Below are 134,358 nucleotides of genomic sequence, written 5' to 3'. Positions count from 1 at the left end.
GGCGACTGGACTGCTCCAATAGAGGGTCGAGGCTCCTCTTTATGAGGCTGTGGCAAGATTGGCATCGGGAGATGCTGCAGTGGCGGCATCTGGAAGAGCAGCTGCTGGTGGGGGTTGATGGGAAGTGGCCAGGAGGACGGGGAAGCGTTGGGCATCACGAAGTGGTTAGCTAGAGGCGCTTGCAGCTGATGTGGCTGGAATATTATTGCAGGAGACTTTGGGGGCAGCTGCTCGGGATTTGGTTGCGGCTTGCGAGGCTGGGGGGATCCGAGGGAGAGGAAGAGATTGAGGTCGTCGGGTTCTTGGTCTCCGGGGGCATCTTCAAAGCCCCCGGCTGATGAGGTGGAGATGTTGTTCCTGTTGATGTCCATAGCCGCCACGGAGATGAAAGAAAGCAAGAAAGGAAGAAAGAATGAAACAAGGGTCTTGAAGAACAAGACGTTTGATAAGGAGAGAGAGATATCAGATAACAGAATCAGATTTTTTTCAGTAGAAGATTAGCATTTTTTTTTAGATATACCACTTAAAAAAAGGGGGAGATGTTTTAATTCATAACTAACTTAATTTTCTATTTTATTTTTGGATAGGAAACACGAGGCAAAGCTTAGTACAAAGGAAAAGTAGAACTGCGACCTACAGCAGCGCGCGGGTAAAAAGCGATTCAAGACCTATGGGAGGGTTTGTATAAAAATGAAAATCTATCGGTAACTTAAAGTGCATGTCGAACCAACCAATCAGTGCGAACATTCCCCTTATGATAATATGTTGAACCTGCACAGTCCACCTCCGCGCTAGTTCCCAAAATGGGATCCACAGATGATGAAAGATGCGGTGCGGGACGTTAGTAGAAATCGATTGATATACCACGTCCGAGTCCACCTCAAGAATAACTTGGAACATATCCCATTCTCCACCCAACTTCCAAGCCGGTTAGTACACCCCAAAGCTCAGCAACTATAGCCGTGGCAATTCCAATCATTTGAGCAAAACCTAAAATCAAATTCCTAGTATCATCGCACAGAGTGCCACCCGCACCTGCCATTCCGTCCCGGAATGCATCCCTAAGACCCGAAATTTCATCGAAGGCACCTATTCAGATAAAGCTCCACACATAGATGAGCAAAATTTTCTCTTTTATACTGTTCAATATCAATATCAAGCTTAACTGTTTTACCCAAAGTTTTCTAATCTCACGAAGGCAGGACTCATTGTAATATTCCATAGGGAATGCCAGAATGCACACCCAGACAGCCGTCCGACTAATCCTTGAAAATAAAGAACCCATACACGGTTGGTGAGGTGGTTACCTTGCATTGTCCATGGTACACCATTGATGGCACAAGCGCAATCCTCCCGATATTCATTCCCCCATGCTAACTACCTTCATATCCCCTTTCGGTTTCCACTGGAACAACAAACGCATCTGCAGATACATATAGGTCGACCTAACACCTCACGATCAACAAGCCCCCCCAGGCGCGCAAAAACTTCAAAACTGCTCTTTGGTAAAACTAATGTTGGGACAGGTCTCCTCATCATTCGAATAACCATCATCTCCCGTAAAGGGGAAGAAGGTTTCCAGTTCCTGGATCGGCGGTCCTACTAACTCATCACGCGCTACCTTCGGGGACTTGCTCACCTCACAAACCGTCTCCTTATACGACAGTTTCCTCAATGCCAGTGCATCTCCATCCACCATTGCCATCTCCAAATCCACAGCAAGGTTCTTCCCATCGCGGTTTTTCGAGCGAAAGAAGTTGTCCTTCTCTTGGGTAGCAAAAAATGTCTTCAGTATTTTGAAAGATAGAAATGTTTTTTGCACGATGGTCCATATACTTTTCGCATTAATGGTCAGAAATATCATATATTGAGTTCATTAGCTCGGTTCAAAAGCTCAGTGTCAACAGCTTTACATTTACGATACAAATCATGAAATTGTTAATCAAATCAATTATATATTGAATGCTTTGAGTACCATGTAAAATCACAGCTTGTAATAAAACTTCAAAACGACAATCTCTAATCCCTTAATTAGAACTAATATTATATACCATTTAAATAATAATAATACATTTATTATATTAAAATTTTATCTCTCGGTTAGATTTAATTGATTATTCAATTAAATTAATTACCTATTTATTATATATTACATTAAATTTAAAATAATAATAACTCATTCATTATCTTACAATAAAATAATTTTATTAATGATGCACTGATACTTTGTTAGCCTGCGAGATCTAGGATTTTTCGAGAGAAAATATAATCACATTTTGAATCTTTGATTTTTTTTTTTTTTGGCTGAGTACTGAATCTTCAAATTCAAGCATATAATTAGATTTTTTGCGGTGAGCATATCTTTTTGACAACCAACCACGATATTAAGTCAAAATGGCCTTCACTTAGATGTTCATACTACATGGTACGCTTTCCCGTTTATAAAGAGGATTAACATTTGACCATATAAAATACACATGTATATATCATATATGATATATATATGTGTGTGTGTGAGTGCGTGACGATCAGTAGCCCAATTCCCATTGGGCCTGGTCTGAGTAAGTTCAACCAGCCAGAAGTAAACCCGTAAGAGAAGTCGATCACTGTCATCAAATGAATACTTTTCTAATCGGTTTTATGTTGCTACATGATGTGAGAAAATACCGAATCAATTAAGCAAAGTGCGGCTGGTAGAATTCTATGATTTGCAGAGGGAAGTGACAGCGTTCACGATTATTATACGATTTCCCAAAAGCCCACAACTGGGAATATTAACGGTAGTTACGAAAAGATACGCAGAGACTGTCTTTGGGAATCACAATGGCGTGCCCAAGAACCACTGTGGTTCCTTCCCTTTGCATCTTTATGGCCTCATCGAGACTGATAACAAAAGGGCATCAGACTTGGGATCTCGATAACTTCCCAGATCGATCCGTCACACTCAATTGGCAGCTAAAATCCCAAGATTTGGTTCGCTAGAATAACCCGTTATATCGGAAAGAACCATAGAACTCCATCTGCTTATATCAGAATGTCCAGTCGAGATTGATTACAGGTTCCTTGTAAAAGACTCAAACTCATTTACATAACGGCATACTGGATGGAACTGAAAAACCTTCAGACTCGATTAATGTTGGCAGTTTCGGGAATAAAGTACCTAAAGCCTAACTTGATGTTCGCTAATATTTCTTGTTCTCGGAGCTAAGAACGCTAACGACCGAAGGGGCAGAGGTCCAGAATTGGGCGTTCTTAACCTTGGAGACACTTGCCAGTACGCTCAGGGGCGTCACGTCCCCGACTACCGTCACTTTCTTTGCTGCAAAGTCTATGTTGAACGATGTCACTCCTGCACGAGCACAGATTTTCAACATCTTAGATAATGATGAATTTAAGTATGACAACCGCGTATGGTACAGCACAGTCTGGGAAATCTAGGATTGCTCCAATTGCTCGTGGTCAGTCTACCTGACCTGACGACTATGCCCGGAAAGAAAATAAACTAAACAGGGCAAAAAGGATTAAAGGACATCATTTGCATGCTTCATTTACCTTCCATTCTGGAGAGATGTTTCCTCAGTTTCTCCGCACAGCCTTTGCAGTGCAGTGACACCCTCAGCACAACCATCTGCTTGTTTTCATCGAGAAAACATCGGTTTTAGACTTGGAAATGTTTCAGTTGTTCAATAAGGTTATTCGGTTAATAATATTCATGAATTGCCACTTCATATGCTGACCGAACCTACCATGATACCGAAGTCGTCCCTAAGGGTTCGTAGATGGGCCTTGTGTCTAGCTTTTAATACTGTACCGAAAGTGGTATAGCTTTAAATACTAACATTCACCTAAATTTCTTCGTAGACATTATCGAAAAATCAAACTAAGGAAAAGGTAACGTAGTGTTTTCATTTCCAGGACCAGTCTGTATTTGAGAGGACAAATCGACAAAAAGAAGAAACAAAGGATAAATTATGGGAAAAGCTTGCAGTTGGAAGCGGTTCTGATGATTCAATTGAAGACTGTTGATTCAAAATCCTTAATATGGATTAGAGATAGAGAGGTTAGAACCTGATCAGAAGAGGATTTATTGATGCGAGACGAAGAAGAGAGCTTTGAAGCGGAAGCCGGAACAGAGGATTTATCATCTTTTTCCTGCTGATGATGATGGACTCCCTGCTGTGGAACTGGAACCAGTCCTAGAACCGGTTCGTTATAGTCCAGCGACCCGTCGAGCGAACCAGGGTCCCCCAAGAGGTAGCGCGTTGATCCCGGAGGGGTGATAAAATCACTGAGAGTAGCAGAGCTCTTCTGCACGGTGACAGCAGCATGATGAGGATGGTAATCACTCTGCTTTCCATCAACTGAGCTGCTGCTCTTCTTCTTATTCTTCTTCTTCAATGACAACTTGGGGCTCGGCTTCTTGGTTTGATCAGAGGCAGGAGTCGGTTTCGGAGAGGGGTCTAGTACAGCTGTGCTCTTGGGCTTCTGGAGCTGGTGGTAGGGGGTGGGGTTGATGGGAGGGAGCTGGGTGGAGGAGCACGGGGCGGAGAGGGTCGGGGTGATGGTGGCCCGGAAGGAGAGCCTGCGGGGGTCCCGGATAATGGGGTTGTGCCGGTCAATGGCTCGGCCTCCCAGCTGCGGTGCCGGCTGAGCCGAGGAGGAGGAGGAAGGCTGGGATGGGAGGTCCATGATGTGGTGTTGGCTAAGGCATACGGAAGTGGAGGCTTGGGATGCACAGAAGATGTCTATTTTCATGGCTTTGGCATATAATGGAAGATTGAGATTTTCAGATAACAAACAGAGACAGAATGAAAGTGAGTGGAGAGGGGAATCAGAGCGAGCGAGAGAGAGAGAGAGAGAGAGAGAGAGAGAGGCCTCTTTGCTTTTGAGCTTTGAATCCTAATAACGGAGAGATAGACGGAAGAAGAGAAATGACTTAATTAATCAGTTCCAAATGAATTTGGAATAGGAATGTTGATAAATACCCGTCATCCGGTCGGAACACCGTATTGAGATTCAACAGCCCTCGGTTTTCTCTTTGATGTACGCTTCAACCGATATGTATGCAAGTACAGAACAAGGAAAGTTAACGTTATCTGGACGTGCAGTTTATTGTCCTGTCAGTTGTATGGTCGCAGTCGAAATGGTTTTTGTTCGTGTACGTGGGTCACGTGTATGTTTCGAGTCTAAACGATGGGCAGTGCTGTTGGGATAAGTCTGGTTGAACAAACGTATGAATGAGGACATCTTTGCACATTTTTGTCCGCAATGGTAAGTTTTTGCCTTCGGAGATGGCTCCTCCTGCCATTGATAGGCACAAGATCTGACCTGACAGTGGGTGAAAATTCAGGCACTCACTAGATAAAATGGCTGGCTGGCTGGCTACGCATGTGCATTTTTCTTTATTTCTCCCAATGTCTGACTCTGCTCACAGTCACTATTTTCAGTACACTCTTGTACCACTCACAGTCACCATAAACACCGTGCAGTTAGGCCCGGTAGCTGAGTATTCTCTTGTATAACTTTCGGGGTCGGAGTTTTTTATTATAGTAACAATGAGGTGAAAAATAATTAAATCGGTGGGATGACAGGAGGGGTAATGGCGCATGGCCTACAGAATTATTGTATTGTATCACACTTTCTGGTGCTAATGTTGTCCTTGTCCCTATGATTTTTAATTTCCTATTCTGCAGAGGGGAGAGAGAAAACAATTACAGAAGGGGGAAACATGAGACAGTGTCCAACGGTAAGAGTGGCAGCACGCATTGAGCTTAATTATTCCTCGAGTTCATCGGTATAGGGGGACAAAGCATCAGATTTAGCCTAGGATTATGGTTAATTATTGCAGTAATTGCCGTGAGAATGAGAATCAATCTGTCACACCTAACATATTTATAGCTGTTGCTGACTTGCTGAGCTGACGTAGTTGTTGCGGAGGAAAAAAATTTAAACCGGTCGAAGATGGTCCATGGAACAATTTAAACCATATACATATGGCCTTCCCCACTTGTATTTACTGCGTAGAGCCCACGTCTCCGAGCAACCTGAAGTGTCCTGTCACCAAGGAAAACAAACTCGTTGTCAAAAACCTTATTAATCACCGGGTCGACAACAGTCACTCGATGTAAATTTTGGTATCGTGCCGTATCAGAGACTACCATTCCCTGCTGGGTTATAACGGATTGAGAGAGGGACACCGAAAGATGAGGCATGAGAGACTGACTTTTGGATTGTTGCTGGATGGAACATATTCTGGTTCTGATGGGCAAAGCCACTTTTTTTCTTTGTTTTCTAACTTCCGAAATTTCTCCTTCCACAAACTTTTCCGGAATCGGATGCTTCTACTCAAATACAAAACCCCTTTCCTTTCTTTCTCATCCTTTTTCTCCCTTCTTTATATCCCTCTCCGCCCACCCTTTGCACCAGCTAAAGAGCTCCGACTTCCAACTCAAAAGCCATTGATTCACCCCCATTTTCTCGGTCCCGGTCTTTTTCGTGTGGAGTGTCCCGATATTCCGGTCATCCAGTTTTCACAAATTTCCTTTCCCGAGAAGAAAGCGCCTCATCAAATTGGCACATAGATATATCACTGAAAAGCTTCTTTGGTCAGCCTAGTGATCTTCGTTAGAGAACCTGATCATAGTCATTAACTCGTTGGGACCCGGGGCGCACAAGTCATCCTTTACCTTCCCGGACCCATCCTTTTCTGGGCCATCTTCCTGGGCCCACCTACGAGGTTGGGCTAACTCATAGCCCCATTTACATTGTTGGCTGAGATGTCCTTGCGCCCAACAGTGGTAACCCAATACATCTCTAACAATGATATTTGCCCACAATTGAGGAAGCCATGTACATCCACAATTGGCAAATTACTTTTGCTTGAGATTCTAACTGACTTAACGTAAATCGATGTCGATAAGTACGCGACAAATAAAATATTATACATTCCTACAAAATTGCAATATCGGCGTTCGATCTAATGCAAAGAAGACAGGAACAAAAGAAGTATATGGCGAATGGACAAGAGTCTTGCTCTTGATACAGAAAGAATCAACAAGATACAGATATGCTTTCAGTGCTATACATTAATTCTCCTTCTTTAGGCGGTCAGCGCTCGGCTCTCCATTTAGAGCCCTTTGCCTTCATCCTCGTTCAGGATTCTATTTCGGAAGTCAGACACCATCCGTGGAAGGCCCTCCCTGAGAGTGATCTTCGGTTCCCAGTTGAGAAGCTCCTTTGCCCTGCTAATGTCAGGCTTTCTCTTGTGGGGATCATCTGCTGTGTTTGGTTTGAATTCAATTGTTGCACTCGAGTCAATGGTTTCTTTCACAACCTGTACACAAAAGAGAGAACGATGGTAACACCGCAGCACAATGCATAAATACCAGCCCCGGCCTCAAATTCCTTTTGAGAGTATCTCTTAATGCAAGCAAATGCAAGAAGCAAACCTCAGCGAGCTCTAGCATAGTGAACTCTCCAGGGTTGCCGAGATTGAAAGGCCCTACATGCTCGCCTTCCATTAAGGCATATAGCCCATCAACCTGTCGTTGGAAACAAATTTCAATATTATCAGTGTTGTTCAAAACTACTCAAATGGGATAAGTGGCCTTTAAAGGGTTCAGAGCCCAGATGCCACTATTCTCCTCTCCCCTTGAACCATGCTTGATGTTCATCCTGGAGAAAAAGAGGTATACCTAAAATATATGCAATTGTTTCTACAATTTGGCCAAAAAGAATTAGATCCTAAATCGAGTCCCCAGTAGTAGGATGCTGAGTGGTCAGAGAAATGCAACTGCAGTGCCAGCATTGTAAATTTTGCTCTAAGTAAGAAGCAGCTTCACAGATTATGTTCCTTTAAAAAAAAAAAAAAAAGGATGCTGATAGCAAAGAAATAATGCCATTGTCCATACCAAATCTGAAACATATTGGAAGCTCCGAGTCTGCTTTCCATCTCCATAAACTGTCAGTGGTTGTTTGCGAATTGCCTGCAGAAAACAGCAGCCCAATATAAATATTCACATTCCAACCTAAGCAAATCACTTCGGAGGCCTCCAAAATTGTAACCAGAAGGAGGGGGGGAAAAAAGCCTCAAAAATAGTTGGAACCAGATAAGATAATACCTGAGCAACGAAATTACTGACAACACGTCCGTCATCTAGACCCATCCGCGGCCCATATGTGTTAAATATACGAGCAATGCGAACCTGCAATCAAGAAACGCTGCAGGTTACATTCTTAAGCAAGCAATAGGGTGCATTAGTCATTACTGATCCAAGAGAATCAACCAAGCAATCAACGTGAATGTGAGATATAAATTTAGCTTATAATGAACGACGGGTGCCACTTAAAAAGTTGGACCGCCCAAGCTGCTCCAGACGGTGACTAGCAGGGAACTGAATGAGTCTTGAAATTATCATGAACCCAAAGAGCCATCACAAGAGCAGAGAAAATCCACGGGATAGGCAAAACTAATCATTCAAGATTTTCCTCCTTATTACCATCTATGCAGCAAAAGGGAAAACTTCCAATAGTAAGGCTAATCACTAGTGCCAGAAAAAGCAACCTCCAGGCTTAAATTACGAACTGCTCATTCTTGAAAACAGTCATGCAAGATCCCTGCACTAATTCAACTAACTTAATGAATGTTGCCGATAATTACCTCGACACCTGCTCCTCGATGATAATCCATTGCCAGCGTTTCGGCAGTTCTTTTGCCTTCATCATAGCAACTTCTCACACCTACACCATCCCAAATATGAAGCACCTCAATGCTTGTTGCACCATGAAGTGTCGATAGGGTAGAAAACAAACAACAACATCGAGGAAAGTACCTATTGGATTCACATTTCCCCAGTAAGTCTCCTTCTGAGGGTGTTGAAGTGGGTCCCCATAGACCTCACTTGTACTGGTCAGCAAGAACCTAGCCCCTATCCTCTTTGCCAAGCCCAGCATATTCAATGTGCCCATCACGTTAGTCTTGTAAGCTCTAAGTCAAGGATCTCAATACACATATTGAAAAAAATCCAAATGCGATCACGCAAAGAAACCGGGAAACCAAATTGATTCGGGAAACACAACCAATCACGAATAAAGAAAATTCAATCCTGGTTCTCAGAATTGTATTTTGCCTACTTCATGCTATATTGCCCGACCCTCAACTTCGAGTCGAAAATAGTAAATGATATTTTAAGAAACTTCAAGAGATAAATGCCAATGCTCTCTCTCTCTCTATAGAAAGCTAGAGCTAGAAGAACATCAATCAGCAGGGAGCAAGCCGAGCCATATCGCAGCAAAGGTTTTGACTTTTCCGGAAAAAATAAACCAGAAAGCGGAAATTTCCTCCGACCAAACACAACCAACTGATGATAAAGGCAGAAACTTGGAATATGTTATCGAACCGGAAATGGCAGAACTGCGACACGGTAATGAGAAGGATATGATAGTCTTGATGGGGTTGTACTTATAATGAACAGGGGACGCAGGGCAAGCGAGGTGATAGATCTGATCCACCTCCAGAAGTATGGGGTCGACCACGTCGTGGCGTATCAGCTCGAACCTTGGGTTCCCGAAATGGTGAACCAAGTTGTCCTTCCTCCCGGTGAAGAAGTTATCGATCACGATCACGTCGTCGCCCCTGGCGATCAGCTTGTCCACGAGGTGGCTCCCCACGAACCCGCCCCCGCCAGTGACCACGATCCTTTTCCTCCGCTGGCCGATCTGCACGGGCACCCGCGTCACGGGGCGGTGGTGGGGCTGGGCGGTCGTGGTAACTGGATTGGACGAGGACGAGTCGAAGAGGTCGGAGGAGATGGAGAAGGAAGCGCGGGGCTGGTGGTCGGAGGGACCGAGGCGGGAGAGGGAAGGCTGGAGGATGAAGAAGGTGGAGCCGATGAGGATGCCGACGAGGACGAAGAGGAGGCGCTGCTCGCGGAAGAGGTAGTGGAGGGATCGGGAGAGGGATCTGGGGTGCTTGAGGGCTTTCGGGGAGTAGGGAGGCGTTGACTGGAGGGTGCCGGGGATCTCCTCGTCCCGGGTCCGGTGGTTCACGCTCGATTGCTTGTGGAGCTGCTTCATCGTCGCGCTCATCGTTGGATCAACCCCGACAGCCAATTGAATATGAATCCTCTCACACAATCACGGAATCGCAGCAGCAGATGGCGATGGAGGAGTGGAGTGCAAGGAGGATCAAGAGTTGCAGACTCCGACACATAATAGAGAGGGAAACAAAAACAGAGAGAGGGGAGAGGGGCAGGGACAGGGTGGATAGATCTGATTTTGTGTTTCATGTGAAAATTCCATTTACGTAAAGAAAATGTTATAATTCACGTGTTTTTCGCTCCCTGATGTTTTCCCTCCTTCTCAATTTGCTCCCTCTGGCTTCCTCCTGTTTGTCGGCATTTTTGCTTCTCATGGGCTTAGGATTTTCTTTTTCTTTTTCTTTTCTTTTTTTGCTAAATTTCGATACGACTTACTTTTTGCTAAGACTGAGATACTATCTATTGGATCATGAATTACAACTTCCATATCACACGAGATCATAAAATTACAAATTGAGATCAACCTTCTCTTTTCACACAACATATACATATACATATACATATACATGTAATTAGCGCCAAAAAAAAAAAGGGATCTAGCGGTATGAACTATGCATGGTTTAATGAAATGTGCCAAACTTGAGTGGGCTTAGGGCTCTACGGATAGAGGAGGAGATTAATTAAACATTTAGAAAGCAACTATAAGTACGCTCCTCGGAACAAAAACAAGAAAACATCCAAACATGGTGGTTGTGACTTGTGAATATCAATAGAGATCACATATTGCCACTTTTACAAAATTTAACAAATAATGCGTGAGCAGATCGGCTTAGATCATGAGACGAATCCGGACCATTGGATCTCTCTCCTATAGCATTAACTGGGATTCAATTAAGTCCGATCAGTTAAGTCCCGATGATTATGTTACTAATGAGTTTTGAACATAAATAAATGGCGAATGTAAAAAAATGCTTCAAGAGAGCTCCCTTACCCCGTGCCATGCTAAGCATCTATCCATGGAATTACATGGCCAAAAAATGGATCCATGGTCGGCCCATCAGTTAACTGGGCTTACCGGCCCACCCGAAAGCCCAATATGAGACGAGTGCATGCAAAAGAAAAGGTGCTAAAACCAAGCGAGAATGGTAAAGAGTGAGCCGACCACAGTGGGAGTCGAACCCACGACCTTTTGATCCGAAGTCAAACGCGCTAATCCACTGCGCTATGCGGTCATGGACTTGTTGCATTCGTTCAGTTTAATGTATAAGTAGATTCAAATTCATTAGACCTTCTTCCTTAAAGAGAAATTGATCGATGAGCAAGGAGCATCCAAAAGCATGAAGATTACACACCAATGACAGTTGACAGGGCAGCACGCTAATTGACGATCTACTATGTTCATATTGATTTCTCGTGCACGCATGCACGGGGGCAATGTCTAGTCAAATACGCAGCTATCTCTATGCGTAATTTGATGGGTGTTTCTTCTGTCCCGTCCTGCATGTACATCTCATTGTCTTTCAATATCAAGGTAGATGAAAGCACAAGCTCTCTCTGATGCAGTCCTTCTCACAGCTTGCTTATATGTATATAAACACACGTCGATATCATGCATAATATATATGTATAATTTGTACTGACAAATCACTGAAATATTGTGGAGATGATTTAGACGTATGTGTCTATAATATATTTATATATATATATACACGAGGTGCAACTAAATTCCAAGTCATGTAAAACGACATGGCTGGGGTCTGTGGAGTCTTGTGGGTAGCGGTCGAAATTCTATGTCTATGCCATTTTCTGGCAGAGTACCACACGTTGCCTGTATTGGTCAACCGGCGCTCAATCTTCAGCCAAACGAGAGAGTTTTAGGGTCCAAGCTAGCTAGCCTTCATTATGAATTGATGATATGGAATTCATTTTGCCCATGTCAATCATGCGATTCCGAGACCACATTTTGATCAGTTCCTTCACTCTTTCGTCGTGGTTTCATGCCGACAGCAGGTTCGGAAACGTCATGTTTAACACTTTGCGGAGGTTTCCGTCGGTTGTACCTGTGTCTTCAGGGCATGATCTCTGATCTATAACATATGCATGATCGAGGACCCATTTGATCTCTCATTAGTATAAGTTCAGCCGCGTAGGATGTTCTCCGGCAATCCTGTCACGAGACCCGGTGGTTTATGTTCGGATTGTCTTGAAAATTCATTCTACGAATACTGCACAGCTAGCTATCTAGATTTCATAGATCAAGACATATATGACACTACAGCGGTATTGGTTTTTCTTTTTTCACTTCTTTTTTTTTTATTTCATCATAATTGAATATATACCATTCCACGGCCACGCTTTCCACTTTGAATAAATTTATATGAAAATCTCAGGACAACTCCAAGACTTGAAACCAATATTAAGGAAACAATTGATCTCCTAAAATATCTGGGCCCCGGCCCCGTAAATTAATCAAAAAAAAAAAAAGACCTCCTAAAATATTAACGAACGCAGGCGAAACCTACAATATAGTTTAATCATATTTGAGGAATAAAGAGAAGCCAAGCAGACGACTGTTAAAGTCTTTATTCTTTCTTTTTCCCTTCATATCTTTGACTTATTTCGAAGCTTGCATAAGACTGGGATGCATGTACAAGGTATTCACCAGATAATTTTTTACCAACTTCAAATTTCAAGTTTTTATTTTTAATTTCTTGGAAATATTTTCCCTTACTTGACTCTCTTCACTATATCAGCTTCCTTTGATTCTACAACTCTATGATTTCAAGTGAGTTAGTTCAAACCGTTCAATATTTATTCTCTTTAAGCAATATCTTGAAATCGAGTCTTGTGAATAGAGGAAAAAAAATGTTGAAAGAACTTTATCATATTAGTGAATCATCCAACTCAAATTGAATTAGTCGAAACGGTTGAACGATTTCTGAATGACAGGGTAAAATAAAATAAAAACAATCGGCTTCACCAGCTGGGAGAGGGCTTAGCTCATGAAGTCACCGGTAACTAAACGGTCAATTTGTGGAGTAGTTTGTGGGGCCAAAGTAATTGGAAGACTCATTGATTAATTTAATTTTAGCCTCTTCTTTCCGATCAAAAAATTTCAGCCTCTTCTTTAATTAGTAGTCGATCCAATCACAATTAACTTCGCTACCACAAAATATTTCTACCTCCACGTGGCAGGCACTGCAGCGGTTCACTATGGAGTTGGACCGCCATGTCGCAATGTGTCTATCTGCACCGCTGCCCAAAGCTGGCCGCAGCCCATCTAAGGTTTAAAGAGAGTGAATAAATGGATAGGTTGGATCAACGATATATACAATGTGAATTATTGTGTAGAGCGTCTTACTGTCCGTGTTGATCTATCCTTCACTAATCAGCCCATCTTTAATCTAGTTATTATTACAATTAATTATTTGATTATATGTTCGTGATAAACTAGATAAGTCATCGAGGACTTTAATCCAGACTTTTGCCTGGCCATGATTGGAATAGATTTCCTTTATATATATCCAGAATAATCTAGATGTCGGACCACGACGCCATTAGTATGTATATACTTTAACACCCAAAGTGACTCGATTATCTTGTTCCGGTAGGTCGTGGATCGGTATTGAAGTTATTGAATTCCAAGGGGTCATCAACTACCAATTTTTGTATATACATATGTTCGACATATGTACGAATCCTATAATCTCATACTAAATATAAACATTCGATGCGCTTCATCATTTAATAACTAAAATAGTTTTCTAGCCTGTGCAGTTATATTTTACATTTGGAAGTCCAATTGGTCCAAACTAATATAAGTCTGGTCGGTTTTCGAAGAATAAAACTCTTGCAATCGTTGATTAATTTCTCCATTCACAAAAATTAATTTCGAAACCTTACTTAAAAAGAAGAGGTGTTGAATCAATTATATCCCTCCTTTAATTTAATAAAAATGGTTTTAATTTTTTTTTCATGGATTAAAAAGGGTCACAATCAACTTAAAAAACAAACCCTCTTTTCCTTCTATTTCCTTTTTTTTTTTGGTCCTTTTTGAAGAGATCGGAAGACACCACCACAAGATCGTTTGGGAAAAGGGAACACTTACCAATCACTTTTGGTCTAAAGGGGCGAAAACGAACATTCTATATTCTTTGAAAACACAGAGTTTCATTTTCATTCGTGAGAAGAAGAAAATTAAACCTCCCGTGCCCAATAATAGACTTAATAGTTTGAAAAAAAAATGGGGGGTAATTAGGAAAATCACGCGCCAAACTATTGAAAATAGATCAAAGGCATAATAATTAAACTGATCAATAATCTATTGATTTTGTCTTTACTGTCCATTCGAAAACGAATATTCTATATTATTTGAAAGCACAGAGTTTCATTTTCATTCGTGAGAAGAAGAAAATTAAACCTCACGTGCCCAATAATAGACTTAATAGTTTGAAAAAAAAATTGGGGGGTAATTAGGAAAATCACGCGCCAAACTATTGAAAATAGATCAAAGGCATAATAATAAAACTGATCAAGTTCAGCGTGGAAGGCTCTAATCTATTGATTTTGTCTTTACTGTCCATTCGAGTTAAAAATTGAAGTAGCGAGCGATTAACGAACGGAATTTGGCAGTTTTAGACATTTAATCCCCATAGTTCGGCCATAAAACTAATTCAACTATGCCAAGGTTGACTCATTAGTGGGAAATATGCAATGGGAGATCATACATAATAATTAATCGGGATGATTCTAACACAAGATATCGATTTTTCTGGAAATCAAACGGTGGGGATCACGAGAGATTATTCAGTGATCTTATTTCGTCACATGACGTGAAGAAATATCAATTAAATTGCATAAATTAAATAATAAGTATTAATCACTTGATTAATTATATTAAGTTTTCTTAATTGAAGTGAGTTTATTGGTTCTTTCTCATTACATCATTATAAAATATGATCATTTAATATTTTCTCATGTGATCACCGATGAAATATCACCTCTATATCGAACTTAATTCCACATGCTGAACTAGGTCGAAATATTTCATTGGTCTTCAATCAGCAGTGTCGAATCGACTTAGCCCGAAGACCCGAGAATGAGCTGCAGCCAAAGCTAAGATCCCACTTGATATCGAGACCAAGCAAGCCGCGGGGGTCAGTCTGGCCAAGGCTCGAGTCTCCAACTCCGGTTTATCCCGCCTGGGTTTTACGGCCACTTGCCGGCAAGCTGCCGATATGACCTTTTTGCATCCGTGAGGAAACTAAGAATAATTCCTAGTTAGGGACATAATGAATATTAATGATTATAAATGTTGACATTCAACGAGATATTTTCTTTCGCGGGTACCGCAATAAATATGGCCTAAATAAATAAATAAATGAACTTATGAAGAAAATACTAAACAAATAAATTAAATAACACCTTCCCCAGTCACATTCGCTTGATGGAAAAGAAAAAAGGGAAAATTTGCTGCCCAAGTCTCTGATCATCATTTGGCCAATAAAAATTAATCAATGCAAGTAAACAAAAAACAATTTAAATAATTCTACTTCAAAATAATATAATGTGGAAGTTCAATAAAATCGCTACAATTAAAAAAAAATTATAATAATTGTTCAAGTAAAGTAACACAATTCAATTCTTTTGTTTATTATGATTTGATTGGTGTTTTCTCATATTATTTGACGTCGTGGTATCACGAAAGGATTTCTTGATAAGCAAGGAAAATTGGTAGTGCCCGCGAATCTTCTTTCTCTCAGAATACTTCTGGTTGATTTTTTCTTTTTTAATGGTCACGATAAATATAGTTACGTTTCCCCTTTTCTCATGATGATATATTAGCTGACGGTGTACAGACTGACTAAAAACGATTGATGACCTTCCACAACAAGACAGGAAGAACATCAGTAACATAATTCCTTTTTTCTTTTTTCTTTTTTTGGGTGAGCAAGGCAGAGCCTAGGCTCGGAAAAGGGATATAGAACAGAAAAGAAAAAGTATGCTAAACAAAAACCGCGTGAGAAAGCTCCCATTGTGTCGCCAAACAGCAGCATATTAATATACCGTTAGGAGCGCTAGGGAAGAAGTGAGAGCCTAATGACAGATAAAATGCCATTCGAGCCATCCAATCAGCATAATCATTATCTCCCACGTAGGTACGATGAATTTCCAGGCACCAATTAAGTTGGAGGACACCCTTAATGGCATTAAAAAGATGGGCCACATGAGGAGCACACCGTTCACTTGAAGATAGTAGCTTATGAGCTACTTCCGAATCCATCCCTACAATAATAAACCTGTGCCCAAGCTCCCACACATGCTGCAACCCGATATAATCTACCCATAACTCAGCTGTCAATTCGGAAGCCATGCCAATATTATGAGCAAACCCACTCAGCCATGACCATCCGCATCCCTACGTACCCCACCCGGACCTGCAAGTCCCCTCTCGATGCCCCATCTGTGACATAATTCCTTTGGTCATCACCAGAATGGAATTCAATGACTTCCCCTTAGAGGGAAGGAAGGAAACATAAACAATTGCTGTTTATTTCCTTGGATGATTTACAAATTGAGTAAATAATTAAATGCTTGACCCTTAAAAAGATAAATTCGACGAGAGGGAATAGCCCGCGTTTTTGTCGTTTTAAATATTAACTTCTCCCAGAATCATGTGTTTATCCTAATTCTTATAAATAGAAGGCATACAATAAGTGATTCACTGTATATTAATTCATACTTGAAAAGCTAGGGGTATGAAATATTTCAGTCTTTTGTATTTTAATTAATTTAATTTCAATTTTCTTTTGTAGAATTGGGAGGAAAAGCTGATGAGTTCGAATATTGTTGATTTTTTTTTTCCTTTGTGAATAAAGAGGTCGAAGTCCAAAAAAAAAATTATAAATCGTATCGTCCGACACGACGGTTCTAAATACCTTCCGTTGGTGAATAGAAAAGATTTTTTTTTTATTCCTCTTAAAACTGATTGATGTGAAGGAAGACGGTACCTCTGAGTGTTACGGGTCAAATCTCTCCTTAACGAATAAGAAATCATGCGCGGTCCTAATTATAAACAAGTGGTATAACCATTAAATGATGAAAATGTTGAAATGATACATCATGACTTGCCTATACATATGTCAGTTGATATGAAAATATCAAGAGTAATTGATTCCGCAAGACTCGTTTGGTTTTTCTAGGTTACCATCATAAACTTAATGATATAGAAGAGTCTTTGTTTCCCGTATCGGCCACCAAGAGACACTAAGGTCTTGCGGTTCTGTGCTTCGAGATGACCTCCCATCCATTCCACTAGCTTCTTTTTCTTTGTTTTTTTCTCCATATGTACGATTTACAATTACAAGCTATATGTTTATTGCATCGTGGTTTTTCCCCCCTGATTAAAAACAGTTAGCTATATAAAGTCGAAAGTCAGATCTCAGCATATCAGTTTAGATGGCCACATCTAAGTAACGTGCTGAATGTATTCTTAATAACGTGCCATAGCACGAAACGAACTCGTGTTGATTGGTGAAGATACTTTTTCGACGAAAAGTTTCGGAGAAAAAATTTAATTTCACATAATTTTGCATCTCTTTTTCTTATGTAAATTATAAAATATTTTCTTGGTGTACAAATTATAAATTATTTAGCCATATTGCTTCAATAAATTATTTAGCTAGCCGTAATTTTTCCGATGTGCATTATGGTATATGAAAAGTTTAATAAATCTCGACTAATGCAATTTGAGTCGAATCGACTTACTAAAGAGTAAAAATCATTCATCGTGAATCTTCTTTATTTATAATACTTGAATTGTCTAAGGAGGACTGTTTTAGCTGTTATTGATTTAACATAAGTTTTTATTTTCGATGAATAAACGGGACGATTTAATATATGTCATTGCGACCATTGTTTCATTCCATTTTTCAGGAAAATGCACTTATTAGCATTCTTACTCGGAAAATTGAGCTCACGCGTGATTGCCACGTGGACGCGCGGGGTCATGACTTGGTGAAAAAGTCTCATCGCGACCCCTCAAACGTCCTAAATGTCCAACGACGGCGTCGTCATTCCGTCTCTTAATACCCCTTCCCGTCGTCTATATATACCCCCACGCAAATCGTAATCTTCCATTGGAATTTTCTCTCTCTTGAAAAAGCACTTCCCCGGCGATATTAACCGGAAACGGAGAGACGGCGAGAGAACCATCAACTACCGTCCGTTAATGCCGGTTAAAGTAATGAGGGGCATTTGCTTCCACCCCAAAACGCCGTCGTTCGCCTCGCCCTCGAGGACGACAGCTCCTTCCACGCCGACTTCTCGGCACGGAGGGGGCAGCGTCAGCAGCTTATCCGGTTCGGCCATCGAGAAGATCATCCAAGAGGCGGCGGTGATGGTGGAGAAGTGGAACCCTGAGGCGACCACCTACGCTAGGGTGACGTCGCTCTTCTACGAGAACAAGCGCGAGGCGGCGCACTTTGTCAAGTGCGTGAATGGCCTGCAGCGCGCGATGCACGCGTTGTTGTTGGAGGACCCGACCTCGGCGAAGCTTGTGACGGCGCAGGGCTTGATGCAGGTCGCGATGAAGAGGCTGCAGAAGGAGTTCTACCAGATTCTGTCGATGAACCGGGCACACTTGGACCCGGAGTCGGTGTCTGCTCGGTCCTCACGCGTGTCAGCGAGGTCAAGCATCTCGGATTACTCTGATGACGGCTTGCCGGAGGATGATGCGAGTGTTGCTGGAGCCTCCATCTTCGAGGTCGAGGAGGCGTCCTCAGTCGCCATGGCGGACTTGAGGTCCATCGCGGAGTGCATGATCACGTCAGGTTATGCGAAGGAGTGCGTCAGCATTTACCAAATCATTCGTAAATCGATCATCGACGAAGGGCTTTACCGTCTGGGGGTCGAGAAACTGAGCCACTTGCGGATCGGGAAGATGGACTGGGAAGTCCTGGAGGTGAAGATCAAGAGCTGGTTAGACGCAGTGAAGGTGTCGATGCGGACTCTCTTTACCGGCGAGCGAATCCTCTGCGATCACGTATTTGCGTCGTCGGACACTATCCGGGAGTCCTGCTTCAGTGCCATATCCAGAGACGGAGCGATGCTACTGTTCGGATTCCCCGAGTTTGTGGCCCGGAGCAAAAGATCGTCACCAGAGAAGATATTCCGCCTGCTCGACATGTACAATGCTATCTCCGCACACTGGGTGGAGATTGAATCGATCTTTGTATTCGAGTCTACCGCCACCGTCCGATCACAGGCCATCACTGCGCTCGTCCGACTTGGCGAGTCGGTGCGGGCAATGCTAGCCGATTTCGAGGCTTCGATGCAGAAGCGCTCTTCAAAATCGCTGGTCTCAGGAGGTGGAGTCCACCCGCTGACAGTCCAGTCGATGAACTCTCTCTCCCTTCTCGCGGACTATAGCAACATCGTGGTGGACATATTCGGCGATGAGCCGGCACCAGCGGAATCTCCATTGCCAGAATCTTACTTCGACAGCCCGCACAGGGAAGATGGTCCCACAACGGTGATATCACAGCGGATCGCGTGGTTGATCCTCGTTCTCCTATGCAAGCTTGACAGCAAGGCGAAGCGGTACAAAGACATCTCATTATCGTATCTCTTCCTCGCGAACAACCTCCAGCACGTCGTCTCAAAAGTTCGGGAATCGAACCTGCACTCCCTGCTCGGAGAGGACTGGATCACAAGGCACGAGAAGAAGGTGCGGCAGTTCGCAGCCAACTACGCGCGGCTGGCCTGGGAGCCCGTGCTGTCCACTCTGCCGGAGGATCCGTCAGCGCCGCTATATCCGGCAGAGGCTGGGGAGCATTTCAGGAGCTTCAACTCGAGCTTCGAGGAGGCATACCGGAAGCAGAGGTCCGCCGTGGTGCCGGACCCGAATCTCCGGGACGATATTAAGGCATCCATAGAGAGGAAGCTGGGGCGGGCATACAAGGCGTTCTACGACATTCACAGGCTGACCGTCGGTGGGGAGAGAAATGGCGTGGCGTTTGCAAGATTTGCTCCCCAAGATATCGGCAACTACATATCGGACCTGTTCTTCGGGTCAGGTGACTCGAGCAATGCCTCCTCGTCTTCGTCCTCCTTGTCGTCACATCGGCGGCGCTCCCACACATCTCACTGAAGCCTGTAGTCCATTCACAGCGACCGGACCAATTCGATCAATCGGCCGGGATCATTTTTGACATCATATGCGAACTATACATACAAAAAATTCTGCTGTATCGCTCAGTTATGGTACCTTCAAGTACCTTCCATCATTGGATTGGATTGGCTCGTTCTCTGACATATAACAAAGGCCAAATCCAACCGTGATTGAGTTTTCAGGCACCATAAAGCTCCATAGACAGACATATACTCGTTTCCTTCATTATGTTGTACTTACGATAGGCAAAAATCATACTTGATTCATGTAAAGAATTATTCCTTTTGGGAATAGCGCTTTTTTTTTTCCGGTAGAGAATTAACATTTGCTTTTTCTTTTCTTGGTTAGAAGGAGGGTCACGTGTCCTAATAAAATAAAACTACACCACATGGAAACGGGGTACGAAGACCCCAATAATATCACTTAACGTAAGGTGGCCTTGTTCGAGATTGAGTGAAGAAAATGAACGCCAAGTGGAAAGGATGATGCTCTTTGCACAAGTCAATCCGCCATAGTTACCATCCGTATAAGTACGAGAAACCTGAAATTCCGAGCTCCTGGACATAAACTCCCTAACTTCAGCAAGAATTTGTAATGGTTTTTCTAGCAGGACAAGTTGTCACTACAACAGAACACATGAAAATAGAAATTGTAATACTTCTAAAAAGGTCATAACGTATGCTATCAATACTATATTGTATTTTACCTAAAAATAATTAAGTACATTATATGTGAAGTACTACTACAAGGACGAGGTTATACTACAACAAATCTTTTTTTTTCTTTTTCTTTTTCTTTTTTTACGTTTTTGTCCAATGAGAAATTGTCATAGTAGAAACCCATTAATATAAAGAAGATTATTAAAACACCTTTTACCTTTCTAAGTTCTCCAAAATATTTCAGGACTAATGCGTTGAAGATTAAACCTAGCATTGCATCCGATCAATCGTTTGACGCATCAATCTTAGACTCGATCCATCATTCGACATGAGAATAGCAGCATGCATTATGTGGACATAAACCCAAGAGAGCTAAATTCGAAGACCCGTGGTCTCTGTTTGGTAACGAAATAAAATTTAACTTAACTTAATTCCATGTTACTTTTCCCTTGATTTTATAATACAATCATTATTTTTTTTTATTTTTTCTTCAATATATTAATAAATTACACTTATTTTTAATATTAAATTCTCACAACTATTCATTACTTTTCTCTCAATTCAACAATATAACCATTATTTTTTTATCTTATTCATCAATTTTAATTATAAAACTTTTCAACTATTTTTATTTTCATCTCTTGAAATCAAATTCTACTATGTTATCAAATGCAAGAATCCCATACTTATTTTACTTGGACAACGAGGCCCTGATTTTGACCTAAAACTGCGGGTGGGCCACAACATCTAATTTTAACAACTCCCTACACTTTTCCACTTTTCCTGCTCATCGGACAATTACGCATCTTCTCCTCTCTAATTTATGGCTTGGCCTCATCAGTCATTGCTTATTGTGCTGCAGTCAAATGACTGCAATTACATCAAGTTGCCCCTTTTGAAACTGCAACCTAAGATGAATATTAGTATATTTTGAAAGAAATTTAGTGGAGTGATACTTATCTTTTATATGAAATTAAAAGATTATAGTTCGCTTTTGATATGAGGATCAAGAGATTCTAAAAATAATATTTATATGTAAAACTTTTTATACCTATTTATTTATTATTCTCGTATCTCTAATAAGTTCGAGTAAAGTAAGAAATTAGTCGGATAGTGAATTAATGCACATTGCCCTCACCTCATGGGTGGGGATAACTTCCCATATTGGGTGAGGACGACCTATTGAAAACGTCAGGAGGTTATTAAATATGACGTGGATTGCTCATTTGAATATTTTCATGATCATGATACATCTTCTCTATGCCTTAAGAAAAGTAGGAACCAACGATCCATTAGAAAATGCCCTCTCCCAAGTCGAAGAGATACATGTTAATCGTCAACCTATATCATGTGTATCAAAATAAAAACATTGCAGAAATGTGACGCCATGGAGAACAAATCCGTTTCGTTTCATATCAAACTATTTGAAGGTTAGTTACTACGAAAAGCATCATTGATATGGACGAGAAGTTCCATGAACCTTTTTTTTAATCCCTTTTTTTCTTATTGAGAGGCTTATTATAGTGTCATATCAAACTTTGGACTCACTACATATACTGTACATGGCGAGAGAGGAATGTCAAAATTTACCAAAAGCATATCTCTCCTCCAGCGGCAATAGTTCAGAAGGTCTTTGCAGATGTAAAAGCGAAGCTGAGTGTTTACCCCCGTCTCTCATAAAAAATTGTAAATGCTACGTTAGTCGGTCACATGTTTAACTCTTCTGATTTTGGTCACAATTAATTAGTTCCCCTTTTGGGGTAGAGTTTGGGGCTTAGTCTCTCATGTTGTACTGGGTTAATGGTCTCAGATGTAATCACTTTGATTAATGAAATTCGCCATTCATAAAAAAAAAAAAGCATCATTGATATGGACGAGAAGTTCCATGAACCTTTTTTTTAATCCCTTTTTTCTTATTGAGAGGCTTATTATAGTGTCCATTCGAAATCCTTAAATTTGCGTTCGATTTCGGAGTAGAGTTGTTACTCTGCTTAAAAACTGAAGACAAAGCAGGTGGAAAATTTTATTATTAAAAGTTGATTGTAATAATTACTAAGAAAAATATATGAGAAAATTAGAGAAAATGATAAGAGAAATAATAAATAGTTAGAACTTAGAAGAATTTAAAATTTAAAAATTAATTGTAATAACGGTTAAGAAAAAGTATTTGAGGCAGTTTTATTATTAAATTGAAAAAAATATAAAAAGGTAATTATTATGTTGTTGAATTAAAAAAAAAAAGTTGAGTGGAGTAAAATTTTGATTTGAAAAATAAATAAACCATTATCACTCGGACATTTAAAAATCACCAGAGCATGTCTCGAGACATATACAGTCGCTGTCATCTAATTTTTGTCCTATGGCTTTTTGCCAAAATAAATAAATCTTAAATTATTGTAGGTAAATCAAAGGGTACGCCCGTACGGCATTCGGAGCCGTACGTATCTGAGCTTGACGCGAACTTTGGGGTTGGTAAAGTGAAGCCATTCCGTTAGTGACCAGTGGCGACATTTTGAAAATGAGGCAATAAAATTTGCAAAAGAGGGAAACAACGACTCATAGACAAGATTACGTGATGTACATGCATAATAAGCAATGTCAAACAAGAACAGCTTCGATTTCTTTAGTTCAATGAAATCCAACAACTCATAGGACTTCTACATGCTTCAATCAATGAACACCGCCCGAGTCGAATCAAATCAAATCCCTTTCGGATAATATTTTTCAAACACATCGATAGCACCTCACAAATGTTTACTGCATTTTTTGACCTGAAACTGAGACCGATCCGGGTTCGAGAGTTCTACCCTTCTAGATGCAATGGGATTGTGAAGAATAGAACACGGTCATCGCTTCTTGCGACTCGCGCTTCACATTTTATTTTTTGTTTCCTCTGAACTTGGGATTACTATTAGAATTCTCATCTAAACCATAAGAGTCGACTAAGCTTTATGAACAGCTGAAAATGAGTCTAAAAAATTATCGAAATCTCATGACATGCAGGAAAGAAAAGTCCACCTAATGCGACGCTGCAAAAGGTACAGAAAATAGTATAGAGGTTAAAAGGAAATGAATGCAGGCCATATCGAATATCATAACTAGTCAAGCGTACCAGCGTAAATGCCATGATATATATACTCCCTAGCCATACAGAATCTGGTGCCGTTTGTAGCCATATATATGTAATAATATCACTGCAGCTACTTTTATAACTATACTATGTTTCTCCCGACTCACCGCATGACACTCGGGTAACATACACAGAGTAGTGAGCAGAACTCGAGCTGAAAAATTTTACTGTATATATTTAGTTTGAATACCGTTCCGAAGGAAGCTATGCCGGTATCTCCTTTGTCTGCAGGCAGTGGCAGGCACTGCCAGCCCGTGCAGTGTTGAAGGACCTGTTTGAGGGAGCCTGTGGGGGCTTTCGACTGTCCATGTGGGTTAGAACTCACTTGGGCGAGAGACCCAGCATTTATCGGGTTCAGACATCAGTCCTGGTTGTGTTCCGGTAACGAACAGGGTCCCCCTCGGACTTTATATGCCCTGTCTGCAGATGTTTTCCTCGTCTGCCACGCATATCGGCAAACATATTGTGAGGAACTTACAGCATCATTATTATTTAGAAGTGAACTCGAAACATGGCTGATCGGAAAATTGAGTCTGAAAGACCATTAACTGCCCTTGTGAGATGTTCAAGTAATTCCCAAACTAACACTGTTTACTACATGACAAAGCTTCATTTTTATCATCAGGGAAGAAGCAATACTTTCTCTGAGTGACTTAAAAAAGTCGCCTCTTTTACATTGAGAATTTATATCTGGTGGGAAATATATGATAGGTAAAATGTCAAAATAACTATTCATCAAAGTGAGCTTAATTTTTCAAACAAATTAGGCACAATAGTTGCCGTATGAATCATCACATGTGATTCTTTATGCCAGCACAAACAGCATGCTGATGTTCATATGATCGATTGGATAAATTGATTACTGGCATTGACAAGGCTTTAAACATTCATAGTGATACATAACAACAGGCAAATCTTGCATTGTCTCCCGTGTTAGGCTAGCATTGAATGCCCATCTCTATTCTATTTGGAAAGCTAGGAACATGAGGGTCTTTGAAGGTGAGAGTTGTATTGTTGAGAAGATTTGGGGTCTTATCAGATTTGGGACCCCGACCTCCCTGCCCCCGCCGTCGAAGCTGCGGCTGATGTGCAGCTACGGCGGCCACATCGTCCCCAGGCCCCACGACAAGTCCCTCTGCTATATCGGCAGCAAGACTTGCATCGTGATCATCCCCAGACCCGCATCATCAGCAACGAGACCCGTCCCTTCACCCTCAAGTACCAGCTCCCCAATGAGGACCTTGACTCCCTCATCACCGTCTCTACCGACAAGGACCTCGACAACATGATCGACGAGCACGACTGTAGTATATATTGAAAGGGCAATTTAGTCTTCGAAATTTAATTTTATCCCATTCTTTATCTATTCCGAGGTGGAACCAAACAAAAAAAAATGGAGCCACACTCACAATTCTAATCCCCTCAAATTCAAATTCCCTCCTTGTTCTACTCGCCTCAATTCTTATCATAAACGCCATGTAAAAGTATAGTTAATTTATAGATGTACGTACGCACTTTCCCTAACCTGACTCGATCATAGACGCCTCCCGTTGACCGCTTTACTGCTCATCGTACAATTACGCATCTTTCTCCTCTCTAATTTACGGCTTTGACGCCATCAATATCAATATATGCTGTCAAATGACGGCAATGACTTCAACTTGCTCCCTTTGAAACTCGAGCCCACGATGACTTCGGATGATATTTGCTTTCGATATTGGACTTAAGTGGTTCTGAATATAATATTAATCCTCGATAGAACTTTTCACTCCCCCTTTGGTGTCCATTGTCCTATCCTTCGATAAGTCCAGGACTTTCCCAAGTAAACCGGAAAATAAAACTATGGAAGAAAAAGAAAAAAAAAAAAAGGAATTAGTCAGATGTTGGGTTAATTCATATTGTTCTCGTGGTTGGGGATATCCCCCACATAGGGGAGAGGAACCTATTGAAATTTGAAAATGTCAAGAGGTTGTTTAAAAGTACGACACGAATTGCCCACTTGAATGTTTCATGTGTTCCTGGGGACATCTTCTCAATGCGCTAGGAAAAACAGGAACCAAGACTACTCCCTTAGGAAAGCCCTCTCAGAAATCGAAGAGATTATATACACATTAATTAATGTCAACCATGGACTTTCGATGGTGATACTCTCGAGTCCTACGTCATTTCGTATTACAATCGAACCATAGGAAAAGTCATTTGTCTCGAGATACATCCAGTCAACATCAATTATTTTCCGGGTCTTTGTCAAAAAATAAAATTAATTATTCTGGATGATTAGAAGAGTACCGTACGGCGTTAGGAGCCGTAAGTAGCAATAACATTTAGGAAAAAATAAAAAAAGAAGAAAAAGGCAATTACTAAACAAGATTACATGGCATCTCTCCTCCAGGACAAGGATGTATATAGTAAACAATGTCAAAACAAGAACAGCTTCTTAATTTCTTCAGTAGAAGAAATCCACACAGAGTCAAAGGATTTCAACATACATGCAGTAGAGGGCAGAACTCAAGGTGAAAACTTTTAGTATATATTTGTAGTTTCAAATACCTTCTCCAAAGGAAGCTACGCTGGTATACCCTTATCTGCAGGCAGTGGCAGGCACTGCCAGCCCGTGCAGTGTTGAAGGACCTGTTTGAGAGAGTCCGTGGGGGGTTCGACTGTCCATGCGGGATAGAACTCACTTGGGTGAAAGACACAGCGTTCATTGGGTTCAGACATTAGTCCTGGTTGTGTTCCGGTAATGAACAGGTCCCCCTCGGACTTTATATGCCCTGTCTGTGGATGCTCCTTGTCTGCCGCCTATATTAGTAAACATGTCGTGAGAATACAGACGTCCTTTTAAATAAAAGGAACTCCTCAACACATGACTGATTTTTAAAAACATTGCCAACTACATCGACAACTAACTCAAAAAAGATCATCCATTACCATCAGAAGACGTTCAAGTAATTCCCAAAATTATACTACCATCAGCCATGATGAAGCTTCATTACCATCATGAGGAAAGAAGGGAAAACTTACTTTCTCTGTGTAATACTTAAAAGACACCTTCTTCTGCCCCGCTTCATAGATATTACATTGAGAATATATCTGGCCGGAAATACATGATAGATTAAAAGTCAAAATACAATTCATGAAAGTTGGCATAATTGTTGAAACCAATTAGGCACATCAGTTGGCGTATGAATCATCACCTGTGATTCTACACTAGCACAAACAGCATAGATGCCCCAATTCCTTGTATAGTTATTGTACAGATGTACTTTCCCGAACCTAACTCGAGGGTGCCTTTGTCGGGTGCCATCAAAGAAACAATGGTGAATTGTCACCCTGATGCATCTGTCCTCAACATGAGTTGGGTCTGCTCCAATGAGCATTGTCTTATCATGGGCTGAAAAGTGGCACCTAAATTCACCGCATAAAAAATGTTAAGATCATACTGATTGACAAAAGAACATAGTGGAAGTGTTTGGAAATGATTTGAAAACATGCTTAGCTCGGTTAGTATAAAACGAAACACGACCTTTCATATTGTTGTTTCACTAGTGTACCCGAAGGTGGTTCATAGAGAATCCCACAAATTAAACTCACCTAGAAATAAAACGAAACACGACCTTTCATATTGTTGTTTCACTAGTGTACCCCGAAGGTGGTTCATAGAGAATCCCACGAATTAAACTCACCTAGAAACAGTGATATCGGTGCTCTGTCGAGTTATATCTATCAGGCCATCGTCATAGTCTCGGAGGCTACAACGATCTATCCAGATGTGCTTTGAATTGGGTTTTATCTGAATCCCATCAACATCAGGTCCCCTTCCACCTTCAAATTCTAGATTGCAGATGATGACATGTTCACACTCCTTCAGCCTCAAACCTTTCCCCGTAAACTTAATCCTCTGGCCACGGCCATCAATGGTCTTGTACGATGAGACATTCAAGTAAGACGAGAGATGAATGGTGCCCGAAATATCGAAAACAATCCAAAGTGGTTCTTTCTTGCGGCATCCATCCCGGAGCGATCCCGGACCATCATCTACAAGTAGATCCACAAAACAAATCAAATTCCTCGTCCGAAAACCATCACATTCATAAAATTCCACGGTTACACGTCCGTTCACCAGAAATGAGCTCACAGAAGAGGATCCTATCATGATGAATCAGCTACCGTCATTTTCAAGGTAGAGCCTTTCACACAACATAGAAGGAAAAGAGCATGGCTAGGGAGAAAGGAGCGAAATTTTTGGTACCGGCCAAGGTGGTGACGTGGTACAAAGGACCGTGAAGGCCGCCGACGGCGAAGCGGCCGAAGCCCTCGGCCTGGCCGGCGAGGGAGCGCAGGCTGGAGTCGACGTGGCCGTACGGGAGTGACGTCATTCTCGGAGCAGCGTCGTTGCCGATCTGCGAGGACGACGGACCGGGAGGACGGTATAAATATGGGGGAGGAGCGTAATAATTGGGGGAGGGGTTAGGGTTGTGCGGGGCGCTGTTACGGAACTTGCGATGGCCATGGGAGTTGCCCATTAATGGCGCTATCAATGCTTATTATATCATCACACCATTAAAAGGAGCGGCTTAGATTTCCGCAGAGAAACTGAACTCGAATTGAATGAGATGAGATGGGACCGGCGACCGGAGAGTATCCCCCTGTAGACCCTCGCCGTTCTCTCTCTTAGCCGAGTGAGCTGGTCAGAGTGGCGGGGGTTGGCGGTCCTGACAGTGGCGATTGGACCAGAGGACCGCTGAGGCGAGAAATTTGACCGAGCCGAAACCGTCGGGATTGGCGCGAGTGGTGTCGGTAGAAATTGGCTGTGGAGGGAAAGGTCCGATGGGGGGAAGGGAAAATGGGAAACCATCGATTATGCCCTTTTTCGAATAATGTTTTTAAATTAAAGGAAAATCAAATATAATTTCCCTTTTTAATAGAAAATACCAGATTCCACCATGATCGCTTTGTTCAATTTTGTGTTAGAATAATTTTATCACTTAATAAGCCGATCAGTTTGAACTTGACTGATCGGGACTAATTGCTCTTATGAATACCAAGATTTACATTAAAAATTCCAATAAAAATAGAAATGTACATGATAAAATTTTGTATCATTATGGGTTCTCAGCCCATCCCCTACAAAGTAGTAATTGAGCATCTATTACCATCTAAATCGACTTTTATGTTGGAATTCCAAATTATAAAATGTTGATGACAAGGTCATTCAACAAAATGACATCCATGTCTTCTATAAAATATCAAGTCAGAATGATAATGAGGACTAATCTCATCTACATGCACAAGATATTTTGCGATTATACTGAAAGGAAAAACTTTAGTTAAGTGATTCGCCCAAAAAAGGTTTAACATAGCGTTTGGTAATTAAATTAATTCGATTTAATTTGATTTAGTTTGATTTGTGAAGATGAAGAAAAAATTAATTTGGAGAAGTATGTGAGAGAATTTGAAAAAAAATATAAAAAAATAATAATTGTGTTGTTGAATTGAAAAAAAATGTCGAATAATTGAGAGAATCTAACTTTAAAAAATTAAGAGTAAATTGCACTGGTGGCCCAAAATATTTTACAAATATTTCATTATGGTCCAAAAAGTTTTTTTCGTTATATGATGGTACAAAATGTTTCAGAGTTGTTTCATGATGGTACAAACCGTCAACTCGAGCTTGACGCCGTCAAGCCGACGCTGACGTGGCTACTACGTGTCACCTCCTCACTGACGTGGCCGAAAATTTTAAAATAATTTTAAAAATTTTAAAAACTTTTAAAAATAATTTTAAACTTTTAAGGGAAAAAAATTAAAAATTATTTTAAAGGAAAAAGAAGGGGAATAGGAAAAGAAAAAAGGGGAAGAGGAAAGGGGAAAGAAAAAGGAAAAAAAAAAAAAAAAAAAAGGATTTAAAAAATTTAAATTTTAAAATTTTTTAAAAAAATTTTAAAATTTCAAAATTTTAAAATTTTAAAATAAATTTTTATTTTTTTCTAAATTTGTACTCTTTTTTGTATTTTTTTTTATTATTTTTTGTATTTTTTAAAAAATAAAATAAATTTTAAATTTTTAAAAATAATTTTCAAAATTTTCAAAATTTTAAAATATTTTTTTTTTTTTTCAAAATTTTTACTCTTTTTTTGTATTTTTTAAATTATTTTTTTATTTTTTTGGACTTTTTAAAATTTTATTTTCTCTTAAATGATGTGGCGCACTATGATTGGTTCCACGTAACAAAAGTGACACATAGGATGCGCCATGTCAGCAAAATGTTAACGGCGTTAGGGCCAATTGACGGTTTGTACCATCATGAAACAACTTTGAAACATTTTGTACTATCATGTAGCGAAAAAAACTTTTTGGATCATAATGAAATATTTGTAAAATATTTTGGACCATCAGTGCAATTTATTCAAAAATTAATTATAATGAATTTATTATCGAAAAAATACATATCTAAAATAAAGGTGCGAGTCATCATCCCGCGGGCCGGCCGCCCTGCACTAAATTATACAAGTGGGAAGAAATTTAAGTCAAAGCGCGTTCATAAGTTAATGTCGATGTCGATGCGTGTCCACGGCATTAGCGCTAGGACTTGTCCATGAGTGGGAATAGGAAAGACCAGCACGTGGAAAATGAAAAGAAAGGGAATATTCATGCATTTTTCCTCTTTTTATTCCACCACAATAATAAAGTGATTGGACATTGTCGGTAATATCAAAAAATCTTGTAACCAAAAAAAAAAAAAAAGTCTTCGATTTCGCCTCACGGTCAGTGATCAACAGATAAATTGTCAATATTTGATTATTGCTTCGATCTTTTATGGACTTTGCCGAATGTCCAACGAAAAGTCAGAGTTAGGGTCCTATTCTAAGATCATGGGTACTCAAGAGTACGAGTGCTGGTCATCGATCACGTGGATTACAATATATAAATTAAATATAAAATTCTATGATGTCAGTTGACTCACCTTATATAATTCGATGGCGAGGACCAAATGAATGTGCAACACTCACTTTACATCCAAAATCGAATCAGATCAAGCCATATTGGGAATGTCTCGACGTGTATCATGGACCATGTCCACGAGTATCGCGAACCGTCGGTCGGCCAACTACATGTTTTGTTCTCCTGTATCATACGACAGGCTCGACCTCGGACTTCCACATGCTGACATGCGAACAACACGTCAACGAGTGACAGGCTTGCAAAGCTGAGGTTTTTCAGTTGGGGAGTGGATATAATAATATGAGGGAAATTCAGTTACTTTCCACCCAAACAAGTCGCTATTGTGGCGCCCACTTAACTATTTTTTTAATTAATTTCAATTATTTTATTTTAACAAAATAAACAGAAATTAAAAATAAATAAAAATAACAGCCCAACGGGGAGTCAGAGTGGCAGGCAAATGCCTCCGATTTGCCTCTACCTCCGCTCACTCGACTCCGATCGTCGCCCTCTTGCCATGGCCACCATGCTCCTCCGCTCAGTTCCGTGAAACATTCGGCATCTCATCGTCATTCCAATGGCATCCGCTTCGGTGGAAGGTATGAACTGCTCTTCCGATCTCCTAATCCCGCCTGGCTCCCCCAATTTCCCCCTCTTCTACCCTCTGAAAATCCTGCTGAATGTCGCATTTGATCGCAGAATTGCAGCAAGTTTTAGCTTGATTTCTGTATTTTTATCGTAAATGTCATTTTTGAGCTGGAAATCGGAAGAAAATGTAGCACGAGAGTCGCGAAAACAAGCCTTTTTTTGTAGGCAGACGGTGATATGAGGCTGCAGTGTTCCAATTTACCTTCTTCATTTCCTCTAGAATCTGACAAGTGAGTCCAAATGGAGGCTCAATTTTGCTGCTTTTGTCACTTTTTTGCTCTAGAAGACGTAATGGCGAAGAAATTTCGCATACAGCTCCATTTTTTGTTCTAATCTGAAGTTCGTGTTTGCACCTGCATACTGGATGGTTAACTAGCTTTTCTAATTTTCGGTGAGCATAATTCTAGTCTCTTTTGAACATGATTGAATTGGAAAGAATTGGAGAAGGGACTTGGCCCAAAACTCAGCCTAAAACCTCTCAATCTAGCCGAGCCTTCTTCCGTCGCTTCGCCAAGTGCAGTAACAACTTCTTCCCCCACGCCCTCCCTGGTTCTTTCGAATTCGGGCAAAGCACTTGTGGTTTCCAACTCCGGCAAGGCCCTGGTTTTGTCGAATTCTGGTAAGAGGATCGATCAGGCAGGAAAGAAGAAGTACGTGAAGCAGGTGACAGGCCGCCACAATGACACCGAGCTCCACTTGGCAGCACAGCGGGGTGATTTGGCAGCAGTTAAGCAGATCCTTGGCGAGATCGATGCCCAGATGATGGGGACTCTCAGCGGTGCAGATTTCGATGCTGAGGTGGCAGAGATAAGGTCCTCCGTGGTCAATGAGGTCAATGAGTTGGGAGAGACAGCGCTGTTTGCCGCGGCCGAGAAGGGACATCTCGATGTGGTGAAGGAGCTCTTGCAGCATTCTACGAAGGAGGGAACTGCAATTAAGAACCGGTCTGGGTTTGCCCCACTGCATATCGCCGCCAGCAGCGGTCACCTAGGTATAGTTCAGTTATGAATATGTCATCTTAATATATAAATTTTTCCCCCTTCCTCTGTTAACATCTCCTAGCCTGATCCAATAACTTTTTACCTCTGATATCAACTGACAGCTGAAAAACGCTTCCAATAGTCTTTGGCAGCTACATGTCTAATGATTTTGCATGGTAGCTGTTATTTTTTATATCCATAAGACATGTAAGACCAACATTAGTTTGATCTGATAGACATGCGAAAAAATTGAAACTTGTCAGTGGCATTCTACTTCAAATTGATAATTGATTGTTAATAAGTGAATTAGAAGTTATTCAGTGCTTATTATAATCTATCATTTCCAAATTCAAGCCAAAAATGACGCCCTGAGATTTGGGTTTACTTTGTGCAGCCATTGTCCGGGTGCTCTTGGAATATGATCCTGGGTTGAGCAGAACTCTTGGCCCATCAAATGCAACACCTCTGGTATCTGCAGCTGCAAGGGGACATACAGAAGTCGTCAAAGAGCTGCTCTCAAAAGATCCTAGCTTGCTAGAAATTGCTAGATCCAATGGGAAGAATGCATTGCATTTGTCTGCGCGCCAGGGGCATGTTGATATTGTGAAGTCATTGCTCGAGAAGGATCCCCAACTGGCAAGAAGGACGGATAAGAAAGGCCAAACTTCATTGCATATGGCTGTTAAAGGGGTTAGCTGTGAAGTGGTGAAGTTGCTCCTTGGAGCCGATGCAGCTATAGTGATGCTTCCTGATAAGTTTGGCAATACAGCATTGCATGTAGCTACTCGGAAGAAGCGTGCTGAGGTTACAGTTCCATCTTGAGTCCAAATATCAGATAGTTCAATATCCTCTGCTTGTGATACCATTAACTTGTCACTACTGTTCTGGCCCTTCTGCAGATTGTCACTGAGTTGCTACACCTCCCCGATACAAATGTGAACGCGTTGACAAGAGACCATAAAACAGCTCTTGATATAGCTGAGGGACTTCCCCTCTCGGAAGAGACCGCAGAGATAAGCGACTGCTTGACCCGATGTGGTGCCATAAGGGCCAATGAATTGAACCAGCCACGTGATGAGCTCAGAAAAACTGTGACACAGATAAAAAATGATGTACATACCCAACTTGAGCAGACTCGGAAGACTAACAAGAACGTGAACGGGATTGCAAAAGAGTTGCGGAAGCTTCACCGTGTAGGGATCAACAACGCTACCAACTCTGTGACAGTTGTTGCGGTGTTGTTTGCAACAGTTGCATTTGCTGCCATTTTTACAGTTCCAGGTGGAGACAATCCCGACGGGATGGCTGTGGTAGTGAGCAGCACATCATTTAAGATTTTTTTCATCTTTAATGCTGTCGCGCTCTTCACTTCATTGGCTGTTGTCGTGGTACAAATCACTCTTGTCAGAGGAGAGACTAAATCTGAGAGGAGGGTTGTGGAGGTGATCAATAAGCTGATGTGGCTTGCCTCTGTTTGCACTACAGTGGCTTTTATTTCTTCATCATACATCGTGGTCGGTCGGCATAACAGGTGGGCTGCTATTCTTGTGACAGTTATTGGTGGAATTATAATGGCTGGAGTTCTTAGTACTATGACTTACTACGTGGTGAAGTCGAAACGAATCCGAGCAGTACGGAAAAGAATGAAGTTTTCTAGAAGCGGAACCAACTCGTGGCGTCATTCAGAAACTGATTCGGAGGTAAACCCGATTTATGCCATATAAGCTGGCATTTCTGAGGAAGTTCTTACACCTGGATGAGTAGCAGACACAAGCACACGCTTGTTTGTACTGAAACTGGCTCTTCTTGGTGTATATTAACTGAAGGCAGTAAACATCCGGAATGAGTTCGTTCGGTGCTTTAAGCATTTGCAATTTGTAGTTCCCGCGGGCGCAAGTTGTCCTCTGGGAGGACTTACCCTAAGTAAATTAAGCATATTCTATGACGAGTTAATTGTTATCTACCGGTGTACTCACTGCTGCTTCATTTTTTAAACCAATAGTGCATGTATCGTTGTTTATCTCATTATCTTCTCTTCTCTGGCGGTGTCGTTGCTTGTTATACAGCCATGATACCTTGCTAGAGTTGTGCCCTTTCGAAACATTTTCTGGCATGATCTCTGGCATCTCAGTTAGTTGGAAAGACGGAACTTGAGCCTTTTGAAGGATTTTCTCACATTTCATGGATTAGTTTGTAGATCATGAAATTCCCTATTTGACTGATCAGTCGGAGAAGTTCGATGTAGGTTTTATAATTCATAGAGTCTGCTGTCTTGGAAAAAGAATCCTCTGGTCGCTTAGGGATATTTTATCGTCGGACAAAGTTAAAAGCGTCCACGACGCGACCAGCTTCTGTAGGCATCCGTACAAATTATTCCCCACCTCAAGCTTTTTTCAGATGATCTGAAGGCCACTGTTTATTACATCGTCTTTGTCTTCCAACACTGACTTCTCTGTGCCTGTATTCTGCCATTGCTACTTCATCTTATAATCTCGTCCTTCTTTTCCTCAAAGGCCACATCTTTTCACATGAGAAAACCGACCCCGGATGAAATCATCTAGAAATCGGTCTGAGCTATTTAGTGCGAAAGGCTGTAGACCGATCCTGCGTTTGTACTTCGGGACATGTTTAGTTACCCGTTATAACTGAGGCTTTTACTAGACGATCCTGATAGAGCAGATGTCTGATAAGAGAGACATGATTGTGTGCTGCGTAGGTTTTAAATAGCCGTATTGAATGGAGATTTTCCCCAAATTAGATCTCTTTTTGCAAAATATTTTCCATGATAGATCTCTTTTTGTAAACTAATTCCCATAATCCACTTACATTATTTTATTTATTTATTTACATTCCCCAAAACATTTTGATTTAAGTCCTTGGCCAAATAAGAAAGAGGTGACATCATTCTTCTTTTTACATATATTCTCAAAACATTTTAATTTGTTTGATTTAAGTCCTTAACCTAATAGAGGATAAGTGAAAAACAAAAACACCATTATCATTCATCCTTAATTAAATCCCTAAACGTTTGCTCATCCACAAATCCCCGAAGGTGGGTACGTTCGATTAAAAAAAATCTAGGATGTAGGTTGAGGATCAAATATACTTCAATTCGGTGTGTAACCAACAACCGATCTGATTAGTGACTTGCTACAACCTATTTATCCATAGTTCATTGATCTTTAATAATAAATAGTTTTAAAAATATAAAATACTAAAATGACTATACAAATTTCCGTAAAATAACTAAAATCATTTAAAATAGTAAAAATAATTGAAAATTAAATTTAAAAAACTATAATATCCACAAAAATCAACTTCAATTTACATTTGACTCTTAAAAATTGCGTCCAACATAGCCGAATCCGATCAATTTTTATGTAGATTTCGGTTAAACGAATCGGAAAAGCGAGTATGTTAAATAAAATGTAGAAGTATCTTTAGGGGTACGGAAATTGGTTTCAATTCACATTTGACTCCTAAGAATATTGTCCAAAATAGCCAAACCGGTTAATTTCTATATAGAATTCATTATTTTTTTAAAACTCAATTAACTAGTTAACCGAATAGGCAGAATGTCTATATTTTTTTTAATGGTTATCCGGTTATACTTTTTAAGGTGCTTTTAAAAGAGTTTAAAGAATAGGGATTGAATTGAAATGATTTCACACAAAGAAGTCTAAATTGGGAATTATCTTCAAATTAAGTCTAGTTTGGGAATAAATTTTAAAAAGAAGTCTGATTTGGGAAAAACTCTATTGAATGATAATCTGATCCCATCTGTATAGAATTATTAGTACTGCAGATGCATCCTGTGCCTTGAAATCTTAGTACCCAGTGACAGTTATGGAAGCCAAAGAGAGAGAGAGAGAGAGAAGATTTGCAGGAAATGTATAACTTTTTGGTCATCTTTTCTCCTTGGCCCCTTTTCGAAAAGGCTGACATTGCATTGCAGAGAAGACCTGTCGCTTGAATTTTATAGTTTATGGGACATGACAAAGCTAAAATTGCAGGGGAGGGGACTCCTTTCGGGTTGTTACTGTTAACAGTAGCCTGCAAAGGTAAATCCTGTAGTTTATCTTCTGACATTGCCACATGTACCCACTTGCTCAACTGGTCCCCAGCAAGTTCTTACATCGTATCATTTCTTTCAGTGCTTCAGTTATGTGCCAGCATCATCTCCCTCCCGATTGCTCGATTGCCGTCATCGAAAGGTGAGCAACCGGGTCTATTTTATCTGTCTGCATAAGGAAGATAAACTAGTTTAGCTCGAGGAAGTTGATGTGAATGCAGTGACCCTTATGATGTTCTTATCGGATATGAAATGCCATAGCTTCTCCTTAGTAGAGTCCCCGGTAGTTTACTTATGGATTGCATTCCGTATTTTCGGTTATGCAACCCATCAGCTGCTCGAATGCTCGTCACAGCTTAAATTTCAGATAATGAATTTCTAGTTGTTGTCTGAACGGGCCATAAGTAAGATACAAGGGAAACACTGTGGAACAGAAATATCATGCTTGATTGCAGATTGATTGTTGTGTTTCTATGCTGTGTCTGATTTTTTGCTGCAGCAAGCAAACTTTCTGCTCCTTTTGCAGTTCTTGTCTCGTCCGGATATCCTCATTATTGCATTAATCCTGCCTAGATATCTCAGCTCCGCTCCAAAATCTTTCTTGGCTCTAGAAGATTATGTTGGGAAAAATCCATGGGCTTACTTGAGACTCGGGCCCATCCGCAACCCAAAAGCTTAAGCCAATGGGTTGCTAGACCATTATCTCTTATAAACCTATGGATTTCCTCTCAATTTTTCCATGTGGGATTACTTCCATCACCCGCCCTCATCATTCTCCATATAGGAGAGAAACCGGCCCAACAATTCCCCCCCATTCTCGACTATATGGAGGACTTCGAGCCGGCCTTTTTACTTCCGGACTCGGATACCAATTGTTAGGTCACGGCCCAACAATTCCCCCCCATTCTGGACTAGACTCGGATACCAATTGTTAGGTCACGGCCCAACAATTCCCCCCCATTCTGGACTATATGGAGGACTTCGAGCCGGGCTTTTTACTTCCGAACTCGGATACCAATTGTTAGGCCATTCACTAGCCACGAGTTCCACACTCGGGCCTTGGCGCGGTGTGGGTTTCCACGCATAGCGTGTGCACTTCTCCAGGATCGTTAGCTTGGGCTCTGATACCACTGTTGGGAAAAATCCATGGGCTTACTTGAGACTCGGGCCCATCCGCAACCCAAAAGCTTAAGCCAATGGGTTGCTAGACCATTATCTCTTATAAACCTATGGATTTCCTCTCAATTTTTCCATGTGGGATTACTTCCATCACCCGCCCTCATCATTCTCCATATAGGAGAGAAACCGGCCCAACAGATTATACCGTTCTTGATTTACCCATGGTTTTGATGCCGTAACGCCCTTTAGGAGGAGAGAATAAGTCATTGTCTGCTTGTCTTTTAACTCGGTCGACCCACGACGACCTTTCCATGGATGAGTTTTCCAGTTTCGTTATTTCCATCTAATCCTGTCAAAAATCTAGCAGACATGCTTTGTTCTTGTTTAGAGTCTAGTCAGGATCACACCGATAAACAGCATGTCTTCTTCAGTTTGCTTGCTTTCCATATTTAGGATTCCATCAGTCCGATGAATTATTATACTTTGGCACTTCCCTGAGTTCTATCAGTGTCCATAACATTTTTGAAGTATCATCTCGACATTATCCCTACCCGCTGACCAATTACAACGCAGAAAAGCCTCAGAGCTTATCAATTATTTGCAAGGCCTCCCACTGGATCTGACTATTTTATGTATTGAGATTCAAATCGATCTACCGGTTGCTCGAAACAGTCTATTAGATAACTGATTAGTCCCAATCGAGATTCTTGCTCTCTCTTTTCTTTTTCTTTTTTTTTTCTTAGTGACTTGGAGGAATTTATAATTTACCAGTTGACAAGAACTCTTTTTGCCAACTTTTTGGTTCTTTTTACAAAAGCAAAAAAGGAAAGAAAAAAAATCGATGTAAGGTAAGATATCCTCACTCACTTTCATGCCCACTTACAGATATCTATGTAGATGCTCCCATAAAGCTTGAATTTTTCTTTTTCTTTTTTCTTTTGAAAAGAAAATTATTCTTTTTCTGCTTGATAATTAAAGCTTTGATTATTATTTACTTTTCGCCACTACTTATTACATAAAGCTTTATATTTTCACAAAAAAAAGAAAAGTGAGTAAAAGAGCCGCCAGAGAAATGATTTCCAGAAAAGATGTTGATCTTACTTCACATCTCCTTAGATTAGTACCACCAAGGTGGTAGTCCAGCTGGTAACGGACTTTGTCTTCCAAAGGGGAGGTCAAGGAGTCGAAACTCGACTCAAACACAAAAGCGCTTGCGTTAGTAGACCATTGTCCTCTACCCTATGAGAGCTGTTCTGGTCGACTGTGCGCTTTGGTTCCATTTCTGGTCGACTATGCGCTTTGGTATCCTTTCGGGCGAATGGAACATTCCGTGCGGCTGTGGAGGGAGTTGTCTCTGTTCTCCAGAGGGAGTTGTTACGCTGGTCTCCCCCTCCCGGCCTTTTATTTAGCGAAAAAAAAAAATCTCCTTAGATTAGTGAGAGCCCTCACAAGTAAAGGAAGAGGTGAATGTGGAGTACATTCAGGAGGACGGAGAGCCAACGTCTCCAGCTCGCAAGTTTGAAACACGTTTTACGCGTTTAAATGTCAGAAAATTATGTGACTGACCCATGAATCATGACAACGAGCTTTGATCCGTTGAGATCAACCCAGCCAGGACCAGAAATAAATGAACAACCTTTGCTGTACTGTGCTGTAACTGTAAACAGGCATGAAGGACATTGTCGTACAATGATTCGATCATAGCACTTTGTTTCCAAGAGATGTGCGCATCGTGTTACAGAATCTTTTTCCCGGGTCCTTCTGCATTGCAATGGAATTAGCAGGAGGAAATTTCACTTGTAACTGTAGCAGTAATATTTTGGGGACAGAGCAGCTTATGGGACTTCTTGCAATGAGCAATAGCTCCCTCGATGGAGTTCTCGAGCTCTGAGCTCACGCTGCTGCTCCTCTTCAGCAGCTGAAACTTGCACGGTGCCCCGCTGTTCAACTTAAACGAGAATGAGGATGAATATGAAGAAGAAGAAGAAGAAGAAGAAGACGTGGATGAGGATGACGAGGTAGAGGAGGAGGAGGAGGGTTTATTGGCCGCGGAATGCTGCTGAATCGCGGACGAGAAGGACTTCCGGTGGCTGCTGATGGCCCCTCTCTCTGCCAACTCCCTGTCGATCCTCTTCATGACGGACGACGACAAGCTCTTGTAGTTATAGTTGCGGCCTCGACTCTCAGTCTGCTCAGATGGAACTCTCTTCTGTAAATTCCCGAACCCTTCCGGGCCATTCCCTAGGCCCACATTGCTCGGAGCCCTGGCCCCGGCTGCACCTGAGCAGCCGTCCCCCCTTCCTCCACCAAGGTTCTTGGAGAAGAGTGACCTGATATAAGCCTTTGAGGCCTTGAGCTTCTGGCAGAGCAGAGACTGCTTGATCTGCTTCAGCCTCTTGGACCATAGCGCGGAGGATGATACGGATACGCACTTGCTGCCATTCAGGGACCGCTTCTTCTCATCACGGTGAATGAAACCTCGGAGCTCGTTGGACAACTCAAAGAAGCAATCATCTTCTTCAGGGTTGAGCTCGCAGCTGACCCTGCAGGACACGGAAGGCGAGATGTTGCAGGAACCGATCAAGGGGGTGCTCGTGTTCGTGGAAGGAGCTGTCGACAGCATGATCAGATCAGCGGGAAGTGAATACATGTCTTCCTCTTCCAACTCATCGTCGTCTTCTTCCTCGTAATCGGCTTCCCGTCCTTGGTGATGAAGGAATCTCTTTGGCTTGGGGCTCTGAAGCCTCTGGACCATTTGCAGCCGAGGAGGGAGGTGGAGAGGTAGGAGCTTCCCCTTATAGAAGAGCTCGTCTGCAGGGAACTCTGTCTCTGTCCTGTCCTGAGGAGCCGAGCCTATCGGGAACTCGAAGTCTCTGCTCTGCTGCATCGATGAACCGAGGAAGCTCGAACCAGATGACTTGGATGGATCATCGGTTAAGAAGCTCAAGCTTATCTCCATGTCTATGTACTCATCATCTGAGGCATTGCTTCCTTCCATTTTATGTCTGTCCCCGAGGTGCTTTCATGGAGGGATGGAGGAAGATGAGGGGGCAGAGGCATCAATTTAAATTATATGGAAAATATGGAACTCTCAGATCCTTCAAACCTAAAGCAGGGAATACTTCCAAGGAGTAAACTGCAAATTCAACAAAAAGTTGTCCTTTCACTCTTTTTTTTTTTTGGATAAATCTATATATGCACATAATAGAGAGATGCAGTAAACCAATCTATGTGGTGGTCTGACACTACATGAACTTGTTCTCACCCCACAAGTTCATAATGTACTTCATGTGCTGCATTTCTGTTTGGTTTGTTTATGTTATGAGTAGATTTTCTCAGATTCAGAGGGGGGAAAAAAAGAGTAGATATTCTTAAGGAAAATGGACAAACACAAGAATGCCATACGACCAGATATATATCCGAGAGAACCCGAGGCCGATTGATATATAGATATGATGTACATCTGGTGCCAGACGTATGCCACTTTCAACTTCGCTACTCCACCGTATTACCGGTGTGCTTTCCGTAACATCTTGCATATTCATCTAACAGTTTTGGGCCGGTAAAGGATGATGGAGTCACAGCTACTTAATCTGACTTCCTTAACTAGAATCTCCGCACCTGCACATCAGCGTATATGGGACTCCGGGAGCGTGCTTGCATGTCTCATGGGGTCACGGATCGATCTTTTGAATCAAAACTCGTGTCCCTTGGTTGCCATGATTGCCCCAGCACTGCAAGCATTGCAAACCTAAAACTATGACGCACATTTTCTTGCACGTACTACTATTAGGACAATGTCATGCAGGTTATACAGGCGACATAATATGTCAGAAATATCTTATAGTTAATTGCATTAATTACAGCACGGCGTTAGCGCAGGGTGGACCCAGAAAGCAAGCATCGGACCGCCGGCTCCAACACACAACACATCATGGGTTGTACTGTGAAATAGACCATACAATAGGCTTCATTCCCATCATCATCCACTCCACTCGTCATATACCTTGAACCTGGTATGCTTCACCAAGTTGAGAAGCTTTGTAAGATGACAATGAAGATGTTGACAAGTGTTCTTGTATTCTTATAGAAAGCCCCATTGCAAGTTAATTATACATACACATATACATACATACACAACAAGCCCCGTAGTATGTACGTACGTACATCTGAGTTCCTCCCCCTCAGTTGAAGAAGACGAAGAAAGAGGATGAATCAAAAACCATTGATGTACTACAACTTAAAATTATGGTGCTTGTCCTTCTTTGAACCACCATTCCGTATTGTGGGGGCTATCCCATTCTTTTATCTTCATCTCCATGGTATGCATATATATGTTCATGGGGAAATCTTTCAAGTTTCAATGAATAAGCAAAATAGTTAGGGAACCTAGCTACAAGTTGAGAGAAGAAAAATGGGAATTTCCATATTATTTATGTCGTTTGTTTTATTGTCTGCATGCAAGCCTTTGAAATTTGAAGATCAGCCCACTTCTCCATACTTGGTTTTTTGAGCTCTCACAATTATATAATGATATGGTGATAAGAGAGAGAGGTTTGCTTTTATCAATTTCGTTCCTTATCAACTGAGACTAAATCCTTTTCGGATATCCTTTTGATCTTGACCAAAAATTATATTCAGTTAACATGTTATGCTCCCGCAATAACTTCAACTCATATGAAATGCAGTTTGTTGACCGTATAAAAATCTCAATGCTTAGATAGAAGTTATATTTTTCAATTTTTTTAAATTTTTAATGGCTTGTTTGGTTTGCAAATGTGATTTTAAAGTCACAACTTTAACCTAATTCTATCCACAATAAAATAAAATAACTCATATAAAATCAAAGAGTAAATCTCATTTATACCACTTTTTTTCATAATAAAACAAAATAACTCATACAAAGTTAAAGGATAGACCCCATTTATACCATTATTTTTTAAAATCAAAATCTGATTTTAAAATCATATTTTGAAACCAAACGCAGCATAAATCTTTTTAATTGGAAAAAAATAATAATATCTCAGCAGTAGCATGCAAGCCTTTCAAATTCAATCAAGGAGGAGAAGAAGGGCAGGTGTGGGCTGCTATCATGCATAGAAGATGTGGGGGCCCACTGGTTTGACTCAGTCAAAAGTTATGGGAGAATTGGTTTTTAATGTGGCCATCCGTCTTGCGTACCGTTTCTTCTTCGGAGTTACAAAACCTCGAATCCTTTGACGATACAACATAACAACCTCAGTGCTCTCAAACAAGTAATTGTGTGAAAAAGAAAAGGAAAGAGTACAAAGATTTTGTCACGTATGAGTTTACATACTCGGATAACATTTTTTCGTACGGTATGTGTCGGATATAGAGTTGATTGGAAACAACGATCTTCGAACTGCATTATATTATTATAAAGATTGTCGGATCTCGGCATATCTACTTTCATAGATTTCCCGAACTGTTAAGAGCTACACGAAGGATGAGTTGTCAAGCCCCACACAGAGAGAAGAACAATGATTTACCAATCCAAAATAAGATCGAAACTGATCTAACGTGTGGCTTTGGGTCCATTAGGGTAATTATGGTCATAGGTAGTGACCACATGATGGCATTCCCCAATGTGTTCCATGCGTGATTTGTGGTAATCAGGTGGGCATCACTCCACCCAATTGGCAAAGCCAAAATCACAGCTTTCCTAATTTAAAATCAAAAGTGATTCTCGAATAACATGTTGATTGATTACGGTAAATGATTAATCGTCTTCGCTTACTCCGAATGACGTGTCGTATGTACTTACAAGGAGGTGTACATTACACTAGTAATTTTGTAACATTATCTACATATGATACTTTGATCGATAAGTTCAAGAATCCGACCCCGAACGACTTGTTAATGACTGTGTAAAAGCTCATAGCTTCATCCATGGAGGAGGGGATAACAGTGTGCCGGCAGTTATGCTTCTTTGTCTATCGGCCCGGGTACTATTGGCAACTTGGTCTTCGCTGTTTCACCAGCTGTTACTGCCATTGGAAGGTAGTCTTTCTCGAGCTCATCAAACTCCCACTCTCCGATCTCCTTCGGCGAGTCTTCACTATCGGTCTCTCCAAGCTCTTTCACCAGTTTTGTGAGCTCGGCATCCATCTGCGGGTTCTCTTCGTCATCGTCGGGTGTTTTCTTTGTTGCTCTATCTCTTCCAGGACTGATCTCAGCTACCTCTCTGGAGATGGGGAACTCATCTGAATCGCCCTCGTGACGAGGGGTCTGCTGCTTTGTCGGGCTCTCGACTTCCAAAATTGGCCTCTCTATCGATTCGAAATCAGCTTGTATCTTCTCGATAGCATCGAAGAGCTTCTTCACCTTATCCTCATCTTTCCTGTATCAGTTCCCATTTAACGGAAGTTTGTTCAACGCAACAATCGAGATATATCACCACTTATCCAATAAACGATCGAGATATAACACGATAAAACCATTGCTCAACGGAATTCTTTACCTGAAAATGCCTTCAGATGATATATAAAACTGCTTCTTCATTGTCTCCACTATGCTTAAGGTGGTCATAATCTGACAGAACCAAGCAAATACATCAAGTGAACAGAGTCGCACACGGTCCTAAAGAAAAGGAGGCCGACCTTTTACAGTAGCCTTGTCAGGATGAAAATAGCTCAAGGTGCTGAAACACAAGCATACCTTAGCTTCAAGGTCAAGATATTCTTCTTCGATCTTTATTCTCGGTCTTTTTCCTTCAGTCTTCTCGTTGTTCGAGCTAGGTGCTGCTCCCGACCTGTTTGAACTTTAAAACATTATTGAGAAGGAGATTTCTGATATAAATACACGGCAAGCAGAAGGCACTTGCCTTGGAGATGAACCTAACTCCTCTACCAGTCTTTTGATCAAAGACATCGAGCTACGCAAACCTTGCTATTAGACATATCGATATGTTAATAACAATGAATATAGATGTATAAACACTGGAAAAGAGAAGCAACGATAATAGATTTAACACCTCGTAAAATGAGAGCAGTTCAATGACCAAATTCACAAAATATTCCCCGTGTTTCTCCAGTTCGTTGCTTGTTTATGAAAGACCGGAGAAAGAATAAAATCAGAATTATATGAACAAGATGATATCTGAATGTAGAATCGCAATCTGTTTGCTGGCCGGGAAGTACCTGACTTGCTTCTCATTCTGCTCTAAGCAAGAGGTTTGCAGGATCCATATACCTTCGAGAAAGCTGATCCACGTATTGACAACATCGGCTTCCACTCTACATGAAAGAATCGATCTTGAAAGCTCATCTTCCTATATCAAAAGTTTACACTGTGCTATAAAATGCTTGCTTTCGATGCTGAAATGCTACTCTAAGCAGTACACTGTATTGCAACGCTGCATACCTTCGACTTGAAGTGCACTAGGATCTGATTACTTGCTTCATCAAACTGCTCTCTTTCTTCCTTGGCATATTGAAGGCGTTGACGAGCTGCAGCAAGCGAGGAATTAACCTGCATCAGAAATGACCGAGCAGTCACTTAGCACCACCGGCAGGTTCTTGGCTTTGATAAAGACGGCATGTACATAGTTGCGTATGAAATCAGAATCTAGCAATACAGTATCAGAAGGACCTTTTTCAAAGCAGCCTCAAGTTCTTTCTTTTGCTTCTCGAGCCCTTCCATTTCTGCCACCAATTCCTGAGAAATGCATATTGTGTAGAAGAGCACAACATTGCCAAAAACAAGGAAAACTTGATAAGATTCATCTCGCAAACAATTGGCAGAGGTCAAATGCATAGAGAAGCTTGTATTTGTTATGACAATACCTTCTCTGCTTGGTTTATTTCATTGGTTTTGGCCATACGAAAATTGAGTGCTTCCTCCTTCTGATGTCTGCCCAGTAAAGTGCAACCGAAAAGCAAGATATCAATCAAGATCAACAGGACAGAAGCAGCAGATCGCTCAGCTCAGAATGAGACCAAATTGGTCGTGATACATAGAATTTTCCAAGCTTATTGCATGCATATTGAACTTCACAAGGCAACAGTCTAGACACCACACGTGCTTCAATCATGCTAAAAGTGTAACCAAAGCCCTCGGAGTTTGCTGTACAAACCAGCATTTTTACTGAAATATCTACCATTTGCCACGTGAACTTGAGCATGCATTTATCTAGCAGAAGGATAATGCATGTGGAAGTGCTTCCAAACCTGTGGTCGGAAACGCGTTTCTCAGCCTTTGAAGAAGAACTAGCAAGAGATTCCGATAAGATCTTCAACTTGTGGACCTGAAAAACAAGTATTCAGCAAAGATAAATCTGAAGATGACGGTGGCTATGACAAAGAAGTAAGCACGAAGATTAGAACCTTCAAAAAATCCACTGACAAATTCATTAATAGAAAATGATGGCTGCTCTAACAGTAATGACTACCTTCTCGGTGTGAACCTCCAGAGAGTCCCCATCTTTTAAAGCTTTCTTTCTGAGTAATAGTAACTCCATCATGGAACAGAGCTGAATCTTTGCTTGCTCTGCTTCCAGAGCCTAGACAGCAAGAGAATTCGTCAAGCGCCAATTCATACATCAAGAACCGAAAGAGAACAAAACCTCAAACTCAAGTAATTGATTATTCATAAAAGTCTTAGTCTTTGTTTTCAGCAACAAATGTTTGTAGCAGAAGTCTATGTACCCTAATAGGTCTCGGTTTGACATATAAAGAAAAGCATCCCTCATCACTTTGATAACAATGAAATACGGAAATGGATCAATGCTGATTCTTGCTCCAACAAATACTTCGAGCGCATCATAATTCGCCATAAAACACAAAGCTATAATCTTACAAAATTGAATGGGTATTATGTCAAAAACAACCTCACCTCTACAGATGAAAGACCCGATTCTTTGGAAGGTTTTTCATGACCTCCACTTGGAAGCTGCTGTGGCGCATTAATTTTATTAAGCTTTTCCTTCAGGCTGAAGGTTTCGGCATCTATCCTGAATGCAAAGATAAGTGCGCTGAGACTCTGATTCTATTCAATCAATATATCAAACCAAGACATAGGCGTGCTATGTAAGGACAGTAGCAGGATACCTAGCAAGATCGGCATTTAGTTTTAGACCTGCAATTGCACCTTGAGCATACTGGAGTAGTTCCTCACGCTTTACCTGAACAGAAAGTTACAGAAGAAAAATGAAAAAACTAGAAAATTCTTCATTTCTTTCGATTTTCAATTCTTGGTTCAGGCTAAACGCCTCTGTCTACTTCCTCAGACATTTGTCCGACATACAATTTCACGGCACACCTACCAGTACTTCTTCTTGGTAGTTTGTAAATGCTTTAGCCAAGTCCTGTATGCTATTAGCCACTCTGTTCTCAACTTCAGCTCCTCCTTTTAGACAAAGCCTGAATAGTAAAAGAGTAATTTATGAAAGACGGCGCAACAATTATGCAAAAGCAGCTTCCGTAATTACAGAAAGTAGCAGAATAATATTCTTAAGTTAGGAAATCACCTATATAGTTCAATGAGTAGCGAAACTTCTTCCTCGCTCGGGCTTTCAAGAATCTGAATCAATAAAAGAGTTAACCTGCGGTTAAACCGTCGGTATCAGCAAATACAAGCCCAAGATGTATAAACTAAACTAGAACTGTAAAAGAATGAGCTCAACAAGTGATGTCTCCCTTTAACTATCAACAGTTTGCGACTTACCATGGACAAGGTTATGCCTTCTAGGGCCTGACTATGAAGAAAGACATCTCGGAAATTCCGAGGTTCACCCCCTAAGTCAGAGTCATAGTAACATACCTGTAATAAGAGAAGTAAATGAAACGAGAAAAGCAACGAAGGTGGATATGTATTTTTTTTTTCCCGATAACAATCTCATTTCACTTAAAATAGACTGACCAGAGTGGGTCTTCTTGGAGAATCTCTGGACTCATCAGGGTCAGGCGAATCACTTGTACAGTCTCTTTCAGCGGCGTAAGCAGAGATTCTCTCGATTTCTTTAAGCGCGACCAACCATCTCCTTAGTAGTTGAACCCTCTCAACTCCTCTACATGATACGGAAAGCTCCTCCAATCTTTTGACAGTTTGCTTAAAGCTTTGCACGTTTCGATTTCCCTGCTCATGAACGTTCACGAACAATGAAAGATTTACAACACCATTCCAGACCAAACTGTAAAGAAACTCTATGTGCTAAAGGGCAAGCTCACGCATAAGAGATAATATTCGGGACCTGGAGGAACCTAGCGCCTTCAAGAACGGCATAACCGGCATGGTGGACAACTGTATCGGCATAGTCACGGACGACTCTGGTCAGAGGGTTCCTCCCTCCAACTTCTACTGCTTTGCTCACTGCTGTCCGGATCCACGACATCACCACCACCACCTTCCTTTTGCCCCTCTCTTCTTTCTCTGATCAGAGAGTATTGGAGAAAACGAGTCTCTGCGAATTCAAGGAAACCGTCCAGATTATGGTGGAAGAAGAAGAAGGTATAACGATGAAGGTCGAAGGAATTCGTCGGAGCAGTTGCATGCCGTTTCTTTATGCTGTTTTTAGTTCGAGTCTTTTGCCTCAATGCCTTGCTTGCCAAGTCACCAATAGGCCCTTCACATGATAAGCAAGAAACTAGTTTCTTCATTGGGACATGGACTCGGCCAGCCGTGGAGGATTCTGGTCGGATTCCTACGGGCAAGTTATAGCTTTCTTTTTTTTGGATATGCGGTCGAGTTATAACTTACACAACATACCTCTGTTCCAGTTTTCCAGTTTCAGTTTAAGAAAATCGTTTGCTGCTTTAGAGTTACAACTCGTGCATTCCGTTTTCCATTTCAGATCCTCAATGCCCCCTTCTCAGCTCCAGACCATGACTCCATAGCAGCAGCCTCGACGCCACAGGATTCACCGATCCCCCATGAAAACTCGATCCAAACATGTCTCGTATATAAACCCATAATGACTGAAATCATTTAACTTCATGCCAAAATACATTCACGACCGACCTGGCCATTTCAAACATCGTATATATGCATTTTTGTTTCAAAAAACACATAGGATAGATTACTCACCTCGTCTACTCTGCCTCCAAATATCCAATACTTACAAACAAATCTCCAGGACTTCAGATTCCAAAGAACGACCGAAATTGTATTTTCTCATGATCTTCCCCCTCAAAAACTCTGTTTTAGCCAAGACAAAGAAGGAAGAAGACAATAAACAGAAAGGGCAAAGCGGTTTTATTGGCGAGTTTAAAGGGAATTAGTTAATGGGAAAAAGTCGATAATTGCATATATATAGCTTCCTATTTTAAGAAAAAGTCCACCGTTATATATAACCTTTCATTAACTTATGAATTCCTAATTCTTAATAATAAAGAATCCAAATATAATTAACTCCTTGCTTGGATTCTCTGTGTTCTCAAGCCAACAGAATCATACCGGAGGTCGGTCGGAGCTGCAGCAGCCGGGGGCGTGGACTTCGTCACAATCAAGTGAAAAGAAAAACACGGTCTAACAGACCATTCGCATAGTTTACCATAACTGTATATAAGACTTATCTATCATAATGACAAAATCCTGGGACGGTTGATATTGTCCTCTTAAACAGTAACAATAAAACTCCCGACAAACAAGAAATCACATTACCATAAGATCGCATATCCATCAACACGAGAAACAGAAATTGGGCACAGATGATACGGTTTGTATCGCAAAGTTTCCAATGCTGTTTTATAATAATGAATTGAATGGGATACAATACAACTGTTGATGAACTAACCTCGAGAAAATTTACATATTACTTCTTCCCCGCTCTAATTATCATCACTTCACAATGTTTAGGGGCTGGCTTATTGCTAAGAATTATCAGTGGCCTTCCGGAAAGCTCTCCCTAATCTTGACTTAACCCGATCATCATACATCTACCCTAACAACTAGGGAGGAGATAGTCAAGTGATGCCGAACTCATTAGAAAAATGTTTCTTCCTCCTCCTCCCAAAAGAATTTGAGAATATAGGAAAAAAAAGGTATGATCCTTTGAAAACTTCGGGAAAGGATAAACTAGAGCTAGGACGAGTGGTTCCTCTTTCCTGTACAGGGCTAGCATTCAATATCGGGCAGTGGCATCTTCCAGAAATTCCATGAATTGTAGTCTTCCTGCAGGTATTTGGGAATCATCAGAACAAGAACACGAGATTCTTAAGATGCAGTCATCCAGTAAATCCTTTTGAAAGATCAGGGAGAAGTTCTCATTCACCTGCTCGACTAGAGAGGTCGGGGGGAACATGTCGTTTACGAGAGTATGTAGCGATGTATATGATTTCACATCTATTCGATGACTAATTGCCACCTCACCCTGATCAGCCATGTAAGAAAACTTATTATTTAATTTTCCCGGTTTTTTATACGGGAGTAAAAAAATACATGACACATGATAAACAGTACAGGTCCAACAAATTTCAGGCCTTCAGGATCAGCACAATACCTTTGGGTTAATGATGAAAATCTTGCCCTTCGGGATCCCGATCTTTCTATAACTCAGCTCATCTGTGTCTCTGTTCCCAAAGCCCGCATAAAAAGGATTGTAATCGGAAGGGAACAAAGCTTTAATATCCTAGAAAAATCATTGAATAAAAAAAATGCATTAGACTCACCCACATCCAAAAGTATTTCTTTTCCGAAGCTAATATAAAGGATGCACAATTTGATATTTACCTCCAAACATGCAATCTTGAACTCATGTGGTGCTCGTCTAATAACTGCCATTAGTTAGAGGGAGACGCGATACAATTATGTCCATAATCGAAAGAGGCAAAAAGATTAACATTTAATAAAAGAAAAAAAAAGCAAATAAAGGGAAAAAGGAAAACGAGAATGCACCTTCTCGGTACAAGGACGGAAACAAACCATCAGGAGATATGACAATAGGTCCACTGGGTAGAGCTTTCCCATCCTGCAGGTTCAATGACCATGTTGAAAGTTGAGAGCAACCCATTAAAGATTGGTAACAGTATCAATAGATGAAAATCGATAGCAAAGCAACAGAAAAAGATGTTAAGCAAAAAAGGGTTGGTTGACACTTTTACCTGTTTGAGATTAAGCAGAAAACTTCGGGTTAAATAAGCTTGAACAATAGCTCGAGCACTTAGGAACAGTAGCTGATAGCCATTCTCCTGCAAAAGAAAATCCAGTTGGATCTATTAGACAAACTGTTAGTAGGCTACCACAAGCCTTGCTCACATCAATGTGCATTAGTGTCCAAGAGTATCCACTCCATTCTTCTTCAATATCTAGTAGAGAAATTGTACCTCTATTGCAGAAAAAAGCCGGGCTACTCCAGATTGTGTCCAATCCTTCCCGACTAAAGGCATGAACTGTCCCAGAACATCAGATCTAGCCAAAGAATCAAAATAAACTCCATCATATTTGGTTGAAGATTGCAGCAGAGAGAGCAACATGAAAAAAAAAAAACTGCAAGATTGGTGCGCAAGATATGTAGTCTAACACTGCCTTTTGCATCAAACATAATTATTCTCCATTCCATGCATGATTACTCTCCATTTCTGATAGAAAAATTTTGATACTCAAAATGTATAACATATGCTTCGGAATTTCATGTTTTTGAACACTAAAAGCAATTCAAAGGAGAACACTCAACATTTGGCTATGCAACACAAATTGCAAGAGGAATCCTCTAGCAAAATCCAAATGAAAGGAAGCAAGTCCCACGAAAATTACAGGGAAACTATCATGCTCAAAAACACATCTAAATCCTTCATTCATGATATGAAAATTGAAGGAAACGTTTTAGGTACTGCTTGCTACTAACTGTAGAAAAAAAAATCTCATTCTGCATCTCCAAATAAGTGCATTTTAAAACTTCAAGAAGCCCAACAATCTAAATCAACAGGATCAGATATCGTACTTCGTAATTGTACCATCTACGTCAGAGATCACAATTCTGGCGTTCCACTTCCAGAGGTATATATGGGCATCTACCTGTTTAATACAGATGCAAAGGGGAAAAAAAGGTCAGTAATGAAAGCTTTAATTCAGCCACACAAACACAACTTTCCAATCCCAAGATCAAAATCTATTTGCAGTCATGCCTGTTGTTTCCCTAGAACCCTTGTGGAGAAACTGAAAGTGATAATATTCTGGCCTTCCTTCAGATTCAGAGAAACAATCTGTTCACTGGTAGGAACATTGGTCCTTATGAGCTGCTTCCGTGGAGACTTGTCCCCCTGTTCACTTCTTGGAGTGGGCTCTTCCTGTAAGCTCTGCATAGATGGCTCCGAATCAACAAACACATCCTCATTCGATGAGCTGCTGTTTTGATGCTCAAGGGTCTTCACTCTCCTGAAAGGAATGGGCCACAGCCTCCATCTCCGTCCTGATGAAGTAGGAGTAGCCACAGATTCACTTTCTGCCTTAGGAGTCTCCTCTTCTTCCACAGGTATTGTCTCTTTAGAATCAACAGGAAAGTTGAAACCAAAGGCTGCAACCCCAAGAACGATTGGTGCAGCTTTCTCCCATGACAGGTACTTTCCTTGGTACCTAATAACGAGATCCTCATTCTTCACAATTGATTCCACGGAACTCTGAAATTCCTCTAAAGATATGAGATGGGCATCAAAAGCTTCAGCGGCTGCGGCTGAACCCATACCAGATTGGAGTTCATTTCGACAAAGGGATATCTCAATCTCTGCAAAACACAAGATGGAGAAGTAAATCAGAATTCTATGAATAGCAGTTTTGACAATGAATCCCTTTCACATTATAGTCATGCTGAGGTGCTAGAAACGGAAACCTGGCAAATATGATTTAAAGTTCAAGAAGCGGACTGCTGTACTGTAATAGGTGACCCTATTTTAACATGGTGTAGTGAGTTGCATAGGCTTCATGACAAGCCCATGCTTACCTTAATCCACAGGGTTGTAGGATATTCATGGGCAGGTTGACTCCAAAAAGAGTTGAGTCTCCACCACAAATAAACGCATAAATACATTTTGATGGAAGTTCGAAATCCTTACTTGTACATATATGGTTCTCTGTTGCTTTGCTCAAAGTGGTTGGTTCAGGCTCCCGCCCAATCTCACTAGTACCACATTCAACTTCAAGATCAGCTTTTTCTTGACTCTCTCCCGAAGTATCAACTGCCACTGCAGTACTAGCGTGTCCATCTGACTCTTCAAAACCACCAGAATGGTCAGAAACGCTTGCAGAGCCTACATTGTCTTTACCAACCAAATCTTCATGAACAGGCTCAACAGCATCGATTTGTGTAGGTTTACCATTGCCAAGAGAATGTGATGGAGAAAGCTCATCAACATTTCTAACTTCACCGATGTTTGAAATATCTACAGTTTCATCAACTGCAGGAAGAGACTGAGTGAACTTCTCTCCCTCTGATGGGGAATCAATGTTCTCAGAATCAACAGATTCATCATACTGCTTCGCCAATTCTGGTAAAGCCAGACAACTCTTGAATACTTCTTCCCGATTCATACCTGCAGATGTGTCTTCCAAATCACTTTGCAATGGTGCTTCTCCCATCTTACTGGTCACATCCTGTGTTTCCTGATCTCGGCATTCATGTTCCCCATCTCCTTCACAGACTTCAAGAAGGTGGCCCAAAGAACCACCAGCATCATTCCCTGAAGCTGTCACGACACCAATAGAAGACGACACATTCAGCTCCTCAATGTAATCCCCATCCCAGTCGTTTCTACCCGAATTGAACCCTTCATTGCCTTCACAGAACTCAGCCCCTTCACCAGGTCCCAGATGAAACTGAGGAGTATTCAGCTGAACGTTCTCACTGTTCTGCTCAGAAGCTGAAAGAGGAGCCGTCAGAATGTGACCATCCACGCTTACCAGCACCACCTCTGAGTTGGGGCTTGACTCCACAAAGTGATCTCCATCTAAGTTCTCGAAGCGGTTTGACCCATACTCGGAAAGCTCGACAGAATCTTCTTGAGAGGAATCATCATCTTGGAAATCGTAAAATCTCCGATCCACATCAGATTCTGACCGCTCTATTCTGGCCAAGTCTGAGGAGTTGAAGTCATTTCGCAATGGGATCGGCCCAGTATCGGAGACACTGTGTTCCAATCTGTAACCAACTGTAGTTTTACTTCTATCATCATAATTACTATAGCTGCTTCCAACTTCTGAAACACATGATTCCTTCAGGATCCCACCAGCTGTATTCTCACTTTCATCCCCTGGATCTACCTCCCTCACAAAATAAGCCTCACCAGAATTATCAAGATACATGTGAAAATTGGCTTCGGTCCCATTGACGCTGATACGGACAATCTTTTCAGCCCCTTTTAGTACGCCCTGAAACTTCCCAAACCGAACATACCAAGGGGTGCTCCTAAAGGAACCATCCTGCTGCTGAACAACAATTATATCGACAGCACCCCCAAAGGGATGAAAAGGGGTTGCAACGGAGTAAACACCCTGAGAAATGAGGCTCCCAACCTTCCCTACCACATTCATTTGATCTCACCACCCACAACTCAAAAACTCAACAACTTATCCGCAATGCTCAATTCCCGCGCCAAAGAATCCAAAGAATTATAAGTTACTACCCCCCTCCCCCCCAATGGACAAAAGAATCCAGACACTACTCCGAAAGTTATGCTTGTTTTCTTGATACAAGTATTTCCTTCTCGTCCACCTGCATGCAGACGCCAAATCGTAGTATAAACACAACATCCTATGCGTTTACACCAAAAGCAGTAAAAAGGAACATTAAATGGCAATGGATAAGTCCGTAAGATATAATTAACCCTGTGAATCAAATCGAATCATGCATGAAGCATGTAACCAAAGTGTATCAATCCCCAAGAACCATAACAAGCTCGGCCTTTAGCAAAAACCCACATAGAAAAAAAGTTAAATTGAAAAGAAATAAAAAAAGCTGCATTGATCCACAAGAACCATGCCAACCCCGCAGCAACACGGAATATTGAACTAGAACTTGTGAGATTACTAAAAAAAGGAAAAAAAAGAATAACAAATAAAACCCAAGAGCTGCAACAAAAACCCAGCACAGAACAGCACTGAAACAGGGCAATCAAGAAGAACTCCCCATGAAAATCTCGAGACAGACCTAAAAATCCGACATTTAAGCGCAAATGGAATCCCCATAAGAAAGAAGGACGTTAATTGATCAGCCCAGTATGACCCCACCAAATTCGGGACGAAAACTCGAAGGCGGTTAAACTCACCGGAGGAGAAACAAGAACAGAACCCACCCTCGGAGATCCAAAGAGAAAGAATGTTCCCGCCACGATCAACTCCCGGTGAGAACAGCAATGGAGAGCTGGAATTGGAGGAGGAAGAGATTCATCCGATTGCCGCTAATGGGGTTTTTTCGAGTTTTTCCAGTCGAGGGAGAATTAATTATTTTCGGGGGCTTCAAGGTTCGGACTTTTCAGGGGAGAAGGAGGGTTGTTTGGATTAGCTGAGAAACCCAGAGGACAATGGCCATTGTTAAGGAAATAAATAGGTAAGCCTAAGGCCGTTGGGATTGAATGACCTCACGTTTCCGTTAAATTACGAGAAAGACCTTGCGCATGGGGAAGTCCGTTCAAGGGTGTTTGGGTAATTTAATGGCCTGAGATTGAGCTGATGCCGCCAGACATGGTCGGATCGTGCAGTTTCCTCGTCCCAGAATTCAAGACGAAACCCAAAAGTTCGGTTAATTTCAGTATTTTCCCTGTACTTTTTGGGTGGTCTCAAAATGCCCCCGGAACTTGTGAAATTATCAATCTACACAAGAACTATTGATTTACACCAAATTTCTAATGCTATTAAAACTTCGGAGAGAATCGGTCTTGCATTGCTGACATGACTTCGAGGGCAGCCAAATTCAGACATCGGCCCAACTCTCATCTTTGAGAGATTATTTGTTGTTTCAGGAAGTATTATCATTCATCTTCCCCAATAATGATGGAGTTTGAACTTATATTCGCGAGCTTACGACGTCGACTAATGAAATTATAATTTCGTAATTATTTTTATGAGAAAGTGTTCATACTGAAACTCTTATTGACATTATCGTAATAAAATATCCAAGACTCGATAATTTTCGTCGAAGTCAACTAGAAGCTGGAGACCCAATGCACCGGCGGCTTGGCATATTACATAGGATCTCCACTTTTTGCCATCCTATTCTTGTTCGTTTTCTTCATATTTAAACCTCTACTGTGGTTTATAGTTCTTCCATTGACCCAAAAGTCTACAGGGCAATTTTGAGATCACTCAAAGACTACAGGGGCCAAATTGGGAATTCGCCCAATCAATATTTTTGGATGATGCCCTTGCATGTTGGCTTTATTTATTTTTCAAATAATAATTTTATTCAACTCAACTCTATTATTTTTCAATTTCAATAATATAACCATCACTGTTTTATCTTCTTTTATTATTTAATAATAATTTTTCATAATAATTTTTATAATTAATTTTTTAATAGTAAATTCATCATCTACTTTTACATTTACATATATACACTCACATGTTAATATATTTAGTAATACTTATAATTTATTATACAAGATTAAGTTGAGTTGAATTACTAATTTAACTCGAAAACCAAACACAAACTTAGGCTTTACATGCTCGTTGTTTTCTAATTTGTTTGGTCTGTGGCTGTAGCTGTCAAAGTGACAACGCCATATATAGTCTTCTTCTTCAGTCAATTCAATTAAATTAAATGTTATTAAATTTGATCCTGGTTATTTTACTTTATAAAAGTCACGTGTGAAAAAGACTTGTTTTCTGGCTGGGTTAGAAATAACCACGTGCATTCCTCAGCTACCCACTTACATTTTGGCCCATGAAATTTACCTCTTTTTCACTTTTGTCAAAGTACAATGTTGAATTTGTACCTTTGTTAGAAGGTAAGGGTGTGTGGTCCAAGGTACCATATTTTTTTCACGATATCCGGACCTTACCTTATTGAATTTTGAAATCGAAATCTGTATTATATCACATATTTCAAGTATCTGTTGGAACCTATAATTTTGTTTGTCTCGCTAAATAAACCCGAGAATGTATCATTCATAATCAATAATCACGCAAAATAGAATGTCGACAGAGATTTAGATTTTTAAAACAATTTATTGACTATATTTTTTAAATATAAGAATATCTGAATATAATTATATATATATAATTGGAGAAATTATTATCCGAATCCGAGTATCGGTTCTGGTTTCGTATTTTAATATCCAGACTCTACTCTATTTTCAATATGAGCTACCCGGACTTTACCCTAACGGGTAGGTTCTGAATATACCCGGTATCCGTGCACATCCCTAGAGGGTACTATTGAGTTAGTTATGTCGATCGCAAGAGGCATGTTAGTCGCAAACGACATTAAAGTATTTTTCTTGGTGAACTCGGACCATGTAATGTGCAGAATATTGCAAAAGATGGACTGTTCTAGTTTTTTTTTTTTCCCCCAACACCGTAACACTTCGTGACGGGATAATGTGGTCCTCCACGAACATGTTGGATCCACTTGGACTTGTTGAATGGAAGTTTGTTGGACATGCAACGTCGATCCAAATTTGTAATCAAGCGAATTGACGTTCCGTGTAGACCAAGTGCTGGTTCAAAAAGTTGAGTGAGACTGTACTCTCCAATTATGTTAACTGAAGGCTTAAGTGACTCTTCGCGACACGAACATCGACATCGGCCGAATCCATCAACCTGTGAATACATTTATCACCAAAAACATTCTCCACACATTCACTTGGACGTTCTTGTATGGCTGCACCCACAGCCAACATCGTATCTTTCTTGTTTATGACTTAAATCTAAATCGAGAACGAACCTATGCTCTAAATTTGATCTCAAATCTCACCCACTAGGTCATTAATCACAAAGAAATATCTAATCGAGAATGAACCTATGCTCTAAATTTGATCTCAAATCTCATCCACTAGATCATTAATCACAAAGAAAACAAAGTTAGGCTAAAATTGGTCTCACCTCAGCATATGGAATTAACCGGTACACCGACCTTAATTGCAGTGATTAGCTACTGAGAACACATTGAGCTGGACCAATAAAAAACAAAGATAATCTGAATTAATTATCGACCGCTCCAAATTTCACCAAAAGGAAATCCATGAAATATACAGAATATATATATATATATATATATATCAAAGCAGAAAACATGTAGGAACATGGTGTTAATTAAAATATGTATTATTTTTATTATTATTGCTTTCCTAATAAGGATGAATATTTTTTTTTTTTGGGGGGGGGGGGGGTGAGAATAAGGATGATATCTATAATAAATATTATTGCAAATAAGAGACATTAAAACCTTAAATTTCACATACATAAGTGTGTGTCTGTGTGTTGTTTTGTGTCTCAGAAATCCTTGTAATGATCTGCCACATCGACACTAGCAGAGCATGAGAGCAACCTGTTGAAGATCCTATAGAGAGCCTTCCATGACGCCTCCTTCATCCTCTTCAGCTCGATGCACCTCCACTTCCGGTCCCGTTCGCCGCCCTCCCCCTTCTTCCCCTTCTTCTTCTTCTTCTCCCCGCTGAGCTTCCCGAAGCATCGGGTCCTCTCGGGGACGTCTTCCTCCTTGCTGAACGGGTAGCTCCGGAGGTACATCTGCCTGCATGAGATGCTGTCCACCACGCGGGGGTGCCCATGCCTCACTGCATCGGCACCGGCGCCGTTGTCGCCCCGGCTCATCCTGAAGCTCACGGACCGCACGAACTCCGCATCTGACTCGGGCCACTTGTAGAGGTTTACATACGTGGCCCGGACAGGGACACGGGGGTCTCCTCGGGCATCCTTCACGCAGTTCGATATGCAGACCGAGCTCATACTACTATGGCCTTAACTTGCTTGCTAGCTCTCAATGGAGAGAACTAATTGCCCCTTTTGGAATATAAAGAGAGAGCAATATGAAGAAAAAAGCTTCGATTGGAAGCAAAGATAAATTGGAAATTATTTATTTATTCATTTTTTTTTTTTTTGCGGAGAGCTATGATGTTTTGTGTGGAATGGACAGACAATGATTCAGCATCATTAACAATGAACATATATGTATGTATAGATGTATATATATATGTATAGTGGAATTATGCACTATGTATGGGCAATGATCCCTTGGTGGGGTTAATGATACGCACCAAATTTTATTCTGGAATTTTCGTGTGATTAAATAATTCCCAGATCTGTTTTAATTTCTTGATTGATTGTTACCAGATCTGTCCATATAACGTGGAATTTGACTCCTCTCTCTTCTTCTTTTTTTCTTTTTTCTTTTTTCCCTTCATATTCTGTTGGGTCAAAAAGTTCGACTTTCTTTTGGACTGGCATGTTGGCAAGGGAGATGACAAGTATGGCATTAATGCCAGTCTAACCCATTCAACGTGCCATATACAGCAAACCATTTATCACTAGCATCGGATCATGTTGGGCCGCTTTCGAGGCCTGTTTATGCCTGATCGGGCTGGTTCATGCTCAATTCGAGAACGCTCGATCTTTCCCTATCGAAATTTGATCATATGTAAAGTTTGCAAATCCTTATATTTCCCTGTCAGGCCTTCAACCTGGTTTGTAAACTTTCACACGAAGAGCGATATTGCATTTTTGCTATGTTAAGAAGAAGTTTTCGTGGTTTATTATTTCAGGACTTCCGGTCCGCTCGTTCTTTGGACCCTGAGACAGGGCCATCTATCTTGAACATAAACTGCAGACTACAATGTTAACCATGCAAGGACCAGAGCCCGGCAGCAGCGGCAGGATCTGGACCAGTCCGGTAAGTACAAAGCCGAGACGAGCCACGAGTCTACAATGACACAAACACTGACTCAGTTGGTCAGCCCGCTGAGGTACATAGGGGTGGCAAAATTTGGCCCGGCCCGTCCGATAGGTGTACTGCCGGTACTCCTCTTATCTCCCATTCACATTATCGGGTTGTTGGCCCGAAGGAAGGACTACGATGTACAAAACCTGATTCAAAGCTATGTACAAACGAGATTTTAGATTATGCGTCGAATAAAGTATCTTGGGAGGCGTTTTACGCCTTGCCGAAAGGCCTCATGTCGAGGCAGACTGGCCATCCTTTGCTTTTATCTTTTGCAAAAGGCGTCTTCGGTTCTATATTCGTAAAACTTCATCAGTAGCGGATTCCGATTCGGTCTCCCTAACGATCCGATTGAATCGAGAGGACACCCCCAAAGAAGAGTGTGGGAACCCAATTGACGAATGAAAACAGCCAAAGTCAAGTAGATGGTCCATTTTCACGAAGTCTGGGCCACCAATAGACCATACGGGCATCATATTGATTCTTCACGTGATTCAACGTTCCATATAATATGCTACTTTGGCAAATCCTTTCCACCTTTCGCATTTGCATTAATCGGTGCGAATCGGCTCGTACTCGAGTCATTTTCGATAAAAAAAAAATTCGGTAAGGAGAACTTGATTTTTCTTTCGGACTCGTCTGTGGGCATTGACCGATCTTTTCTAATAATTCCATAGAATGATAAATGACTGAAAGGGGGCTTGCGTAGGAAGTTTAAACTTGAAAATAATATATACAGATAATATATATGATCAATGACGAGTTAATATTAACTCGAGAAGTTTTTATTTTTTTATGTGAAATCTTTATCCAAGAGAGCACAATCTTGATGAGGACGTCCGATATTGATTCTCAAGTATATTCTTAAATCCCACTCTTACCTCTAAATAAATAAATAAATAAATAAGAGATAATTGCAAGATATATATATATATATGAAAATGATTTATAAACAATTAACAGTAAAAATTGAAAGGTTATGTAAAATAATAAACTTGTGTTTGATTTTCGAGTTGAATAAGTAATCCAACTTAACTTGATTTTATATAATAACCGTAAGTATTAATAAAAATATTGATATATGAGAATATATATATATATATATATATTTGAAAATAGATGAATAATTTATTATTAAAATTTAATTTTAAAAATAATTAATAAAAAGAATGAGTAAAAAAGTATTATTAAAGGATGAAAGATAAAATAATAATTATTACATTGTTAAAATTAGGGAAGGGTAGAGTTGAATTTGATATAGTTAAACAAAACATAAACAATTGGCTAATCTACTTTCGCCAGCGGAGCACGTCAGCAGCGCGAGAGGAAGAAGGAACCACGGCCCCCACAAAACGACATCTCACCTACAGCAAAAAAGGCCAGGGTCGCTCTTTGCCCAATTGAGGTCCGCCACGTGCCCCACAGATCTGACATGTCCCGTTGGAAAGCATTCAAAGACTCACTCCGCTTTATTAAATTATTACAAAATACTTTCCCAGCGAAAAAATTAATGCCGAAGGATGCTGCCCAGAAAGCTCTCTTCGCCTCTTTAGTTTAACTTGCTTAATTAATTATTATTAAGTTATATTATGTTTAGTAACGGAGAGAAGTTTCATTTACTTTGATTTTATGAGATAAAAATAAAAATAGTCGGGATAATTTATTATTAAAATTGAAAAAGAAGATAAAAAAGTAAGAAAGAAAAATTTAATGAATAGTTGGAATTTAATATTAAAAAATTAATTGTAATGATATATAAAAAAAATTTGTGAGAGAATTTATTATTAAATTGAATAAAAAATATAATGATTATGTTATTGAATTGAAGGAAAAATAAATAAAATTAAGTTAGTTAACTCCATTTTCAAACTAATCCTTGTATTTTGGAGACTCGAGCGATGTAGCGACGATACTATTTTTTTTTTGTTCCGAATTGTCATTACATTATGCTCTATCTTGGACCACTCAGTCTAGCCCCGAGCAGTCATTTGTATCAGGATAACATATTAGTATGTAAAATAATGGTAAAATAACATCGCTAGTGTATAACATGCCACTCTCGAACAGACATACTTGTTATAATACATATTACCCTAGTTTTACGTATAAGAACTAATATGTGATACTTTATGATCAATCATAGTGAAAAGCATGTGCTAATCCGTCAATAGATCAAGTATTCATCGAACTCCTACTCGACCACGCTATGAGATGTTCTTGGCTTTCCTCTACAACAGTTAAATAACATGTGAACTTATGACTTAGAGACTAAAATGACTTAAAAGTTAAAGTAAAGTATTTTAGGGATCAAAAGGACCCTACCGCAGATTACAGGGGCCATCTGACATCTTGATCTTCGTCTTCGTCCCGATCGTTAATCAATTCTTAATTAGTCGATCTCCATTGTTAATGGCGCACAGAGGAGAGAGAAACAAGAGAGAGCAGAGAAGAGAGAGAGAGAGAGAGAGAGTACGGAGCAGTGGTACTGAATTCCGTGGGGAGAAGCCCAAATCTTCTCGGTGGCAGTTTCGATTGAGTGGATAATTTCACTTCCTTCTCTCTCTCTCTCTCTCTCTGTGTCTCTCTGACTTTTCTTCCGGCGCTTTCTAGAGAACCAAACCCTCAAGTTTCCTTCCACTGAAACCTCAAATTTTCCGTCTTTACTTCCAATTCCGGAGCTGCTTCCGAGTTCTTTGCCTTACCCATCTCATGATTTGATCTGAATTGGCTTCCAAGGTGTCGGTTTCGGCAGCTGGGGTTGATTCTGATCCGACATTGGATCTAGATGGGGAAAGGTAGTCAGGACTATGGGAAACGGGAGACAGTCGCCGGCAAGCCGACCGATCGGGACGTCTTTCCAGCTTGGGCGAGGGAGATCGAGGAGTGCGAGAAACACTATGAAACGAACCGGAAGTACGGGCTGAAGTCCGATGACGTCCAGAAGAGGCAAAGCATCTACGGCCTGAACGAGCTGGAGAAGCATGAGGGGCAGTCTATTTGGAGCTTGATCCTCGATCAGTTCAACGATACTCTTGTTCGGATCCTCCTCGCCGCGGCGGTCGTCTCGTTCGTGCTCGCTTGGTATGATGGGGAAGAAGGCGGGGAGATGGAGATCACTGCCTTCGTGGAGCCGCTGGTGATATTCCTGATCCTGATTGTGAATGCGATCGTTGGTGTTTGGCAGGAGAACAATGCGGAGAAGGCGTTGGAGGCGCTCAAGGAGATACAGTCGGAGCACGCGACTGTGATTCGAGATGGCCATAAGATTCCAGACTTGCCTGCGAAGGAGCTCGTGCCCGGGGACATTGTCCAGCTGAAGGTCGGGGATAAGGTGCCTGCTGATATGAGAATTGTGGAGTTGATCAGCTCTACGCTGAGGTTAGAGCAGGGCTCACTGACTGGAGAGTGTGACGCTGTGAATAAGACCGCTAAGACAGTACCCGAGGATGCTGATATACAGGGCAAGAGGTCTATGGTGTTTGCGGGGACAACTGTTGTGAATGGCAATTGTATCTGTTTGGTAACGCAGACGGGGATGGAGACTGAAATCGGGCAGGTTCACCAGCAGATTCATCATGCTTCACAGAGCGAGGAGGACACCCCATTGAAGAAGAAGTTGAACGAGTTCGGAGAGGTATTGACGATGATAATTGGATTGATTTGTGCACTGGTGTGGCTTATCAATGTGAAGTACTTTCTGTCTTGGGAATACGTTGATGGTTGGCCCAGAAATTTCAAATTTTCTTTTGAGAAGTGCACATACTACTTCGAAATTGCGGTGGCATTGGCTGTGGCTGCTATTCCTGAAGGTTTGCCTGCGGTGATTACGACTTGTTTGGCTCTTGGCACGAGAAAAATGGCTCAGAAGAACGCCCTCGTGCGAAAGCTCCCGAGTGTTGAGACCTTGGGATGCACAACTGTGATTTGTTCAGATAAAACTGGCACTCTGACGACCAATCAGATGGCCGTGTCAAGACTTGTAGCTATGGGTTTTACGGCGAACAAGTTAAGAACCTTTAAGGTGGATGGGACTACTTACGATCCATTTGATGGAAAAATACATGACTGGCCCACTGGTTCTATGGATGCTAATCTTGAAACAATTGCCAAGATAGCTGCTGTCTGCAACGATGCATGCATTGTGCAGTCCGAGCATAAGTTTGTTGCCCATGGAATGCCCACTGAAGCTGCTCTTAAGGTTGGGCACGTTTTTTTATTTTTATTGTTCATGATTTTTGTTTTCCGAATTATATATGCACTTAGACTCTTCACTAGAATGCTATATTATCAGCCTACATCTTGGCGGACTCTACCTTGATTTGAAGTTTGCCTTGGCAAATCTTGTACAGCTTTTTGGGTAGTTTTGATTCTCGGTCATGATAAATATTTCTCTTTCTTTCAGGTTTTGGTTGAAAAAATGGGTCTTCCCAATGGATATGGTTCTACAAATAGCAGAGATGTTCTGCGTATGGAACTTCACTTCTTCTGTAGTTTCTAAAATTTGCATTTATGAGATTTGCAATTTTTGCTGATAAAAGGTGCTCTTTTGATAAGGTTGTTGTTGGTGGTGGAACGAACAAGAGCGTCGGATTGCGACATTAGAATTTCATCATGACAGGAAGTCTATGGGAGTTATTGTCAACTCCAATTCTGGGAGAAAATCATTGCTAGTGAAGGTGCTGATAACTGCAAATTAGTCTCATCTAGTTATCCATTTTTCAAGTGCCTAGTACATAATGGCGTATACAATATATCTGTTCTTAGTAGATAATGGTTCTCAGTGTGTGCTGTGAACTGTCTATGATATGAAACTCGTAATCAGCTTTGCCATGCAGTAGGTTGGACATGCTGTTATGTTTTAACTGCTATTTGGAACAGCTTTGGAGGCTTTTGGAATGAGCAGAGCTCACATATAGGTTGAGAGAGTTAAGTTTGACAGGATCTATGATTTCAAATTCATTAATAGAATCGTCTCAGCTGTTCCTTTGGGGAGTTGTTGGCCTCTTTTGACACCAAGGATGTGTGAGTAATAGTCTCATACTTCATAAAGTATAAAACATATAGATGCACGGTGCAACTCTATTATTGGTCAATATTTATCTCTTTCAATGGAGTTATTGTCCCTTTTTTAAGCAAGTGGGTATGCCGTTTTGTTTCTACACATTTATCTCTTCCAATGGAATTGAACTTACTGTTTCCGACATGCCCTATGTGCCAGGGTGCTGTGGAAAATGTATTAGAGAGAAGCAGTAAGATTCAGTTGGGCAATGGATCTATTGTTCAACTGGATGATAACTCAAGGAATGCAATCTTACAAGCTCTTCACGAAATGTCTACTGGTGCATTGCGCTGTCTGGGTTTTGCATACAAAGATGAGCTCCAAGAATTTGATACTTATGATGGTAGTGAAGACCATCCAGCGCATGAACTCTTACTTGATCCATCTAATTACTCATCAATTGAGAGTGACCTCATATTTGTCGGCTTGGTTGGGCTGCGGGTGAGTTATGGCTATAGATTCTGGAAGTTTTGCACGTTCTTATTCCTTTGCACTTTTTCCTGAGGGAGCTAAAAATTGGTCTCATGCCTCAATCTCTGAAGGATCCACCCAGGAAAGAGGTCTGTCAAGCTATCGAGGATTGCAGAGCAGCTGGCATTCGTGTCATGGTCATCACTGGAGATAACAAGGATACGGCAGAAGCATTATGTCATGAAATTGGAATATTTGGACCTAACGAAGACATCAGTTACAAAAGTTATACTGGAAAAGAGTTCATGGAATTGCGAGATAAAAAGAAATGCCTGAGACAAGACGAAGGGCTGCTGTTTTCCAGGGCCGAACCAAGGCACAAGCAGGAGATTGTTAGGTTGCTCAAGGAAGATGGTGAGGTAGTTGCCATGACTGGTGATGGAGTCAATGATGCGCCTGCTCTAAAGCTCGCTGATATTGGTGTGGCAATGGGTATTGCTGGAACTGAGGTAAATCATTAGCACTATCAATCATAATTTCATTTCCTAGACCTGGAGCCATTAGATGGATGAATTAGCAAGCAACTGTTGTCACAGTACATAGAATGTGTTTGCTTGGTGGAAATTTAGAATGTAGAAGCTAGTGAAGTTTCTATCACAAACTAAAAGGGACGATGAGCATGGCAAATCCAAACTTAGATTTGTACTATTGGATTTCTTTGGCCAACTCGTTACTTTACTTGGGATGGGAATGGTCTGTTCCCCCTCCCACTGATGAGTTTCATTCGGTCCCTCCCTCTTTGGGGCCTCTATCCCCGATTTATGAGACCCTTGACTTTCTTCCAGGTTGCAAAGGAAGCTTCTGACATGGTGTTGGCAGATGATAATTTCAGCACAATAGTCGCTGCTGTTGGCGAGGGAAGATCTATCTACAACAATATGAAGGCTTTTATTCGGTACTTACTTTTGTCCTTACCTTGCTTATATATTGAACATTGAAACATCCTTGGACTATACCTGCGACCCCAACAAATTTCAGGATTGTCTGATCAGTAGAATGGAAATTATATCGTTATTATAGTAAACCAGAGAACTATGAATTATCACTGCATTTTGTAATGGTTATCTTGCTACCTAGGAAGATTAATGGAGGTCCATCATTAGATTTAATTGTTCTCGAGGAAGAATTTTTTAGTTGTCCTGAAACTATTCAATCATCAGTCTAGAAAATTTCTTCTTTCGTGTTGGTTTCTTCTTTTGATTGATTTTGAGTTCTCCAGGTACATGATCTCATCAAATATTGGTGAGGTGGCCTCTATATTCTTAACAGCAGCCCTTGGCATTCCTGAAGGTCTGATACCCGTTCAGCTTCTCTGGGTTAATCTTGTTACTGACGGACCGCCAGCTACAGCTCTTGGGTTCAATCCTCCGGACAAGGACATAATGAAGAAGCCACCTCGTAGGAGTGACGATTCATTAATAAGTGCATGGATTTTGTTCCGTTATCTGGTACTTACCATCCCCCACTTCCTTTTCTCTGTTTCCTTCACCTCCATAAAGATTTCCCTTGTTGCAAGCTTTGCTGTGAGTAGCTTGAATGCCATATTTGAACTGGACTTGACTTGTCGGTGATTTGACCAGTTCTCGGATTTATGTTTGAATCTCCAACTTAATTTTTATCCACTGATTGGCAGGTAATTGGACTCTACGTTGGAATAGCGACTGTGGGCGTATTCATCATCTGGTACACCCATGGCTCCTTCCTAGGTATCAACCTCGGTGGGGATGGGCACACCCTCGTCACTTACTCCCAGCTTGCTAACTGGGGCCAGTGCCCTTCCTGGCAGAACTTTACTGCGTCGCCCTTCACAGCTGGTGCTCAAGTCCTCACCTTTGACAACCCATGCGATTACTTCCAAGCTGGGAAGGTCAAAGCAACGACCCTGTCCCTCTCAGTTTTGGTCGCAATTGAGATGTTCAACTCCCTCAATGCCCTGTCCGAGGATGGGAGCTTGCTCTCCATGCCCCCATGGGTCAACCCTTGGCTCCTCTTGGCCATGTCTGTCTCTTTTGGACTCCATTTCTTGATCCTCTACGTGCCCTTCCTCGCCCAGGTCTTCGGAATCGTTCCCCTCAGCTTCAACGAATGGCTTCTTGTCTTGGCCGTCACCTTACCAGTGATTTTGATCGACGAGGTCCTAAAGTTCATTGGACGGTGTACTAGCGGGTACAGGTACTCTGGCAGGAGGAGAGCAGGGAAGTCCAAGGCAGAGTGAGACTGCTCTTGCCCTCCTAAGTTCACCTGCAGATCGCTGGGATGCTGCCTGCTGTTCGTGGTCCTATCAGTAATCTTCGACTCTTTTCGTTGGATGTGTCGAGGAATGACCAGGCCTCAGACCTTGTAACTCGTAGAACCATCAGTTATGAATAATATCAGTGAACCCTTAACTAATCAGAACCTTCTGTTCCTGAAGTTCCACACTAGTACTTTAGCTTTTTGCGGGAGGGATGAATTCTGTAGGGCGCTTTCTCAATTCTGGAACTCCTCTAAATTCCTAAGGGCAATTAGCACTGACTATAAACAATGTAATGTCCTGACTTTCAATTTATTGGCACTGTACCTGCTTCCTTGTAGTAACTTGCAATATAAGTTTACTTACTGGAAAGGAAAACATGCAATTTAGTCCATGGCGGATGTACCTCCCTGGATATCGGATGTAACTACATCTGCACCTAACAGTACCATGAAGAATTTTTTTCCCTGTTCTAGCGACCCCATCTTGGGATTTCAATTCAAATCACAGTACAGGAGGAGAACGCAGTGGAACTATCATGCTCAATGCAGCTGTATGTCGCGTTTTATGTTCGATTTCGTCATATATCAGAACAAAAGATTATGCATCGAAGGAAACATGTTTCTGGCTTAGTTTAACCAAATAGAGAATGTCATAGAAATTCTGGCGGTGTGTCTTCTAGAGAGCTTCCTGCAAATTTTCTCACCTACTTGTGAATAACTCTTCGGTTAGATAAGCTTACAATCACCAAACCGAAAGCCATATTACACAATCCAAGCAAGGAAATGGAGAAGTAATCTTCCTATAAAGAGCTTGGCCCCAAAGGAGGAATAACATACTCAAAAAGACCTTCCCTCGGGAACAGCCGCACGCTGCTCATGGCGTCGGCTAAACCGAGACCCACTTCCAGTGACAGTCTCCCTCTCTTCGACTTCAACCAGAGAATTGAACTCCAGCAATACTCAAGAAACTCCAGGTCTAATGGCTCTTCGACCCTCGCTGACCTACTTAAGTGGGTCGAAGATGGCCGCGATGAATCGAACTCCAGGAACATTGCCCCGGCTTGTTGGCAAAATCCTGCCTCAACTTCCTTCCCCACCGCATCTCCCTTTGTTCTTTCCTTCCACAATCTGAGATACAGTGTCAGGATCCGCCCGAAGATGGCGGTTCCATCACTGTTCCATCGGAAAAAGTCCTCGGAATTGAGGACTAAGGTTCTGCTGAATGACATATCGGGGGAAGCCAGGGAAGGAGAGATCATGGCGGTGCTCGGGGCTAGCGGCTCGGGGAAGTCCACCCTCATAGATGCGCTCGCCAATCGCATTGCCAAGGAGAGCCTTGGCGGTTCCATCACCCTTAACGGGGAAGTCCTCGAGTCGAGGCTGTTGAAGGTGATCTCTGCCTACGTAATGCAAGACGATCTTCTCTACCCGATGCTAACGGTCGAGGAGACCCTCATGTTCTCTGCAGAGTTTCGGCTACCCAGGTCACTCTCGAAACGGAGGAAGCGGGCTCGTGTCCAAGCCCTGATAGACCAGCTTGGGCTGAGAAATGCAGCAAACACCGTAATTGGAGACGAGGGCCATCGAGGAGTCTCCGGAGGTGAGAGGAGGCGAGTTTCTATTGGTACTGACATAATCCACGACCCGATCATTCTGTTCCTCGATGAACCTACCTCAGGGCTCGATTCTACGAGCGCCTTCATGGTGGTAAAAGTACTCCAACGCATCGCACAGAGTGGAAGCATTGTGATAATGTCGATCCATCAGCCAAGTTACCGAATCCTCAGCTTGCTTGACCGAATGATCTTCCTCTCGCGCGGGCAGACTGTGTACAATGGGTCTCCAGCAAGCCTGCCCCGTTTCTTTGCTGAGTTCGGGCATCCTATCCCGGAAAATGAGAACAAGACGGAGTTCGCGCTTGATTTGATTCGAGAACTTGAAGAAACTTCGGGAGGAACAAAGAGTCTGGTGGAATTCAACAAGTCATGGCAGAGAAGCAGAAACCTTATCCAAGGGAAGAACAGGGTCCATGCTCGTAGAGGAATGCCGAAACTCTCACTCAGGGATGCGATTAGTGCCAGCATCGCAAAAGGCAAGCTCGTCTCTGGAGCCACAACAGGCGATCCCAATCTATCTTCCTCGGTCCCAACATTCGCGAACCCCCTCTGGATGGAGATGCTCGTGATCTCAAGACGGTCCCTGACAAACTCGAGGAGAATGCCTGAGCTATTTGGGACTAGATTTGGTGCAGTGCTGGTTACGGCGATCATATTCGCCACAATATTTCGGAACCTGGACGACTCGCCCCGAGGGGTCCAGGAGCGGATCGGGTTCCTGGCACTCGCCATGTCCACAACCTTCTATATCTGTGCCGAGGCCATGCCAAACTTCCTCCAGGACCGCTACATATTCATGCGGGAGACAGCCTACAACGCCTACCGGCGGTCCTCATATGTGCTTGCCCACTCGATCATCTCCCTCCCCCCACTAGTCGTTCTCTCCTTCGCATTCGTCTCAGTGACCTTCTGGCTAGTGGGGCTCGAGGGCGGGTTCTCAGGGTTCGTCTTCTTCTTTTATGCAGTCATGGCAGCATTCTGGGCAGGCAGCTCATTCGTCACGTTCTTGTCGGGCATTGTGTCGCACGTCGTGCTTGGATTCACCATCGTCATTGCCATATTAGCCTACTTGGTATTGTTCAGTGGGTTCTTCATCACCCGGGACCGGATCCCTCCCTACTGGATTTGGTTCCATTACATCTCCCTGGTGAAATATCCGTACGACAGCATTTTACAGGTCGGTATTTATATTCCGCACAAAATCTGCATTGAATCATGTCCATCGTGAGCTAAGCACATAACGATCGGTGCATATCTTTACCTATTTGTAATGTGACAGGGCGAGTTTGGAGGCACTGAAAAGTGCTTCGTGAGGGGAGTGCAGATGTTTGACAACACGCCGCTAGGGGCTGTCTCGACGTCTCTAAAGCTGAAGCTGCTGGAGAACATGGGCCGTACCATGGGGATGAACATAACGGGGTCGACCTGCGTGACCACCGGAGCAGACATCCTGAGGATGCAAGGGATCACTGACCTCACCAAGTGGAGTGCCCTATGGATCACCGTGGTTTGGGGCTTCTTCTTCAGGGTCCTCTTCTACTTCACTCTACTGCTCGGCAGCAAGAACAAGAGGAGGTGAACGTTGGCGATAGAGTCACCGAACTACAGAGGTATACATGGGCCCCAAAACCCCCGGTGTACCGGAAAACCAGCCGTGAGGTGCAGTTCAGCTTTCGCATAACAATTATACGGTTTCCGGTGTGAACCGGTCATTAAGGGGTAAAACTCTTCCAACGTGAATTTTCTACATTTAACGAGGACTCGAACCGAGACCTTGCTTAAGCGGAAACAACCCACGTTGGTAAACTAGTTTATTCTTAGCTAGCCTTCTCGGCGTGCAAGAAGAAACCAAGGGAGCGTAGTTAATTTTTTCTAGCTTTTCCATTAACAGAAACAATTATTGATGGCATGATTTATTCGTTTACCGATTGTCCATCTCGGATTGGCTTGCTCAGCATCTGGACTTGGTTCCAATCGAAACGTCATGAACAGACCCTCCATAGAAGCAATTGTTTAATTTATTGATAAGAATACAAGACATAAGCACCCATGAACGCGTTGTACCAGAATAATGATCCATCCACGATGGTCTACTTTAACGGTCGATATTTCATTCTTACATGTACGTATATATTCTTGTGTTGTTTAGTTAATTGAACTATTTAAATTAAACGTTAGTCCACAGAGGATGAACTATATCCCATGAGCAGGTAAGACCCACACACCTAACACGAATTCCTCTTCCGCATTGTCATCAACATTTCATCTGATGTGTTCGAATTGTATATTAATTAAGTCAACTTGGGGTTTTCGTGTAGTGCAGTGAAGGCGTGCAGACATCATATTAGGAGGCGTAGCTGACCCCTCTGATTTGTAATCTTCCTCTAATCGATAACCTTTAAATAAATCTGATTTACAGTGTCATATATATCTCACCTCATCAGTACATTCGTAATTTAGACTTTAGTCGTGGTATAATCGAGAATTCTGAGATCGGCGCAACCTCATACGGTCTTACACTCCATTAATTGATTGAGCAAGATTTGATTAATGCTTTGATGAAGTTTGCTTGTTATACTCTTCCGTTCTTGAAGTTGTCATCAACAGAAAGGACTAATCATTCTCTAAATCGTGTTTTGTTTGATGCTTACAAATTACTGAGGGCCAATAAAAGACGACGTGGGGTTAGCACAAGGAAAGAAGTGTAATGGGGTATACTTAAGATTTCGACAGTCGACCAAAATCAGTGTGAAAAATGGTTTCTTGTGATTCTTAGCAATGCTTCATCACATGCGACTCCATTAAACTAACGTCCATTTTATTCATTATTAACCTCCACACTTCATGAAATCCATAAGCTAAAACGATGAGACCTGGTGTGGACTGACTGAACCGGAAGAAGAGAGTCTATGATATTGCCGTGAAATAGACAGAAGTTTCTCGATGTCACTCTTTCCAAACAAACTGTTTCGGCGAAACTTCATATCGTGGCTACAGTCTGGTAGCTAGACCCAGGTATGATGGTAGCTATCGACCAGTGCTGGTGTACATTAAGCATAAAACTTGAAGACTGATGGTCGATATATAGATACATCGAGACACAAACTCCTACGAATACCATACTCTGTCCGTGAAAATCAACTTCTCACGGGCAGCTCCTATAAGAGGATGAAATAGTTGTTATGCATCAAATAGACAAGCCATTGAAGCCTTAAAGCACAAGGCACTGTATAGTGCAAGTTAGTGAGGAAGCTGCAACTTTCTCACCTACCATAAGCCTTTCCGGTTGGATACTTCCAATCACCATACCATATCATAACCAAATTTATGCATAAAACAAGTCAACTTTGGCACTCCCCCCCTTACTATTAAATCTCCCCACTTTGCCCTAAAAATTATCACTCAACTAAACACAGTATCCTTCTCAACAGTCTTCAAGGGGGAGCTAGCTCGACTGGCCGCCCATGTTGTCGGCCAAACCGAGACCGAGCTCTAGCGACAACCTCCCGCTCTTCACTTCAAACCAGAGCCTCGAGCTGATGGAGCACCCTCAAAAGTCTAAGCCCAATGGCTCTCCTTCATTAGCCGATCTGTTGATGAGAGTCGAAGAAAGCCGAAATGGTCATTCCAACTCCGACAAAACCAACTCGACTATGCATCATATTACAATGGATGGAGGCCCGGTCCCTAGTCCTGTCTCAGGCTCGGTGCCAGCGGCAGTTCCCTTTGTTCTCGCCTTCAAAAACTTGACTTACAGTGTGAAAGCCCGCCGGCAAATGGAGCTGCTGTCGCTGTTCTGCCGGGAGAGCTCGCTTGAGTCTCAGGAGGTGAGGACTAAGATTTTGTTGAATGATGTGTCGGGTGAGGCGAGGGAGGGGGAGATCATGGCGGTGCTCGGGGCGAGCGGGTCGGGGAAGTCCACCCTGATTGATGCCCTGGCTGATCGGATTGCCAGGGAGAGCCTGGGCGGGTCAATCACACTGAACGGGGAAGTCCTCGAGTCGAAGCTGCTGAAGGTGATCTCAGCGTATGTCATGCAGGATGACCTCCTGTTCCCGATGCTGACAGTCGAGGAAACGCTCATGTTTTCGGCCGAGTTCCGGCTCCCTCAGTCCCTTTCCAAGCAGAGGAAGTGGGCCCGAGTCCAGGCCCTGATCGACCAGCTCGGGCTCCGGAGTGCTGCAAACACCGTGATCGGGGATGAGGGCCACAGGGGAGTCTCAGGAGGAGAAAGGAGGCGAGTCTCCATTGGAATCGACATAATACACGACCCAATTCTCCTGTTCCTCGACGAACCCACCTCAGGGCTCGACTCCACGAGCGCGTTCATGGTGGTGAAGGTTCTCCAGCGCATTGCAAAGAGCGGCAGCATTGTGATCATGTCTATCCACCAGCCGAGCTACCGCATCCTGGGCCTGCTCGACCGCCTGATCTTCCTGTCGCACGGGCAGACCGTGTACGGCGGTCCTCCTACAGGGCTGCCCCAGTTCTTTGCTGAGTTCGGGCACCCAATCCCTGAGAACGAGAACAAGACCGAGTTTGCCCTCGACCTGATCAGGGAGCTTGAGGAGATTCCTGGAGGCACCAAGACCCTCGTCGAGTTCAACAAGTCATGGCAGACCGTAAACAATAGCAATAACAACAGCAACGACAATGGAGCATCCACGAAGCTGTCGCTGAAGGATGCGATAAGTGCGAGCGTGGCGAAGGGGAAGCTCGTATCAGGAGCCACCACTGGCATTGGGGACTCGGGCGGCCTTTCAACTTCGGCATTGTCGGTGCCAACATACGCGAACCCGTTCTGGGTGGAGATGATGGTGATATCAAGAAGGTCGCTAACGAACTCTAGGAGGATGCCGGAACTGTTCGGGATAAGGTTCGGAGCGGTGCTGGTGACAGGGATCATACTCGCCACGATATTCCGGGACCTCGACGACTCACCCAAGGGGGTGCAGGAGCGGCTTGGTTTCTTCGCCTTCGCCATGTCCACCACCTTCTACACCTGCGCCGAGGCCATCCCCGTCTTCCTCCAAGAAAGGTAATAAAATAAAATAAGTTTATGCATCTCCTTTATAATTAAAAAAAACAAAATAAATAAAATAAAAATGAATAAGTTCAATCATATGAAATAATGAAATTAATATACTTTCTCATTATCCTCTTAGTCTTAAACTATATAATACACAAAAGTGATATTGTCTGTAACCTGCCAATCATTCTACCAAGTTTTGGGCCTTTTTTTTTTTTTGCTGAATAAGTTTTGGGCATGTTATGTCTTGTTGTGAGATATAATCCATTTTTTTCTTTTTTAATAAAACATTTTAAAAGGTGGAGAATTATATAGGTGAATGAAAATATTATATGACACTCCAATCATTTTATAGCATAATATAAAAGGAAGAAAAAGATAATACGTCATAATGTTTTCTAGAATGAAATGGATTCTACGATCTCCAATGGTCGGGTCAGACCAATAATTTGGGATCACCAAAATCTTTTGCTATAATATATGTGTCTCTATACCCATTTAAATTTTATGCTCTTTTTATGAATATTTAAATTTTATGCTTATCATATTGTAAATCTTATAATTAATTACTAACAGATTATTTATATTTGATTAATGATTTATTCCTAACAGGTATATCTTCATGAGAGAGACCGCATACAACGCGTACCGCCGGTCCTCATACGTGCTCGCGCATGCGATCATCTCCCTCCCGTCGCTTCTTGTGCTCTCACTGGCATTTGCGGCCGTGACCTTCTGGCCAGTGGGCCTGGCGGGAGGGTCCTCGGGGTTCATGTTTTTCTTCTACGCGGTCCTGGCATCCTTCTGGGCTGGCAGCTCGTTCGTGACCTTCCTGTCAGGCGTCGTCTCGCACGTGATGCTCGGGTTCACCATCGTGGTAGCGATCCTAGCCTACTTCGTTCTGTTCAGTGGCTTTTTCATTACCCGGGACCGGATCCCCCTCTACTGGATCTGGTTCCATTACCTCTCTCTCGTGAAGTACCCCTACGAGAGCGTGTTACAGGTACATTATGAATTCCTCTGTGTCGATATTCTGTGGCTTACTTCGAATGTTACTGTAAGCAACCACTAACAAGAAGTAATGTTCTGTTCCTCCGCTGTGACTGCAGAACGAGTTTGACGACGCAGCCAAATGCTTTGTGAGGGGGGTGCAAATGTTCGACAACACACCGTTGGGGGCCGTCCCGACGTCGCTGAAGCTGAAGCTGCTGAAGAACATGGGGAGTACGCTAGGGATGAACCTAACGGGGTCCACCTGCGTGACCACGGGCGTAGACATATTGAAGATGCAGGGGATCACTGACATTAACAAGTGGAATTGTCTTTGGATCACTGTGGCATGGGGATTCTTCTTCAGGATCCTCTTCTACTTCACTCTCCTGCTTGGAAGCAAGAACAAGAGGAAGTGATTTTAAGATTAAAAAAAAAAAAACATTTATCTTGTTTTTCTTCCCTAATTTTTGTTCGTCTTATGGGCATTCTAAGAAAGTAATTTGTAGTTGGCTTCAACCCCTTTATTACGAAAAAAAGAAAAAAAATTGTAAGTGCAAGTAAAAACAGTTTATGTAATTTGATTAAAATCATATTTATCTGGGTTCAATATTCTCTGTCAAGTGATAAGCTATTGTAAAGTTCATACATTGTAGTAAGCAATAATGTATTTTTCACTACCGGGGGTTGGGATGTGTACGGATTCGCTCTCTCCGCTTGCTAGCCGGCTAGCGTGCACGTGAGGCCGGAATCGTGCACGTGACTCTCTTCCTCTCTGTTCAACCGTTGGATCTACGCTCTTCCCATCTTCTGGTGACTCTCTGGCGCCTCATGGCCACTGGGGTGGCCAAGTCCGCCGAGGAATTACCGGCATCAGCTCTGCAATCGTCGGCAAATGTCGCCCAGAATCAATCGAAGTCCATTTCAGGTGAGAAATCTCCTCCTAAAGGGCCGCTGAACTGGAAGAAAGTTTTTCCGAAAGTTTGTCAAACCCTAGAATTTTTTGAGGGTGTCGAACACAGCAATGTGAAGCCACCTTCGGAATTCCTGCAAGTTGGCGTCGACTAGTGGTGTTATACTCTAGTCGGAAGGTTCATGGGTAAATCTCCCGACTTTGGGAAAGTGGTTTCAGTTGTGAATGGTTTATGGGGGAAACAGGGGAGGGTCACCGTGAGCACAATGGGTTCGATGTTTGTGTTCCAATTCCCGATTGAAGATGTTATGACTTGGGTCTTAGAAACGGGGCCATGGCATGTAGAGAAGCAATTTTTGATTCTGCAAAAATGGAGTCCTCAGTTCACTAAGGAGGATCTGAGCATGCGGAAGATGCCGATTTGGGTGCAGTTGCGGAAGATTCCCTTACAATACTTTCACCCCAAAGGTATCAGCTACTTAGCGAGCGCTATAGGTAAGCCTCTGTATATGGACAGAGCAACTGCCATTCGTTCAAGGTTGGACTACGCAAAAGTTTGTATTGAAGTGGAGGTTGAGAAACAAATTCCTGAGGTTCTAACTGTTGATTTGGGCAACAACTATACCGTAAATGTGCTGGTGGATATTCCTTGGTTGCCGGACAAATGTGATCGATGCAATGTATTGGGTCACCGATGCAACAATCCTTCGGTAAGGCCATAAGAGGCTGGCCTTAGTGACCTTGCATCCTCTGGTTCTGCTGAGAAGAAATGCTCACCGGGTGAACCCCCTGTCACTGTGCCTACTAAGAAGAGGTGCTTCCCGAGTGAACTAGCTGTCCCTGTGCCTGCTGAGAAGAGGTGCTTATCGGATGAACTTGAGGTCCCCGTGCCTTCTGAGAAGAGGTACCCACCAGGAAATCTCCCTGTTCCCACTGAAAGCAAATGTTTTGAAGTGTCTGTTGTCCTCTCTGCACACTCAGTTGACGCGAAGGCTCCTGTCATTGTGCCCAAATCTTGTGAAGCTAGCAGCTCTGTCCAGCATAATGAAGCTCGAGGAATGCAGTCTGCGAACTTAATCAAAGGCAGAAATCAACTTCTTGGAGGTAGGCAAACTGTAGCTGAACTTGATGAGGATGAAGAAGGGCAAATTAGTGCAGCTAGCACTGAAGATGAATGGGAAATTGCCACTACAAAGATGGTCCAGCTGGAAGGGAAACGTCATCAAAGGAATGCATCGAAAGGAGTGGCACAAGCGGTCTTGAAAGTGCAAGGTTCTAGGAAGTCCAGGTCGAGTAAGGGAGGTAAACCTCCTAAACTCACTCTATGATTGTATCCTCTTGGAATGTTAGAGGGTTAAACGACCCTCTTAAACAGAAATTGGTGTATAAATTTGCCAAGGATTATGACTTAGGGATTTTTGCTATTATTGAAACACGGGTTAAGGAGGATAAATGTAAAAAAATAGTTGACAGATGGAAAGGTTGGTATTTGTTTGAGAATTATCAGTTTGCTGAAAATGGTAGACTCTGGATAATGGTGTGGGAGGATTTACAAGTGCAAATACTCAGTAAATCCAATCAATTCATCCATCTCCTACTAAATGTGCCTAAGGGAGTAGGGTGGATTGCGGTAACCTTTGTTTATGCTTCAAATAATATGTTGGAGAGAAGGGAACTATGGCATGATTTGCATACTTTGGCTGCAAACATGAGGCACAGGTGGGCTTTGATGGGAGATTTCAATGCTATCAAAGGCATTGAGGAGGCCAAAGCTGTTGGTAGGGAGATGGTCATCGACCAGAGCATGAGAGACTTCGCTGATTTCATGGACTCAACTGAGCTCACAGACCACCCTTCCATAGGATGTTACTTTACATGGAGCAACAAACGCTAAGAGGGATTCCAAGCAAGGAAGATCGACCGAGTCCTTGTTAATGAAAAATGGTTTCGGGAAGAGATAGCATCTATTGTAGAATTCCTCTCTCCTGGTCTCTCTGATCACTGCCCAGCTCTGTTGAAGTTTGGCGAAAAGGAGAATGCAGGTCCCAAACCATTCAAATTCTTTCACTTTTGGACAGAACACCCGGGGTATATGGAGCTTGTAGAGAGAGTCTAGTCAAATACTCATGAGGGTTCCCCTATGGGTGTGCTTTACAAGAAGTTGAGAAACCTCAAGACACATCTTAGGGATTTCAACAAAATTGAGTTTGGGAATGTGCATGCGCAGGTCACTGACATACAGCACGAACTTGCCCAGGTTCAATCCACTTTGATGGACAGCGCTTGTGGGTCCCCTGAAGCTATCAAAAAAGAAACGGACTTGAGGGTAAAGCTTCTAGTCGCTCTTGACAGGGAGGAGAAACTTCTGAAACAGAAATCTATGGTGGAATGGCTAAGAGCAGGAGATCAAAATACCTCATTCTTTCAGAAAGCAGTAAGGGGTAGAATGGCTCATTCCACCATAAGAGTCCTCTACTCCACTTCGGGTACCAAGCTAGAGGGAGTGCAGGAAATTAAAGATGAAGCAATAAAATTCTTTGAGGGTCTTCTAAGGAGAAAGGATGAATGTATCAGTGTGGTCTTGGCCTCTAAGCTTTCTTCCATCCTCAAGAGGAAAGTTCACATTCCTAAATATCAGTTGCTCATATCACCCATAGCAGATGAGGAGATCAAAAAAGCCTTATTCTCTATGGGTAATGACAAGTCCCCGGGCCCGGATGGTTTCATAGCGTTTTTCTTTAAGCATGCTTGGCATACTGTTCAGAATGACTTCACTAGAGCTGTGAAGCACTTCTTCTCCACTGGAATTCTTCAAAGTGAGGTAAATTCGACTATCATTGCCCTTGTCCCAAAGAAGGGAAAAGCTGACTGCATGAGGGATTTTCGACCTATATCGTGCTGCAATGTAGTATACAAATGCATTTCTAAAGTACTTGCAAACAGACTAAAAGAAGTGCTCCCTGACATTATTAGCTAGAACCAAACAGCATTTGTGCAAGGAAGGAAAATTTCAGATAATGTCTTGCTCGCCCATGAGCTAGTGAGGAACTATCACAGGCATGGAGTCTCCCCTCTATCAAGATTGATCTTATGAAGGCCTTTGACTCCTTAAGCTGGGATTTCATTCTCAACAGCTTAGAAGCCATGGGATTTCCCCCTAATTTTCTCTGGTGGATAAAAGGATGCATCACCTCGCCTTATTTCTCTGTGGCGATTAATGGGTCCCTTGCTGGATACTTCCCAGGCCAGCGAGGAGTCAGACAAGGACACCCTCTATCCCCTTATCTTTTTGTTATTGCCATGGAGGTGTTCTCTCAAATTATGGACTTGGCTGTAATTGAAGGTAAAGTCGGCTACCACCCAAGATGTAAGCCAATTAAACTAACCCATCTATGCTTTGCAGATGATCTGCTGCTTTTCACAAATGGTTCTAAGGAGTCCATTACTGCCATTCTTGATTTATTGAACACTTTTTATCATTGGTCTGGACTGAAGTTGAATCTTGATAAGTCTGAGATTTTCACGGGAGGAATCTCTGATCAATATGTTGCTGACCTTGTGACTAGTTCTGGTTTTAAAAGAGGTACGCTGCCTGTGCGTTATTTAGGTCTCCCTGTTGTCTCTGGAAAACTCTCCTCTAAACATTGTGAAGCTCTCACAGAGAAAATTGTGAAAAGAATTAGGTGCTGGTCTGTGAAGCACCTATCTTATGCAGGCAGGGTGCAGTTGATCAACTCAGTTCTTTTCAGCATGGCTAATTACTGGTGCCACCACTTCATCCTCCCGAAAAAAGTCATCAAGTTAGTGCATCAGAAATGTCGATCCTTCCTCTGGAAAGGTCTCGAGCAACATGCAGGGGGAAACAATATCAATTGGGAGACTGTTTGCCTTCCCAAAGCTGAAGGAGGTCTCGGTATCAAGGACCTGAGTTTGTGGAATAAGGTTTGTGCGCTTAAAAACTTATGGTCTCTCCTTGTAAGTTCAGGGTCTCTTTGGGTAGCTTGGGTTAACAAACACTTAACCAAAGGCCGCAGTATTTGGTCTTTGTGCATACCTGGTGACTGCTCATGGAATTGGAGGAAACTTCTGCAGCTCCGTCCTCTGATGTTTCCATTTATTAGTTATCGAGTTGGTTCTGGCTCTTCTATCTCTTTTTGGCATGACTCTTGGCTCCCAGTGGGTCCTTTGATCAAATTTTGCAGGAGAGGTCTCCATTGTTTCCCTACTCTTGGAGAGCACGCACAGGTGAGCGCTGTTCTGACGGATGGTACATGGTATTGGCCAAGAACTTCAGACCCTCAAGCCCCCCTGATCCAGGACATGGCTGCAGCACTCGAACTTTCCCATCAGGACAGGGTCTTTTGGACCCCTCACAAGTTGGGGCAGTACCTTTCTTCTACTGCCTGGAAGTGTTTACGTCCCATAAGTCCAAGAATTGAATGGAGCAATGCCATTTGGTTTGACGGGCACTTTCCTCGTTCTTCATTCATCAGCTGGCTTTGTGTACATAACAGATTAGCGACTAAGGACCGTCTTTTAAATTGGGGGATTCAGCTCGTAGCAGCTGAATGTGAATTTTGTAATTCACAGTGGGAGACCCGTGACCACCTCTTTTTTGAATGTGTCGTCATCCAAGGAATCTGGAGAAGTCTGTTGGCTAGAATTGGCTTGCATCGCTCTATGGTCTGCTGGATTTCGGAATTCAATTGGATAACCTCCCTTCGAGGCAGGAAACTTGATGTGATTTGTCTGAAACTTCTATGGACGCATTATATTTACAGTATATGGCGAGAAAGGAATGCTAGAATCTATCAAGGTCAGATCTCATGTATAGCAGCAATGGTTCGGAAGATATTTACATATGTGAAAGCCAAGTTAATTGTACTCCCCCGATTCTCTCACAAAGTTGTAAATTCTGTCCTAGTCGATTATATGTTTAACCCCCCTCATTCTACTCATAGCTAACACATTCTACGGTGTAATTAGGGGTTTTTTAGTTTTGTTGATTTTTGGGGTAAATGGTACTTGATGTAAATCCCTTTTGATTAATGAAAGTCTCTACCATTTATCCAAAAAAAATAATGTATTTTTCCAATTTTGCTTCGAATTGGAATAAAATTCTCCCACGCCGTCAATAACACTTTGAACTTGAAGTCTATAAAGATACTTGGAAGTCGATGACATTGACACCTGAGCATTCATCAATAAGTAGATGTGTCCTTTAAAAAGTGTTTAAAAGTTAATTACGGACTAATTATAAGAAAAAATGAATGTAAGAAAAAGGAAAAGATAGATGAAGGTCCAATTTACTTTTTTTTAGGTAGATAAGGTCTAATTTACTTAATCATTAAGTAAAAAATTATTTAATGAAATAAGTAAAATATTTTAACTTAATGAAATAAGTCATTTTTCACTTATAAATAATATTTACCCTTCGCACAACTTCCCATCCTTATTCATTCATCTATTCTTCCTATATATTTCTTCCTTTAATTAATTAAGTACTTAATAAGTCGATGACAGCTCAAACGATTAATAAATCGGTTTGATTTTAGAGATTAATCCCATTATTCCAACTTCCAAGTCATATCAATTTCTACAATTAGATAATTATGTCGGGCAAAAAAAAAAAACGTAAAAATTGAGACTTCGGTTAGGATAACTAGCGAGGGAACGGGAGGCAGTTCGCCGTGCTTCGGTTTTTCCCGCGACCTTCACTTTCGGTTTTTTGGCGCGTTCACTTCCACGGCTGAGAATGTTGGCGGCGGCGGCGGCCTCCGCCTCCTTAGTGCCCTGTCTCTCCACAGTCAGCCTGGCGGCGCGCCGGCCGCGGCAGAGGGTGAGGACAAAGACGAAGCCACAGAAGGCCCAGTCAGGTCGCGGGAGCTCGAGCCCAGCCGGATTCGGTGGCGGGAGGACAGAACCGGTCTGGCGGTGCGTGGAGGGCTGCGGCGCATGCTGTAAGCTGGACAAAGGTCCCGCCTTTGCCACCCCCGAAGAGATCTTCGAGAACCCTCGCGATATTGAGGTTTGACTCCCTTTGACTACAACTACAAGTCTACAAGTCAGTATCCGTGTCTGTGATTGATTTGATGATTTATGCCCACAACCTGTTCTATGTGATGCCACTATGAGAGACAGAGGAAGACTGATTCTTTAGACTTCGGCTGCTTATGAAATGATAGGAAATGTTTCTGTTTTACTCGATCATCTCATTCGTTCGCATCGATGTTACAGTTTGATGATTTTGTGGTATTTTGATATTGAATTTTCAGCTTTACAGAAGCATGGTAGGTCCAGATGGGTGGTGCATACACTTCGAGAAGAGCACGCGCAAGTGCTCGATTTATCCCGGTGAGAGCTTCCTTCCTATGCTTACGTTGTCTGTTGTTAAATCTTCGGCACAGAGTAAATATTTGACAATGGCATTCTTGTGCAGAACGGCCATATTTCTGTCGGGTTAACCCTGAGAATTTCCAGTCGCTATACGGAATTGACAAGAAAAGCTTCGACAGGGAGGCCTGCGCTAGCTGCAGGGACACCATCAAAGCAATATATGGGTCCAAATCGGAAGAGTTGGAGAATTTCAACTGCTCCGTCAAAAGCTCCAACTTGGTTCCAAAAGTTGAGCTCGATCACCCTACTTAGCACTCGAGGTCATTCTCTCTGGGTTGCAAATTCATACTGTACATGATGATAGCATTCCATTCGATGAGGGCGGCGCTTGGGAGCATACAGACAACGGTCATATTCCCTCAATCACTCCACCATGGGGTTGAGATTGGTAGAAGTCTCGAATACCCGAGTGGGAGGATGCGGGAGACAAATGGAGGGAAACACATTGTCCACCAAGCGAAAACGGGCTTGTTTAAACTATGGTCATCCCATTCGAGTACCAATGGCTGCACTAGCTTAAGGTTGTCAGTGGTGTCGCATCTCCGGACTCATAATATAGGAATCATGCTAGTGTGTAATTGTTAATGATACATTTTGTTTTTCATGTTCGCCATCCAAAGAACTATTCGAAGAATTCTTGGTCGATCAGCAAGAAGAGGATGTTGATGTTGATCATTTTGAATCGAGATTGTCGTTCTATATGTTCTATTTTGCCTGCACAATCTGTCTGCAAAATTGGCAGCGAGATTGGATACTCTCCGGCGAACAAACACTCGCGAATTTTACAAAATCTAGAAGCATTCTTGTTGGAATTTTCGAATTTACAGATCTTCTCAAGAAAAAGGGGCCCGTTAATTCTACCAATTCAAGCATTATCATTTGAATATGGTTGTTTCCATTCCCGCGCACCGAAGCAGCAATTAGGCGCCTCCTTTGAATTTTCCTGTTCTTCTTCTAAATCAATCCTTTGAAGCTGTGGAACTGAAGAAGAAGCGTTCAGTTGAAAGGCTTCAATCATTTGCTTCTCTGCGAAAACGATCGAAGCTTTGATTCAAGCAAGTTAATGATCATGGTAGGGAAACGTGTAGCGGTTCAATCAGTAAAGACGCCGATCATATGTTGAATCCGTCGACGTTATCCATCAGTCTCTTATTAATGGCCGATTTTACGATTGCCCAAACTCGTAACGCCATTTTTGCAATTCCACCTCTTAAACTTCTCCCTCCCTCTCTCTCTCTCTTTCTGTATCAGTGTTATTGATCGTCAGAGCTGCTCGAGGAATCCTCCGTTTAGCTGGAATTCAGCTCCGGTCAGAGCCTAAACCCTCATCTCCGCCAGCTTGAAGGTACGCTTACACGACATTCCTAAATTTACCGCCTTCTGCACTGTTCAGGCTCCATTTGCCGCCTTGTGAGCTCTTGAACTAGCCGTGATTGTCATTCATCCAAAAGTAAAAGAGACAACCGGACGAAGAGGGAAAGCAAATCGGTATGAATGTGATCACTGATGCTTCAGTGCTTGATTTGGTTGCATGTGCTGTGTCGTCTTCTGTTTGTAGTATTGCCAGGAGAAAAGCGTTGCTTGGTAGCTGAGAAACCGAGGTCATGCAGAGAGTGCAAATGGAATCTGTTGACTATTTCTTTCATTATATTATGCTCTCTTGTGTGCACATCATTATATGAGCTTCCCTCAAGATCGAGTACAGCTTCAACCGCGAACTGGTTTTTCGTGTATGTTGCGATGGAATCCGAAGGTAAATTTGCATGTTGGTTAAATCTTCGGCATAATCGTGGCACTGCAATAATTTGATGGCATGAGATCGTGGACACTGAAATTTGGTTGTACCCAAGCATTTCATTTGTTGAGCTTCCTGTTCCCGTGTCTGAGGTTCGGAAGTTAATAGATGCTCGCTGCCTTTACTACTGATAATTTCTTTGTCCTAGAAGCATTTTCTGCAAATATGATTGCTGACGATTCGGGTGATTAGAAATGTTCCAGTAATGAAACTATTCTTCCTTTCTATGGATTGTTGCCATTATTGAATGCTTCTTGGCCCATCATAGGACTCTGCTCATGAGAAAAGGAGTTTGGATCACTCGATCAATGGATTACGACCAGTCCCAAAGCCATATGAGATCAACCTTGATACCCTTTTCGCCAGCTCAACCATCAAAATGGAAGGACCCGATTGCTACGGAATCACGGTCTCTGGATGCAATATCAGGCAATAAGGTGGTGAATGAGGTCAATGTTCAGGTTATACTTCGCTGCAGGTACTAGAGGGTTCAAATCTAGCACATTGTTATGTTTTATTTGGCTCGAAGAGGATGTCCAAAATTCTCACTTCCTACTTGATAATATATTGTATTAGGCCGCTGAATGAAGATGAGATGCACGCTGAAACACCAACTGTGATTCTCTGTGATGAGATAAAAGGAGAAGTCTCTGCAGTTCATCAAACAACAAATAAGCAGAGAACATATTCCTTTGACGGGGTTGGTTTCCTACGGTTGTTTTATTCCTGCAATTTATTTTAGAGCTACAACCTTTTCATAACCCTTGTCCCCTAGAGGGTGAAGATTGTTATATTGACTATTGATTCTTCTAAATTGGCCAGGTGTTTGGTCCGACAGCCCAGCAAAAGGAATTGTTTCAAACTATTTCTCCCATTATAGAGGAAGTGCTTGAAGGCTACAGCTGCACCATATTTGCTTATGGACAGACTGGAACTGGAAAAACATACACAATGGAAGGACAAAAAATGGGAAAGGTTTTTACACAAATCTCACCTTTTCACTCATGAAATGTTCATGGTTGCTCTGAACTAGTGATTGCTTCTTCAGCATGACTCTACAATTTTTGTTGCCCCGCAATTGCAGAGTTGGGAGTTACCTAGTGATGCTGGAATTATTCCGCGGGCTGTACAGCAAATTTTCCATGTTCTAAAATCTAAGGATGCTGAGTATAGCATGAAAGTAACATACCTGGAGATCTACAATGAAGAAATTGTGGATCTCTTGTGCCCAAATGAAAATTTGGATTTTGCGGTCAATGAAGCAAAAAGATCCATAATCCTAATGGAAGATAGTGGAGGGGCTACTTTTCTGAGGGGTTTGAAGCAGGCGCTGATACACAGTGCAGATGAAATCTATGAGCTTTTCGAAAAGGGTTCTGTGAAAAGGCGCACTGCAGAAACTCTTCTAAATAAGCAAAGCAGTCGCTCCCATTCAATATTTTCCGTGACAGTTCATGTTAAAGATTGTACACCAGAGGGCGAAGATCTGACAAAATGTGGAAAACTGAATCTCGTCGATCTTGCAGGTTCAGAGAATATAATACGGTCTGGAGCAAGAGAGGTGTGATTTCCCTACCGTCTAGATGCCTCTGTTGCCTGTATTTTGCAATGCCTCAAGTAAATCACTTTTACTTGATTTTGACCTATCATATGAAAACTGCAATGAAAACAATTTGACACTGGAGTATACTTACAGCTGAGAGCAAGGGAAGCAGGAGAGATCAATAAAAGCTTGCTCACTCTAGGCCGTGTCATTAATGCCCTGGCTGAGCACTCTGGACATATTCCATACAGGTTTTTGTTCAACAATCTATATGCTGCTCCAATGAAATTCGTTGCTTGTTACTTGAAGTTATATAAATTGCTGCAGAGATAGCAAGTTAACTAGATTATTGAAAGATTCACTGGGGGGAACAGCAAAGACATGCATAATTGCTACCATATCACCATCCATCCACTGTTTGGATGAGACACTCAGCACTCTAGATTATGCTTCTCGTGCCAAAACCATCAAGAACAGACCCAAGGTTAGTGGCATTTTTTCATTTGAAAGCATTGTCCTCAGAAATATTCTAACCTCTACTTTTATCTACAACCACAGAACTGATTTCTTTAAATTTTCCAGGTTAATCACAGGGCAATAAAATCTGAGCTAATCAAAGATTTGTATGCAGAGATAGGTTGCCTTAGAAAAGGTCAGCAGGGTTTTTCCTTTTTGAAAGTAATAGTTCTATTTTCTATTTTAGTGTAATCTAACTTCACCATATTAGTAATGATATATGATTGTATTGCGTGTTCTGCTGCTAGAGGTAAATGCTTTGAGGGAAAAGAACAGTGCGTACAGGTCCCAAGATCACTACCAAAATCAGGAAAATCAGATGAAGGAAGTACCTTACCATAACGTGCACCATCCAAGCTTTTTACCCTTGAAATTATTGCTACTGCTGAATTTTCCAATTATTACAAGCTAATATGCTCCAAATTTTCTGCCACTGCAGAAGGCAATAGATCAAGGTGACCATAGTTCTGTTCTCCTAAAAGACAAATACAAGGAAAATGCAAAAAACAAAGAGAAGGATGCCTTGATACGTGATCTTCGCAGCTCCGGTGAGAAGACCAGTCTAGATCATCATCTATTGATCTTCAGTTTTCAAGTTTCTGATAGGGAAGGAAAAAAAATTATGTGTTATCGGTTAATTAAATACATTTAGACACTGAATCAGTTGATATTTGCTAGAGAAGGCACTCACGGAACAGATCCTGAAACTGCAAAAGGAGTTGGAAAATGCTGCATCGGATGTATCAAGCTTGTCAGCAAAGGCTGGTAGGTATTTGATTTCTGTACATCTGGTATTTTCACCTGAGATATACAAATTGAAATTTGTACATATTCATGGCCCACAGAAATCCACGACAGATTGCTTGATGAAAACAAGACTCGTTTCCAGAACTTTCATGTTCAACTATCTTTGAAGCTCGAGTATTTGCATAAAGCTGTTGCTGCTTCTGCAGAACAGCAGCAACAGCAGATGAAACTATTGGATGTAAAAATGCAATCACTTATGTCTCGAAGAAATGAGGTAAGAAGTATATCTTGAACATTAATCTGCGTAAATATAAGTTCTGAAAGAAACTAAGATTTCAGAATTGACCTGCTTTTACGTATTTATGCTTTGTAGGTTTCAGAAGAACTTGCATTGCAGCTCAGAAAAATCCAAGATCTATACTGCTACCATATCAAATATATCGGTGAAATAGCTGGAGAGATTGACAGAAATTTCCAATCTACTTGTCATAAAATGACTTCTGAAGTCTCAAGAGGGTTTTCTTCCTTTGGAGATGTAAGTACTAACAATGCATCAATATCTAGAAATTTGGTCTTGGGCTACTCATCATAGGTTTTACTTTTATTCCTCACAGATTTTCAAAGAAAAGCTTTGGGAGGGAATTTCTGCGATTCATGAACTAAAGGACATCATTTACAGTCAAGAGGATAAGCTCACCACATTTGTCCAAGAGCAGGGAGAGGTCAGTGACAGGCACAGTTCGTTGCATGGGTCTGCTGTTATATATGTCTACCTGAATTTGGACCTAGTTTTTGGTCACTCAATATATCTGTTCCCTATCATTTATTCCCTGACGATCATCTGCATAATTCTAAGCAGGTTCATTTGAGAGCTCTGGAACTGTCAAAAACGAGCACTAAAGCTACTTTGACATTCTTTGAAAATCTAAGAATGCATCTATCAAATATGAGCAAAATAGAGGAATATTTACAATCAGCCATTGCGGAGAAATTACGTGAACTGGAGATGAAGTTTGAGGTGCATCCCATTTGCTCTCAAGTATTGGTTCACCTGTAGAGAGATTATTGTACCACCATTCTCATGACCTGTTTTTAAATTTTCTATGAAGGATTTTGCAGTTAAGGAAAGGTTGCAGCTCATTGAAAGAGTGGGAGAGCTTCTGGAAAGCTCAGATAATAGAAAGAAAAATATGGTATGCCTCTTCAGTCCTTTATGGCATCTATACTAATAAACATCATACTTTGTCTCCATATCTCTCACTAGTGGTTCATCAAATTCTTGAAGATGTGCTCCTTGTTGCTCTATAGGTTTTCACTGGATCAATAAATGCCAGTGAGAAATATTTCCAGATTCTTAAACAGTTTCTGCGAGTTTTTAACCTGAACCCTATTTTCGCAACAGCTCTGGACCTGATTTTCTCAGAAAAACTGATTTATATAAGCCTTTGACAGGGGTTCATGAATTTCGTGCGTAGGTTCAAGAAGCGGTAAAATGCTTGTCGGAGAGAACAGCAAGTAGAGCTGGAAAGATACAACAGGAAATGTCACAGATGCATGATCTTACGTCCGATGCTAAGAAGGAATGGACAGCTTATGTTGAAAAGATGGAGACAACATATCGAGACAACACTTCCACCTTACAAATTGATAGCAATATGAAAGAAAGTAGTAGACACTGGTAGAGGAAATTTCTCTGCAACACTGAAATGTTCCTCTTGGCGGTGGTTCTGTTTAATGTGTTCCTTGTTTCGATGTATTTGCAGTATTGGAAAAGCAGAGTTGGTCGCAGAACAATTGGAGAACATATCCAAGTCAGCTTCTGGTCTGGAGGACAGTGCCGGTTCCATGACATCGATCATTGAGTATGTGCTACTGGCAATTATTTTTTCGGAAAGAATCCTGATCTGAAACTGAAAACCTGTTGTTTCTCCATGTAAAATTTTGAAGGAACGGAATCAAAGCCAATGAAACAATCAGCAGCAGATTGGCTTCAGCTATATTATCCGGTCTCAAGGACGCAAATCTGGCACCACACCCTGTTTCCACCCCAGAGAGTGAGTGTTGACGAAGTAGATAACTTTTAAAGTTCAATGATATCACCTTCCCTCTAAAGATATTAATGCGACTGTGACGTGATCTTTAGATTCATCCCAAGCCGGTTGGGACTCACTTGCCAGTGTCTGTTCAATTATTGATTCTTCGTGTCAAGACATGGGAGAAATGGAAACTTTCCATAAGCAGATCACCAGAAATGCAAAGAGTTGTTTGCTTGATGAGTACGAGGTACTTCCCAGCCACTAACTCTTCAAAGGATGGTCTCAGTATGCCCCTTTTGATCTCCAAATCAGCTAACGGATCACCTCCAATTGTTTTCCAATCTTCAGGTAGACGTACCAAGTTAGGCAACGGAGAACACATTAATTCCGTCTCCAAGCATAAGTTGGCACCCCGGGTTTCATATGATCAGCAACAGCTATATCAGCAGAGCGAAATGTTGGCCTACCGAAGGACAGCTCCTCGAACTTCTCGTGTTGAGGAATCAATAACATCATCTGAATGTATGAAATGTCTGCCAAACGAATTGCCAACATTCGCAACAGTCGGACCATACAACTGTAAAATCTTCATTTTGACATCATTCAGTACAAAGATGTTACAGCTCAGTCGTTACTACAATATCCATGGCCGACTATTGCTAAAATCATCGTCGTCCAGTTCCGCACAGTTAACAGACACGACCATGGGATTGCTCGTCCACTCCTAAAATCTAGGAATGATGCTCGGTATACCAGCATGGAAATGAAATGCAATTTCGCAAGAATGTCATTTGATTCCAATTCCCGGTCGTTTAATCGAATGAAACCATCCAATTGGACCGGTTACATGGGCAGCTGCTCTGCCCGTGGAGCCTGATCCTCCTTGGCCGCCTTCTCAATGTTCTTCGGCTTATTCTTCGACCCTTTTGGCCGGCCCCTCTTCTTCTCCGTTTGCGGCGTGGTCCAAACCTTTTGCGCCGGCTTCTGGTTCTTCCTGAGAACTCTCTGCGCCAGCGACTTCAGTGGGATGCCGATGTCGACAGGGACGAGGACTTCTTCCAGCTCGTGCCACTCGAGATCTTCGAAGTCTCCGTCCTCGTACACCACCCGGTACCATCCCGCCTCCTTGTCGAACTCCGTGACGGTGCCGGAGTAGTACTGAGCGCCGAACAGCTTCCGGACTTCCCTCCCTTCCAACCAAACCCCTAGGCCCGGGTTTCCCCTCGCCGGCTCCCGTTCCGCCTTGGGATCTGATGGGCCGGAAGGTTCCGCCTCCGCCGTAGGGTCAAGGACGCCGTCGATTACGACCGCGGGCTCCCCGGGTAAATGATAAACCATTGCCGGCGAAGTTGAAGCCATTTTCGCTCCTCCCTTGAGCTGGCCGTGAAATATCGAAACGGTAGACGAGGAGGCCGCCGAGAACAAACAACAAAGGACTACGAAAGAAAGTGAATATTACACTTTAATCCCCAAAACTTCCTTTTATTAAAATTTTCCTCGAAACTTATTTTTCACTCAAGTTCTTGCTGAACTTGCATGGGGCGATGGAGGAACTATGGCTGTGTCTACCTGAATTTACATCAAGGTGAAAAGGTTGAAGCTACGGGTGGCCATACTGTAAGACTTCGGGGTGCAAAATAGTCTAGATTACAAATTTCAGGGTGCAAAATAGCATTTTCCAAAAAAGAAAAAGTTTTTTGTTTCGGGCCTAAGCATATATCGGCGCCCAATTATGAGCTTTGCACGGCCCATGAGCCCGTCTATTATAATGACGTTTCTTCGCCGGCCTAAAGCGCGGGAGGATGAAGGAACGAAAATATTTGAATGAGGATCCCACCAAACGCCATATCACAGCTTCACAGAGCCGACGGCCTCCTCGACTGCGCAGCCTATGGCCGCCTCCTCCAGTGCTGCTCCGACGCCCGCCTCCTCCGCCAGGGGCAGCAGCTCCACGCCCGCCTCGTCCTCCACTCTGTCACCCCCGACAACTTCCTCGCCTCAAAGCTCATCAATTTCTATGCGAAAGCGAACCGCCTCCGAGAAGCCCGCCACGTGTTCGAAGAAATTCCGGTGCGGAACATATTCTCCTGGAACGCCCTTATCATCGGGTACACCGTCGAGGGCAGGTTCCGAGACGCGCTGAGGCTGTTTTCCTCATTGGTGACTCGTGGTTCGGAAAATGTGCATCCCGACTGCTTCACGGTGTCCTGTGCTCTGAAGGCTCTCTCGGCTTTGTCTTCCAGCTCAAGATTGGCTAGGGAGCTCCATGGGTTCATTGTGTGTCGAGGGTTCGGTTCTGATATCTTTGTAATGAATGGGCTGATTACCTTCTACTCAAGGTGCAATGACGTACGTTCAGCAAGAAAGCTGTTTGACAGAATGCCCGAGAGAGACATTGTGTCTTGGAACTCCATGATCAGTGGGTATTCCCAATCTTGGTACTACGAAGAGTGCAAGGAGCTGTACAGGGAGATGATGGGTTTAATCGAATTGAGACCTGATCAAGTGACAGCTGTCAGTGTTCTGCAGGCATGTAGCCACTCAAAGGACCTCCTCTTCGGGATGGAAGTTCATCAGTTTTTGATAAATAATCAAGTTGAGATGGACAATACACTCTGTAATGCCTTAATTGGGTTATACGCTAAATGTGGTAGCTTAGATTATGCATGGGAGCTGTTTGATGACATGGAAGAGAAGGACGAATTCACCTATGGCTCAATTATCTCAGGGTACATGGCTCACGGGTTTGTCAAGAAAGGGGTGAGTATCTTCCGCCAAATCAGAACCCCGAGTTTAAGCACTTGGAACTCTGTTTTCTCGGGTTTGGTACAGAACGACCAACATGAGAAGGTCCTAGAACTTTTCCGGGAGATGCTCGCTTCAGGTGTACAACCAAACGCTGTAACGCTCTCGAGCATTCTCCCCGCATGCTCGTACCTCTCGAATTTGAAGGGAGGGAAAGAAATCCACAGCTTTTCTGTTAAGAAATGTTATGATCAGAACATTTACGTGGCTACTGCTATTATTGATGCGTATGCAAAGTTGGGTCTTCTTAAATGGGCAAGGGGGGTGTTTGACCGATCAAGACATAGAAGTTTGATCATCTGGACAGCGATCATATCGGCATATTCTGCTCATGGGGATGCAAACACGGCTTTTGGGCTATTCAATGAGATGCTGGGCACTGGGATTAAGCCGGATGCGATAACATTTACAGCAGTTTTGGCAGCTTGTGCTCATACAGGAATGGTGGATGAAGCGTGGAAGATATTTCATTCAATGTTGCCAAATTATGGCATTGAGCCCTCTGTTGAGCAGTATGCTTGCATGGTAGGGGTTCTGAGCCGAGCCAAGAAACTCTATGAAGCGGCAGAATTTATTCGAGCAATGCCTATTGAACCGAGTGCAAAAGTTTGGGGCGCTTTGCTCAATGGGGCTTCAGTGTCTGGTGATGTGGAAATCGGGAAGTTAGCTTGCGACCATCTATTCAAGATTGAGCCTGAAAGTACTGGAAATTATGTTATCATGGCAAATCTATATGCCCAGGCAGGGAGATGGGAAGAGGCTGATATGGTAAGGGAGAAGATGAATAGCATAGGGTTGAAGAAGATTGCTGGCAGTAGCTGGATAGAAACTAAGGGAAGGTTGCACGGTTTCATTGCAAGGGACGAGTCGAGTGAAAGAACCAAGGAGATGTGTTCAGTCTTGGGAGGTTTGCTTGGATCTCTGAGGGAAGAAGGGTATATCTGCCAGGAAGAGTTGGACGAGGAAAATCTCGTGTGTGAAGACTGACTATAGTCAGACTCATCACTCACTAGTGATGGTTTGATAATCCAACATCAACAGTATGAGGTAACTATCATCATTTGTTATTCGTGTGAAATGGGCTAGACATTGCGGAATACAATCTTGGGGATATTCACAAGCTAGCATTTGTGTGGCCAAATGATACTCCATTAGAGTAATTATGATATTGTAGAGTAGTAATCGATACTTAAAGGGGTCCAATAATTTCTTTTGTTTTTTTGTTTTTTTGTTTTGGCCACGTCCAATCCAAATTTGTTAATGATAGCATTTTGGTGAGATACACTTAGCTTTACTATAATTACAACTGGCACTTATATCATTACTTTGCAAGCAGAGAGACTGGTACCACTGTTCTGTGATCCTTTACTTGAGAAGCTTTTCTTTTTCCCCATTTTCTTTTTATTTACTTCGCCAAAAGAGTTCACCTTGCAATCAAAGCACCCATTGATGTCCCTGACCTGATCCCCTCTCGAGGTCGTGAATTGAATAAGAATTCCTTTCATCGCTTTAGCTAATCCGTGTATATTGATTAGTGTTGCCTCTGTACCTGCAAAAGTTTTTGTTGGTTAATGGTCCTTTATCTCACATAAACACCGGCGTGATAGGTCCCACCTTGCAAAAGAGCTGGAGCCTGGACCAGATCCATAGAACAATTTGCTCATCAACCCGAACGCTGTATGGCCAAATCGATTATAAATTGTTTGCTAGCTTTTCCTTTCAAATGGAGTTACTATGGGGCATGCCAGATCATGAGTCATGATGGCCATAAGCCCCCCAAATCCAATAGTATATTACCTGCTATCCATGCCTGTTCTCATGGACTGGCATTGCACGAAGGGTCTCCCTACTTGGTTAGATCGAGTCGGGTTATTTACCCGATAAGTTAGCAGCACAATGAGGCAAAACGCATGGGCATGTGAGGTGTGACTCGGAGATTTTCCATTATTGATTTGGGCAGGAAGGATGACGATGAGTTAGACCGACTTTGGGTTGCATTATTAGTGGAGTCAGTCATAATATGTATGGGACAAGGAGAAAGAAGCCATGGATGAACCTCCAATTTTCCTCGCCCCCCCCCACCCTTCCCCTTTTTATCCTGCTCATGAGCTGTTTGCTTCCTCTTGATGATTAAAGGGCATTGCCGTAATAATAGCCCCACAAGTGATTGGGCAAATGAATTGACTCAGGATGGTGCCAGTCCTCTACTAGACACCTACTTATGGACAGATTCTTTCTATTGTCTTGCCTCTGCTACTCCATTCTTAGCCGCTTCACTGTCCCATCGCATTCCCGACATTTCCAAAGGAAAAAAAAAAAAACACTTTCGCGTATTATTCACAATTTGCTTCGTGAAAATTTTGCCCATTTTTCATTCGTATGCCTGGCAAAGCCTACTCTAAGCATGTTTTGCAATTGATGAATGAGCAGAAAATGTGTTCATGTGCATCCACGGCTCAAAAGCCACTTTTAAATTAATGAACTTAGAATGTAAATGAACTGAACTTGTTCTCCACTGAAGAATAAAGAGTAAATTAATTAATTAATTAATGTACTTAGGAACTTGTCGATTTCTTGTTATGAGAAATTATCCCGTCAAGTTCTCCTCAAATATAACATATAGTTTCAGGGACCGTTATATCTGTACTGATCTCTGAGTCTTTGAAGGTATAAATAAAGTCTATCATCGTTTCAGTTGGAATGACTCCGAGATGATAATACCGAGACTAGTTTCGGCAAATTTTCCAACATTATCAAGGAGACCAATTTGGGTTAAACAAATGGCAAAATCCCCGATCTGTCCTCTCGAAATCTGACATAAAAAGCAACAAAACACACATTCTTTAGTGGTCGACTGTCATACTTGGGAGTCGTTCAGTTCAGTTCAGTTCAGTTCAGTCAGTTGGAGGAAGACTCTCCAAAGCAGAGACGCACGAGATCCCATAATGGACGACGAGACCGCTCTCATCATCTCCGCTCTCTCCGGCCTCCCCCCACCGCAGCTCTACGCCCTAATCCAGTCCATCTTCTCCGCCGCCTTCCACCACCACCGCCGCCTCTCCGCCATCCTCTCCTCCCCCACCCTCTTCCTCCTCACCCTCCGCCACCTCCACTCCCTCTCCCTCCCCGGCAAGACCCTCCTCATCGCCCGCCACCTCCTCTCGTCCCTCCGCCTCCTCACCTCCCACCTCGACCCCGTCACCCACTCCTCTTCTCACCTCCTGATCCGCCACCGCGACCTCGACGCCGCCTTGCTCCTCCTCCTCCTCTGTGACCTCCGCCACCACGAGCCCCAGGCCCTCGCCACCCGCCGCCCCTCCGATTGGCGCCTGGTCCTCCAGAGGCAATGCTCCGACGACGCATTGTCCATCTCCGGCATAGGAGTCTACAACGGCGGCACCCTGATCCCGTACGTGGAGACCGTGGCGCGGTGCTGGAGGTTCATAAGCTCCTCAGCCGCCGGCGCCGGGGGAAAGTCCGGGAGGGAGGCGCCCGCTTCGGTCGCCGTGGTGGTGGCTCTGCCGTCGGTGGGCGGCGCGGGAGGTGATTGCGCGATCTGCAGGGAGGAAATGAGGCCGGGGAGGGACGTGTGCGAGCTGCCGTGCCAGCACCGGTTCCACTGGCTCTGCGCGCTGCCGTGGCTGAGGAAGCGGAACACGTGCCCCTGTTGCCGGTTCGAGCTCCCGACCGACGACGTGATGGCCGAGATCCGGCGGTTGTGGACCATCCTGGCCAGGGCGGCTACCGGTGTGCCCCACCAGTCGCCGGACTCCACGTGGCCCCACCAGTCGCCGGACTCCACGTGGCCCCACCAGGGTAGCTTTGCCGTTGTGAATGATGGAGTGTACGGAGCGATGGAGGGCTGTGATAACGACACCTGTGGTTAAGGCTTCGTCGGCGTAGCGATAGATATACATATATATATCTGTTTCAGAGTTATTAATGGTCAGGAATAGGAATAGATCAGGAATAACAAGCTTAGCCAGCCAATCATGGGAACAAGAATGGTCGGACCGTGATGACGTAAGCAAGGTATTATTGGGCTGACGACTTTGTAGATGGGCCGGGCCGGGCCCGGCAATGGAGGAGGACAATGAGAACAGAAGGCAAATGGAAATCTATGAGGAAAAGAGAAACTAAAACTAATCCATTTGTACAAATCATTTGCCTAGCTTTATCAGTATATATACATATAGACGCAGGTAATACTATATGTTTCATTTGGACAATCTATGGATATTATCTTCGTATGTTGTGCATCTTTACGGAACTTACTTCATTCCGCCCTACACTGTAATGGACACTCTAGTGATAGCTCGTGCATCGTTGGCTTCCACAAGCATGTCGAATTTGCTATGAGCCAACGAGGGAAAGCGAATATGAGTTGTTCGATAGTTCGATCACGTATAAATTCTCTAAGTCTCTGACAGAATCACAAAAGTTAAGAAAAATGAAAGGCCTTGCAACATGCAGCATGCATCTGAGGCAAGGCACATGGATTATGAGAGCCCAGAAGCATGAGAAGAGCCCAGATCAATCACAAGGCCCAGATAACTAAAGCAGGCTTAATGGGCTTATTAGAGTAAAAAGTTAGGTTCACTTTCATTGTCAATTTGAGCCCAGCGGGCTGTGAGAAATTGAGCCATAGGCCCACATCCCATAAGTTCTCCTTTTTTTTTTCTTCTTTTTCTTTTTTTAGGTTAAGTGTTAGAAATATCATTAATCAAAGAAAATGTACCAGCCCATAAGTTCAGATAACGGTCCTGGTGATTAGGAGTTCTCGAACGAGATGCATGCTCCATCCGATAAATCAAGTTACGAACAATTTGCTTCGGCGCTCATTACAAGTGCAAAGCTACGAGTATCTTACATTGTTTCATAACTTTATTTAATCGGTCCCAGCACAGTACACTGCACTGCCCAAAGGGATATGGGGAGCATGGTCCATTACAGTAATGATGAACATCCTTGAAGTTCTTGTCATGTGGCTAAGCAAGTAGGTGGAAGTATTGATACATTATATATTTGTAAAATAAATAGAAAAAAATAAAATTAAAAGGGAAATCATGCAAGAGGTTGCTAAAGTAATTCAATAGGAGTGAAGTGCAAGGCACTTCTCCCATGTCCAATACACTGCTATCACATTGGAAGCTCTTTAGCATTATTGTTTATCCAAAATCTTGATTTTTCCATGTCAATGATGTCTACTTCCTCTTCCAAATGATGCAAAACTGACGAGGAATGGACAAACTACGCGACCATCTATATACCGCCGAGTGGTCGCTCGTACATGGATATAGTAGAGGCGGTGTCCACATACATATCCGGTCTCAATTTACACATGAGTCGGGATGAAGTGATAGCTCATCCGATTCGGGGTCTGCAATGGTTTGTGGTTTTTGCCATTGTAGGTCCAATGCGGTCGGAAAATTAAATATAGAGAACAGAGTCTGAAGGAAAACGAGCCATATCAATATGCGGGGGGAGGGAAGAGAATGACAATGCAGGGCAGGGCAATGCATGTGACCCCACCCACCCATTTGTCTATTCCATTCAATTCAATTAACTATTCAGCCTTTCATCCCCCAACTCACAACCCGTTTTCAAAATTTGAACTATCCCTTCATTAGCCCGGGCACTCTCCTCTCACTCTGTCAGTCAGGAAGACCATAAGATTACACTAAATACAAGCTTCTTTGATCGGTTGTACGTATAGGAATTGGTTTCGTAACCAGGCAGATGGTTTCAAGAATCTGGAAGCTGCTGAAACCGAAGAGCGGAATGTTGTATGTTCTAAGATTAATCGATGTAGCCCCGAAAAAGTTCGGCACGGAAAGTGATAGACAGTAAGTTATTGTTAGGAGATTAATGAGTGAGAGTGTACTTAACTTCGGTTCAAAAACATCAGACACTGAACACAAGCCTCTGCTCCTGTGCTGTGGTGGGATCCTTGTCCTTGAAGAAATTCCCTCTCTCTCTCTCTCTCTCTCTCTCTCTCTCTCTATGTGTGTGTGTCTTAAGCTTCTCAGAGACATTTCCGGGGGCAGTGAAGCAGAAGTGAAGGTGGGTTCTTGAAGATCTCCCTCCCCAATAGATCGATGAAAGCAGGAAACTTGACATTGAAAATGTCTGCTCTTACTCGTGATATTGTTGGGCGTTGACTTACCTCTGCGTCCGCAGTCTGCAGTTTGAAGGGAATGGAAGAAGATGAGAGCTTGAAGAGGATGACAGAATGCCTCAGAGGAAGACTGGTTGCAGAGAGACAACAGTCAAAGGCTGCCAGGGAGGATGCAGACCAATTGGGCAACAAGGTTTTACTTCTTCCTCTTATAGCTCCTCGATTAATCTCTACCTGTACGAGACGAATGTCGAAGGTATTGGAGTAACATAGGCTCATTGGTCGGGATTTGCTGTTACGCAACTATGTCTTAACATTTCTCGAGTTTTAGTCGGGTTCGCTTCTCTCACTTTCTTAGTATCATAAAATCGATATTTTGCCCCTCCTGGAAGTGGAACTTGTTCAGCTGTTTTCAAATCCTGGTCCCGTCGATGATTTCGTATAGGATTGCTAGCTCGAGATCATAACTTGACGTCTTTCTACCGTCTGTCTGTAAAATAATGCGGAACTGATATGCCGATAATTCGGGATGGGTGTAGTTGAAAGAGCTGGAGGACAAGCTGAAGGAAGAGACTAAGATGAGGGATAGAGCAGAAAAGAAGCTTAGACTCCTCCAGGGGAAACTCGAGTCCATGAAAACTGCAGCCAGATCATCGGATGATTCAGAACAGCAATCGAGTTCGAGCTTATCAGAGAACAGCTTAGTTTCCTGTGAGTCATCCACGACGACCACAGTTACTTCGGGCACCCCCAAACAGCCACAAGAACAAGAAGCCGGTCCCTGGACGAGGAATGGAGTAATGCTGGTAAATTTGGGGCGTAATGCCTCAGAAACTACAGAACCGAAGCAGACTGATGGGAGTTCTTGCACTGGAGATGATCAAAATTCTTGTATCACGGAAACCTCCATGTGCCGTGAGAAGGTCTGTCTGGACCTGGATGGCTTCAAACCTGCTGATCACAGGTAGAACTTCAGTATTTGATTCAGCGCATTTTATTCTCGTTCTCGAAGAAATTTCATTGGATAAACATGGCAATGCCATTATTGAAACAATAGGCAGAACTCACATCTTGGTTTGTTTTCTTGATCTTCCTAACATCTAGTTCAGTAACATGTCCAGTTCATCGAGCAGGAAAGTCGAGGAGGAGGAAGACGATGGAGTTGACAACTCACTGGCATTAGTACCAGTCGACAATGTCTTTCCGGAGGAGTCTCAGGCAAGAGAGATGAAGGTAATCAGTAGAAGTGTTAGCGAAGTTCTTGAAGCTCTACGGCTCGCAAGGGAAGGAATTCAGAGAAGTATGAAGCGCGCTATTAAGCTCGGCCTCACTCCGGCTCAGGCTTGTTAGTGATGTATTACTATTTTCCTCGAAATGGTCAGTTCTTCTGGTGTGAATTGATGATAATGATCAGATCATTTCTTTTCTCGTCATTTTTCTTCTTCGGGAACGACATCTAGCAGGGCAATCATCAACACTTACTATGAGTGTGAAGTAGAAAAAAGAGCGAAACAAGAAAACAAGAAATGAATGCGTCTATTGAACTTTCGCCTCCGAAACCGAAAACAGAAACCGCTCTCAATGGAGTCTCAGCAAACCTCGAGTTCTCTAGAATTGCTCTCAAATCATTCGCAATCGCACTCAATAACTTCACTCTTGTTATCTATGACGGGAAAAATGAAGCTAGCTAAACCTGCTTTCGCACACAAAAGCAAGCAGCAGGAAACTGTTTCCCGATCGAGTACGTGCCAATAGTGTGAGTAATCGCAGCCGTCGGATGAGCAAGCTCTGCAGACATGTGGGACGATCCAGCTGCTCGAAGTGCAACGAAGCCATGCCTACCCGTTAAACACAAAAGGAAGTGATGCAATGCTGCATTTGTTGTGGGAGACAGCTGCTGAAGTGAATAAAGTTGCATTTGATTGTTAGTTTGTGCCCATCACAGAACACATGTGACTATATCAATATGTTCTGTGGGGCTTGGGACAGTCATTGTTTTGGCACTTTGACCCTTGGCCCTACAATTATTTCGTCATGTCCTTGGCTCACCTTGCAAGTATCATCAACAATTGTGGCCATCAGTTGAATCGGACGGTTTAAGCAACCATAAAAATCCATAGGATATTCGTCTTGGATCTTTCCAACTCCAAAACACATTGAATTGATAAACAGACCTTATATGAAGAAGCACTGGTTCATCGACTGTTGTGATGGGCTTCAGTTAATCAGGACCCCTAGATTAGTCTAATACCATTGCTGACTGAGGATCTCAGTCGAGCTAATCAAGTGATCAACTGATTCCAACTTCAAGGTTACGTTGATGATGATGGCTCAACTTGAATAATACAGGCCGCGTCTCTAGAGGGGCGGCTTAACAATGCCAATCACAGTTTAGAGTACGTTTGGATTGAGAGTTGAGTTGAGTTGAGTTTTGGTTTTAATTGGTTTGTAATGATTGTATTGTTGAATTATGAGAAAAAGTGTGAAAAAATAATAAATAATTGAGAAAAAATAATGATTAAGTAATGATTGTGTTGTTGAATTGTGAAAATGTAATGAATAGTTGAGAAAATTTAATATTAAAAATTGAATTGAATGGTTAAAAATATTTAAAAAATAAAAAAAAAAGTAATGATTGTGATGTTGAATTGAAAATAAGTGAAGTTGAGTTAAGTTAAGTTAAACTTTGTTGCGAAAAAAAAAAACTGATGGAGAGGCTAAAGTTGGGATTATTGGAAACAGAGGGTTATCAGCAAAATTAGAAGGGTCGGGTAGATCCCAGACAGGGCCTCTGGGCCTTCGTGTAGGATTTGTGCTCTTTGGATTTTAATGCACAGCCCATACTATGTTTCAACAATCACAGACCAACCCAAATTATTTTATTATTTCACAAAGAAAAAATTATAAATCCATAAAAAAAAGCATGTAATGCATTGAGACATTATCGCCTGATAATAAAAATGTTCTAGATTTGATACTTATGGTGCGATTTACCGTGTCACTATTAATATTTCTATTTCATTGTAATAAATTAATACATGAGTCTCTTTTGTAATTGAAATATATATATATATATATAACTTTAAATTCTCAACACATATGATATATATATATGTATGTATGTATATGTATATATCCCTCAATGGAAAGGACGAGGGGACTACGATTCTAGAATAGTCAACACATATGATATATATATATGTATGTATATGTATATATCCCTCAATGGAAAGGACGAGGGGACTACGATTCTAGAATAGTCACGAGTGCTCTCTCACTATAACTTAAATAAATCAAAGGATATATCTCACTAACATAAACAAAAGGATAGGAATATTCCCAAGAGAAAAGAAAGTAATTTTTTCTTTTTGGTTAGAATAGAAGTAGATAGAGAAATATTATCGGTTATTTTATTGGTAAGAAACGAACTTAAAACCTCTCAGATTCTAAATGAAGACATATACCACTGCACTATACTCATTTCTCATACATCTTCTATAATTTTGGTCTAAAAAGAATATGAAAATTAGACATTAAAAAAAAGACTTTGGCAAATATGTCGACCTTGTTTGCCCTAATGATTAAGCAAAAGGGAATATATAGAGAAATCAAAATAAATATAGGCTCTCAAAAACAGATGTGTTAGGCCAATTAAAAATAAAGAATAAAATATAGAGAAAATCAAAGTATTTATTGAAATCGGTTATCAACCTAGTGGATAAAAATTTTACATGATATTAGAACGAGTTATGCGTCCATGCGTCCACGCGAGCTCCCACCATTCTAAATTTGATTTCAAGGCAATCAGAAATATGACTCATATGTTAGTCAAACCCAATTAATTAACTCCATCCTCCTCTCATTTGAGGTATGGAAGAAGAAAGGCCACCACGTGTCAAGAGCACAGAAATGGGCCCAGCTTGCAATCAATTCTTGAGTTGAGTGTTCAAGTTCAACTGGCACGTATAGGTGATGTGTCAAAATCATACGTCGCCATATGAGAATGAGGGTTAAAAATTATTTTACTATATTGAAATATCGATTAGAAAATCATGAATTTAAAAGATATCGAATATCAAAGCATATCAATTTTAACTTTTTGGTGGACTATGAGCTCAATTTCTTATAACCGAGTGGCATTTTACACAATAGGGCACTATCTTGATAAAGACCTAAAATTTGTGTAACTATGAAACCATGAATGTGGTAGGACTGGCCTATCCATATATATTGGCTCGCTGAGCGTTAATGCGGTTTGAGTGAATTGGTCGGACCAAGCCCGGTTCCCTGCGGTTCGAATAAAACAAGCGTTAACATTCCATGAAGATGACTTCTTGAAAGTGAACTAGTTGTAGAAAAGCAAGCATTTGTCAAAACATGGACACTACCAAGTTACCAACGTTATTACCAATATCAGGTCAATCGTGTGCGGCTGTCTGCGACTTCAAGGAAAGGAATCGACCGGAGACTTGGTTTTCCTCAATAGATCCTTTCTTGGAGAAATGGAAGAGTGAACAAAACAAAGGAATAAAAAGAAAGAAGCAAGCAATTGGCTCACACAATGTCATACGTACATATGTATTAACTCAATAGAATGCTATTTTCATTTTTAATAGGAATTCGATAGAATGCTTAGCACCTCAAACATAACGGTTCGGCCATGAAATTACATTAAAGATGATCCAACGGCAATCGGTTGCAAGTAAATGAGGTGTTTCCTGAAAACCGTAAAAAAAAAAAATCGGAAATTGGTAAAGAAATGTGCAGCCAAGGAAGTTGTTTTCGACAAGGGAAACTTCAGTTTTTTCAGTAGGATATTCTCAATTTTGTTCGATGGTTTTTTTGTTCAGCTTGTACTGTCTTCTAGTTCACTAATGATGTGAAAGGATCGATTTCTTCTCCCAATTTACATTAATCTGATCTTGACTGTTTTGATCCCCTCCAAGATTAAAATTGGACAATGTCCACCTCCCAGGTCATGGAACTGCCAATAGGAGAAAAGCTTAAGAGAATGAAAAATGAATTCAGAACCTTGGCATCGTTTTTAAGCGATATGTTTTCAGCTTAACTGAGAAGAAACCGCGATATGCGAATCGGCATGGGTGGTAGGTAGAATTTGTTCAAGCAGCCATGTTTGCTTGACGGGTTATTAGATAACTGGTACTTGACTTGATCAATTATACAGTCAAAAATAATGATCATATATGGTCATGATGAGCAAACACTTGCTTGAAAGAAATGTCCCTTTTCCAAAAACTGCATAAAATCTTCCATCTCTTATGGGTTTGACACATCATTAATTCAAAAAAATGGGGGGGGGGGAAGAGGAAAAGGAAAAAGAGCATGAAAATAGGAAAATGTATTCAAACTCGAGTGAGGAGAAACAGCCTAAAATGGTGGGTTAGTGCCTTGAACTCAAATCCTCAGCCATGCAGTTTAAGGAAACACCTAAAACAGAACCAAAATCAAAACAAAATAAAAAGGCAGAGAGAGAGAGAGAGAGAGAGAGAGAGAAGAACAAGAGATGGAAGAAGAGAGGAGGAGGAGGAGGAGAGAGCAGAAAAAAAAATTAACAACAATGTCAGAATCTGCATCAATGCCATCAGCAGTATGAATATGAAATATATTATCCCTCAGATCTCATCTGACAATTATCTGATAGATCTTCTTCCTGCCCCCAAGAGACAACCAAACCAGACAGAAGAACACAATTTCACTTCTCCCCTCTTCTTATCCATTGATCTCTCATCTCTGTCTCTGTCTCTGTCTCTGTCTCTGTCCATCACTCTCCCTCCTGTCTGATCCCATATCGTGTTTCTGTGCTTTTGTTTAAATTTACTCTTTGTACAGCTAAGTTCTGTGCATGAAACATGCCATAGTTCAGCCTCTGGATCAAGTTCCCAACCCAGGTTCAAGGTACTCAGAAACAGGGACCAGCAAGCCAAACAAAGAAACAAACACCCCTCTTCTTCATTCTCTGACTCTAAATACACATTATAAAATACAAGTTGAAAAAAAGCAACCCTTTTTTTAAAAAAAAATTCCTGGGGTGCAGGGATTTGTTTGGTTTCTTGTCTGAGAGAGGAGAGGACACATTTTCCTTTTGATTTGGCCCATACCCTTTTGGTCCCTCCTCCATCTTGCACCAATTTAATGGTGTCTGGTCTCAGTGGGCATCATATATATACAGTCACCCCAAGCTTGCTTCTTGATTTCAAGCACAAGAAGAAGAAGAAGGAGAAGAGGTTGGACCTGAGATTGGGTCTGAGTCTGATTCCCATTGGGTGGTTGAACCATATTATATTCTTTGCAGGCTCATTTGGTTGATCTTGTCTTTATTTAGATAGTTACATCACGTACAAATACATCCACGCTTAAGCACACACGTAGTTGCTAGCTCGAGTATATCGTTTGTCATCTTCTCTATTAGCTCGAGAGATGGTTAAACCGTGCTGGAGACCCTCGGTGGAAGGGGATGGAGGGACCTGCCGGAGGGGAAACTGGGGCAGGAAGGTTGATGGGCTGTTGTGGTGCCGGGATTCGGGGCAGCACTCTTGCGGGGAGTTCTCGATGGCAGTGGTTCAGGCGAACAACCTGTTGGAGGACCAGTGCCAGATCGAGTCGGGGCCATTGAGCTTCAACGGAGCGTGCCCGCTCGGCACGTTCGTCGGCGTTTACGACGGGCATGGTGGGCCTGAGACTTCCCGGTTCATTAACAGCAGCCTCTTCTGCAATATCAAGAGTGAGTTGCTGATCTTTCTAATGAATGACTTCTGCTCAAGTTTTTAGCATTTGTTGATGCTGTCTGTCATGTTTTTATATAGCTCTTGAGAATGGAATATGACTTCTTCTTCATTCAGAGTTCACGTCAGATAATAGAGAGATGTCTGCAAACGTGATCAAGAAGGTCTTCTCTGCCACCGAGGAAGATTTCCTCGCTCTCGTGAAGAAGCAGTGGCAAGAACAACCACAGATTGCATCAGTCGGCTCGTGCTGCTTGGTTGGAGTCATAACCAATGGGCTTCTCTACGTCGGGAATGCGGGAGATTCAAGAGCAGTGCTTGGGAGATCAGAGAGGAGCACAAAAAGGATCACACCCGTTCAATTATCTACGGAGCACAATGCAAATATAGAATCTGTGAGAGAAGAGCTCCGGTCTCAGCATCCCGATGATCCAAACATAGTCGTGATGAAGCACCGAGTTTGGCGAGTTAAGGGCCTCATCCAGGTGAAGTTATCCCCATTAGCCTTCTTGGGTTTTAGATTTCCGCATGAATCTATTCGTTGACTGATGTTATTTTTACGTGATAAAAGTATCTCTCGAACTTGTGCAGGGACATTCATGGTTTTTTCATCTCCCAAGTGCTTTCTATTACTTAGGCGTCTGTTTTCATTCGATTTTCAGGTTTCGAGATCCATCGGTGATGCATACCTGAAGAGAGCGGAGTTCAACAGAGAGCCCCTACTGGCTAAGTTTAGGCTCCCCGAGACATTTGAGAAGCCCATCTTAAGCGCAGAACCATCCGTGCACGTACACAGACTCCAGCAAGAAGATCAGTTCGTTATCTTTGCATCAGACGGCCTGTGGGAGCATCTCAGCAACCAAGAGGCCGTAGATATCGTCGATAACAATCCCCGGAATGTATGATGCTCTTATTTATGATTCCTTCTTTTCATCGATTAAGTGTGGGATCAGGTGATTAACATTACCGTTCGTTATCATTGATTCAGGGGATTGCAAGAAGGCTTGTCAAAGCAGCCATGAAAGTGGCTGCCAAGAAGAGGGAAATGAGGTACTCGGACCTGAAGAAGATTGACAGAGGAGTTAGAAGACACTTCCACGACGACATTACCGTGATCGTTCTATTCCTCGATATGAAATCCTCAAACCACAGGACCTCACCCCTGTCCATAAAAGGACCCCGATGAGTCTCCCTCCTTCCCACTCCGTGAGATTAGGGACATAAAACTCATTAAGTCAAAGTCCCAAACCTCACTAAGTCGAAATCTGAGATAGGCAAAGAACTAAGCGGAAACAGCGCCCCAAGAGTCTCACCAGATGTAACTGGGGGAAGACCAAAGCATTTATGAAGGGGCTTAGCCACTTCTGCTAGCTGATTCGAAGATAATAGTCATTGCTCCATTGGAAGGGTACAATTGACTTCAATGCTTGTACATCAATTATCCTTCCAATCCAAGAATTGCTACACGGACCAACCCTTTTCCTCCAGAATTTTATGTCATACTGCTCTATGAAGGCAGTAATCAATTCTAGAGTCCTCAAAACAATTGCAGTTATTTTACGGCAATCTCTAACTTCGACAGATCGATCAAGAGAAACAGAAAGCTCATAACCAGGAAAAGACGATGAAGTAATATAATATCGCAATACCAAACTATAAGCAGTGTACATCAGTCTGTGAAATACATCAAACACCTCCGTTCAGTACAAAACAGGACCAAAGTCACAATCCAAGTTCTGTTCGATAGCATGCAATACAAGGCACAAGAATCTTCTCAATCTGTAGCTCAGAAACCTACCTGACTGGTTGAACATCACCACATGAGACCTGCAGATAAACAACTCCATGAAATAGCTTATCTCCAATACCGAGAAAAGGACCTAGAAATTTCAAGAGGTAGACTCTGTATTAAAAATTTTTTTGATTCTGTGTAACTATTTCCCAAAAGACTTAACGACAAGCTCTTCATTCAGTTTCCTGAGACCCACTTCAGGCATAAGAGATGATAAGACTCGAATGGACAAGAAACTTCTTGAGTCCTTCTCATTTTCCCCCATCGAATTATCATGTAAAAATAGCATTTATCCGCAGCAGAATCCAATATGGAAGATCATCATCCATTTCTCCAGGGGTAATGATGCCAACTGACTTCCATGGAAGCAATATTGGAAGAATTATCAAATGCAACCTACCGACCCTTACTGCATTCATCTACATAAGGACTATCATGCATTATCGATGCAAGTTATTCACACGACTGCAGTATCCGTAAGTGATCATAATCCAACAATGCATGCATCTGAATGCAGCAATGGTCAATTATGCAAAATAAAGTGATTTCAAAACCCAATTAACAACTTCTAGTTGATCTGTATAACCTGGCTTAATGAAAACCATATATTAATAAAGGTTAAAACACATCTAAAACCAATTTCAGATGCTAACCTGAAAGTAGCCCAGCCCAAAAAAGCCTCATGTGCTCAAGTATTACTTAACATCAAAATGCAAGAGCAATATGCAAGATATGATGATGCATGCAACCAATGGTGAATCCCAAAGCTTCAGGAAGCAATATCTTCTCATGTGCCAGAATAGAGGGCTGCCGGAAAATGAGAATGCAATAGACTAAATGAAGAGCTGTCAACCTAGAAGCAATTCATTATTCTAAGGCAACTCAATTAAAACGCTCCTAGGTGATAATTGGATTTTGCAATCAAATTTCAGTAGAAAAGGAGATAAGCTATCGCTGTGGATGGGTTGTTTATCTCCAAGACTCATGAGGTAAGGTGCGGAGGTGGATGCATCAAATAGAAGACGTCTCCAATGCAATCAAAGCCTCCTTCAACGCCCTGCTGAAATGTGTCCTGAATGTGACAGCCGGATCTGGAAATATATGACACTATCTACCTTGTTGGCTAATCCAACTAATCTAGATTACTGCATCTGCAAACAAAGAGCAGAAAAATTAACAATCTGTACTCATAAACCAAGGACAGGCAAAATGCATGTTGAAAGTGAACTTACTAGTTAAATAAATGAAAAAGGGAAAACTGGAGGAGAAGAAGCTCCTTAGGATCCCCCGGTGGTCTTTCCTGCAATAGCTTCCTTACCATTCACCTGGGACAAGGTGCTTGGTGATGGATTTGAAAACCTGAAAAAGTGCAGAAAAAGTGCACCAAAACGTCAACCCCTAAAACGTATAACCTAGCATTTATAGCGGCACAGAGAAAGCCTTCTTCCTCTCTTTTGTACTAATTTTATTGAAGAATGAGGTGCAGTAGCTAATACTCCAGCATTGATAGGAACCTGATCGCTCTGGCTTTCCTTTTGTCTTCCTCCTCAGGATCGGTTTTTGCAGAACCAGATGCAAACCGGGCAAGTCGAGCTTTCTTTTTCACCTCTTCATCAGCAGCATCAGCAGAGGTTGTCAAGGTGCCAAACCTGACGAATAATAGAGACAGAGATGAATGTCAGACATGGAGTATAGCATGAAACCATTTGGATCAAAGAAACCCTGGAATATACCTCTCTGCTCTGGCCTTTCTCTTCAATTCCTCTGATTTGCTCAAAACATCAGATTTATTCAGGCCAGCACCAGTACCAAACCTACAATTAAATATAACGCGCTAAGATTTGAAGGAACCTTAAAATTCTAATGCTGATATTCTGTCTCCAGGTAACACATTCCTATTCACCGATACAAATCTAAACGAGCAAACAATGACAACACATCCTACACCCAGAAAGAAATTCTAGAAAAGCCAAAACCATGTAAACAGCAGAAACCCAGCTCGGGCAAAGCTAGTCAGTAAGAAAGGCACACCCCACAAAACGAAAACCATACATTTACAACTCCAGAACGACTTTTCATTCAATAGAAAACCATCCTGACCAAAATATGATAATAAAGCTCCAGACGGAAGGCACAAGATAAATGGCGCTTCACAAGAGGGAGCCTATACCCCAAGTGATCTTAAGGCCCAAATGGGACATCAATGAATACCCAAAAGGGAACAAACTAAGCAACGACATTTGGATGATGTCAAGCCACATGCACAGCTTCCTACAAACGAACAAGCTAACAAACAGGTAACTGCGACAATCAACATGCGAAAAAACTGGAACTCAATTTAACCAATATCTAGGTCGCGCGCATGAAAGATACGCGAGTACAAACCTTTCAGCGCGAGAACTGCGCTTCTCTGCCTCGGACAACTGAACCGGCATGCCAAACCGCTCAGCCCGGCGGATCTTCTTCTGGACGTCATCGGCGGGGGCGGCGTCGTTCCCTGCCTGAGGGGCCACCTTAGCCACGGTGGAGGAGCTCTTTGCTTCTCCGCTCTCCTTGGTGCCATCCGCAGCTGGATTATCAGCAGCAGGGGGTGGTGGCTGACCGGAACCATTCGGAGGCTGGTCATCGGGCTGGACCGAGGCTGGAACGGCCGAATCTAGGGTTTTCGTGGGGATCTCGTTCTCTTCCTCCAGCGGCATCTGCTCGTTGAGGTTTATGGTCTTGTTCGCCATCGTACAGTCCGACGAGAGAGAGAGAGAGAGAGCTACGGGTTATCTCTGAAGGGGAGCCGAAGAGCGGATTCAGAGAGACGATGAGCGCTGAAGCAGAGGCGAACTACACTTCCCGGCTGGAGGAGACGAGAAAGCCGGGAAGATGATGGACGGTGGTGATTCACCGGCTTAGATATTTTCCCTGATTACCCCACGTGGCAGAATCTCGTTGGATGGGCAATTGAATAGAATAGACTGCTACCCTTGCTCTTTTTCATGCCGAAAGAAGAATCTTTTGACCTCAATATATGCATGGACTTTTCAGTGGGCGGGAAAGCCCGGCCCATAAAATGCCCGTGGCCCGGCCCAGCCAGCCCAGCCCAACCCAGCCCGGATGGTTTCTCTACGGGAAATGCCAATTTATGTCCTCTACTTTTAACCTTGGAACCATCCTAGCCCCTCTGGATCTTTGTGCTCAAATTGGTACATGCAGACTAGACTTTAGACCATGGGTGTAAGTAAGCCGTGCCTACTCGTGTGTTGCTTGAAATCAATTAGAGAATAGCTCGAATTGGACTTGGTTATGTCCCGCAATAGCTCGCAAACATAGTGGAAGTAAATCTTGCTAGCCGAATACGCAGCATAAGCCCTCCAAGAGAATGGATTAGCTCATCCGACATCTAATCGATAGACGTGAGCTTCTATCCCGAAACACGATAGTTGAATGCTAATGAGGATACATATATTTTAACTGAATATTTGTACAAACTTGATAATAATTAGGTAAAGTATTTTTTTTTTTCAAGTAGATTAACGAAGGCAATAAGGAAAACTAAATTAAAAAAAAAAAGGTGATATGTCAGTTCTAGCTAGATCTCCTATTATAGGAACATAGGTGAGGAAATGAACGCCTATAGGGCAAAAGATCTCTCGCAGAGCAAGCCATCCAGCGCATAATTAAGCGAATACGTATTAATGTGAAAAGTAGAGCGAATTGCCTGATTTTCAACGGTATTTATCCTTTTAAAAATATTTAAACGTCAACATCGTAGCCATCCAAATCAAGTCCAAATACAATTTCAACAATCCCCAATTCAACCTACCTGCAATTTTTTGACTTATCTAGCTTGCTAGGCCAGCCAAACCAGCTTGTTTGCATCTAGACCGGACCCTTACATTCGACTGAGCTAGAGCTCGGCTATTTGGAGTCGAGTACAGCAAGAGACCCCCTGGAACTTGGGCACCGCCTTAAAAAAAAATATTGCTTATGTTTGTGTGAAAAAAAAAAGAGAGTGGAAAATTGGAGAAAAATAAGAAATCGTTCCAGAATTTTCTTGGAGGCTGCCACTTATTTCTACACTAGTTTTTACCCAACTAAACTTCTTTCTGAAACAATTATTCTCAATAGACTCCTTCAAAAACTATTTATAAAAATAGATTTATACTATTCTTTTGATTATTCTTCTAGTTCTACAACTTTTGATTTATTTAATCTAAGTCCCTTTTCAAAAATTAATTTTATTATTATGACTCTTCCTCAAATAAATCTTTTTGGTAATTATTTCTCAAATAAATTATTTAGATTTCTCTTATCAATTTAAATATAAATTTAAATTTTATATAAGAAATTTCTAAAGATTTCTCATAAACTTTTGCGAGTTACGTTAAGTCGAATACGTGAGCTAGAAAATATATTTGATTAATAAGAATATTGGAGAAATTTTTCGTTTATAAATTATTTAAAATACTATTGAGAATTTTACGTAGAGAATTCAATATTTTAGAAATAATTTAAAACTATGGGAATAAAACAATAAGGAATAGTTTCAGTTAGTATGTACAATGCATGCCTTAGAATATATTTATTGTAAATTTGGTGTATTTTTCACTATATATGACGATTACATGAAGATTATACATCTTAATTATGATAATTTTGTACATTGTTATGACTCTTTTTAGGGGAAATTTTTTTAATTTCCAAGCATCTCCTAAGTTTATTATAATTATACTTCTTTGGTTTGCAATTGTCAATATATATTCCAGTAAATCCAAAAAAATAAACATATATTCCCGTAATTCTTTTTATTGTACATAAAGACATTTTGACAACCTAGTTTCTTATACTTTTAATTTAACAAAGCTCTAATAAAATTTTAACGTGTCTTTTGTAATTTCATCCATAAACCTTTTGATTCACGAAAAATTAATTTTAAGATACGTTTAAGCAAATTTGTAGATAATTCTTTCACGATAACGATTAAATTAGGCTTTTTGTAAATGGATTTAAAAGAAATGAATCAATAAGTTATAGAGACTAAAAAAATAATACAAAAACTGACACAAATCTGTTTTGAAATATAATTTTTGAAAAAGTCTATTAAAAAACGATATCTAGTATGGGCAAAAACTCTTTCTACGGATCAAGCGCCAGCCCTACGTCAGCTCTGAGCATTTCGTCACTGCTCGCGACTCTCTCCCGCCAATCGCCACCTCCACCTGTGGCTGTTGTCGTCTTCCCACCCACTTCCCCACTCTTCCTCCCTCTATATATACCCCTCTGCAGCTCTGCATCCTGCACCTGGACGCAGATCCGCAACGCGTTCAGTGAAATTCAACCGAGAAACTAAAACCCCAGACTCTTCTTCCTAAGAACTAATGGCCTCTCCGTAAGTATTCTGTCAAACCGTCCTCGATTTCGCCTTTCTGGGTTTCCGTCATTCGCCATTTCTTACGCTGTCTTCTCACCTCTCTGTGCAGAGCTGTGAAGGAGCACTTGCCCCCGCCGTTGAATTCCACCGCCGAGCAGCCTCCGCTTTTCGATGGAACCGCAAGGTTCTCCTCTCCATGTTCCTTACAAATGTTTTACTATCCATCTTTGATTCAGTTGCTGTTCGGCAGATCATGGCTTGATAGCACATTCGATGGCCATTTCTGTTCATCCTCTTTTTCGTGTTTTGAAGGTTGTACACCAACTACAGTTGCCCTTTTGCCCAGCGTGTTTGGATTACTAGGAACTACAAGGGATTACAGGACAAGATCAAATTAGTTCCCCTCGACCTTCAAGACAGGCCTGCTTGGTACAAGGAGAAAGTCTACCCGTTGAACAAGGTGACAATCTGACATATATTATCCTTAATTTTCGAGTTGACAAACCCTGAAACGGGCTTGTCCTTATTTTCCTTTACCTGTCTGATTTTCTCGATTCTTTATTCCGGGAAGATGGTAGATACTAGATACTGTTTTAAAAGTGGCTGCTTTTGTCTGAAAATATTTGCTTAAGATTCAGTGAGAGAGCAAAGAAAGGGTCTTAATTCGATTTGAACGACAGGCTATCCGATTGATTTAGTCCGTTTGATTTCGCGATCTAATTTTATGATTTTAATTATTAATTCTACTAATTACACAATAAATATTACTTTTTATTTTTCTTTAATTTTTTTAACAATTCAATTGAATTTTTAATAATAAATTCTCTTAATTATTCATTATTTTTTTTTGCAATTCAACAATACAATCATTATTTTTTTCAACTATTCATTACTTTTTCACACTTTGTCTCATAATTCGACATCACAATCATTACAAATCAATTAAAATGAAAACTCAACTCAACTCTAAAATCAAACACACTTTTATTTTCTAATATATACGTTCGGTAAATAATAATAGTAACGACAATCAAAAGTACATTTGTGACACTATTTTGTGGTTATGAAGGAGCCCAACCCAAGTAAGGATTCGTCCGTGTTATTAAACTGGTGCCATCATATGAAGCCAATGTCCAAGCAAGGATTAGTCTTAATCATTGAACTGGTGCAATCATACATTTTACTAATAATTCGTGAATTTCGAAAAGGATATAAATAAAAAATAATAAAAAGTTTGATGGTAATTTCGAAAATTATAGGGCCGGGGACACATGGCATTATAATGTGCGCACAGACATTGTATCTTCAAGATGGGTTTGGATGGTGTCGATTTTGATCAAGCTTAGACATGTATGTTGGGATTAGAGTTCCTCTCAGTAACTTCGTGTTAAGTTCCAGTCGAAGTTGAACCATTTTCTCGTTTCCTCATAGGTGCCTGCTCTGGAACACAATGGAAAAATAATTGGGGAGAGTCTGGATCTGATCAAATATGTCGACAGCAACTTTGAAGGGCCTTCTCTTTTCCCAAATGTAAGCAACTGCATAAACGATGTGAATTCCATAAGTGGCCGTCCCAGTGACACAAGAAAATGATCGATATCTGCCCTATGTTGAGCAGGATCCAGCTAAAAAGAAGTTTGGTGAAGAGCTGCTAGCTTATACCGATGAGTTCACCAGAATCGTCTACACTTCATTTAAGGGAGACCCAGCCAAGGAAGCTGGTGAGAATTTGCTGAGAGTTCGATTTATCGTTAACAAATTAAGCATATTATTATATACTTAAGGTGATCGGTTCCATTTCTATTGCTTGCATTAGCTCCTGCTTTTGTTCGCTTGGAGAATGCTCTTCACAAGTTCGAGGATGGACCTTTCTTCCTTGGCCAGTTTTCCTTGGTGAGTTCACAAGTTCTGCTCCTTGGATGCGTCATCATCTGCTAAGGGGTGTATTGAGTACAATTTACTAAGCATCACGGGGTTAATCTTCTGGTGTAGGTGGACATTGCCTATATTGCTTTCATTGAGAGATTCCAGATCTTCTTGTCGGAAGTGTTCAAGTACGACATAACTGCTGGCAGACCTAAACTGGCAGCGTGGATTGAGGTAAGATAAAAATTGACTGACTATTTCACCCTTCAAAGCAGATATAAATGACTCATTCGTCTAAGTCAATATGTCTCAGTCCTTGTGTTCCATGAAATAAAATATAAATCGATGTCAATAGTACATGATGATGCATAGTTCTCCCTATAGAGCACCGAGTTTCCGTATCCTCCATGTGACGATAAAGCCTTGGCACAACCATTGGCCGCCTGGAAGACTTATACCTGTAGAAATGTTGCTGGACAATAATTCAATTTTTCAGCTCCTGAATGATTTTTTTCCTTTATGGTCGCATCCTGAGCAGGAGATGAACAAGATCGATGCGTACACTCAGACAAAGACTGACCCCAAAGTGCTAGTCGAGTTCTACAAGAAGCGGTTCCTGGTAATGTTTTCGAGAGATTTATGAACCACACCTATCCACTTAAAATTTCTCTTTTTCATACACTGATGGAAACTTTTTGCTATCATTTGTAGGCTCAGCAATAGAATCGTGATGCGGATGAGGCCATGCTGTGTGATTGAATAAGCGGCTCGATTGAATTTTGTGGTCTTTGATTAACTTATGATGTATCCTGACGAGATATAGCCTCGTGGGATATTATACTACAATAGTCTATATCTCATAAATAAGATGGGCACGTCTTTGTTGGTGAATATGTCTAGCTTCATTGCTTTCGGACTCCCATCTGTTCCATCTTTCATTTGGTTGTAAGTTGTAACGTGCATGAACGAACAAGAGCAGCTGGTCTCTAGATGAACATGGATTTACATATGGTTGAACATACCCATCGGAAACATGTCGACCTACCGAGTTATGTGAGGGTGTGAAATTCTTGTTGAACTACTACTGATTGATCATAGGTTGGGACCAGGACACCCTAGGGAATCTGAGCCAGAACAGAAAAGATCTACCCGACAAGGCATTCGTGATAAGTGTTCATGCAATGCATGATCAATATAGTTAACAGTGCTCGTTAACTTATTAGGAAAATTTACGGTTCTTATGTGCTTAGATAAATTGTTGTTTCAATTTTATACCGCGGCAAAATCAATCCTCTTTTAGTAGGAATTCACAATGGAGAATTGTATCCCCATACGAATGCACAATCGAGAAATTGTCCACCGTTGTGATTGTTGTATAAGTTCGAAAGATCGATCATAGGCAAAAAACACATTACAGTATTATTGATCGCTGTCTTTTAAATGGTTAGGTTAGATATTATGCTGTCTGTGCGAAGACATACTGATCTTTCAACATTTGCTCGATGAATTTATTCTCTAGTACGAGAATCATCATTAGTTGCTCGAGGCTTGCAAAGACATGTCTCCTTAATAAAACAACCAAAGCCCTAGTCATGGTTCATCCGGTCCATCTACTCCGGTCCACCCGTCTAGTCTGGTGCCATATCGAGACTCAAGCCCTCAACAATTTTTTTTTTGTGCTAAGTAAAAAATGGGACGGCACTGAATATTTGTTTTTGCTACGCAATGTTCGGAGTCTCGTGTTCAACCGCGAATATATCAGGTGAACTAAATAATCAGCGTAAGTGTTGGTCCCGTCAACGAAGCACAATCTAAGGCATGGAGAGGATTTGAACTCGGAATCTCGGGTTACCAAATCAAAGCTCGAAACCACTAGCCTATCACCTTTGGCGACTACTCAGGCGTCAACGTTATTCGCTCATCCATTGACTCGCAGGGTGATTTCAACAAATGTTCATGTCATGGTAAATGATAATAACCGTTTCTACGGATAAATGAATTGCTCGAAATCAAGCAGCACTTGGAGATATCTAATCAAAATATATTCATTCCTAGTCCTCGTTCTGCTTTATTTTCTTCAAAGAGTAAATAAATATTCTAATAACATATGGATTTGACTTGAGCTAGTTGGTCTTTAGAGTTGGATAACTTTTTATTTATTTTTATTCTGGGTGAAAATTCCCAAAATGGACCGCATGAATTAATTAATTATGATTAATTAATTAATCAAGGCATGGCGTGACATCTTCCTGCCCTTCCCTTTCCTTCCCCGCGTGTAGGAATGGGACGTCCTCGTCCGGACGTGACAGGCAAAAAAATGATTCCTATTTGCATTAGAAGCCGAGCCCGACATGCTCTGGCTGGTAATATATGCAGCCGAAGAAAGAAGAAGAAAGACGGCGACGGCGACGAACGAAGACAGAGGATCAGTTCCAGAGAGAAAACCGGGCGGAGAAGCTCCCGATCTCTATTCCCAGATCCGGCTCCGCTGATCGGACCATCCGATCATGACGGAGAAGAAGGCCTTCCACCTCCTCCAAGTTCTCGAGCCCAGGAGGTACGGTTTTTTCTCTTCCTACTAACAGCTTTACACCTGTAATGCCGCCATCTTCCTCCACGTGCCCTCCTTTCTGATTCATTCGTTGACGTTTTCCATTACCGGTCCCGTCCCCGTAGCTAGCTCATTCTGATCTCCCTGCACAAATAACCACTCGGGTCATTGTAGCTCGTTTTTGGCTTCAGTGGTTGGATATCCATTAGCGGTTACTAGTTTAGATTGTGAAATAGGATTGAGGTTGCTGGGTTTACTGTTTTTGGTGAAGCCAAGGAGCTTAAGTTGCCATTTTCCGAAGATAAAGTGCGAGGGGTTAGTTGAATGTGGCATGTACTCTGGAGGAGCATAGTGTCGTGAGTTTGTTCTAAAAGTGAATGAGAGCTATGGGCTGTGGTATTGGAGATCCTTGTGAAGCATGTTGTTGTCCTTGTTGAGTAGGCGATCATTGGAAATTGATTCCAGGTAAACTATAGTTTGCACCGTCCGATGCAATACAGGTTTCTCGACAGGTTAAAGATGGTGACGTTCAACCATTCATGCCAATATTTCCTGATATTCAAAATCTGTTATTTTTTGGGGGTGGATTGTGTGTTGCATGCCCATTTGAGCGGTTGATCTCATAGCTTTCTATAATTTGTTTTGAATGATCTGGATTTTCTTTTTCAAGTATTTTGCCTTTTCATATGGGTGTGAAGTTTACATTGATATTCGCAGGGATGCTTATGGATTTGCTCTGAGACCTCAACACGTGCAAAGATACAGAGAGTACTCCAATATCTACAAGGTACTGAGACTGTCTATGAGTAATTCCGTTCACCCATGGCCTCAAATTTCGTTACCTAAAGGCGGTATACAGAGAGACACATGCAAAACTAAATTTTCATGGTTATCATGATCTTACATTTGCATGTTGTATTTATCAGGAAGAGGAAGAGGAAAGATCGGATAAGTGGAGGGTCTTTCTTGAACAACAGTCAGAGTCAGGTAACCTGCCCTCTCTTGAGGAGGAAAAGAAAGAGAAGCAACCAACTGAAGTGAGTGAGCAGAAATCAAATACCAGTCCGAAGAGTGTTGGGGAAGGAGATGATACAAGTGTAGAGCCTACCACTGATAGTTCAGCTGAAGGTAATTTTGAAAAGGAAGTCGAGTCCACCAAGGAATTAAAAGCCCGTAAAGTGCAAAAATGGGCCAACATTAGGCCAGTACTTGGTGCTATTGAGAATATGATGAGCTTCCGTGTTAAAAAAATTAAGAAAATGGAAGATGAGCGGCAAACCTTAAGGGATGGTCAACTTCCACCAGTTGAAGAGACAGGACCTTCAGGTGGAACGTCTGAAGATGATAACGAGGAAGAGATTATTGTCGATAAGGTTTCAAATGGGAGTGGCAAGTCCTCCACCGAAGAAGTAATTTCAACCAAAGAGGCTCCTCCCAAATCCTTTTTCTCATGGAAGGAAGAACTGGAGTGCCTTGTTCGGGGAGGATTGCCAAAGGATCTCAGAGGAGAGGTAGGTGCGATTATATCAGATTTTAGCTCCTATCTATTAGCATTTCAATGCTCTGTGTGTGTGTGTACATACTATATACACACTTTTTGCCTTAGATGTCGTGTTTGAAATAATCCCACTTCAGTTATGGCAAGCATTTGTAGGTGTAAGAACACGCAGGATGGAGAGATATTACCAGGATCTGCTGGCCCTTGAAGGTGATTCTGGCGGAGGGGAACTGGTCGATGAACCATCTGGTGCATCAAAGAAATGGAGAAAGCAGATTGAGAAGGTCATTAGATGCATGCGCCTTGGACTTTATCATTCAATCTTTTCAATTTGTAGGTGCTACTTCTTTTGTTTTGAATTTTTAGATGCTTTAGCTTGTGACTAATTATTCTGTTATATTTGCAGGACATACCACGTACATTTCCTGGCCATCCTGCCTTGGATGAGCATGGTAGAAATTCCTTGCGGCGACTATTATTAGCATATGCACGTCACAACCCATCTGTTGGTTATTGTCAGGTACTGCTCTTCAAAGTATATATTCTTTGAAATCAGAATATTGTTTATGCACCTTTTTCACATTAATAACAGTGATTGAACTTTTGTTCTTGAGGCTGTGTCGCATTTCTCCTCCTACTGATAAGCTTTAAAAGCTTTTCTGATTGGATATTATGAACTATACTGGAAAAAAGGGTTCTGCCACCGACATAAAAATACCCGATTCATCTGTCCTTGTAACTGATGTCAATGATCTTAAAATGAAGGATATTCCAGGCATGTCAAGTTTATTTAGTACCATATCAAAAAGACACGACACTGCTTATGGGCCCTATATCTTGTAAATCTTAGTAATGAGAAAGTTCTTAGGACCGACTTTGTGGTAGAAGTTAGGAGTCTGTATTTAATGAATGCCGAGTTGCAAGGGAAGTGTATTAAGGCCAGAGAAGATGGTAGTTGTATGTCACATGTTTTGTAAAAGAGAGCTTTGTCAGATATTAGTCTGTATTGTTGGGTGGGGTGGGGGTGGGTGACTCATGCAATTCTTGGACATCTAGGAAATGGTTCTGTCCAAATTTTCTGATAATGCAAGGATTATATTTTTGTAGCTGGTGATTATCACTGTAAGCCGACGGTGATGAGTTAGATGAAAAGGTGATGTTTCTTCATGTCTACGCCCATATGAGTTTCCAAAGTTCAGAATCAGCTATTAAAGCATCACATCTCTTCTTTGTGATGGAAATTGATGTCCTCAAGTTGCTGTTGATTGTTTTTTCCTCGTCTCTAACGCCTGTATAGTTGTGCTTCTTTGAATCACATAACATTCCTCTAGATAAATCATTGGATTCCCACTTTACACATGCAGGCAATGAATTTCTTTGCTGGTTTGTTGTTACTTCTGATGCCTGAGGAAAATGCCTTTTGGTACGCCATTACATTTAACCCCTGACAAAGTACTTTGGTTTTTTCTTTTCCTTTTCTTCATTAGCGTCTATGAAGTAGTAGAAATTAAGTTGATAATCTTCCTATATAGGCGACTAATGGTTCAAGAGAATATTTTGAGTAGCTCTTTTTTGTTGTCTGAAAAATTGGGACAAAAATAGTAGCTCAGTTTTTTCTGAAAACAGCTGCCTCCTTCAGGACTCTTGTGGGCATCATTGAAGAGTATTTTGAAGGCTATTTTACTGAAGAAATGATAGAATCTCAGGTATACTTCCCCTGTCATAGTTCTTTAGTATACTATAGCCTATAGTTGTTTGAAAATTTCTTTTTGGCAGCCTCCAACTGGTAATTCAGTTACATAAAATATAGTTCGAGAGCACATAAGTTATTGCTTGCTTACATATAAACTTCTCGGTTGCCAGGTGGATCAACTTGTTTTTGAGGAGTTGATGCGCGAAAGGTTTCCTAAACTGGGTTTGTCTTCTCCTGACATTTTAATCATCTCAGATTATGCTGAAGACACTTCAAATTCAGTGCTTCTCATTTCCCTTACGGTTCTTATGCAGTTAATCATCTGGATTACTTGGGAGTGCAGGTGGCATGGATATCTGGTCCCTGGTTCCTTTCCATCTTTATCAATATGATTCCATGGGAAAGTGGTGAGCACTTCAGAAACTAGGATTTAATAGTATCAGATGTTGCTTTGCAACTGGACCTTTCGACCATAGACATAAGCATAGTTCACAATTTCTTGATATCACGGTACAGTTGAATTCTCCTTCTATTAGCACTAATAAGGTTTTTCTTCATTTTCCTCTAGTTCTCCGAGTATGGGATGTGATTCTCTTTGAAGGAAATCGTGTCATGCTATTTCGGACAGCACTTGCTTTGATGGAGTTATATGGTATAGAAATGCTTTCATTATTGGTGTTTTACTCGAGTATTGGATGATATGTAGATTACAAGTCGGTCCCTGTCATAGCTGCTACACTGTATATCAAGTCATTTAAAAACTTGTAATCTCATGCAGGTCCTGCAATAGTTACAACGAAAGATGCTGGTGATGCAATTACTCTGCTGCAATCTCTTGCTGGCTCAACATTTGATAGCAGCCAGCTTGTTCTAACTGCTTGCATGGGTTTCCTAGCTGTAACTGAAGCTAGATTGCAAGAGTTGCAAGAAAAACATCGGCCAGCTGTCCTGGAGGTGATTGAGGAGAGAACTAGAAAGGGTCGAGTATTTAAGGACTCTAAAGGACTTGCATCAAAATTATATAGTTTTAAGCACGATCCGGAGCCTTTGATTGAAGAAAAACTTCACAAAGCAGAATCAGAAGACACACCTGTTGATGCCGATAGATCTCACTCCTCTAACCTGGAAGAGTTTCTAGCTGGTGATGATTCAGAAGTTGATTCTGTGCCAGATCTTCAAGAGCAGGTACCTCTTCTACTATCTGTTTGGATATGTTGCAAATCTGGATATGCACTGGATAAGTACTGGAAGATCATGTTTTTGATGTTTCCAAGCTAGCACTACTTTGCAATTTGATGTTTGCCAGAGTTAAAATTATGATGGCATATATGATTTAATTGAGGATGATCTTGATGGTAAGGTTGACTTCATGTCATTGAAGAATCAAGATACTGATGCGTCTGAAATCACAGTCTATATCAATAAAAAAGAAATTGTAAAATTATATTTAGCGGTCCAACTGGCAACAAATACATGGGTTTGTGATGCTGCAGTCTAGGCAATAATGCGCAAAGAACATGCGATTCCTTTATGTCAGAATTGCGCATTTCATTCATCTGCTGGATTTTAGTCTTATATGCTATGGCATAGTATTCAACACACAACAGTCCGTGAAGTGTGCCATTTCTGATGCAACATGAAGATCGATTGGTTTCTGCAAGTTTGAAACACTAATTAGTTGTCACGCAGGTGGTTTGGCTGAAGGTTGAGTTGTGCACATTGCTGGAGGAGAAGAGATCTGCTGTTCTTAGGTTGCTACTTAATCATGTTGATCTGTATTCTCGTCCTCCATAATTTGCCATTAATTTTCTATTGACATATCGTTCTGAAGTTTTAGATGACTTGGTATACACAGTATATTGAAAGAATGAGGAACAATTGTTAATCTGGTGCTCTGCTGAGTGCTGCTTCATTGATTCCATTTCCTGTTCTTTTCCTTCTCATGAGTTATATGCATTCGGATATGTAATTATTGTGGGAAAGTCCATTTTATTTCTTCTCACTCTCATCTATCTGTCTATATTTATTGGATTTCAAATACGAAGGAAACTTATCCACCAGAATTTGCTTTGACTTAGCATTAGTCAATGTTTTTTTCCCCGATGAATGCACTTACAGGGTTATTGACGTTTTGTTATTTTCTAGAGCCGAGGAGTTGGAGACGGCGCTCATGGAACTGGTAAAGCAAGACAATCGACTTCAGTTGAGTGCCAGGGTATGCATGTCGATGAATAATTTATGCATATAGATGACTGCTGGCATGATTTAAAGCATTCTGTATTATTCATCAGTTTTTATTCATTGCCATGAGACCATGTCAGTTTGTTTGGATCCAATTCCAATTTATTTAATTTGTCAGTGGTTTTCTGCGCATGTAGGTTGAGCAGTTGGAAAGGGAGGTAGCTGAATTACGGCAAGCTCTTGCCGACAAGAGAGAACAAGAAGCTCAAATGATTCAGGTTCAATTTCTCAAAATTGTTTTAACTGGCATTTCTTTGTGAGAAAAGCATCTTACATGCACCCAAATTCTTCACTTATATGTGAAGTACTTCTACGTGGTAGGTCCTAATGCGGGTAGAGCAAGAACAGAAGCTGACTGAAGATGCTCGTATCAGTGCAGAGCATGACTTGGCTGCTCAAAAATATGCAGTTCATGTGCTCCAGGTCTTCCACATACTCTGCCGTGTTTAAGAGCATAAATGGCATTCTTCAAATTTATTTGCTGAACGATTTGTTGTTTTAGTTGTCTTCTATCGTCAAAAATAATAATATCAATAGTAACCAATAAATGAAGTAGTGAATATTGGCAGGTCAAGTCTTTTCTTGTTTGGAACTCTTTTAACACCTTTAGATAAAGTCTCACATAATTATAAGGGGTTAGCTCATCTCTGAGACTCGTTTATCAGAAGCAGAGGTTTTGGATTTAATTATAACAATGAAAAATCCTTTTGAGGCCATCCCCGGATATAAGGCTTGTTAACCATTAATAACATGACGCATGCTAAAGGAGGGAAAGGACATGCTTGAAGGCGAGTCTATTCCTATAAGAAGTATCGCTCATTGCCATCAAAGATTTTCACTCGAATTGCTTTCACTGGAATTTCGTATACCTGAAGAACGTAGAATCCAACTCTTCATAGCTTAAAAATTCTTAGTTAACGGTACTATCTGTTGGGTTGGGACACTAAATATGGACTTGGCTTCGAGTTGGATCCTGAGCTGTGCATATAAACATGGCTTTCAAAAGGCTTTCATGCATGTGGACAGATATGCTGAGTGCAAAGTACTTGCAGGAAAAATACGAGAAGGCTATGGCTTCCCTTGGTCAGATGGAAAAGAGGGTGGTTATGGCGGAGTCAATGCTGGAGGCAACGTTGCAGTATGAATCTGGACAAAACAAAGCACTGTCTTCTCCACGGTATATGAGTGGCGTGACTAAAGATTTCTTTTGCATATGCAATTTTCTTTCGTTTTTTTGTACCTCTTTCTGATAGGCATCCTCGATACTTGATTATGTCAGCTGAAAGTATTTGATGTACTTGAGACTGCAGAAGGGCCAACATAATTGACACTACTGACTGACATGCGAAATATCATAATAAATGACCCCGTTGCTTTTGCAATTCCTGCCATAATTTGCTTTTTAAATGCTCGAGTAACAATATTTTGTCTTTTGACTGAAGGTAAGCTTCAGGCTATAGATCCTTTGCCTCCTTTATAAATGAGAAACACCTCACGGGATAGAGTGAGAATGTGAACTTTATTCTGAAAGACAGTTTCATAGTAAGCCTTAGCACACCGTAATGACATAGCTCTTGATGCTGAAAGTTATGTTGTCCCTTCAAGTCGGACTAAGTGGCAGGGGATTCTGGGAAGACTTATGGTTTTCTTCTTTGGAGAAAAATAGAATGTGCTCTAGTCCTGCTTCTTTAATTCTATATTTTCTTCTGATTTGAAAGGGTGTTTGATGATGTGTAGGGCTGCTGTTGCTCGTAATCAAGGCTCTTCACAGGAAACTCCTCCGAAGAGGCTCAGTATACTGTCCAGACCATTCGGGCTTGGGTGGCGAGACCGAAATAAGGTACGTTGAAAATTACACTTGAAACATCTGTACATCATTCATCATCCAAGAAAAAGCAGTACAGGAGGAGTGACATTTTTGAAATACCAGCGTTCCACTAAATATATTTCTCCTGAACCTCAAAGGATAACAAAATATGTTACATGAATTTTATATGTGTATGTTGACACTGTTGCTCACTGCCAATCACTGCCATGTATGCTTCAACTTTGTGAACTTTGAAATGTATTATCTGCAGAGTAGAATCTTCACCGTGTTATCTCTTGGATTTGGATGTCTTCCCCATTCCTGACTTGGATTTTTAATGATAAAAGACAGTAATATGCTGTCTTTATACATAACATAAGCTTTTCAGTAGGTGCCAGTTTCTTTTTTGTTGTAGTCCAGGCAAAGACTTCTGTGAACCTTGTTTGATTTGGTGTCAGACTCTGAGCCTCGTCTTATGAAGGTAGAAAGTTCTGGATCTGAGAAAACTACATATTCGCAGGGAAAACCAGACGAGCCAGGAAGTGGCCACTCAAGTCCTTTGCCTAAAGAAACCAGCGGGCAAGAGCCCGAGCATTAACTTATGGCTTAGCTAGTGCATCTCATGCCCATGAATTTTGTCTCTGCTGCTAGATTTTCCCAAATGATAGCAAGCTCCTTTGGCTTCTTTATTCTTTTAGTAACTTATGTATAACACTCAATCAGCTAGATAGGAAATAGCCTATTGTTTTTCTCCCCTGTAATCTAAATTCCATTTAGTGTAATTTAATTCTTTGGGGATTCAACTTCCCCTGTAATACATTTTTCGTCATCCATTAGGGATGACTACAATCTCTGGAAATTGGGATTTGATACAGAAGTAGGTCTCTTCTTCTTTGTTTTCGAGAAGCTGCAGCTCAGGAGGTGAATACTGTGACTAAAAGTAGTTTGCGGGTTCTGCCGGAATCACAAGGATATATAAGTATGCCTTTCGTTGCTAGATGTCTTTACAATCTATTGGTTTTCAGCGAAATCAACGTGGATTCTGTGGACAAAGTCGGATTGCAAGATTTTGTTGGAGCGAGGGGATGGAGAACATGGAACTAAAGATCATTAACACATTACACTTAGTTAAAGAAGGCTACAAAATGTTCCAAAAGTTAGGACCAGAAAGAATCTTGTGACAAAATTTGGGATGGATGCAGGAAAATTGCTTATTACAACGAGGGAAAATATTGAAGAAAAAATTATCCTACTAAGTCGAAAGACGAAAAAATTAACAACAAAATCGGAAGAGCCAACACCGTTGGGTTAATGCCGGTTGGATCGAAAGCTATGGTCGATTGGGGTCACGGGTTATCTTTACTGGTAGCGGCTTGGGGGTCCTGCTCCAGTCCTGCTGCGTTCGAGCCCCTTAGCGGCATTTCATGGTTGTGCCTTCCTTCGTATGTTGTTATAAAGGCTCCGGGATCGTCTGATACTCTCTCTACATGTTTCCGCACGTTGCACTTGAGGCTCGTACATCTGTAGTAGCTTCTGCAAAAGAGAATGAGAGAGGAATATCATGCCATGGAATCAATACGTATCCCGCAAAACACTCATCACAGGCTCTCTACATCTGCGAAGGCGATTGATTTCCAGAAATGCTTGAACTTCTGGGACGTTGCCCGTATAACAGAACTTGGAATGATAGTGAGCAAAACCAGCAATCTAATCACAAGAATGGTTCTGAGGAAAACGAAAAGATTTCTAATATTATTTGCTTACCTCGGGTATGGATTTCCCTTCACGACCTTCTGCCCGTACTTTCTCCATCGGAAGCCATCCCCCACGATCTCCGGTTCTGCTGAATTTTGCACTACCACTCGGGATTCTTGCGTTCCATCGGCGGATATGCCTGCTTCTGCAGATGGATTCTCACTTTTCCTGAAAGAAATACATCGTATTGTCCTTCCATAAGAACTTTGAAAATCATTTTTTTTTTCGAGCATAATTCTCTGAAAACAATTCTGACAACCGCTTTAACTACCTTCTCTTGCTTCTGGGTTCATCATCCTCCACCTCCATCCCTTTACTTCCATCCTCGCACTCCCCACTAAGTCCGCATGAGTTATCCGGAGTTCCCGTCCTGGCATTGTTACTTACTATCCAGATTCCCGCAGGGTCCTTGCCTTGCAGACCTTTGCCCCGGTAACTATTCGTCTGTGCCAACACGCCCTTTTCACTATCTTGATTGTTCTCTATTCTCACATCCAACCCTTCGTTCCTCTCCTCGACCTGAACGTTTGGTTTTGCAGCTTCCTGCGTGGTAGTACCTACTTCCTGCGGGCCCGAAGAGCTCCGCTTTGGGGGCTGAGGCTTCGGGTGGTTATGCTCGCCTTTATAAACTATCTCTGCGATTTGTCCATCAAACGATCTCTCGACTTTCTTCTTCACTGGGCAGTTTGGGTGAGTGCACTTGTAGTAGCTCCTCGGGTACTCGCTCCCTTTGACCTGCTTCTGCCCATACTTTCTCCAGTTGTACCCGTCATAAGAAGGACGGTCCACATTTGCTGAGGAGCTTAATATCTTCGGGTCGTCAACCTTCGTTGGTTCACTGATTGTCTGACTGTGCTCGGCAGGTGGAGGAATGGGCTGCTGGGGATTCAAACTGTACTGTGATCTTGAGCTTGTTTTCTCCACGGTTTGATTCCGAACACGGGTTTCAGGTGGGGCCGGTCCCTGTTGATGAGCGACATTGAAGTTCCCCTGTTTCGATCGAGATAGTTAAAACGTTGTTCGATGTACGGACTCAAAAAACTATGAAGACAGCAACCTTATTTCCGAGCACAAGTTCTAGTGTTCTGTCAAGAAGAGAAAAATGAAGTGGACTAAGGAACCAAAGGGTACTTCAGATGGTTATCATACTGACCATATTTGCCAAGAGGGAGACGGTCGATTTTGAGACGACCTTTGCAAGTGGTTTGTACACAACGGTTCGTCTGCTGTCTGATTTCATGGTCGCATCTTTGGCAGAATTATAAGTTGCAGTCCCTAAGGTTTCTGCCTGAAATTTCCAGACATGGATGTCAGAAGCAATCACGATGAGCTACAATTCATCTTCTCGGATCATTTGTTATGGAATCTTCCATTTCATGGCAAAGCGATATCGAATTAATGAGCTCATAAGGCCTTCACTACTAGTACAACTGCAGCTTCCTTACAACCCCCAAAGACCAATGAATTTCACCAAACCAAGTCTATGGCATTATAGGAAGTCTTTTGAGTGCAGTCGACACATTTTCTTCTCATTTTTGATTTTGTCAATTCCAGAAGAAGAGGGAACTGGACAAAGCGGGAAAACAAAATGATCTCTCCGAACCAAAAAGATACAAAAGGAGCATTGTCATGCCAGAAGTGATGATTACCTGGCCCGATGCAACCACTAGAGCAGGAGGAGGAGGAGCACGATTTACAGTCGACTTGAACCGCACGGTCTTTGGTCTAATGGCAGTAACAGCCATCTCATTGCCTGGGTTAGAGGGAGAGGCATCGATCGCGCCAGCAAGAAGCTCCGAGAACGATCTGAAACTTGAAGAACTGGGACGCGAAGCTACTGGTTTAGCAACAACTGTCCTTTCTGCCTCCTTAATTTCCATTTCATCACTTGATGATCGGCTCATTGATCCTATCCTGTTTCTGTCCGATGAAGTTGTTGAGGATATTGATGGCTCGGTACTCCAAACATCTCCAATTCCCCCAGAGGAATATGCTCAGTGTCCCTGAATTCAGATGACACGAAGCTTTATGTCAGAAGAGAAAAATGGTAAGATTTGGATAGTTAAACCGATTAGAAGATAACAATAACCTATTAATGAAACACGTGAGTGCTAAGATTGGAGCCCGATGATTGGTTGACATCAGGCCGTTTTCTTTGGTTGGATGTTACGTACTAATGCTACGGCCTCATGTACTGACAAACAATCAGAAATTGATCAAATTGGCAGCTTGGGAACATAGAATTGATATTCGTGAGTACCGAGCTCAATCAACCTGCTCCGAAATTCCTGTCAAATGACCTCCTTAAGCTAAACCAACCAGTTATGGAAAGCATAATACTCCCTCTGCGTCCACAATATTCCATTCCATAGCCTCCCTAAGTCGAACTCCATATTCCATTCAGTAGCTAGCCTCCCCAAACCAAACCAGGTACAGAATAAATGAGGATGATATTCTGAAATAATTATATTGCCACGAGCTCTTGCGGCTATAACTAATCTTTCCAATTTTGGCTCGGTATATCGAACCTGGGCTATCTGTGGCTGAAAGGATATCCCCCCGAGACATATTTAAAGGGTGATGTTTTCTTCTACTTCACTTTAGATGCAGCTCATCGGACATACTATCTTCCAAGGAAATTTCTACACTGCGTTTCTTCATGAAACTCTGCTGTATATGTAAACCGAGGCCTTTCTCGACTGCAACCCGGCCAGCGCCAAGAGAAGAACCACGTACTTCTCAATTCACATAACCAACTATACATTCCTATTATCGGCATAAGTGCTGCACGAATGTTTAACATTACCTGTCTGCTTATGGCACTCCAACTTAAATAGCACCGCGCTTAAGTCAGGCAAGGCCGCACAAATGGGAACTCGTAAATTCTTTATGATTGGATCAAGCAAGATCCCGAATGAACATAGCTATTTTCCCATTAAGAAAGTGCTAATAACTTGAACATCATCAAATAACTGAAAGTCTGAAACTGCGCATATAGCTCACTAGCATACAGAAAATTAAACAAGAAAAAGAAAAAGTAAAAATAGTGAAAAGAAAGTGAAAGAAAGAAAAAGGAAAACAGGAACTGACCCCAAAAGGAAAATATTAATAGACGGCGACGAAGGAAGAGGTCGATGTGCTTCTGCTAGCAATTATCGGATGACTGATGATGAAGTTACCACACTCCGGAGCTATTTTTCAATCTGATGATCACCAGCACACAATGAAAAACCAAGAACTACGTAAGAAAATCGAGATATAACTAGCTATAAGATATATTATTACCCAAAAATAATAATAAAAGAAAAAAAGGGAAATTTTAATTGAAGGATAGAGCATAAATATATATGTATATATCTGTGAGTAGAAGAAGATGTTATACCTAGGAGGTTAAGAAGAACTACACCAAGGAAACAGTAGGAGCTGAGTGGGTGCAGCTCTCAGGAGCTTTTTAACGTTGGAGTCTGCCTCTGAGCTCAGAGCAAAGCCCGAGAGAGAGAGAGAGAGAGGTTTTTGACTGGTTTTTGAGGTCTTTTTATTCTGGCCCAGCAGGGGAAGGGAGGGAGGGAGGAGGAGGAGGAGGAGGAGGAGGAGGAGGAGAATGAGCAGTAAGGAGGAAGGAGGAGGATTTTTCTTTTCAAAGCTTGAGGAGGAGGAGCCAGAAATGGGAGACAGTTCACACTCAGATGGAAAGGACAGGAGAGGAAAAATAGAAGAAAAGAAAAGGGAAGATAATGATAATAATAATAATAATAATAATAATATAGTAAAATAACACATGCCATCGCCGATTGATCTAGAGATCGCAGATTCAATATTTAATAAAATTATATGTGTTTCTTTATTAGTTATTTAGAACTTGTCTTTTATTGTAATAGGCATTGCGCCTCCTTTATTTTTATTTTTTTATAAAATTGTTTCGTGTATAATTTATATATATATATATATAAAAGTGATATCTTTTTACATGAGATGGGATAATATATTTCGTGTCAAATCTATTTTTATTTAATTTTTTTTTCTATTTCATATGTGTGTGTTCAGTGTTGTGTTCTCTTTTTTCTTTTTGGACATAATTGATGGATATCTTTTCTTGTATAAATATTATAGGTTTCCTTTATGTTGAATATATTTAGGTGTGTAGACCCAAAGAATTTGATTGGTATGTATATATATATATATTCTCTGAATATATCCAAATATACGTGTATGTATGTATATGTTGTAAGTGAGTATACGGACGGGTCAGCCTTCCCTCCCAACTAACTGTCTTATCTCTGCTTTTTGACTCTCCATATCGAAATCCCCACCGCCCGTCCGCACGGGTCTCGGCGTATTGAGAGAGGGAGGGGGAGGCAGCAGCTGCCCACAGGCATAAAATTTAGGGGCGCCTCCCATCCCGAGGACGACGGCGGAGCGTCCCATCACGCGCTGCCCGGCCTGCCAAGAGCCTGATTTCTCTGAGCTGCCAACTGATGACGATAGTCTCTGATCACTGATGACGAGCAGTTCCTCACATCCTGGACGAGAGAGAGAGAGAGAGAGAGAGAGAGAGAGAGAGAGGTACGTAGCCTTTCTAACAGACCGATTAGAAATCAACGTTCCCTTTGGACTATGTGTCCGCATTCGGACATATTATTATCGTCGCACTCACAGAGATCGGATGGTCGATATAGCTAGTGCGCGTAGGATCTGGGGTTTTATATACGACTATAAATTTGATTAGGATAAACTGAAGCATCTCGAAATGCAATTGATCAGAGGGGCCGTTGTTTGTATAGTGTATTAGGCGCATGCAACTTCCATTGGTTGGCAATGATACTTCAAATACATATACAAAAGCATACTAGCTCTAGATTTAACGTTAGTTTTTAAGTATTAGAAAAGAATAATTCACAATAAATATCTTTGAAACACATATGCACGACATGATAAATACATATATATATATATATATATATTTGCACTTAGATGCATGGGGGACAAATTTGTAACTTTCTTTATGTCCTATATATCATAGTACAATTCATGCATGAACTTCACTTTTCCGTAGCACAAAAAGAGATCAAACTGCAAAACTACCAAAGAAAAAGATGAAAAAAATAAAAAGTACATCGACAGCCCTTATGGCTGCTCGCACGTATAATATATATTTATACATCAGAAGGGATCAAATTAATCCAACTTATCACACCACAAGAAAAAATTATAAACCGAGGAAATTTTAAAGCGCGATGTGGACATGTTGCATTAATTAATTTATTGTTCAATTCGTAAAAGAAAGCCGTCTTATCAAGAGAAGTGAGCACACACCACATTCAGCTTACCTACTCGATGATTCAATTTATTAATTTATATATATATATTATATCCACAAAGTTTAACAGAAAATAGAAAAAACACAAATTTTTCTGTCTATTTTTCCACATCATAATTCCAAATCACTCACGAGTTTCTAATTTAGCAGCTACTCCTAATCTTAACTGATGGATTTAATTGGAAAAGCAGAGAAAGCATATGCATGGTTTTTCGATAGATAATTTTACCATACTCGAATGAGTAAATTTGCGAAACTTTTCTACTTGTTCATTTATATCGTATCGCTCTGGTAATAGTAATTGTGCTTGCAGTTTCGCTTTCTAAAGTACAATACAAACTAATAAAGCATGAATGAGATCTATCCCTCTAATCTAGCTTGGACCCGAGCCGGCCTATATATCTCTATCGAAGATGTTTGAAAGACTCTTACAACTTACAAGGAATGTAGAAGGCCCTACTAATCTAACTCTTATATGCAAGGTGAAAATCATCAAAAGATAATAGTATATAATACTGTTGAACCTGATCAACTACTTTTCCTCAAAATGGGTCATAGTAAAAATTTGACCCCATGTTTTCTTATAAATCAATTAATATTCATGCGGTCTTTTTCTCATTGGATGAAATTAATTTGGAGAGAGACTTTTTTTATTTATTTATGAATACTGGAGAAAGACATTAATTAATGTGTGTCAACTCTACATGTATATATATAATAGTGGATATGTTTTTGGATGGAATATTTATCAATATGAGACATCGGTAAACATCATCAGCCATCACTCAACTAATTTCACGAAATAACTAATTTAATTAAGAGCAACACTACAAATTCAACGTCAAAAAAGAAAAATATAAAGACACTATGTCATATTGTTGTTAGCAGATTAGAATTACAGTTGGATAAACACTTTATTAGTTGGTGCTTTTAATTAATTAATTAATCTATCAGCGTGATAAAAAGAAATTTACAGCCACGTTTAAGGATACCACTTGTATTATTAGATAGCTTTAGGAGGAACATACAATATATATGCCTGATTTCTGCCAGGCTTTTGCTTAGAATAGTTCTGCCCGTTAGAGCTTTCGGCATATTCGTTTAATTTATATATGTACTCCCTTTTCCGTCGAATAAATCAAGTCATTTTAGACCAACATAATTTTACAGAAAGAAAGGCCTTCAAAATTTTCATAATGTTTAAATTCAAGTTACTTTTTCCCTAGTTATACTATTTCAACCATTTAGGCTTTCTTTGATTTTTAAATCAAAAATTTATTTTACTCAACTCAGTTTTATTATTTCCTAAATTCAATACTCACAATCATTACTATTTTGTTCTTTTTCTCCATTTAATAATAATTTTTTAATAATAATTTTTCGTAATTATTTTTATAATCACTTTTTTAATAATAAATTCTCCATCTACTTTTACATCTACATATACGGACATATATATATTCTCATATGTTCATATATTTGTCTACACTTGTAATCATTACACAAAATCAAGTTAAGTTGGATCATGATCCAAGTCGAAAACAGAATGCAAGCTTAATGTTCATTAACATTTTCCTGTTTCTATTCATAGAAAAATCTTAAATGCTTTTGTCTAACATGATATGACAAGAAAGAACCCATAAATTGTTACAATTAAGAGTAATTATGACAATTACTCTAATCACTAAATCTTATTTTCTCATTTGTTATAATTTGATTGGTGCTTCCTCTCATCATGTCCCGTGGCGATGATAGGATATCAAATAATTTTCTTATTTACATATATTATATACTAAAAGTTAAATTTTAATTGATCAAACACAAATTGAATTATGATGAAAGATGAGCCTTACCAAAGAAGCTTTCTGCATTATGGTGATCAATCTCACTCACGCTTCTAAGATTTAATCACAGGCCAATGAGCGAGCCGGTGCATGCCAAAAGGTCCGGAAAAAGTACGTCCAATTATTAACCATATTATTATTATGATCATCATCTGGATTACAACTATTATAAGAATATCCAATAATTATGACCCTTTCATTAAAAAAAGTTATAGAGACTATTATCACTTTCCTTTTTTATTAATTACCGAATGAATTAAGGAATTACTTTTTCTTTCTTTTCTTCTTATTGTCCTTTTGACATAGGATTTTGTCATTGTTAAAGCTCTAATCTCCTTTTATTATCTTCTTCCTTTTCTAAAAATATTTTAAAAAACACGTAATAAAAAAAACTCATATTATTTTGGGAGTTCCTCCGAGGAAACTCCATTAAAGGAAAAAAAAAACTTAATATTAGAACTTGTCGCCTATATTTCAATTAAACAAAAACATAACTTAGAACCTTTATATATATATATATATCAATAAAAGCAGGTAGGTTATTCAGGTTAAACTTTGGACTGGCAGGTGAGAATGAGGCCGAGTTCTTCTGTTTAATTATCTCACGAGATAAGGTCGAAAGTCCTTATTAGGATTGGATAGTTCTCTAATATACAAAAATATATATTATATATGTATTTATTATTGACTATATTAAGGAAGTTTAATTTCCGTCTACGTTATGATCAAATGTTCGTTCAAAAGAGAAAAGAATTTCTTATTTGATTCAATTATAAGATCACTGACACTTGCTCCATGTACGAGTTGTACGCAGAAGTAACATATTATATATAATGGAGGATAACGATGCATGAATGAAAGAATAGGTTATATATTTAAAGATTAACATGATCATGATTAATAAATCCAAAAATTTGCTTGCTTTTCTATACTTATATTCAATTAATGACATTTTCTCCATGTATTCGAATGTATACGTATACATTGCTGAATTCCAACAATTTTCTCCAGTAGAAAATAGGTTTAAAGTAAAAGGAAAAATCATGAATTTAATCATTATTTCAACAATTTGCTTGCTCCTTTTATGTATACTTTTTTTAGTCTATAATTTGTAGCTTTCGAGGGTCATTATCGCGTCTCTTTAATTCGCCCAAAAAGAGATTTTCATTATTATGATAATCGAAGAAAGCGATTGTAAAGAGATGCATACATGGCTAAACAACAAAAGAAAAAAGAAAAAAAATCACAACTATGTGTTTTCTTAATCTTTGAGCTCCTTTCCTTTTTTTAATTAAATGGCTTGAGCCAAATGAGAAGTCCACTGGTAAAAAAATACAAATGTGCAAATTTACATATAAACACATACTAGATTAACATTATTAATCTATTGTATTTTAACTGTATTCAAAAGAGAAGAAACCTGTGCAAAAATGGAAGCATTCCTAAGACATAGTCGAATCACGTGGATATATGACAAAAAGCCGATAGTTAGATCAAACATAGTTAATGGTAAAAAGGAGTGCATATGATCAATCATACATCTCGAACGGATAGAAGTTTTCCTTCACGCATTACGAATAATTACTAAAGATTTTGCTAAACAAATGCGGATTAAGAATATGCCAATGATTAGAAACAAGGTTTAATAGAAGAGAAATGAATTAATTTAATGTAATTAAACAATGTTTAGTCTTTCCATGGAATTAATTAGGAGGGAGGATTAGTTGTGAGGAGGGTTTGGACTTTGCGGAAAGTTAGTTGAGGGAAACGAGGATACGACGTGGGACTTGTCCCCTCGCTTTCTCTCTCTATTCAAACTGAAATTCTACGGTCATGACTGGTAGTTGGTTTGTTGTCGACACCATGCACGTGCCTTCTTCATGTTAATGAAATTCAACTTCCCCCAACTATACGTTTAATCCCATTATTAATCGCGCCACATATGACATCATCCCGGCCGTTGGTTCGGTCCGCAATTGATTGACGACAATGTAACATTGACTTGGGAGTTCTCGTGCTAT

At 41.4% G+C, this 134,358-nt stretch overlaps 24 protein-coding genes, 1 long non-coding RNA gene and 1 other non-coding gene across 42 annotated transcripts in view; 13 read left to right on the top strand and 13 right to left on the bottom strand.

Annotated features, from left to right (window-relative positions):
- Window positions 1-371, bottom strand: part of LOC116207876 — a 921-nt gene extending 550 nt beyond the window's left edge. Inside the window, exon 1 of the mRNA XM_031540989.1 lies at window positions 1-371. This exon is cut by the window's left edge and continues 550 nt beyond it. Coding sequence (XP_031396849.1) covers window positions 1-371 — 371 coding nt within the window.
- Window positions 372-2,994: 2,623 nt separating this feature from the next.
- Window positions 2,995-4,945, bottom strand: LOC116209493 (protein SODIUM POTASSIUM ROOT DEFECTIVE 3-like). The gene is made up of 3 exons (XM_031543144.1): window positions 4,069-4,945; window positions 3,553-3,628; window positions 2,995-3,349 (listed from the first exon to the last, which is right to left on the bottom strand). Exons 1-3 carry the CDS (start codon window positions 4,753-4,755, stop codon window positions 3,183-3,185), a joined length of 930 nt encoding a protein of 309 aa, XP_031399004.1. The 5' UTR covers window positions 4,756-4,945; the 3' UTR covers window positions 2,995-3,182.
- Window positions 4,946-6,912: 1,967 nt separating this feature from the next.
- Window positions 6,913-10,283, bottom strand: LOC116208348 (UDP-glucuronic acid decarboxylase 1). Its single transcript, XM_031541727.1, has 7 exons — window positions 9,439-10,283; window positions 8,832-8,979; window positions 8,660-8,739; window positions 8,121-8,204; window positions 7,911-7,985; window positions 7,449-7,541; window positions 6,913-7,333 (listed from the first exon to the last, which is right to left on the bottom strand). Exons 1-7 carry the CDS (start codon window positions 10,084-10,086, stop codon window positions 7,127-7,129), a joined length of 1,335 nt encoding a protein of 444 aa, XP_031397587.1. The 5' UTR covers window positions 10,087-10,283; the 3' UTR covers window positions 6,913-7,126.
- A 912-nt stretch (window positions 10,284-11,195) lies between these two features.
- TRNAR-UCG lies at window positions 11,196-11,269 on the bottom strand. The gene has a single exon. It is a non-coding gene; the product is annotated as a tRNA-Arg (tRNA).
- A 6,661-nt stretch (window positions 11,270-17,930) lies between these two features.
- On the top strand, window positions 17,931-20,800 carry LOC116207014 (exocyst complex component EXO70H1-like). Its single transcript, XM_031539861.1, has one exon. It carries the CDS (start codon window positions 18,268-18,270, stop codon window positions 20,185-20,187), a length of 1,920 nt encoding a protein of 639 aa, XP_031395721.1. The 5' UTR covers window positions 17,931-18,267; the 3' UTR covers window positions 20,188-20,800.
- Window positions 20,801-26,274: 5,474 nt separating this feature from the next.
- LOC116207520 (probable pectate lyase 4) lies at window positions 26,275-28,868 on the bottom strand. Its single transcript, XM_031540493.1, has 5 exons — window positions 28,250-28,868; window positions 27,684-28,035; window positions 27,195-27,405; window positions 27,022-27,090; window positions 26,275-26,799 (listed from the first exon to the last, which is right to left on the bottom strand). Exons 1-5 carry the CDS (start codon window positions 28,521-28,523, stop codon window positions 26,563-26,565), a joined length of 1,143 nt encoding a protein of 380 aa, XP_031396353.1. The 5' UTR covers window positions 28,524-28,868; the 3' UTR covers window positions 26,275-26,562.
- A 2,195-nt stretch (window positions 28,869-31,063) lies between these two features.
- On the top strand, window positions 31,064-34,608 carry LOC116207518 (ankyrin repeat-containing protein ITN1-like). Its single transcript, XM_031540492.1, has 4 exons — window positions 31,064-31,541; window positions 32,027-32,581; window positions 32,965-33,374; window positions 33,470-34,608. The coding sequence occupies exons 1-4, from the start codon at window positions 31,520-31,522 to the stop codon at window positions 34,292-34,294; spliced, it is 1,812 nt and encodes a 603-aa protein (XP_031396352.1). The 5' UTR covers window positions 31,064-31,519; the 3' UTR covers window positions 34,295-34,608.
- A 4,670-nt stretch (window positions 34,609-39,278) lies between these two features.
- On the bottom strand, window positions 39,279-41,075 carry LOC116207172 (probable membrane-associated kinase regulator 3). Its single transcript, XM_031540052.1, has one exon. The coding sequence runs from the start codon at window positions 40,757-40,759 to the stop codon at window positions 39,539-39,541; it is 1,221 nt and encodes a 406-aa protein (XP_031395912.1). The 5' UTR covers window positions 40,760-41,075; the 3' UTR covers window positions 39,279-39,538.
- Window positions 41,076-43,488: 2,413 nt separating this feature from the next.
- Window positions 43,489-44,652, bottom strand: LOC116207875. Its single transcript, XM_031540988.1, has 4 exons — window positions 44,606-44,652; window positions 44,440-44,542; window positions 44,243-44,313; window positions 43,489-44,122 (listed from the first exon to the last, which is right to left on the bottom strand). Exons 1-4 carry the CDS (start codon window positions 44,650-44,652, stop codon window positions 43,702-43,704), a joined length of 642 nt encoding a protein of 213 aa, XP_031396848.1. The 3' UTR covers window positions 43,489-43,701.
- On the bottom strand, window positions 44,555-48,892 carry LOC116207280. 3 transcript variants are annotated; one of them, XR_004156898.1, is made up of 16 exons: window positions 48,805-48,892; window positions 47,972-48,181; window positions 47,641-47,856; window positions 47,446-47,541; window positions 47,249-47,301; window positions 47,045-47,141; window positions 46,830-46,903; window positions 46,615-46,732; window positions 46,172-46,282; window positions 45,951-46,027; window positions 45,567-45,633; window positions 45,373-45,438; window positions 45,145-45,252; window positions 44,922-45,017; window positions 44,756-44,822; window positions 44,605-44,670 (listed from the first exon to the last, which is right to left on the bottom strand). XR_004156898.1 is itself a non-coding variant. In XM_031540184.1 (15 exons), exons 2-15 carry the CDS (start codon window positions 48,110-48,112, stop codon window positions 44,657-44,659), a joined length of 1,521 nt encoding a protein of 506 aa, XP_031396044.1. In that variant the 5' UTR covers window positions 48,113-48,181; window positions 48,805-48,892; the 3' UTR covers window positions 44,555-44,656. The 3 variants fall into 3 exon arrangements, 2 of the variants coding, with proteins under 2 accessions (XP_031396044.1, XP_031396045.1); XM_031540184.1 differs by having other exon boundaries at window positions 44,555-44,822; window positions 44,922-45,052; XM_031540185.1 differs by lacking the exon at window positions 44,605-44,670 and having other exon boundaries at window positions 44,701-45,017.
- Window positions 48,893-49,431: 539 nt separating this feature from the next.
- On the bottom strand, window positions 49,432-55,229 carry LOC116208250 (phosphatidate phosphatase PAH1). The gene is made up of 11 exons (XM_031541596.1): window positions 54,975-55,229; window positions 52,767-54,421; window positions 51,843-52,438; window positions 51,659-51,732; window positions 51,042-51,126; window positions 50,820-50,906; window positions 50,614-50,686; window positions 50,449-50,492; window positions 50,219-50,347; window positions 49,991-50,089; window positions 49,432-49,890 (listed from the first exon to the last, which is right to left on the bottom strand). Exons 2-11 carry the CDS (start codon window positions 54,238-54,240, stop codon window positions 49,834-49,836), a joined length of 2,718 nt encoding a protein of 905 aa, XP_031397456.1. The 5' UTR covers window positions 54,241-54,421; window positions 54,975-55,229; the 3' UTR covers window positions 49,432-49,833.
- A 2,450-nt stretch (window positions 55,230-57,679) lies between these two features.
- LOC116207055 lies at window positions 57,680-58,936 on the bottom strand. The gene is made up of 2 exons (XM_031539914.1): window positions 58,107-58,936; window positions 57,680-57,815 (listed from the first exon to the last, which is right to left on the bottom strand). The coding sequence occupies exon 1, from the start codon at window positions 58,609-58,611 to the stop codon at window positions 58,138-58,140; it is 474 nt and encodes a 157-aa protein (XP_031395774.1). The 5' UTR covers window positions 58,612-58,936; the 3' UTR covers window positions 57,680-57,815; window positions 58,107-58,137.
- Window positions 58,937-61,609: 2,673 nt separating this feature from the next.
- Window positions 61,610-62,046, bottom strand: LOC116206601. The gene is made up of 2 exons (XR_004156747.1): window positions 61,922-62,046; window positions 61,610-61,827 (listed from the first exon to the last, which is right to left on the bottom strand). It is a non-coding gene; the product is annotated as an uncharacterized LOC116206601 (long non-coding RNA).
- An 8-nt stretch (window positions 62,047-62,054) lies between these two features.
- On the top strand, window positions 62,055-67,706 carry LOC116206599 (calcium-transporting ATPase 1, endoplasmic reticulum-type-like). Its single transcript, XM_031539373.1, has 8 exons — window positions 62,055-63,797; window positions 64,002-64,065; window positions 64,154-64,275; window positions 64,818-65,099; window positions 65,201-65,578; window positions 65,915-66,024; window positions 66,349-66,577; window positions 66,763-67,706. Exons 1-8 carry the CDS (start codon window positions 62,385-62,387, stop codon window positions 67,342-67,344), a joined length of 3,180 nt encoding a protein of 1,059 aa, XP_031395233.1. The 5' UTR covers window positions 62,055-62,384; the 3' UTR covers window positions 67,345-67,706.
- A 503-nt stretch (window positions 67,707-68,209) lies between these two features.
- Window positions 68,210-70,934, top strand: LOC116206600 (ABC transporter G family member 20-like). The gene is made up of 2 exons (XM_031539374.1): window positions 68,210-70,157; window positions 70,260-70,934. Exons 1-2 carry the CDS (start codon window positions 68,241-68,243, stop codon window positions 70,557-70,559), a joined length of 2,217 nt encoding a protein of 738 aa, XP_031395234.1. The 5' UTR covers window positions 68,210-68,240; the 3' UTR covers window positions 70,560-70,934.
- A 1,403-nt stretch (window positions 70,935-72,337) lies between these two features.
- LOC116208527 (ABC transporter G family member 20-like) lies at window positions 72,338-75,609 on the top strand. The gene is made up of 3 exons (XM_031542013.1): window positions 72,338-74,018; window positions 74,622-75,012; window positions 75,119-75,609. Exons 1-3 carry the CDS (start codon window positions 72,445-72,447, stop codon window positions 75,416-75,418), a joined length of 2,265 nt encoding a protein of 754 aa, XP_031397873.1. The 5' UTR covers window positions 72,338-72,444; the 3' UTR covers window positions 75,419-75,609.
- Window positions 75,610-81,534: 5,925 nt separating this feature from the next.
- Window positions 81,535-82,990, top strand: LOC116207543. The gene is made up of 3 exons (XM_031540531.1): window positions 81,535-81,940; window positions 82,188-82,266; window positions 82,352-82,990. The coding sequence occupies exons 1-3, from the start codon at window positions 81,668-81,670 to the stop codon at window positions 82,558-82,560; spliced, it is 561 nt and encodes a 186-aa protein (XP_031396391.1). The 5' UTR covers window positions 81,535-81,667; the 3' UTR covers window positions 82,561-82,990.
- A 155-nt stretch (window positions 82,991-83,145) lies between these two features.
- LOC116207540 (kinesin-like protein KIN-5D) lies at window positions 83,146-89,572 on the top strand. Of its 7 annotated transcripts, XM_031540524.1 has the most exons (23): window positions 83,146-83,380; window positions 83,560-83,653; window positions 83,867-84,061; window positions 84,372-84,581; window positions 84,680-84,803; window positions 84,926-85,078; window positions 85,188-85,664; window positions 85,800-85,897; window positions 85,974-86,130; window positions 86,229-86,298; window positions 86,411-86,505; window positions 86,602-86,710; window positions 86,841-86,927; window positions 87,008-87,183; window positions 87,283-87,444; window positions 87,524-87,631; window positions 87,769-87,927; window positions 88,019-88,102; window positions 88,385-88,587; window positions 88,673-88,771; window positions 88,857-88,963; window positions 89,053-89,192; window positions 89,294-89,572. In XM_031540524.1, the coding sequence occupies exons 4-23, from the start codon at window positions 84,382-84,384 to the stop codon at window positions 89,309-89,311; spliced, it is 2,826 nt and encodes a 941-aa protein (XP_031396384.1). In that variant the 5' UTR covers window positions 83,146-83,380; window positions 83,560-83,653; window positions 83,867-84,061; window positions 84,372-84,381; the 3' UTR covers window positions 89,312-89,572. The 7 variants fall into 7 exon arrangements, with proteins under 7 accessions (XP_031396384.1, XP_031396386.1, XP_031396388.1 ...); XM_031540526.1 differs by lacking the exon at window positions 83,867-84,061; XM_031540523.1 differs by lacking the exon at window positions 83,146-83,380 and having other exon boundaries at window positions 83,410-83,653.
- A 914-nt stretch (window positions 89,573-90,486) lies between these two features.
- Window positions 90,487-93,118, top strand: LOC116207541 (pentatricopeptide repeat-containing protein At2g37310). The gene has a single exon (XM_031540530.1). It carries the CDS (start codon window positions 90,770-90,772, stop codon window positions 92,735-92,737), a length of 1,968 nt encoding a protein of 655 aa, XP_031396390.1. The 5' UTR covers window positions 90,487-90,769; the 3' UTR covers window positions 92,738-93,118.
- A 1,362-nt stretch (window positions 93,119-94,480) lies between these two features.
- Window positions 94,481-96,011, top strand: LOC116206754 (E3 ubiquitin-protein ligase SGR9, amyloplastic). Its single transcript, XM_031539560.1, has one exon. It carries the CDS (start codon window positions 94,696-94,698, stop codon window positions 95,635-95,637), a length of 942 nt encoding a protein of 313 aa, XP_031395420.1. The 5' UTR covers window positions 94,481-94,695; the 3' UTR covers window positions 95,638-96,011.
- Window positions 96,012-97,329: 1,318 nt separating this feature from the next.
- On the top strand, window positions 97,330-99,301 carry LOC116206995. 5 transcript variants are annotated; one of them, XM_031539844.1, is made up of 4 exons: window positions 97,330-97,813; window positions 97,938-98,061; window positions 98,408-98,832; window positions 98,978-99,301. In XM_031539844.1, exons 2-4 carry the CDS (start codon window positions 97,948-97,950, stop codon window positions 99,216-99,218), a joined length of 780 nt encoding a protein of 259 aa, XP_031395704.1. In that variant the 5' UTR covers window positions 97,330-97,813; window positions 97,938-97,947; the 3' UTR covers window positions 99,219-99,301. The 5 variants fall into 5 exon arrangements, with proteins under 5 accessions (XP_031395704.1, XP_031395703.1, XP_031395702.1 ...); XM_031539843.1 differs by having other exon boundaries at window positions 97,331-97,813; window positions 97,931-98,061; XM_031539842.1 differs by having other exon boundaries at window positions 97,331-98,061.
- A 3,958-nt stretch (window positions 99,302-103,259) lies between these two features.
- On the top strand, window positions 103,260-106,035 carry LOC116208041 (probable protein phosphatase 2C 38). The gene is made up of 4 exons (XM_031541235.1): window positions 103,260-104,610; window positions 104,729-105,096; window positions 105,274-105,510; window positions 105,600-106,035. The coding sequence occupies exons 1-4, from the start codon at window positions 104,307-104,309 to the stop codon at window positions 105,795-105,797; spliced, it is 1,107 nt and encodes a 368-aa protein (XP_031397095.1). The 5' UTR covers window positions 103,260-104,306; the 3' UTR covers window positions 105,798-106,035.
- Window positions 106,036-106,219: 184 nt separating this feature from the next.
- Window positions 106,220-109,272, bottom strand: LOC116208042 (protein MODIFIER OF SNC1 11). The gene is made up of 5 exons (XM_031541236.1): window positions 108,789-109,272; window positions 108,137-108,217; window positions 107,918-108,052; window positions 107,636-107,762; window positions 106,220-107,554 (listed from the first exon to the last, which is right to left on the bottom strand). The coding sequence occupies exons 1-4, from the start codon at window positions 109,133-109,135 to the stop codon at window positions 107,681-107,683; spliced, it is 645 nt and encodes a 214-aa protein (XP_031397096.1). The 5' UTR covers window positions 109,136-109,272; the 3' UTR covers window positions 106,220-107,554; window positions 107,636-107,680.
- Window positions 109,273-111,624: 2,352 nt separating this feature from the next.
- On the top strand, window positions 111,625-114,656 carry LOC116209618 (glutathione S-transferase L3-like). The gene is made up of 9 exons (XM_031543317.1): window positions 111,625-111,783; window positions 111,875-111,949; window positions 112,078-112,225; window positions 113,197-113,295; window positions 113,384-113,486; window positions 113,582-113,658; window positions 113,758-113,865; window positions 114,170-114,250; window positions 114,343-114,656. The coding sequence occupies exons 1-9, from the start codon at window positions 111,773-111,775 to the stop codon at window positions 114,352-114,354; spliced, it is 714 nt and encodes a 237-aa protein (XP_031399177.1). The 5' UTR covers window positions 111,625-111,772; the 3' UTR covers window positions 114,355-114,656.
- Window positions 114,657-115,955: 1,299 nt separating this feature from the next.
- Window positions 115,956-124,327, top strand: LOC116206992 (TBC1 domain family member 8B-like). Of its 5 annotated transcripts, none has more exons than XM_031539837.1 (18): window positions 115,962-116,188; window positions 116,900-116,969; window positions 117,109-117,697; window positions 117,837-117,964; window positions 118,087-118,200; window positions 119,045-119,103; window positions 119,320-119,386; window positions 119,544-119,595; window positions 119,688-119,780; window positions 119,942-120,025; window positions 120,152-120,558; window positions 121,063-121,124; window positions 121,519-121,588; window positions 121,752-121,832; window positions 121,936-122,037; window positions 122,667-122,791; window positions 123,352-123,454; window positions 123,942-124,327. In XM_031539837.1, exons 1-18 carry the CDS (start codon window positions 116,139-116,141, stop codon window positions 124,017-124,019), a joined length of 2,334 nt encoding a protein of 777 aa, XP_031395697.1. In that variant the 5' UTR covers window positions 115,962-116,138; the 3' UTR covers window positions 124,020-124,327. The 5 variants fall into 5 exon arrangements, 4 of the variants coding, with proteins under 4 accessions (XP_031395698.1, XP_031395697.1, XP_031395696.1 ...); XM_031539836.1 differs by having other exon boundaries at window positions 115,963-116,188; window positions 117,109-117,693; window positions 117,818-117,964; XM_031539839.1 differs by lacking the exon at window positions 115,962-116,188 and adding an exon at window positions 116,376-116,647 and having other exon boundaries at window positions 117,109-117,693; window positions 117,818-117,964; window positions 123,942-124,110.
- Window positions 124,328-124,516: 189 nt separating this feature from the next.
- On the bottom strand, window positions 124,517-128,826 carry LOC116206993 (WRKY transcription factor 44-like). The gene is made up of 7 exons (XM_031539840.1): window positions 128,559-128,826; window positions 128,267-128,379; window positions 126,826-127,179; window positions 126,330-126,464; window positions 125,448-126,166; window positions 125,186-125,344; window positions 124,517-124,954 (listed from the first exon to the last, which is right to left on the bottom strand). Exons 3-7 carry the CDS (start codon window positions 127,078-127,080, stop codon window positions 124,768-124,770), a joined length of 1,455 nt encoding a protein of 484 aa, XP_031395700.1. The 5' UTR covers window positions 127,081-127,179; window positions 128,267-128,379; window positions 128,559-128,826; the 3' UTR covers window positions 124,517-124,767.
- Window positions 128,827-134,358: the final 5,532 nt, after the last annotated feature.

Source organism: Punica granatum, chromosome 5 (genome assembly GCF_007655135.1).
Source record: "Punica granatum isolate Tunisia-2019 chromosome 5, ASM765513v2, whole genome shotgun sequence".
Classification (NCBI taxonomy): domain Eukaryota; kingdom Viridiplantae; phylum Streptophyta; class Magnoliopsida; order Myrtales; family Lythraceae; genus Punica; species Punica granatum.
The sequence above is the reverse complement of the archived record's forward strand: the minus strand, read 5'-3'. Positions and strand labels throughout refer to the sequence as shown.

Bases quoted from the DNA above. Each gene is read 5' to 3' on its own strand.
- LOC116207520 (XM_031540493.1), bottom strand. From the start codon at position 28,523: ATGGGCAACTCCCATGGCCATCGCAAGTTCCGTAACAGCGCCCCGCAC. The intron at 28,036-28,249 runs GTACCAAAAATT...ATCTACTTGTAG, and splicing joins CCACGTCACCACCTTGGCCG to ATGATGGTCCGGGATCGCTC. The intron at 26,800-27,021 runs GTAAGTTTTCCC...TTACTAATATAG, and splicing joins TTAAGTATTACACAGAGAAA to GCGGCAGACAAGGAGCATCC.
- LOC116206993 (XM_031539840.1), bottom strand. From the start codon at position 127,080: ATGAGCCGATCATCAAGTGATGAAATGGAAATTAAGGAGGCAGAAAGG. The intron at 126,167-126,329 runs GTCAGTATGATA...CGATCGAAACAG, and splicing joins TCTCCCTCTTGGCAAATATG to GGGAACTTCAATGTCGCTCA. The intron at 124,955-125,185 runs GTAAGCAAATAA...TCTCTTTTGCAG, and splicing joins AAGGGAAATCCATACCCGAG to AAGCTACTACAGATGTACGA.
- LOC116208042 (XM_031541236.1), bottom strand. From the start codon at position 109,135: ATGGCGAACAAGACCATAAACCTCAACGAGCAGATGCCGCTGGAGGAA. The intron at 108,218-108,788 runs GTTTGTACTCGC...ATTTAATTGTAG, and splicing joins CGCAGTTCTCGCGCTGAAAG to GTTTGGTACTGGTGCTGGCC. The intron at 108,053-108,136 runs GTATATTCCAGG...ATTATTCGTCAG, and splicing joins AGAAAGGCCAGAGCAGAGAG to GTTTGGCACCTTGACAACCT.
- LOC116208041 (XM_031541235.1), top strand. From the start codon at position 104,307: ATGGTTAAACCGTGCTGGAGACCCTCGGTGGAAGGGGATGGAGGGACC. The intron at 105,097-105,273 runs GTGAAGTTATCC...TTCGATTTTCAG, and splicing joins GAGTTAAGGGCCTCATCCAG to GTTTCGAGATCCATCGGTGA. The intron at 105,511-105,599 runs GTATGATGCTCT...TCATTGATTCAG, and splicing joins TCGATAACAATCCCCGGAAT to GGGATTGCAAGAAGGCTTGT.
- LOC116207875 (XM_031540988.1), bottom strand. From the start codon at position 44,652: ATGTCTTTGATCAAAAGACTGGTAGAGGAGTTAGGTTCATCTCCAAG. The intron at 44,543-44,605 runs GCAAGTGCCTTC...AATGTTTTAAAG, and splicing joins GAGTTAGGTTCATCTCCAAG to TTCAAACAGGTCGGGAGCAG. The intron at 44,314-44,439 runs GTATGCTTGTGT...TGGTTCTGTCAG, and splicing joins ATCTTGACCTTGAAGCTAAG to ATTATGACCACCTTAAGCAT.
- LOC116206754 (XM_031539560.1), top strand. From the start codon at position 94,696: ATGGACGACGAGACCGCTCTCATCATCTCCGCTCTCTCCGGCCTCCCC.
- LOC116206995 (XM_031539844.1), top strand. From the start codon at position 97,948: ATGGAAGAAGATGAGAGCTTGAAGAGGATGACAGAATGCCTCAGAGGA. The intron at 98,062-98,407 runs GTTTTACTTCTT...GGATGGGTGTAG, and splicing joins CAGACCAATTGGGCAACAAG to TTGAAAGAGCTGGAGGACAA. The intron at 98,833-98,977 runs GTAGAACTTCAG...CATCTAGTTCAG, and splicing joins TTCAAACCTGCTGATCACAG to TAACATGTCCAGTTCATCGA.
- LOC116206599 (XM_031539373.1), top strand. From the start codon at position 62,385: ATGGGGAAAGGTAGTCAGGACTATGGGAAACGGGAGACAGTCGCCGGC. The intron at 63,798-64,001 runs GTTGGGCACGTT...TCTTTCTTTCAG, and splicing joins CCACTGAAGCTGCTCTTAAG to GTTTTGGTTGAAAAAATGGG. The intron at 64,276-64,817 runs GTGCTGATAACT...CCTATGTGCCAG, and splicing joins GAAAATCATTGCTAGTGAAG to GGTGCTGTGGAAAATGTATT.
- LOC116207518 (XM_031540492.1), top strand. From the start codon at position 31,520: ATGGCATCCGCTTCGGTGGAAG. The intron at 31,542-32,026 runs GTATGAACTGCT...TGAATTGGAAAG, and splicing joins GGCATCCGCTTCGGTGGAAG to AATTGGAGAAGGGACTTGGC. The intron at 33,375-33,469 runs GTTACAGTTCCA...GCCCTTCTGCAG, and splicing joins CTCGGAAGAAGCGTGCTGAG to ATTGTCACTGAGTTGCTACA.
- LOC116208527 (XM_031542013.1), top strand. From the start codon at position 72,445: ATGTTGTCGGCCAAACCGAGACCGAGCTCTAGCGACAACCTCCCGCTC. The intron at 74,019-74,621 runs GTAATAAAATAA...TATTCCTAACAG, and splicing joins CCCGTCTTCCTCCAAGAAAG to GTATATCTTCATGAGAGAGA. The intron at 75,013-75,118 runs GTACATTATGAA...CTGTGACTGCAG, and splicing joins CCTACGAGAGCGTGTTACAG to AACGAGTTTGACGACGCAGC.
- LOC116207543 (XM_031540531.1), top strand. From the start codon at position 81,668: ATGTTGGCGGCGGCGGCGGCCTCCGCCTCCTTAGTGCCCTGTCTCTCC. The intron at 81,941-82,187 runs GTTTGACTCCCT...TTGAATTTTCAG, and splicing joins AGAACCCTCGCGATATTGAG to CTTTACAGAAGCATGGTAGG. The intron at 82,267-82,351 runs GTGAGAGCTTCC...ATTCTTGTGCAG, and splicing joins CAAGTGCTCGATTTATCCCG to AACGGCCATATTTCTGTCGG.
- LOC116206992 (XM_031539836.1), top strand. From the start codon at position 116,139: ATGACGGAGAAGAAGGCCTTCCACCTCCTCCAAGTTCTCGAGCCCAGG. The intron at 117,965-118,086 runs GTCATTAGATGC...TTATATTTGCAG, and splicing joins GGAGAAAGCAGATTGAGAAG to GACATACCACGTACATTTCC. The intron at 121,833-121,935 runs GTTCAATTTCTC...TCTACGTGGTAG, and splicing joins AAGAAGCTCAAATGATTCAG to GTCCTAATGCGGGTAGAGCA.
- LOC116207172 (XM_031540052.1), bottom strand. From the start codon at position 40,759: ATGGAAGGAAGCAATGCCTCAGATGATGAGTACATAGACATGGAGATA.
- LOC116208348 (XM_031541727.1), bottom strand. From the start codon at position 10,086: ATGAGCGCGACGATGAAGCAGCTCCACAAGCAATCGAGCGTGAACCAC. The intron at 8,205-8,659 runs GTAATTATCGGC...TCTTGATTGCAG, and splicing joins ATCGAGGAGCAGGTGTCGAG to GTTCGCATTGCTCGTATATT. The intron at 7,334-7,448 runs GTTTGCTTCTTG...TTTTGTGTACAG, and splicing joins CTATGCTAGAGCTCGCTGAG to GTTGTGAAAGAAACCATTGA.
- LOC116207541 (XM_031540530.1), top strand. From the start codon at position 90,770: ATGAGGATCCCACCAAACGCCATATCACAGCTTCACAGAGCCGACGGC.
- LOC116209618 (XM_031543317.1), top strand. The intron at 111,950-112,077 runs GTTCTCCTCTCC...CGTGTTTTGAAG, and splicing joins CTTTTCGATGGAACCGCAAG to GTTGTACACCAACTACAGTT. The intron at 113,296-113,383 runs GTAAGCAACTGC...TATGTTGAGCAG, and splicing joins GGCCTTCTCTTTTCCCAAAT to GATCCAGCTAAAAAGAAGTT.
- LOC116207540 (XM_031540526.1), top strand. From the start codon at position 84,382: ATGAGAAAAGGAGTTTGGATCACTCGATCAATGGATTACGACCAGTCC. The intron at 84,582-84,679 runs GTACTAGAGGGT...ATATTGTATTAG, and splicing joins CAGGTTATACTTCGCTGCAG to GCCGCTGAATGAAGATGAGA. The intron at 86,506-86,601 runs GTGCACCATCCA...CTGCCACTGCAG, and splicing joins AGGAAGTACCTTACCATAAC to AAGGCAATAGATCAAGGTGA.
- LOC116206600 (XM_031539374.1), top strand. From the start codon at position 68,241: ATGGCGTCGGCTAAACCGAGACCCACTTCCAGTGACAGTCTCCCTCTC. The intron at 70,158-70,259 runs GTCGGTATTTAT...GTAATGTGACAG, and splicing joins CGTACGACAGCATTTTACAG to GGCGAGTTTGGAGGCACTGA.
- LOC116207055 (XM_031539914.1), bottom strand. From the start codon at position 58,611: ATGAGCTCGGTCTGCATATCGAACTGCGTGAAGGATGCCCGAGGAGAC.
- LOC116207280 (XM_031540184.1), bottom strand. From the start codon at position 48,112: ATGTCGTGGATCCGGACAGCAGTGAGCAAAGCAGTAGAAGTTGGAGGG. The intron at 47,857-47,971 runs GTCCCGAATATT...GTTCATGAGCAG, and splicing joins AAGGCGCTAGGTTCCTCCAG to GGAAATCGAAACGTGCAAAG. The intron at 47,542-47,640 runs GTCAGTCTATTT...CTCTTATTACAG, and splicing joins CTCCAAGAAGACCCACTCTG to GTATGTTACTATGACTCTGA.
- LOC116208250 (XM_031541596.1), bottom strand. From the start codon at position 54,240: ATGAATGTGGTAGGGAAGGTTGGGAGCCTCATTTCTCAGGGTGTTTAC. The intron at 50,687-50,819 runs GTAAAAGTGTCA...TTGAACCTGCAG, and splicing joins TTCTGCTTAATCTCAAACAG to GATGGGAAAGCTCTACCCAG. The intron at 50,090-50,218 runs GTATTGTGCTGA...ATGGCTGATCAG, and splicing joins TTTTCATCATTAACCCAAAG to GGTGAGGTGGCAATTAGTCA.
- LOC116207014 (XM_031539861.1), top strand. From the start codon at position 18,268: ATGCCGGTTAAAGTAATGAGGGGCATTTGCTTCCACCCCAAAACGCCG.
- LOC116209493 (XM_031543144.1), bottom strand. From the start codon at position 4,755: ATGAAAATAGACATCTTCTGTGCATCCCAAGCCTCCACTTCCGTATGC. The intron at 3,629-4,068 runs GTTCTAACCTCT...GAAAACAAGCAG, and splicing joins ATAAATCCTCTTCTGATCAG to ATGGTTGTGCTGAGGGTGTC. The intron at 3,350-3,552 runs GTAAATGAAGCA...GTGCTCGTGCAG, and splicing joins ACATCTCTCCAGAATGGAAG to GAGTGACATCGTTCAACATA.